We start from the raw sequence: 140722 nt of genomic DNA, 5'->3' as shown, positions 1-140722 counted from the left end.
CCTCCTACATATCTTCCAATTATTGTATCCTTTGTCTCAACAAGATTGTGGAGAGAAAAGAGAGGGCCCTAATCATTCAATATGTCTCCTTGCAAACACGTATGAGCTTCCTCAAGCTGACAATTTGATCCCCCCTATCAACACACTCCTTCTAGACTTTGCACCTAGAGAATATTCAAATAGCCTCCAACACAATTGACACTACTCTACCCAATCACAGACTAGCTCCATATCACACAATAGTCTTAAACATGCTCCTCCAAACGCAATGACAACACCACTCCTCAAGGCTTATCAGCCCCATGACCAACACAGAGGACATGGCATCCCTCCTTTAACAAATCCCTCCAAAATCTTGACTTGCCCACCTTTCATAAATTATGCTCTTGCCCCCCTCCAATATCATGATCATCATGACAATCCCCTAATTCATCACAATCTGCCACACCCCAAAAACCAATCTCACCCTCCATTCATATACGCCTTATCTTTGTAAAAGTTAAAAACATTTTTTATTATGTTCTTTTTATGTTTTCCCATGTTCTAAATCAAAAAAATCTTTTATATTAAGAGATTTTTTTTAATTCTTAAAAAATGTTCTATCTAGGGTATCTTTTGCCCCCTACTATCTACAACACCTTAAAGCTTGTACTTGATTTGAACTCCTAGCCAAAATGTGTTTGATGTTCACTACCCACACCATCCGTGTAGTGTCCATCATGTTTTGAATTAGTCTCATAAGGACCGTTAAAGCTTTTGGGCCACACCAATGCAAACTCACACCATTCACTAGGTTTCCATACTCAATGAATGTGAATAAAATTTGTCAAAATTTGCTTGGCAATGATTATAGAAGTTGATAACTAGCCCCATCATCTCCCTAGGATATGATTACACCCTTCCATATTGGTCATGCTCATGCAAGCCTTGGGAAATGATGGTGTTTAGTCCCCTCTTAGGCAATTCGACACATCAAAGTTTTCAAGGAACTTAGAAGGGTTTGGTGGAAGAGATTATAAGGGGTTTTTCAATCAAGACATTATCCAAGAGCTTGGTCTCTTGAAAATTTCTAAAATAGGAACACATTGTGTTGTGCTTCAAAAGGGTTTGACCCCATGGAATATGGATTGTGGTTTGAATATGAATGAATATCAAGCATCTAACTAAGCCTTATAAGGCTACTATGAAGAAAAGTAGTTTATCTACATCTCATCCACATGCTTGATGATGATGTGGGTTTTTTGCATGATTGGATAGCTTGAAAATAGTAGTTTTGGCCATTGATCCAATTTTGGTGAGTATTTTGGACATTGCCAAGTGTTTCATGAGTTGGATAGTGGCATGAAAACCTCATGGGCTATAAGTGCATCCAACAAATGTTGTATTGGAGAGCATGTCAATTGATAATGCAACTTGATAAGAGCATTATAAATATTGGATGAAGCTTCTTCTTGAGGAAAGGAGGAGCTATTATGGTGCATGCGACTATCATCCTTTCTTCTCAATACTTTTTCCTTCAATCATGTTCATATTGTGGGAAAATAAAGCTTTTTCCCTACTTCCCTTATAAACTATCTTTTGCTCTTATTCACAAAATCATATGAAGACTTTGAAGATTGATTGAGGAGCTAGATTTCCCTACATTATGGAGGACTAAATCTACTAACAAGACCAAAAAAGAGGTAGCCAACTACAATTGAGAAGAAGATTATCAACCCTTCAAGAGAGTTTCAAATACAAGCTATTGTTGTCTTGAATTTCTTTTGTGGTTAGAGCTTCATAAAGTTCAATCTATGGTTTGCCAAAGAACTCCCTACTTGTACTCATACTCTACTCATATTTGTCAACCATGAAAACCCTTGCTAACCTTGGGGAGGTCTGTCATAAATATATGTATGTATCACATGGGTTCTACATAAGGGATTTTTAAAATACCATTTTTACACATTTTTTACATATAAAAGGGTCCCATATAAAGGGGTTACTTATAGATTGAATGGAAAAGGGTTATGTTTTATCAAGGGAGAATTTATAGATAAGGATATTTATAAATAAGCTTTGAATACATGTGATATAGAGGGTATACATATAGTGAATTCCCCTAGGTTGCTAACTCTCTTTTGGAACCAAGAAGTTGATTTCATGGATCATAAATAGTATCCATGTATCTACATCCTATTATAAACTCTAACATGGAGAGCGCTTCCAAGGCTCTTCTCATGCTCCTAGAGTGTGACTTCTTATCCTGATATTTTCTCACATATCTAGTTCATTGTTATGGTATGGCTAAGTTGGAGCCTCCTTTTTTATCTTGTTATACCTCCAGTTGTCAACGCTCTCTCTACCTCATACTAGGTAATTATACTAGGTTTCATCATGAGAAGCACAAACTTTTTAGGAACCCTTGGAGTATGTAAATCAAAAGTAGTCTTGCTAATTCTTCCTTTTTTTTTCCAACCAAAGGTTATTTTTGTAGCCTTGCACTTCAATATCTATTCTTGTAGCATTAATCTCTTTGAAACTCATTATATACTTCTAGAGAGAAGACCCCACATTCTCGGAGATGTGCATTGGATCCAAAGGTGTGTGATCCTTAAATCTTTCTAGTATGGAAAACTATACAAAATGGACATTTATTTCTTCATACCTTTATTTTTATCGTGTTATCATTGCAAGCATCCTCATCATCTTCTTCTTCCTCCTTGTCCTCCTCACCACCAACACTAATAGCACCTCCTTCTCTTGGTTTTCCTCGTCCTCCTCCTCCTCCTCTTGTTCTTCCTTTCCTCCACCTCCTCTTCTTTGTCCTCATCCTCTTCTTCCCCCTCCTTGTCCTTTTGAGGCTTCCATGCATTTTAACAACAAAGTGGCATACACTAAGGTGGATCTTTTTGTTTTAGATTTCACAATCAATGTATTTTTCTTATGCTTTTCTTCTAAAAGGATACATTTAATGTAAGACTTTTCTATAACCCACATAAACAATTTCATGCAAGTGTTGCTAAATTTGCCTTACCAGCTTATTAGTGAAAATATCCCCTACACTACAAACCTATGATTTAAAGAATTTGAAAGTGTCACGATATACTAGATATACAAGTAGATGAGAATGCTCGCCACATCTTTACCTAATCAAAAACCACATGAGGGCTAGGCCAAGTGACCATAGCACAAAGTGTAAACTTCATTAGCCAAAGCTCCTTGAAGCATTCCTTTTATTATGAGTCATTGACCATGTATAACTATTTTTGCTCCATACACATCCTAGATGTAAGAGTACAAAACAAGATATGTAAGACACATGATGATGGTAATGGCTATAGCAAGAGATCATCAAGAAGATAGGTTTTCTTGAAAATAGCAAGAGAAAAGTAAGTGTGTAATAGATAGTTATAAAAAACCCATACATAATACGTAATACGTAAAGTTCAAAGCACAACCTAACGTATATTTTGCTCCACAAGGCATGTTAACAATAAAATAATTCCAAAGCATATAATAGCGTTTGAGAGGGAAGAAATGGTGGGACATAAGGTAGAAGCTATGGAGTGTAAGAGAGCTAAAAGATAGAAGAATACAAGAGAGTTATGTGGGTACAAAATAAATAGTCTCCTTATTCTTTATTATCTTCACTTATATATAACTATAAAGTGTGTATGTATACAAGATATGCCCACTTGGCCATAGGCCATTGGTCTTTATCCCAACAACCTCCCACTTAAAGGCCGATGCACCTGTATGGGATTATAAGAAGAAAATAAAGATACTATCCAATGCCCATTAGCACTTTGTCGTGTGCAAAGCTCAAAAGGTAAGCTATTCATAAGAAGATATACATGGTTATTATCCATATGGATCTTGATAGGCTCAATGTGAATTATCCTCAAGAACCTATTGAGATGTCAAGCTTTACATGAGCTATAATCCACTATGTACCTTCATGATGTGGCACGATATTATTCACTGGCATGTTAGGTGATCGACATGAGGATACACTGGTAATTCTATATTTAAACTACACCTACGTAGTCCATCCTTGGTTATGGTACATTCATTGTGCCACCTCTTCTTTTCTAGCGAGTTCACACTTAGTGACCATGTGTATATATGTTGTGGTACTTCCATATTAGCCTTTTATCATGTTTTAGACTTGGTTATTTTGTGTGGAAAAAGAACAAAGGAAAAGAATAAGTTTTTAGCCTTATCTCTCTGTGTTCTCAAGTCTCCATTGCTTTTGTATATGTGTACTCTTAGGTACTTTATCTCTCTCCTCTTGTCTATTTTCATGGTATCAGAGCCATCCCATGGTTGCATGGAGCTTAATTGAAGGCTAAGGTGAAGGCATTAGAGCACGAAAGTAAGAAAGCAAGCAATGGGTAAAAAGCTCTTCCACCTTGCTCGATTTGCCTTAGGTTATAACACAGGAGTTTCCTAAGACTGATAAGGCCATAATCTCTGATTGCAATGAAACTTGGTGAGTAGAAAGAATGTGTATATACTACACGTTTGGCATCTAAGGTCATTTCAATCTTCGTTCTAGGCTTACAAGTGGCTCCAATAGTAGTCTTTGGATATACTCCAATTTCAGCTATGTCTCAGTTATGTCCACTATTTACAGGTGCACTGGTTTAGATTTCAAATCTATAAGGCTTCAGATATTTACTGGGTTGCAAACACAAAAGATATCTACATACAGATTGCAAATTGTGTTTATTATTGTGCGATCAATGAAAAAGGCTGTGTGTTTAGTTATGGTACACCTAGTATCAACTTACTTGCAAATTGGAGTTCTTTGTAAGGTTTTGTGTTTTGTAAAAATGTTTAACAGCTTCAACCAGATTGTCGGTGAGAAGCTTGATAAGAACAATTATCCTAAATGGAAGTTTAGGATGACAAATTTCTTGAAGAGCAAAGGTTTTTGGAATTATATTGAAGGAGATATGGCAAAAGCACTCAAAGTTTGTGCATGAAATGCTACTGCAGAATAAGTAAAGGCTAAGAAAGATTGGGAGTAGATACAGAGTAAAGTCATGTATTGGTTATCTCTAATGTCGCAAATAGTATGATGGACTATTTGTAGAAATTTGACCCCCTGCTATTACATGGAAGAATTTGGCAAGGCTGTTTGCAGTACATAAAAACGATAGAAAGTTGTAGCTCAAGTCAGAGAGCTGAACAAAGTGAAAAGATGAAACCTATCTATTAACGATAATGCCTTGAAGATCAAGAGTATTTTGGAAGTTCTTGGATCTATTAATGTGGTAGTTGATGATGATGATATTGTGCATGCATGCTTAGATGGACTTTGAGATGAATACAAGAGCTTCAAGTCATCTATAAATGCAAGGGATGATATCCTTGATTTTGCAAACTTGATTTATATGCTAACACTTGAGGAGAAGAACCTTGGCTTGGATTCATCTTCTTATCAAAGTAAAAGCAATTCTAAGTAAGTGTTTTACTTTACTATTAGAGATAGAGGCCGTGATAGAGGCTAAGGTGGTGGTCGTGGAGTCAAGGTTATGATGCACATGAAAATAAAGGAGGACGATGTCGAGGAAGGGGGAGCCAAAGAGGGAAAGTTGCATATTCTAATAAGTGGTAGAATTCTCGTGATAGCATAGAGTGCTAGCATTGTGGTCAAAAAGGCCACATTTCTAAAAATTACTTCAAAAAGAAGGCTGAAATTAGAAATGGGAAAAAGCAACAAGGTAATTATGCATCTAGTAGAGCAGAAACAATGATGACAAAAGTGAACAGTTGTTTGTTATGTAACACTTTATGAATACTATGGCTATTGATATTCATCAAAGAATGATATATGGTATGTAGATTCAAGTGTCTCTAACCACATGACTTCTCATGCAGAGTGGTTCAAAGAGATGTATAGTCTAGAGTCTCCAAGCTATGTGGAGACAAGGAATGGTACAACTCACCCCATTACTCATATTGAAAATATTCCTTTGAGTATGCAAGATGGCAAAACTAAGTACTTGATTGATGTGCTGCATGTAGCAAATATTACAAAAAACTTGGTTCATGTTGGTCAAATGGTGGAACGGGAATTGTAGGTTTGGTTCACATATCTAATTATTATTATATAGAAGATCTCAAAAACAATTGCAAGCTGATTGCAAAAGGAAAACGTGTTGGTAGCAGACTGTTTACTCTTGATGTAAGTCTGTGTGAAATGGATGCTTCCATATTTGCACAAGGTTCAAGTGTTGTGGCTAACATTGAAATTTGGTATAAGAGAATTGGTCATGTGAATGTGTTGTGATTGAAAGATATGCAATCAAAACAGACTGTGGATGGCTTTCCCAAGTTCAAGGTTGATGGAATGCATAAAGTATGTGAAGCGTGTTAATTTGGAAAGCAAGCAAGACATGCATTCCCACATAAAAAGTATGTATGCAAGAAGCCACTTGAATTGATACATTCTAATGTGTGGGGTCCTACAAAGACTGCAACTTTGAGTGATTACACATATTATATTTCCTTCATTGATGGTCATACTCGTAAAGTGTGGGCCTACTTTATGCATGAGAAAAGTGAGATGTTCACTCACTTTAAAAGCTTTAACGCATTGGTTGAGAAGGAGACAGGGTTACATATTAAATGTCTAAGGTCGGATGGAGGGGGAGCATATCTCTCCAATGAGTTTTCAGATTTTTTACCAAAAAAATTGGTACACAATGGTAGTATACATGTAGATATAGTCCGCAAAAAAAATGGAGTTGTTGAGCAAAAAAATAGGTATATTGTAGAGGTTGCTTGTGCACTAATATAAAAAAGAAACTAACCTCATTATGGTTGGGCTAAAGCGGTTGCTACTGCTATATATATTATAAATAGAACACACGCATTGCTATTGTAAATGGTATAACACCCAAAGAGAATTTTATGGGTAGAAATTCAAATATGTCCCACCTGAAAGTATTTGGATGTATTGCTTATGTGCATACCTAATGAATTGCACAATAAACTGGATCCCAAAGGAGAAAAATATATCTTTGTTAGATATTCTCTTGAGAAGAAGGCATATAGATGTTATAACCCTATTACACATGAGCTAAGAGTTAGTAAGGATATTGTTTTTTATGAAATGATTACTCGGTATAGTAATGTACAGAATACAGTTAGGGTTGATAGCATGAGAGTATGGATGTGTAGAAAATAGGTCAGCTATCTCATAGACATTAAGTGGACCACAAGAGTCTCCTAATTCTGGTTCTATTGTGATAGACCTTGGAGCAGCAGATTGAGATCACAAGTTACTCCACTAAGTTCATCATGTATCTCAAGAAAAGATAAAGAGAAAGTTGGAGACTCATGTATTGTGATAGATGTATCATCAGGTTTCTCTCATGTTGATGTTGATTTAGATGGGCTCTACACGAAGCTTGGATTACGATTTTGGGATTCTGTCTATTAAAACACCTGGTGTGTGGAAGGTACGAGAGGATGTTAAAGCACTTGGTAGTGATCCAAATTCACACAGATCAAGTAGAGTGAAAAAGCCAATGCAGTGATTGATGTATAATAGCTATGTAGCTCATCACTATGCATACATGGCTAAGGTTGTTCAGGATGTGAAACCCACTTGTTTTGAGAATACAATGGATAATGAGTATTGGAATCATTTTATGGATAAAGAAATGGCTACACTTATGAATAATGACATATGGGAGTTAGTGCCCTTACCTAAAGGCAAGAAAGTTATTGGTTGTAAATGGGTTTATAAGGTCAAGTCAAATGGAAGTATTGCGTACTATAAGGCATGACTATTGCTAAAGGGTATGCACAGAGTCATTCTGTTGATTATGAGGAGACCTTTTCTCCTATGGCTAAAATGGCCACTAAAAGGACTATCATAGTAGTGGCTACATCAAAACATTGGATCATGCATCAAATGGATGTTAAGAATGCCTTCTTGCAGGGGGAGTTGCAAGAGAGTTTATGTGATGCAACCACCTAGTTATGTGAATGAGAATCGTCTAAATTATGTATGCCAACTTCATAAGGCCTTGTATGGACTGAAGCAAGCACCTAGGGCATGGCATGATAGGATTTCAAAATAGCTTGTCAACATTGGATTTCGCAAAACATAGGTTGGTCACTCACTCTACGTATGTGAGAGTGATGCAAGTATTATGGTGATTGTAGAAAATTTTATTATTATCGATGATAGTGAGATAGAGATTGGCAATGTGAAGGGTCTTCTCAAGACTAAATTTGAGATGAAGGATTTGGGAGAGCTGCACTATTTTCTCAACATAGAGATAATCAAGACTCTAGAGGATACATGGTTGTCACAAATACAATATGCATTGGATATATTGAAGAAGTATGGTAAGACTAATTGCAAACATATTTCTATACCTTTAGATGTTAATGCTAAGCTTAATACAAACGAGGGTGACTTGATTGAGGATGTTACTATGTATCGGAAGATTGTGGGTAGCCTTATCTATTTGATAATCACTAGGCCAAATCTAAACTACACAAGTGGTTTAGAGAGTCAGTTTATGCATCCTTCCATAGAAGCCACATTTGGATGTAGTGCAATGCATCCACATTGGACTATACCTTATTCTATTGTGTAGGTGTACCATTGGATTTGCATGGTTACATAGATGAAGATTGGATTAATAGTATTTTAGACAAGATATCTACTAATGATTTTATGTTTTCCTTTGGGAGTGTTGTTGTTACTCAAAGCAGTAAGAAACAGTCAATAGTTTCCTTGTCTAGTACAAAGGCAAAGTACAAAGGTGATATAATTTCAGCATGTGATATAGCTTGGCTACGCAAGCTACTTGGTGATTTGCAGATGTAGGTGGATAACAAGGTTATCATCTACTATGATAACCTTAGTAGCATTCAATGGCCTAGGAGCCCAGTATATCATGCCGGTCCATTACCATTTCATTTGGGAGTATGTTCTAGCAAGTGATATTGACTTGGTTTATGCCAGTAATTTATGTCCACACAAAGGATTAAGTTGCTGGCATTTTCACCAAGGCCTTGGGAGCATAGAAGCTTCAACGCTTCAAGACTATGCTTGGAGTTCACGATCTCATGCTGAGGTCAATGGGGAGTGTTGAGATATAGAGCTCTACATGGCTAGCATCCACTACATGCCTTGATGATGTAGCATGATATTATTCATTAGTGTATTAGGTGACCAACATAAGGATACACCCCCATGGAATTCACTATATGTATACCCTCTATATCATATGTGTTCAAGGCCTATTTATAAATATCCTTATTTGTGATTTTTTTTAAATAAAATATAGACCTTTTCTATTCAATTTGTAAGTAACCCCTTTATATGGGACCCTTTTGTATGCAAAAAATATGTAAAAATTGTATTTTAAAATTTCCTAATATTGAATCCACCTATTACATACGTGTATTTATGATTGATCTCCATGGGGATACACCAATTATTATATAGTTGGACTACACTCATGTAGTCCCCATCCTTAGTTATGTCACATTCATTGTGCCACCTCTTCTTTCCTACCACGCTCACACTTAGTGACCACTAGTACATACGTTGTAGTACTTTCATATTAGTCTTTTATCATATTGTAAACTTAGTTTTTTTATCTGGAATAAGAACAAAGAAGAAGAAGAAGATTTCAGCCCTATCTCTCTATATTCTCGGGTATCCATTGCTTTTGTGTGCTCTTGGGTGCTTCACCTCTCTCCCCTCTTGTATGCTTTTAGAACCTCCCTAATAAAGTGATATTTCACCTCAATCTAATTTATATTTTCATAAAAGATAGGGTCCCATGCTAGCTAAATGGCACTCTGACTATCACAATGCAATGTAGGCATCTCTCCTATAATGCTCAAGTCTCCTACTAGACAAGCCATATAGCTTCCTTGTAGGCCTCAGTGGCTACAATATACTCTACCTTAGTCATAGATAAAGCCATACATGACTACAATCAAGAAACCCAAGAGACTATGCCACTTGTGAAAGTGAAGACAAAACCTATAGTTGACCTCCTAGAGTCTACACTTCTTGCAAAATTAGCATCTACATATCCAAGAATAGATGCATTCTTCCTTCTATAAGTATAGAGCTAATGCCATTCATGTATCTCATGATACCTTTTACTAACTCCCAATACTTCTTGCCAAGTTTGCCATATTCTTTCTACCACTTCCACTACATAAGCAATGTTTGGATGTGTAGCAACCATGGCATACATCAAGGTACCAACTATGAATGCATACAAAATCTGACTTGAGGCTGTCACTTGGCCAATTTTCAAATATGGATGTAATTAAATAGTGATAGCCTTTTCCCTCTCCATATGAAAATGCTCCAATACCTTTCCAATGTACTCGTTTTGAGATAAACATATTTTCTTTTTGACTCTATCTCACATAATGTGCATGCCTAGAATGTGACCAGCATTCCCTAAGTCCTTCATTTCAAAGGTTTCATACAACATTTTCTTTAAATCATCCACATCCATAACTCATTTTCCAACCATCAACATGTCATCCACATAAAGAATCAAGATCATAAGGCTACCATCCCTAGTCTTTTTTGTGTATAGGTAGTAATCGATCTCGCTCCTAGTGTACACCTAAGATTACATCAAGGTATCAAACTTATGATACCATTCCTTGGGAGCATATTTCAAACCATATAAGCTCTTATGTTTCTTACACACCAACTATTCCTTACCTTCCACAACAAAGCCCTCAAGATGTAGCACAAGTATGTAAAGATGTAAGAGTCTGTTTTTTATTCATTCAACATGATACAATTGAGTCTCTTCATCTTCTTCAAGTTTTCTTTCTCAACTTTCATCACTTCTCTTGTTGTCCCTCTCTAGTTCTTATCTTCTCTATCTTCCTTTTCTCTCTACAATCTATTCCCATACGGATTTTTGACTTGAGGTACCTTATGACTCCACTAAGTCACCTAGCAACAATCTACCATTGAGCTAAGAGAGATCACTTGTGCGGTCAATCAAAGCTCAATTTGGACTTGCATTACACTTGATTCAATGAGAGTGAGAGATGAGATGGAGTAAAATGTCAACCTCTCTACCCCCATGAGCCAAAATCTCACCCTATCCCCCTAAAACAATCTTGAGCTAGTTCCAAGACAAAATCCTATGTAAGTTGATTCCTTGGCTCTATTTACTCAATTCACAGTTTTCTAATTAGTCTAATATAGTTAGTTTGAATACTTATATAAAGAATAGAAAAGACAAGTAGAAATGAGTATTTTTGCTTTGAAAAATTTAAGGAAAATACTACTACACTACCTTGGTATAAAGGTGTAGAAGACTTATTTTTTCACCATTCAATAATGATATGAGTCTCTTTCATATTTATTCTCTTCCATAGCTTCCACGGTTTCTTTCTCTCTCCTCTTCTTATCTCTCTTTAGTCTTTCTTTCTCCTATTCTCTTTCTTTTACCATCTTCTCTCTGCTTTTTCTTCTCTCTTGGTTTCGTTCTCGACAAGTGGTATCAAAGCTTCAGTCTTTAATCCATTTTTCATCTATTACCTTTTAGAAAATCTATTTTACCTCTAGTATAGTGGTGTAGACTTTGACAATTGCTAGAAATTCCTGCACAAATAGAAAAGTGTCATTATTGAAGGCTTGGACAAGAGCTACGGACAATTCTAAAGGTGAAAGAACCAAAATGGCAAGTTGACACCAACTCCCAAGTAAATTTTAGAGATATTTTATCATAAAGAATCTCAAGCAATTAGAAGGGGTTTTAACTACACTTTCTTTTTGGAGAGGGCTTCTTCTTTCCCTTTCAAGCTTCCACGAGGCCTTCAACAAGAAATCTTCATCTCCCTTCTTGATCTTCACATATGTTGTATTTTGGACTCTTAAGGAGCCTTCCAAGAGCAACACCAAACCTTATTGACAACCACTACACATCAGTATTGATCATCCTTTGCTCCAAGATAGCCCCTATAAATTCCAACATATTTTGTGTTAATCTATAGGTGACTCACTATGATTGTCAGCATAGGTGATCCCTCATATAGAGCATGCTCAGTTATCTACCATCAATTTCTTGCCATTTTTCTTTATCAAATCATGTTTCCATTCTTCTCGATATTCTTTACTTGGAAACCCTAATATACAGCAAGGCAGCCATTAAAGCTTACTCCAAGCTTTCAATTTCAAGAAGATTCATCTATGTCTTGGTCTTGAGGTTCATCTATAGAAATGGTACTTCAAGTTTGTGACAAGATTAAAAGCATTGAAGCCTACTTGTCAGAAGCTATTGTGGACTTGGATTTTGGGATTTTTCATATAAAGCTTCAATATTTTATTTTTGAACATTCAAGTGTGCTAAAAACCCTTCAAGACTGAATCAATGTTAGCTTTAAATAGCCATGGTTTGTTATTGTCTGACATTGAACTTCAAGAGCACTTGGGAGTCACCATTGAATCCTCATAATTGAGGGCTAATTAAACTTGGTTCCTTGAAGCTTCAACCGTTCATTGAAGATGTATCTAGGCTAAATTTCTATTTTAAATGTCTCTATTCCACTTACAAAATACATTGTCCATTGTGGCTAAAAGAGAGATTAGATCGTAGGTCTGATTTTCGTTCTTATATAATAGAAATGCCTCATTACTAAATTTTGAAATTCCATAGTGCAATGCATGTTAGCATCTCATTAGCATTCTTCCATATTCAAGATTTTCTTGAGTTATTTGTTTATGTATTGTTTAATCCTTGAATTATTGTGCTTGATTCATTAATAAATCTCAAGAAAATTGTAAAGGGTAAGTTAGCCAATCAATGAGTCACCGATTACTAAGGGAATCCCTCCCTTTGATCCTTTGATTCTATCCAAATTCCTACATATCATTAAATTTGAAAGCTTTCTTTTAGGTCAATGTGCTTCATCCCTATTTTCTAATTTAGAATGCTACTACATTGTTGATATTTCCACTTAGGAAAAGGGTGGATGTATTAGGGGAGATAGCAAGACAAAAGAGAGGTGACCCTCCCTTGCTATCAAAGATATTGGAGTGCAGAACTTGACCCGATTAGAAACTTTGCACACCTCCTTGTGGTTCAAAGCCCACATGGAGAGTAGTTGCCTATCATTTTATCCCTCACATAGGTATAATGTGTAAAGAATTAAAGACAAGAGCTTTATTGAAGAAACAAGGCATTTTCAAGCCTCTACAACAAATGAAAAGGTTATCACAAGCAATAAGCAAGAAGTTATAAGTGTTACAAGGAATTATAAGCTATTTACAAGACATACACATGTATTATTGATGCCACGAGGCATATTCCATGGTGGATTTCGTGAGACCATGGTGGAATCCGTGAGTTTTTTATTCCACAGTGGATTCTGTGAGGTTCTACGGTGGATTCCGTAAAACTATATTTATTTGCCGAGGCTCATACACAAGGTGGATTCCTTGTGTGAGAAGTTAATGGGGACGCTTGCCCTTTTTGGGCCTCATGTTAATTTAATGTGCACGTGGGTGACTCCACAGCGGGTGATTCTGCAAAATACATATTTAAATTAATGGACATTTATGAGTTTAGAGTGTACTTGTATTAAATTAAGGTTAGGACAGAGTTCCAACCTATTTATTTATTTTGTAGATGAAGACTGCTAGGTATTCACTTTTTTCGATTTAATTTTATTATTTTCTAACAATTGTGAATGCTTCAGTTGTTGTGTAGAGCAAGTGGTGGTGGCGTTGGGAAGCACTGGGCAATAGCGTGTATTCAAATTACCTAGAAGAAATTATCATTTTTGATGGGCGTGTGTCTTATCATTAAAGGTGTGGCGCTAGTATTTATTTAGGCGCGCTTATTTATTGAAGCGCTTAACAAATATTTATTATTTTGTATGTGCATGGATGCACGGTTTAAATATTTCATTATTGGACATTGTATTTGGACACAACCCGACTCTTGGGCTGCCCAACCGCTTTATTCTTTATTTGGACAAAAGCAAACACAAAAGCTAAAGCATGCTCATTGTAAAATTGGGCTATTTTTTAGCTTTGAGATGAATAAATTTATAAATACATCCCTTGTGAAGAGCTCACACAAGACATGGGGGGAGATTGTGCCCAATTTGTCTTTTTGCCTCACGTGCAAGTCTATCTTATCACTTTTTGAGCTTAAGTAGAGTTCTTTGTTCTTAGGGACCTTCCGACGCTTACTATGTATGCATCCAATATCCAATTTGTGCACCAATTATAGGATATTGTTGATCTCCTATAGATGGAACATAGGTCCATAAGATATTACTCACTCATTACTCGATTCTTAGAGGTCCTACAATGGTTTATATAAGAGTAACATGCTCACCCGAGCTTTCCTTGGCGGTACGTTCTTAGTAGCCCATCAAGAGATGTCCTAGAAAGTGTCGTCCGGGATTTTGACAAAAACCATTGGAGTTTGCTAACTATGTTCGCTTGAGTCTACCCCATGGTAGAAGTTCTGGCCATTTCCACGAGGATCTCGACCTGATTCTTTTTAGTCAAATTGACTACTAACATCTGACTAGTGTCAACGGTTTGAGATTCCATCCCTTATAGAAATTGCTGACTGAAACGGGCTTACATTGTGCTAGGTTCAAAATAAATGGGAAACAAAGGAAAGTATGGCACTTTGATCCCTTCCATCCATGGTTCTAAAGTGATGCAGGTCAAGCTTTCTGATCTCATCAAAAATGCGGTTTTTATTCATTCTTAGGAAAGGTCTCAACTTACTAAGACCACCCAACCATAGGTATGGATCCATCGGGGGTCCATCCTCCCGCTTCCCCCGAGAGAGTATTTTTAATTACCTAATTACCTACTACCACTTTAGGTTCAACATATAAAAATAGCTTCTTTAAATTATCTCCTAATAAAAATTCATTTCATGCCTTTAATTCACGACACAAAAATAGAGTAAAGTAATTCCTTCTTAGTAGGTTTCTTTAAGAAAAATAACTTTTTACAATGTTTTCTATTCTAACTAGAATGATGTCAAACCGAATGTATCATTATTTCCAAGTTCAGTTCCTCAACTAGTAATTGGAACTTCCAAGACACTGTCTGGAAATCAAAGGGTAGTTGGTAGTTTGTAAGAGCCTAAGGAGGTTATGACTAGAGCCCCCTGGTATCATCACCTCCTCCTATCGACAAGAGTTCCCTATGACATGACCTTTCACATCATGATTGGTCTATACTCACTAACGCAAAACAAAAAAGAGAAAACCCCTTCTTGGAGTACATTTTTTTCACATTGGCCTTGGGGAGATCTAGTGCCATCAAGAACACTACCTCAGTCATTAGTGTTTTGTACTCATCAGAATAATGTCTCAATCGGTGATCTGTACTACTTGATTATCCATCTTTTAGCCTGATGATTTTAGGAAAGGTTAGTACCTAACTTACAATCATGAATATCTTATTTCGAATGCATTATGCATAAATTTATTTTCAAATTAAATCTTCTCTTTCCAATAATAATAATATCAAGACAAAACTTAGCATAAGTAGCAATACCTTCCAATAGTCTTCTCGGATTTTCCCTTCCTCAAGATCTAGTTTGGATTGAATCTAAACAAAAATTCTATTTTTGAGAATAACTCCCTTGGAGTTCCATGGGTCCTTGCCCATGTGTTTTTATTACGAAAAGTATTCTTTTGACAATTCCATCACAAGGTCTTTTATATACCGAGAATTAGCGTCCATGATTATCCATCATAGGTTTCGTTATATCAATACAAATCAAAAATATTAAGTCTCTTAGGGACACAATACCTTCCCTATACTTGCTTAGGTTCATCTTGTACAAACCCAAGTTACCCCTTAAAATTTGCGCTTAAGAATTCCTTTAAATGATTATATGTAGGAAATGAATAAAATCCTATTTTACGAAGGTAGCTTTTATTGCCAATTCATGGGATGATGGCCTACTAGCTGCCTTTATCATAAAAATATAGTACCTTGGGATCTAGATGAGTGCTTGGTTGATAGTATTCGTAGCTTTGTTTGTGTAGAGGTGAGCTCGCGCTCAACTGGCAAGACCCACAAACCGCGCAAGTGTTTCAAACGAACACCTATGGCTATCTTCACCTAGTGGATGCACCAGTGAGCTTACCTTGATGCCCAAGTGAGTTGCCTCCTCCCTCAAGTACACTGGTAGCTCCATGATTCGTGATGTGAGCTCAAGCAACCTCAAGCCTCCACCTTCAAGCTTCATCCTCCATATTCGTGCACAAGACAAGAGAAGAGAAGAGAAGAGAAGAAGAGAGGAGATGATGGAGAGCTTCTTCTCCTTGATCTCTCACCCTCACAAACTCACTCCCTCACACTCTCACACTCCCTCTCTCAAGCACACACAAGCAAGCAAGAAGGAGAGAAGAAGAGAAGAAGATGAGTCCACCTTGCTACACACCAAAGAATGAGCTCCTCATTTGGTTTTCAACTTTATATATAAAACCCTAAATCCATTTTCGATGGTCATCCCCTTATCCCCCTTTTTTCATGGCCGGCTTGGCCCTTTTTCCCATTGTCCTCCTCTCTTCCTAGCTTTCTTTGTACCACCCATTTACCTTTACAATTTTCACACAAGGGAGTCTGGTACTTTTTTACAAAAATTTTTAGGGGTACCTTGCATTTAAAAATGTGCTTTTTCCTTTTGGCTTAGCTTTTGAGGCTGCCCTTACTCTTTTGGTTGTTTTCATTCTTGCTTCTTCCGTTATGTCTGATTTCCTTGTAGGCAATCTCTTTTAGCTCTCGACTTGCATTTTTCCCTTTTTTTCACTTTCTTCTTGTGCTAAGGTTAAAAGTTTGTAATCCCAGTACTCGTCATTCCGTTTGTAGTAATTGTGTTCGTAGTGTTATTGGCAACTCGTGCCTCTGCAACCTTCGCAACTTTCTTCTTCAAGGCCATGGTCTTTAACTGTGAGATCATAGAGGGGATATTTGGCAAGAGAGCTTGGGATTGTCACAAATGAATTGATGGGAATTTGATTGATGGGGGTTAGCGATCACTAGGAATTTAGGAAAATTGAGAAGAGTCTTGATTCCACAGGGAAGTAGGGTAGAAGGGATGGAGGATTCGATTCCAAGAGCTCATGGAGTATCCTTCTTGTCTTCAAGATGAGATTTTCTATTCTCGCACTTCTCTTGCCCCACTCCCTCTTGCTCTATACTTCTGAGAAGGGCCTCTCCTCTCTTACTTGAACTGCTCTCCAATGGCTCCTCATGTCTCATATTTATAGCTAAATTGAAGAAGAAGGGTTGTGGCCAAGAAGAAGATCTCTTTATGGAGGGTATCTTGGCAAATCAATAATCTAGAAGTGTTCGAAATGCAATCTGATGCTAGTGATTTTATCTTTGAGGTCCAAAGAGGCTATCAAAGATGTTATGATTGATTTGCTTGGCTCTTGGATGATCTTGGTTCAATCCAAGCCTCTCTTCGAACCATATCATTGAAGGCTAAAAGACTTGTTTCACTTATGCACATCATATTGTTTGCTTAAATGCAATGCTCCTACCATGTTCAGAATTCCTACTAAGAAAAAAGGTGGATGTTGAGGGATATTTTTGGACAACAGAGAGGTGACCCTCTCCCATTATTAAAGATTCCAAAAGGGTGCAACTAGTTGATCGGAGGGGCACTTTTCCCACCTCTCAGTTATTCAAAGCCCATGTAGGGAGCCTAGCGTATTGTTTTATCCCTCACCACAAGTGTTGCAAGTGAATACATTTAATATCCAAATATTTTAGTTAAAGAGCATTGGTCAAGGCCTCATTGATTTGTTATAGGGATAATACATGTCTATTACAAGATGATAAGAGGATATTTCATCCTAATTTAATATTCCTTAGCAATTACATGTGTACACAAGAGTAATAGGATACTTGAGTAGTGATTGGGGATGATATTTAGCCATTTTCAAGTACTCTAAGTTATCCCATGTTTATTATAGTTTGTGCACATGGTATTTCAATAAAACAATCAATTGGGACTCATTTTGGGTTTGCTACTTGGTTACAACTGTTGTATAGTAATTCAAATTTCTTCCAAGGCTCATATAGGGTATAATAGATCATATTTAATCTTTACAATCATATACAGGGCACCATAGGGTTTGGAGACCTTAGTTTGAACCTAAGGGAGATGAATAGACTAACACAGTGTTTTTATAAGTTGCAGAATTGTTCTATACAATAAGAAAAAAAATTATTATAATATTTTATTTTAGTTCTCAAGTGGAATGCTATATCTCATCCTAAAAAGCTATTTGTTAGCTTTAGCTTCCAAAATTTCTTAATTTCGATATCAAAGTGAAAAGATATAGCCATTTTAGCGATAGGTGGTCTACTAGGACTGCATTGTAACAGTGAGCAAAAATGCATAAAAACAAAGGAAAGAACAAGGCTAATGATGATATTCATCAATAAATCAAGGAAGCACATTCCATCAAACACATAGAGTTAGTATCTAAATTGGATCAAGTGGTTGAACAGATGGTTTAGTCTAACATTTAAACCAAGTAAGCTATGGATTAGTTGGCCCACTCTACAAAGGATTCCTTGGATATTTTTTTCTCTTCCACTAGAGATTCATTGGACAAACTAAGTGCTCAAATCTCTATGCTTATGGTAGCACAAATGGCAAACAAAGAGAGTAGAGATAAACAATCCTTTCAACTATCAAATAATAACCCTCCACCAGATATCATTGTAAAAAAGGGTAAACTACATATCATTTATGAGATTTGGGAGACTTCTTTCAATATTGATGAGCCTATTTTGAGTATTCATATGTCAAATTCTCCTCCAGCAGCTAGAAGTCAACCACCACATATTCCTCTAGATAGGTTTCAAACCAACTATCATCAGAGTGTCTCTAATCTTTCAAAGCCCATTAGTAGTTACATGGACATACACTCCCAAGCATCTAATGGGCAATAAGGCTTTGTTGAGAGAAAACTCCATGATAAGATTGTGTTGACCAAACGTAGTGGCCATTCATCATCACTAGGGTGGCTGATTTGGAAAAGTGGACTTCAAAGTTAGAATCCTATTTTGATATTTTTCCTAGGTTAAATGACCAAAAGATTGACTTTTCTACACTTCACCTTGAGGGCTTTGCTCATATGTGGTGGAGGTACATAAAGAGGAAAATTTAGTAGGTTGATAATTGGGTGGAATTCAAAGCTAAGATGGTTCAAGTATTCATCTCTATCATTAAGAAAGAGAATCAGGCTAGAAGATGGTATATGTTGGACCAAAGAAGTCTATCACTTAGAGAGTATATCAACCAATTCTTCAACCTTACCATGTATATAGCAAGTGTGAGTGATAATGTAAAATCACATAAGTACATCTATGGTCTAATTTGTCAACTGATGTTATGGCCTAGAAACCTGACACACTATTCCATGCTATTGAGCTAGCAGCATAGAGATATGCTCAAAAGTATAGGAAGGATTCTTCTTTTGGACAAAAAATGGCTGTTGGTAAACATGGCAACTTTGGTGGAAATTATGGTAGGTCTAGTACTTCATACCTTACTTTTAATGTAATACAACAGCAAAGTGCTTTAAAACCAATAATCAATCATAAAATTGAGCCAAGAAAGGTGATAATTGACCCCAAAATAATTCAGTAAACAATTGCAAGTTTATACCTATGGATCTTTTTAGAGAGCACAAAGATAAGGGTCTATGCTTCAAATGTGGTACAAAATATACAACTAATCATACATCTAAGTCTACTTGAAGAATCCTAAAGCCAAAAATTATAGCATGATAGCACTTGGGGATGTGGATGAAGAGGTTATTGAAAAACCAAATGTGAGTATACAAGTTGAATTTGAAGAGTATCATGAGGATCTTGAGCTAGATCAATATTATGAGATAGCTTATGTATTTCCATTTGACCCGTGGGCATCCCTTTTATCCTAGTGGAATAGATTCACCTACTATTACCACTATCCTTTGTTCTATTTCCATGGATGCTTGGACAAGTTCTAAGAGCCCTAATACACTTCGTATGAAGGATACCATTCATGGGAAGGATGTGTTTATCCTAACAGATAGTGACAATGTGCATAGATTTGTGAATAACTCAGTTGTAGATAGGTTGCATTGTTTTCCTACTAATTTATAGCAATCCATAAGAGTTTAGATAGATAATGGTGAAGAGGACATCAGCACTCAGATGTGCCCACAAGTTTTCATACAATTGGCTGAAAATTATGAAGCAAAGGTGAACCTGATTACTTTGGAAATGGGACCCATAGATATTATACATGGGTGTGATTGGTTGAGGACCTTAGGAGAGGTTGCTATGGATTTCTTGCTGTACATGGAGTGTGCCATTGATGGGTAGCCTATCCATCTACACTGAATCTTTAGTAAATCTGATTTTTAGCTTATTATCATAAAGCTACTCGAGAAGGAGTATAAGAAGCGCTCTTAGATTTTTGTCATATAGCTAAATAAAGAGGTTAAGAATCAATCCAAGAACTTAGTTGAGTGTCTAGCTTTAAAATCTCTACTTGAGGAGTACAAGGATTTTTTTGAAGTGCCCACTTCATTACCTTCCAAGAGAGAAGTGGATCACCCTATAGATGTGGAGCCACATTTAAAGCTAGTCAATAAGCCACCCTACAAATTTTCTAAATGTGAGTGTGAGATAGTAGCCAAGAAAATCAAGGAAGTTTTAGAGATGGGATTCATTGAGCCTAGTTCTTCATCATATGCTTATTCTCCAATCCTGTTAATAAAGAAGAAAGTAGATCCTTCAAGACGTGTATTGATTACAGGAGTCTAAACAAGATCATAATGAGTAACAAGTATCTTATTCCCAAGAGTAGATAATTTGTTTGATGAGCTCAAGGAGACTAGATTCTTTACTAACATTGAATTGAGATTAGAATATCATCAGATCCCTATGCAAGAGGATGATGAAGCTAAAACAACCTTTAAGATTGATTATGGGTTATATCATTCTTTAGCGATGCCATTTGGGATTACCAATGCTCTAGCTACCTTCTAGTGTGTAATGAGTAAGATTTCAGAGCCTTTCCTCTTTCAGTTTATCCTTATTTTCTTTGATGGCATATTGATTTACAGCAAGACACTACATGATTATTTGTTACATATGACAAAGGTTTTTGATGTATTGTGGTACCACAGACTCTTTGCAAAGGAGAAGAAGTGTTATTTCATGGAGACAAAGGTGGAGTACTTAGGCAATATTGCTAGTGAGAAAGGGACACATGTTGATCCTAAGAAGGTGTAGTGTGTTAGAGATTGGCCAAGACCTACCACCACTACTTCACTTAGAGGATTTCTTGGTCTATCATCATTCTGTTGTAGGTTCATTAAGCATTATGCAGTTGTAGTAGCTCCTTTGATTGATAAGTTGAAGAATGAAGCCTTCTTTTGATGCACTTGCAAATTGTATCTAAGAGTGCCGGGCTTTTAGTCCGGGATTTTGGCCGTGCAAATTGTAAAGGTAGATGGGCGGTGGGAAGGAAGCTAGGAAGATAGAAGGACAATGGGAAAAAGGGCCTAGCCGGTCATGTAAAAAAGGGGATAAAGGGATGACCGCCCAAAAAGGATTTAGGGTTTTGTATATAAAGTTGAAAAGTGAATGAGAAGCTCATTCTTGTGTGTGGCCAAAAGTAGCTCTCTTCTTCTTCTTCTTCTTCTTCTTCTTGCTTGCTTGTGCTTGAGAGAGGGAGTGTGAGAGTGTGAGGGAGTGAATGTGAGGGTGAGGGACCGTGGTGGAGAAGTTCTCCATCTTCTTCTCTTCTCTTCTCTTCTCTTCTCTTCTCTTCTCTTCTCTTCTCTTCTCTTCCCTTGCTCGTAGCGGCAATGGAGCTTGGAGCGTGGAGCTTGAGGATGGAGCTTGCTTGAAGGTTGCACTTGGATCGTGGAGCTACCGGAGTGCTCCAGAGAGGAGGCAACTCGATCGGGCATGGAGGTAAGCTCACTACACTATCAACTATGTGAGAGATAGCCATTAGTGCTCGGCTTGAAAATCTTGAATAATAAGTGGTCTGTGCATCTTGGCAGTTAAGCTTGTGATTACCTCTACATTTTGATTCCGTTACTAGGACCAACGGATTCAAGCTTGAGCGCTTGCGCACTTCGAATCGAGCATTGAAGTAGGGTTTTTCCCGAACTGGTGCTGCTTGAGGTAGATAGGTAGAAAGCGAGGGAGTTTGAAGAGGTATTTGATCTTCTTAGCAAGTATGTTTTTGGTTTTTTGGATTTGGAAAACATGTTGGAGTAGTGTAGGTATTTTTTTTGTGATTCGGGTCCATTAGGGTAGGAAAAAACGCACAAAAACAAAGGAAAATAAGCAATAGGGTTTCTCATGTCATAACAACACATGAGGGTTTGATTTGTTTGTCAATTTTGATTTTGGAGTTTATTTGCTACTCCATGTATATAAAACTCTTCTCCTTTATTCATAACTCTGATCTAGAGGTGTGTGCAATACCCCATGACCTGAATCCTGTGATTCGAGAGATTTATCGTTGCGTCGGCCAAATTTGTGCCACATTCGGCCCGTCCGAGTGACAATGATTTTGGGCCGAGTCCCAAAATTGGCCCTCGGCCCTCTTGTATTCGGTCCACTACCACTCAAACACCCACCACTTGGCCCATCCGAATCAACCATTCGGACCCCAACTTGATATTCGACCCTCGGCCCTGTCGACTCAGCCCAACTCCACTCGAACAAGCTGACATTCGGCCCCGATTATGAATTCGCTATTCAGACCAACTTGGCATTCAGTCCACCTGACTCGCCCTTGGCTCGGTCGATTTGGCCCACTATCGTTCGGCCATTCAGCCCTCGGACTACATTCGAACTAGCAAAATTTGACATTCAAACCAGTTGCATTCGACCATTTCTCATTCTACACTCAACCATTCGGACGGGCCGAATTGGACATTCGGCCCCTACAAATCGGATCTGTTGGGCCGAATTTGGATTTCTTCAAAATTTTAACTTGTAGACCCTGAAATCGACCTAGATACCATATAGAGCCAAAAGCACATCATAGATCCATCACTAGATTGAAATCTAGAGCAAGTAGTTTGAAACTTGGCTATGAACAATCCTTCAAATCGCACATGGTATTTAGCGTAACGGCCTTGTGGGCCAGGGGGACTACCCTCCCCCCCGAACCCTCACAGAGGGGGCTCCTCCTCACCTCCCCCAAGTAGGATGGAGATAAAATGCGCGTTGTGATAGGTCGTCAAAATTAGATCCTTGTGTAGTAATTGCTCTACACAAGCATAGATTCTCACTTGCAAAATAGCAACCAAAAGCCCCATAACCAAACAAAGACAAACAGAGACCCTAGAACCTCAATGGGCCAATCTAGCCAACAAGGGAAAAAAGGCCATACCACAAAAACATATATAGGTTGCATCCGGATTGCATCTAGTCAAAACAAAATGCAACAACATCAAGCTATTGTGAGGATAGCTAGATATGATAGTCCTAACAATAGATGCACCTTGAACCGCACTGCACAGATGACCCAAGACATCATTGGAGAATCCACATCTAGTTGTGTGTTTGGGAACTCAAAGGCATGTATCAAAAGGCTTAAATTTATAAGCCAAGACCCAAAAGATGAAGACATAGTACCGCCTGCTTATCTTAGGGCCAAACTCACTGCAAAAAGAGAGCATATTGTCAATGCTCTCATAGATGAAGAAGTTGATTTTAATATCTTGACCTATGAAGCATGGACCCTACTAGGCCAACCAGAGCTTGCACCAACTAATGCAACTCTTAATCCTTATGGGGGACACCCACAAGCACTTATAGAGAAGTGTAAAATCCTTGTAACTATTGAAACTGAAAGCTTGCCTATCCTATTCCATGTTTCTCCAAATAATGCTAATTGTGGAAAGGAAACCCTCCTAGGACGACCCTTCAAAAGGGCAATGAAGTGTGAGGCCGATTACGTAGCACAGAGGATACACTTGACACTACTAGGTGTGAGGATAATCACAAACTTTAGTAAGGGTGACCTCATCAAACCTTGAGGAAAAGACAAGGAACATTCTAACATACAACGCGAGTCTAGTGATGAGAGCAAGGACTTCTTGAAAGAGTTGATACAAGAACATGTTGAACAGAGAGAACCAGTGAGCAAGGCCATGCTTGAAACAAGAAGGTCAGGAGACAATGCCAAGGATAGGCTTTGGACTTACAAATATCATAGAAGACCACAAAAGAAGCCCAAGCCTTATAAACAAAGGTATCGATTGAGAGTTAGCATAACACTATGATGGACATCCAAAATGTTGCTACATGCTCAAGGGTATTACGCAGGTAACCAATGGATTTGGATACCAAAACCCCCTAGTAAACCACCTCTGTCCCAGCTGAAGGCCATGGCATATCCAGAGCGAAGAAGCACAATAGAAAATCTAAACGAAAAAACAATTCTTGAGTCAAAAACATTGGACTGATCGAGCCCCTCATGATTGAAATCAACAAACTATCAAGAATCGCGTGGTGGGGGGACTTGCTTGAGCTGCTGTGGCAAACACACACTGTATACATAAGAGGAAGCTCACTCAAGAACACAAGAAGAGAGATGGAGACCAAAACGTTTTCTTACTGATTTTTCTTCTTCTTCCACACACTATACAATGTACACAAAGTATAGATAAGATACAACATAAAGGAAAGTGGCCTTCCAAGTCAAACAGTGCATAATCGACTACACTAATCGACTGGTGTTATATCTTTGCCAGCTGTAGGTAGGTGTAACAAACTAAATATAATAAGTGATAAGTCAGTGGCCATGTGAATATCATAATGACCACCAATGTGCTAAGTGTAGATGTGCGGACTCATCTAGCCAGGTGGTCCATCATCAATGTCCGCAGGTGTTGAGCTTGCCATCTCAACACTCCCCCTCAAGATCAACTCTATCTCTGCAACTCCAAGTAAGCTTTGGAACTTTCGAAGCTTCTCTGCACCCAATGCCTTTGTGAAAATGTCAGCTATCTGGTCCTGTGTGCTAACATATACTAAGTCAATCTCTCTTGCAAGTACCTTCTCTCTCACAAAGTGGTAGTGCACCTCAATGTCTTCTGTCCTAGCATGGAATACTGGATTCCTAGCTAGCTGTATGCTGCTCATGTTGTCACAATGAATGACAACTGGACCATCTCCCTGCACGTCCAAATCACCTAATAACTTTTGCAGTCATACCACCTCACATGCTGCCATAGCGGCACCTCTATACTCAGCCTCTGTACTCGATAAAGCAACTGTAGGTTGCTTTTTGCTGCTCCATGTAACCGTTGCACTACCAAGGGAAAACATGAATCCACTTATAGATCTTCTGTCTGACATGCTACCATCCCAATCTGCATCCGTATATCAAAAGACCTGTATGTCCTTACCTGCCTCATAAAAAAGTACATAATGTAAAGTGGACTTCACATACCTCAATATACGTCTAATTGTATCCAAATGAGGCTTTCTAGGCATCTACATAAACTGACTGACAAGACCAATAGCATAGCTCAAGTCTGGCCTTGTGATAGTCATGTAAATCAAACTCCCTACTATCCTCCTAAACATAGTAGGGTCTTCTATCTCATCTCCAACATCAACACTTAGCTTCACATTTTGCTCCAATGGTATTGAAAGAGGCTTAAATGCTGTCATACCATACTTGGATAACATATCCAAGCCATACTGCCTTTGGGATAGCCATATACCATCATCACATCTGATCACCTCAATACCAAGAAAGTATCTCAGCTCACCCAAATCTTTCATCTTAAACTTCTTCTTCAAGAAGTCCTTAACTTCAGCAATCCCATTGTCACTGTCACCTATAATAATCAATTCATCCACATAGATTACTATGATGACCAACCCTGCATCTCCCTTTCTCACATAAAATGAGTGATCAGCATCAGAAATACAAAATCCAATATTGATAAGATACTCTCCAATCTTGACAGACCATGCTCTAGGTGCTTGCTTCAGCCCATAGAGCGCCTTCTTTAATCTGCACACGTATGTGGGATGCTCTAAATCCTCATAACCTACCGGCTGCTCCATATACACTTCTTCTTGCAATTCACTATGTAAGAAGGCATTCTTAATATCCATTTGCTACAAACTCCAACATTTGGCTGTTGCCAAGGCAATCACACATCTAACAATTGCCATCCTAGTAATTGGACTGAATGTCTCTTCATAATCTATGCCATATGTTTGAGCATAGCCTTTTGCAACCATCCTAGCTTTATACCTGCTAAATGAACCATCTACATTATGCTTGACTTTGTAAACCCACTTACAGCCAATATCTTTATTACCCTTAGGTAAGGGTACCAAATCCCAAGTCTTATTGGCTTCTAATGCAGACATCTCCTCATCCATTGCTGCATCCCAATGAGTATGACCAACAACATCCTCAAAACAAGTGGGCCCAACATCCTCAACTAGTTTCACCATATAAGCATAATGATGAGCTGCAAAACCTTCAAAACCAAATCTTTTAACAGGGTATTTAACCCTGCTAGATCTGCATACCACCGGATCACTCAATGGAGCCTTTACAATATTATGAGCTCTCTGTACACCTGGTGTCCTGACTGAAGGAATGCCAAGCTCATCATCCAAACTCTCCGAACCACTAGAATCTCCATCAAATCCCAAATGACTGGTAGATGCATCATTACCATCCAACACTTTATTCTTTCCTTTGTCCTTCCTTGCAACACTTATAGATCCACCTGAAGATATGGAGCTACTCCTTAGTCTCCCAGGGTAAAGGCTCACTCTAGGTATAGTGCCAGATGATGTTTCTAGTCCACTGACTATGTGATTCTTATTTATCTTTCTGCGCATAGATATCCTGATCATTATCATCATCCAAAACATCACCAACAGGTGTATACCAACTTCCCATCTCATCAAAGATAGCATCCATGCTCACTCTGAACTCACCTGGACAGGGTTATAATAGCGATACCCTTTCTTCTCTAAGGAGTATCCAATAAAAACACATTTTTCTGCCTTTAGATCAAGCTTTTTCCGTAGCTCATCTAGCACATGAACATATGTAACACAGCCAAATACCTTCAAGTGCGATACATCAAGCAGTAAAGCATTCTTCAGGAGTCATCCAATGAACTACAAATGTGGGAGTTCTGTTCATAATGTAGACAGCAGTATGGACAGCCTCAGACCAAAAATGTTTGGGCATATTCTTTTCAGCCATTAATGCTCGTGCAGCTTCTGCAATATGCCTATTTTTTCTTTCTACAACACCATTTTGCTGTGGGATATACCTGCAAGTAAATTGCCACTTTATCCCATGAGTCCTCAAGAAGCCACTGAACTCATTAGAGAGGTACTCTCCCCCTCCATCTGATCTCAAGCACTTTGCTTTTAAGCATGTTTCTGTTTCAATAGCTGCCTTAAAAGATTTGAAGTGCTCAAACACATCACTCTTTTCCTTCATGAACTATACCCATAGCTTCCTTGAATAGTCATCAATAAATGTGACAAAGTTTTGCTGCCACCACAAGATACATTCTGTGTAGGCCCCCAAACATCTGTATGTACTACATCAAGTATATTTATGCTCACTTCTCTATCATGTGAGAAGGGTTGTCTTGCCTGCTTACCAAACTGGCATGCTTCACAGACTTTATGCAATTCTGCAACTCTAAAAGAAGGCAACACTATAACCAATCCTTAGACTGCATTAATTTCAACCTTTGCACATTTGCATGTCCAATACGTTTATGCCATATTTCAATATCTGCAACTACTCCTTTTCCTTTAGCATACATAGCAGCATCCATTGCAGGAATTCCAACATCTAGAGTGAACATTTGGCCAACTCTACTTCCTTTTGCGACCAACCTGCACTTATCATTAAAGTCTTCTACAAAATAACCTTTTGTATTGAATCAGACCTGCAACCCCTGCTCTACCATTTGTCCAAGATACACTAGATTCTTTATCATTGATGGCACATGTAATACATCTGTCAAACTCTTTGTCTAGCCATCATACAAGGACAAGGAAACCTTTCCAATGTGTGAAATTGGGTGGCATCAATCATCACCCGTCTGTACATAACTTGGGTTTTGTAAGTCCTACATCTCTCCAAACCATTCAACATGACTGTTCATATGATTAGATGCACCTGAATTGACATACCATATATCATCATGTGTCCCCTTTCCTGCAACTGCATTCATCATAGGCTGCATAACAAACAAATGCTCATTTTTGTCTTCATTCTATCGTAAAGACGATGCATAGTTTCCTTGTTGCAATTTACTACTACGAATATCATCCTTCTTTGCATACAAATGGACTGCAATATGGCCTATTTTGCCACAATAATGGAAAACAATAGCAGAATTTCCAGAACCTCTCTTCTGCTATCCACCTCTTCCTCTAGAGCTCCCCTGTCTCTAAAGTTTCCTCTGCCTCCAGAAACCTGTATTTCACCAAACTGCTGATTGAACCTATTTTGCTGGTTATCGCCAACACGTCCCATACCACTGCCTCTCGAAGAGGATCTACCGTGTCCCCTTCCTGAACTCGAGTAAAATGCTTGGATATGTTCACCATTTCTTTCAAACGAATCACCCTGCATATTGACCTCTTCAGTAATCATGAGAGAGATCAACTCATCAAAATCTGGAAATGGCTTCCGTACATATACTGAAGTAACAAATGATTTCCATGCCTTCTCATTGTTAAGGCCACTTAGAGTGGATGAAACCAAATCATCATCATCCAGCATTACATCAATCACTGCTAAAGTATTTGCAATGCTCCTCATGATGCCAGGAGGTATATTACACCGTGGATTCCGTGCCACGGTGGATTCCGTGAGGTTTTACGGTGGATTCCGTAAACTTTTATTATCATGGCTCATACACAAAGTGGATTTTTTGTGCGAGAAGTCGATGGGCACACCTATCCTTTTCGGGCGTTTTGTTAATTTAGTGTGTACATGGGTGATTCCATAGCAGGTGATTCCGCAAAATACATATTAAATTAATAAATGTTTATGAGTTTAGAGTGCGCACTCGTGATAAATTAAGGTTAGGATTGATTTCTAACCAATTGATTTATTTAGCTGAAGACTGCTAGGTATTCACTTTTGTCGGTTTAATTGTATTATTTTACTAACAATTGTGAATGCTTTAGTTTATGTGTAGAGATAACAGCAGTGGCGGTGGAAAGCATTGGAGGATAGCGTGTATTCGAGTTATCATCTATATTTTGATGGGCGCATACCTTAGGCATGGCACCTATATTTTGTCGTGCCTATTTATCAAGGCGTTTGATATTTATTTATTATTTTTGTATACGCATGGGCGCACGATTTAGATATTTGTATTTGGACATTGTATTCGGTATGCCTGACTTCTTGGACGCTCGCTCATTAGCTTTATTTCTATTTGGCACAAAAGCAAACTCAAAAGCCAAAAGCATGCTATTTTGTAATTTGGGCTATTATTTGAGCTTGAAGATGATTAATACATAAAATACATGCTTTGTGGAGCGCTCACACAAGGCATGGGGGAAGATTGCACCCAATTAGTCTCTTGTTCATGTCATGCATGCTTTCTACATTGATTGGTGTGCAAAAAGTAGAGTTCTTTTGTTCTTGGAAACCTTCTGACACTCACTACACGCGCTTACAGCATCCGATCTGTGCACCAGTGGTATCAGAGCAAAGCTGAGATCAAGAGCTTCCAATCACTACCCATCTTGCGCGAAGGTGGAGCTCCTGGAACGATCGAGATCTACAGTCAGTTTCATCACAAACGGTTGATACGGGTGGATTCCTGGTGGTCAAGAACCTCTGTCTGCATCCTCTGAGGACCACTCCTACATCTCCCTCTCCAAGTCGTTTTTTCCACAAACAAACAGATAAGCTCCATATCTTCAACAAGTTCAAAAGCTTTACTCTAAAGTTTACTAAACCTTAATAAGAAGCTTCAACCATAAAATTCGGCAACAAGTGGTAAGAATATATGTTTGGCGGCGTCGAATCCGTCAACAGTATATTAACGTCCTAAAAATAAAAATTCGATTAGCTTTAGTTACTAAAGCTACTAAGCTCCCTAATCTTCTAAGTCTTCAAAGTCTACAAATTCTGCAAGTCAACTAAGTCACAGAAGTCACCACAGACTAACTCCAACTATCCCCATAAAGACTGTTCCTACGCAGAAGCACAGAATTACAAAATTGCTCCCTGGAAGACTCTGTTCACATGCGCAAACTTGCTGAACCAATTTTAGCACATGCAGAAGGTCATACATAGTTTCTACGAAGACTACAAACACCGCAACCGCAAAAGACAAAGACCGTAAAAGCCAAACAAAAATATATAAGCCTTGTATACCCGACTTTGAGCTACGCTCATCCCACTAATTGGATTTCAAGAGTGTGAGGTCTTTTGAATTTTTACAGGATGACAGAACAAAACATGGACGATTTAGTGGCTGAAGGTGATCTTCTTGAACCTACGATGGAACAAAAATTGGATTTAATTATGTGCAGCTTGATGAAGAACGAAGAGCCCGACAAGCTTTGCAAGTTCAATTGGCCAATTTGCAATGATCTACCACCGACAAAGATGGACCACAACCCAAAGATCTTATACGACGTACCATCGATGCGACGCTCGAAGCTCAATCCATCCGCAAAGAAACGAAGATAAGTAAAAGAAACTTCAAATTTCGTACTTTCAATGGATCTCGAGGTGGAAAGACTGTACTTGCATTTATGAGTCAGTTTGATGATTACTTTCATGAAGAGACATACGCTGAGAAAGACAAATTAAATGTGTCACTAATCATTTAGTCTATCGAGCATCTCTTTGGTGGGCTGTGGTTCGCAAGAGCATTGATTGTCCCACTACCTGGGAGAGTTTCAAAAAGAAGTTTTTGCAGAATTTCCTTCCTCCTCAATTCCATGAAAAATCCATAAAGCAATGGAATCTTCTATACCAAAGAGATCGTGAGCCTATTTCCCAATACACTGAACGTTTTTGGAATACCCTACTGCAACTCCGCATGCTAGAAGATGTACCTGAAGTGACTCACAAACGCAAGTTTATGTCTAGTTTACTTGGACATTACTATGCTGAAGTCAATATGTTCAAGCCTACAACCCTTGAAGATGCAATTTCTTTGGCTCATGACACTGAAGACAAGATTCGAGAAAGAGACAAGCATCCACAACAATTTCAAGCAAATAGTAACTATGGTTCCAAGCAATTCAATTCAAATTTTAGAAGATTCAATCAAAGTCGTTTTCTTCCATCAACATTCCATAAGTCTTGGACACGACCACCTGCTTTGCCATCAAATACCAATCCAAACCCTAAGCCATTTTCACAACCAAATCCCAATATTCATAGACTTCTTGCCATTGCCAACAATGTATCTAAAGCCAAACCTATAGTGTGTTACAAATGCCATCAACCTAGACATCTAGTAGCCAATTGCCAATCGAAGAAACCACCTATCCATATCAATTATCTTGGAGCAATGGAAGATGAAGAACGTGAGGAAATGCCTGACTTTACAGAAGATGAAGACGACATTGGTACTTCTTCAGATACTTTACCAGGTATGCCAACTCCACATTCTTTGTTGACAATGAAATGTTTTGTGCATGGTAAAGAAAAGATTATTTTGCATGATGATGGTAGCACACATGATTTTATTTCTGCAAAGTTAGTGAAAGAATTGAATTTACAAACTGTTTCTACACATTATCACATTAAAGCAGCATTCTTAGGCACAAGATATAATGGAACACAAGAGGTGCATAACTTAGAAATTAAAATTGGTGAATACAATGAACATAGGAATTTCCTAGTTGTACCTTTGCAGTCTAGTGATATTATCCTAAGTATGCCTTGGCGTCATCAGTATAATCCTGACATAGATTATTCCACGCATTCAATTAAAATTTATTTTTAAGGAAAACAAAGTACATTGCATGGTATGCACACATCTAATAATTTTTCACTGCTTACTCATACTCAAGCTAAACGTGCATTATGTAAAAGTAGTAAATCTTACTTAATTTGGGTGAATGAACTTCAAGCTAAAGAAAAACATATGTATCCTAGGCATAAACAATTTTCTTGCTCAATTTAAAGATTGTTTTGCTGATGATTTAGCACCTGGACTACCACCTTCACGTCCTGAAGATCACAAAATAGATTTAATTCCTGGTACACAACCACCATGTTAAGCACCATATAGGCATAACCAAATTGAACAAAAAGAAATTCAAAATCAAGTAGAGGAATTGCTAAACAGAGGATTAATTAGACCTAGTAGTTCTCCATTTGGTGCACCTCTCCTATTAGTAAAGAAGAAGAATAATACTTATCGCATGTGCATTGATTATCGTGCCTTGAATAAAATTACTGTTAAGAATAGATATCCAATTCCTAGGGTAGATGATCTTATGGATAAACTACAAGGTTCTGCCATATTCAGTAAGATAGATCTTAAATCTAGTTATCATCAAGTGAGATTGGATAAATCTGATATATTCAAAACTGCATTTAGAACACAATTTGGACACTATGAATTTCTAGTGATGCCTTTTGGTTTAACTAATGCACCTGCTACATTTAGTCGAATGATGAATCGCATATTTTTGAAATATCAGCATTGTGTTATCGTATTCTTTGATGATATATTGGTATTTAGTAAAAATGAGAATGAGCATTATGAACATCTGTCTTTAGTTTTCAAGTTGTTAAAAGATAATCAATTGTATGCTAATCTGGAAAAGAGTGAATTCTTTCAAACAGAAATTGAATATCTAGGTCATATAGTTTCATCAGAAGGTATTAAGGTTGACCCTAAAAAGATAGAAGCAATTTTAAATTGGCCCATACCCAAAAATGTGCATGAGTTACATTCTTGTCTAGGTCTTGCTAGTTTTAAATTGGCCCATACCCAAAAATGTGCATGAGTTACATTCTTTTCTAGGTCGTGCTAGTTTTACAGAAAGTTTGTGCGAAATTTTTCATTACTTGCCTTGCCTTTGACTAAACTTTTAAAGAAGGGTATTGTTTATAACTGGACTGATAATCAACAAAAATCTTTTGATTTATTGAAACATGCATTAACCCATGCTCCTGTATTGCAACTACCTGATTTCAATAAACCATTATTTTCAGTAGTTTTGATGCTAGTGGATCTGGAATAGGGGCTGTACTTATGCAAGATAAGCATTACATAGCCTATTCTAGCTGTAAACTGAAACCATTTGAACTTAAATATTCTACATATGATAAAGAATTGTTAGCTGTAGTACAAGCTTTACGTCAATGGAAACATTACTTAATGGGTTCTGAATTTATGATCAAGACTGACCAACAAAGTATTAGACATCTTCTTAGCAACCCCAAATATTTGACAAACATATAAAATGGGCAGCTTTCATTCAAAGTTTTCATCCCCTTATATAATATCAACCCGGAAAAGAGAATGTAGTAGCCGATGCTTTAAGTAGAAGACCAACAATTCATAATATTTCCGTCATATCATTTGATTCCCTTATCCCTATGAAAGATACTTATTATCAAGATTTTACTTTTCAAGCTGATTGGAATAAATTAGTTGCAAATAATTGGATTCCTATTGATTCACTGTCTTACAATAATGGATTCATGTTTTATGAAAAAAGATTATGTGTTACAGTTCCATTTAGATCTTTTGTTTTGAATGAGATTCATTGTCCTCCATATCAAGGTCATAGAGGTATTATATCTACTTTGCGTACATTGACTGAAGATTTTTATTGGCCACATATGGGCACTGATGTATCTAACTTTGTTTCTAAATGTTTAGTTTGTCAAAGAGTTAAAAGACATCATGGTAAACAGTATGGTTTACTAATGCCTTTATCTATTCCATCACGACCATGGGAACAGATTTCTATGGATTTTATTACTGGTTTACCTGACACTGAAGCTAACCATGATATGATTTGGACTGTTGTAGATAGGTTTAGCAAACAAGCATATTTCATTCCATGCAAGAAAACTTTAACTGCATCTCAAGCAGCTCAATTGTTTTTTAAAACTGTGTTTACTAATCATGGTTTACCAAAAGTTATTATTTTTTATCATGATTCTAGATTCTGTAATAATTTTTGGATTACTTTGCTAACTTAGGAACAAAGATTGATTTTTCATCTGCATTTCATCCTGAAAAAAATGGTCAAACAGAAGCTACTAACAGTACTATTTTAGATCTTTTACGTACTTACACTATTTCAAAACCACATACATGGGATACATATCTACATTTACTTCAGTTTGCATATAACAATACACCACACACAGCTACAAAGAAAGCATCATTTGAAGTTATTTATGGTTATAGATTGTCTACACCTATTGCATCATTATCAAATAAAATTCAAACTGCTGATGATATTGCTAACATGCATGCTATTATTTTTTATGAAGTTAAAGATATGATTGCCAAAGCCCAGCAATCATATACAAAACAAGCAAATAAGAAAAGACTGGCCATGAATTTTAAAGCTGATGACTATGTTTGGTTATGAATAGAGAAATGTAGATTACAAAGTGTAGATAAACACCCAGTAGTGAAATTAGCATCTAGATTCTATGGACCATTCAAGATCATACACAAAATCAATGGTAACGCATTTAAATTAGAACTACCATAGCATTGGAAAATTCATAACACCTTTCATATTAGTTTATTACGACCCTTTAGAGGCCAATTACCTGTACACCCTGTCTATGAAAACCCACCTTTGTTAGATGAAGAGATTGAAATCCTTGAGCCTAAAGCTATTATAAATCCTGACTTTATGACCACAAGAACTGGCCATAGATATTCTAGATATTTGGTCAAGTTTAAAAACCATCCTGTTGAAGAGGCCCAATGGATGCACGCTAGAGACTTAAATGCTTTCCCCACTTTGTTAGCTCCACATTGAGCTAATAGCAATTGAGAAAAATTGCTATCCCACCCCGGGGGTATGATGCCAGGAGGCATATTACACCGTGGATTCCGTGCCACGGTGGATTCCGTGAGGTTTTACGGTGGATTCCGTAAACTTTTATTATCGGGGTTCATACACAAAGTGGATTCTTTGTGCGAGAAGTCGATGGGGACGCCTATCCTTTTTGGACGTTTTGTTAATTTAGTGTGTACATGGGTGATTCCATAGCGGGTGATTCCGCAAAATACATATTAAATTAATAAATGTTTATGAGTTTAGAGTGCGCACTCGTGATAAATTAAGGTTAGGATTGATTTCTAACCAATTTATTTATTTAGCTAAAGACTGCTAGGTATTCACTTTTGTCGGTTTAATTGTATTATTTTACTAACGATTGTGAATGCTTCAGTTGATGTATAGAGATAACAGCAGTGGCGGTGGAAAGTATTGGAGGATAGCGTGTATTCGAGTTATCATCTATATTTTGATGGGCGCATACCTTAGGCATGGCGCCTATATTTCGTTGCGCCTATTTATCAAGGTGTTTGATATTTATTTATTATTTTTGTATGCGCATGGGCGCACGATTTAGATATTTGTATTTGGACATTATATTGGGTATATACCGCCTGACTCCTTGGGCGCCCGCTCATTAGCTTTATTTCTATTTGGCACAAAAGCAAACTCAAAATCCAAAAGCATGCTATTTTGTAATTTGGGCTATTATTTGAGCTTGAAGATGATTAATACATAAAATACATGCTTTGTGGAGCACTCACACAAGGCATGGGGGGAGATTGCACCCAATTGATCTCTTGTTCATATCGTGCATGCTTTCTACATTGATTGGTGTGCAAAAAGTAGAGTTCTTTTGTTCTTGGGGACCTTCTGACGCTCACTACGCGCGCTTATGGCATTCGATCTGTGCACCACCTCACCTTCAACACATACTCATTGACAGACATTTTCCCTTTCTTCAAGGCATTTAACTCTTGCTTAAGTTGAATCTTTCGTGCCTTTGTATTTACTGAAAACATGCTTTCAAAAATTTTCCAAGCTGCATGTGAAGTTTTTGCATTCCTGATATGTCCCAGCATAGTATTATCAATGACTGCAGATAGCCAGTACATCACCTTTTTGTCTTTCGCATTCCATGCTTTTAATTCATCTGCAGTCGCCGAAGGGATACCCAGCTTTGGCTCCTTTTCCAATGAGGAAGTTCGTCACATAAAACTTCCATGAAGGGTAGTTGTTCTTGTCGAGCTTCTCAATAATGGGATTTTCACTATTCTCTGCCATTATCACAAACAAGGATACAACACAGCAAGCTAGTCTTCTGCAATCTTTCACAACACGTGCATAACACTACACCAAGCAACCTTTTTCACTGATTGCTCAATAGTACATGTAATCTGCAACCTATTTGTAGATAAACCTTATCTTTGCTTCCTGCAAACACCTCAAAATTACAAATTCACAATCTGTAACCTGTGCACCCACTTTCAATCAATACAACCGAAATCACAGTTTACCCTAAAACTAATATCCGCAACCTTGCGGCTCTAAAATGGGGCTTGAAATGGCCTCAAACACCCAAAATAACTACAGGCAAGCCCTTAAGCGCTTATCTGCATAATATAGAGTGCTCTGCTCGCACACCGAATCTCACAGCAATCTGAGATTTTTGCTCGACCCTGCTTCTAGTGCTTCCACAAGCACTATCCAAGAGAGAGAGAGTGGAAGAATAGAAGAGCTTCTTATCCGTCGCTTGCTTACTCGAACCTTGCTTCTTCTCCTTCACTTCAACCTTCGAAATCAGCCTCTCTCAATGGCATGGCTCTGATACCATGTCAAGAATCGCGTGGTGGGGGGACTTGCTTGAGCTACTGTGGCAAACACACATTGTATACACAAGAGGAAGCTCACTCTAGAACACAATAAGAGAGATGGAGGCCAAAATGTTTTCTTGCTGATTTTTCTTCTTCTTCCACACACTATACAATGTACACAAAGTATAGATAAGATACAACATAAAGGAAAGTGGCCTTCTAAGTCAAACAGTGCATAACCGACTACACTAATCGACTGGCGTTATATCTTTGCCAGCTATAGGTAGGTGTAACAAACTAAATATAATAAGTGATAAGTCAGTGGCCATGTGAGTATCATAATGACCACCAACGTGAAGTGTAGACATGCGGACTCATCTAGCCAGGTGGTCCATCATCAATGTCCGCACATGTTGAACTTGCCATCTCAACACAAACCAAACGGGACTATTCAAAGGGTAGATCCTCAACCTAGTGTGCTTAACAAGCAGATATCAGATGTAATCATTGAGGGTACAAAAAAGCCACTAGTGCCCAAGGAGCCTTTGATTTCCCAAGAGGATAATGAGCACCACAAGCATAGCGTTGCTCATGATAAGGCTAATTGCTCAATAAAGCAAATGGTAGAGTCTTCTAATAGACATGAGAAAATCTTTCAGTCAGTGCTAAGTCTACCTAGGAGTCCCAAATCTCCTACACCCTCTTTCCCTAAATGGACATAGGAAGCACAACAGCAATCGTCAAGTACAACTGCTCAATCCCAATCTCTATCTCCATCTAAGCTTTCAAATGTCCAAGAGGTGGGACATGACGCCGCCCTTAGCTCTCAGCCTAAGGATATGCATGTGTAATCCATTGTGACTAGCTCAACTGATGCTTGATCTGCACAAGTGAATGCACAAAAGGCAACAAAATATATGGCCACTTATGATGTGCTTAAGGACTTGACATCAAATTCTACCAATAGTGGCCAGTCCACTGAACTAGCCACTACTACTTCCAATCAGGAATCACATCAGTCTCACAGCCTTGGGTCGTGACGATGCCTCTTGCGGAACATATCCTTAGCAATTCACCACTGGAAGAGGTGTCGCAACCAACATCCTTGACACCTCCAGTACTACTGAAGCACCTAAAGCCTAGGCTTGAGGAGAAATATCTCAAAGATTTGGCCAACGAGATGGCGCATCTGACCAATCAACCTAGCGAGGCTGTCCATCATGCCATAGCTATATCCCATAAGGGCACACCAAAAACAAAGAATGATGAGGCCCAACCAAGCATATCAAAAGTTGACCTAGTTCAGGTCCTGAATCATAAAGGGGTACACCTCAATTGCCCAAGAAAAAGAGGAGAAAACAACGAAAACAACGGCAGTTGCAAGTGGCTATAGACACCAAGACGAAATTTTATTCTCTATGATATATTTTAAATGTTATTCTACTCAATGGATTTCCAACCTTAATATGTGGAGATTGTAAAATATGTGGGACAATGTACTTTCATTTTAGCAACCTTGCAAGGAAACATATTCAAACCTGAAGTCAAGGGTTTTAGATCAAGGAGATTGATTCAATCAAATTATGATGAGCCGAAGAATCATTCGCAAGTTCAGCATGAAGTGGAAATTGATTTTCTAAGTGTCCACTCCAATCCTAAATTTATGTGATGTGCAAGAAGTTTGTTGGGAATGACCCCAAGGAGGTTAGTCATAAATATGTATATCACGTGGGTTCAACATTAGGAATTTTTAAAATAACCTTTTCACACATTTTTCTACATATAGAAGGGTCCCATATAAAGGGGTTACTTACAAATTGAATTAAAAAGGGTTATGTCTTATTAAGGGAAAATTCACATATAAGGATATATATAAATAAGTCTTGAACGCATGTGATATAAAGGGTATACATATAATGAACTACTTGAGGGAACAACTGTCAAGACTTTCAAATAATTAATTTAAGACAACTATAGAAATCTTCCAAGCTAAATATAAACATTCAAGTTATTTATAAAGTATATGTGAAACTTACTAGCGTAGAGTTTTTATATATCACACATACCACTAAATACTAAAGTTAACATATATGATTTATAAGTATATTTAATGTAAATAAAACTAATAACTAAGTTACTTTTAAATTTAAATATTTTAAACTTGATTGTGTGCAATTTTATTTTACTTTCTCTTCATCACAATTATATAAACACACACATACACTTTCTAGTTTTACACTTTCTAGAAATCTATATTTACACAATTAAAATTACACTTCAAGTTTTACACTTTCTAGTTTTACACTTTCTAGAAATTGTGTAGTTTTACACTTTCTAGAAATCTATATTTAATAAGGTATACCTCCAATCAAAAAAATTTTGGCTATGATGGACAAGTGGAAGAATGCTTAATCAATCGAGATCTAAAGCTCTTTCCACATTTTCTTGACCTCAATGCAATCCCAAAAAAGATATTTAGTAGTCTCTCAATGCATGCTACATAGTCTATACAGAGGTGAAATTCTCCCATATTTATTGAGCCTCTCTCTCATTGAAAATTTATTCATTAGTTCCCTCCATAAGATGAGATTAAGCCTTCTAGATGAGGTGAGTACCCATACTCTTCTAACCCTCCTCTTCCAAATGCACATTCTTGTGCAAGGATTAAACTTCTTTGAATAGGTAGCTATTTTAAGAATGTGTCTTTCATAAGCTTGGGGTAAAGTCTTTGGCCTTTTGGCATTCACTAAGCATTTTTCCACCTTCAATTCAGAGGCAATCTAGAATATTTTTTTCTCTGACCCTAAAAGAGGTGGGTCGGTCCCCCCTTAACATTGGTTAAAACTTGTCTATCCCATTGAGTTTCTTCTTCCCCAAGGTTTCAATTATGCTTCATCTCTTGCTCGAATAGCCATTCCAACTTATCTTTGTTCTAGATGTGTCTCTATCTATGAATTCCCAACATATAGAGTTTTCTTGCCATTTTGGGGTTCCCAAGCAAGGATGCTCATCATTAACAAAAGCACATGCAGAGAGCCAGACAACTTGGTTGGGAGGATTGCCTCTTCCATAGGGACTACCATTCTAGGTTGCCTTGTGAATCTCTCTTTTTCAGACATCCACCATCCTTTGTATTGGATTCGACTCTAGTATTCTGACTCTTACTCATTTTCTCAACACAATGCATCTCAATTAGACAAGTCATGCCATTGCCCCTTAGGTAATTCTACATTGGCTATCTGGACAAATTACTAATGCCCAAGATTGTCGCGTATCTAGTTTCTTAAGGAGCTAAAAGATTAGCTGGTCAGCCCTTTGTTTTAGCCCTTCCATGCACCGATCCAAGTAAGGAGCTGGTGGAGATGAAGGTGAAGCTAGCCAAACTACAAGAGATGATGAGATGACCAACACGCCCACACATCCAATGTGTGTATTGTGGCGGGAACCACTTGCCAGCTGAGTGTTCAGCCATGATGCCATGCATTGCAGACTACCAAAGGAGACTACCAAGGATTGTGTGTATTATGGTAGTAGGTTCCTAACCTTAGTTGCTTTGGCTAGCAGACCTTGATCCTCATTATTTAGCCCAGAAGAAAAAGGTAAGTAGCCATGCAACTATAAAGCACTAAAAATCATCAAGCTACCACGTTAGTGAGATATTATTGTTGGGTGCTCCATTTCATGCTAGACTCTATGTTGCCTATCTATGACTCTATAAGTTTTGGCCAAGTGGCTTGCAAGTTAGGAATCCCCTCCACTTAGATGCACAATGCTTTTCATGTTCCTAATCAACTTAAGAAGTATGTGGAGCCTCCAATTTCAACATCATTGGAGCTTCCTCATATCATAGATGACAAAGATAATATTACAGAGTAGATAATTGGCCATTACTACAAACAACTTGATTAAGACCTCTTAGAAAAAATCATGGACAAATTTTTTACTAAGTGGAGAGGCATTCCAAATGATGAGACAACTTTAGAGCTCGCCATGTTTGGCTACTCACATTGGCTTTCTATTCTCTCATGTAGATGAAGTTTAGTTACACTTTCACCATTTTGTACCTTACATTGGGGGACAAACGATTATGAATATGGAGGGATTGTAACAAACCTAGTTTTCTCCCTAGAGCTAACCTTCGAGACTCCTAGAGTATGTAAAGATGTATGGCTCTAGGAAAAGGCATCTTATGCTCATTTTTACATTTCCCCTTTTTGAGAGATCTTTCAATATACCCTTTGGGATTGGGGCTCTATTCGCAAGCCATCACACAAAGATTACATTGTATCTTGCAACTAAAGTTAAGTTAGTTAGTATTAGTTTGTTCCATTGTGGTATATCCGATCCCTTATTCACATCTTCCTCTTGATAAGAGAGGTGTTAAACTAAGTCTCAATATGTGGGCACTTCATAGATACACATCAATTTCTCCACATGCCTTCTTATCTCTCCTAAATAATTATGTTTCTCACTTGATTATGTGCACTAGTACCCTAGAATATACCAAAAATAAAAGAAAATGTCTATCCATGTCTTGAAGGAAGAAACAATGTAGACTATATAATCAAATTGTCACCACCCAATATGGTTAATGGTATTTGCCTAATTGATGACTCTCAAATCTAGCTATGGTGACTTGTCAATACCCATTTTCATATACAATTCATGGTGGTCAATAGATGTGACCCAATTGAGAATGTTACAAATATGAAGAGTCAACATTGTAATTAGTGAACTTTGTAATCACAAGTGCCTTTGTGTGAGTGCCTTGTGGTCTCTATAGACTATAAAATACTCCTACATTGGCATAAACAAACCAACAATAAAGGGAGAGGTGTATCCGTTGTCGCAGCACTTAGGGTTGAAGGTCACCACAGGGGTTTGGCAAGAGAAGAATGTATGGGGATTCAAGAGCTTTTACTCTAGTGATGGTAGAGATAAGAGAAGGGTTGAAGGTTTCAAGCCAAGTTCTTGAAGATAAGAGACAGTAGGGTGATGGTAAATTTAGAGAGAGGAGTAGACGGAAGAGAAGGGGTTCAAAGAGATTGAAGATGTAGAAGAATACTCCCAAAAAGAATTAGAAAACATAGAAGAATACTAACAGAGATGAAGCTTGCCAGTTTCTTTCAGCATTATGAGAATATAACTCTAATAGAAAAAAACGTGTACAAAATAATATCTTCCTCTATGCTGCTCAGATCGCCAATCCGATGCCTCCATTAGCTCCAAAAGGGGATTAAATACTAGGACACCTGGCCAAAATTCAGCCAGATCACTCCTTCTTCATCTTCCACTTCGGAGTGTTGTTCACTGCCTGAAAATAGCGATCACGCATCGCGCAATTTTGTCAATCTCTCGTTTTACATAAAATCCTCTCAAATTGGTTGAAAGCTACATGCTTTCTTTTACATGTCATCCTAATCTAGAAGTTGTCTATAGTTTTATGGATTTTTACGAGAGATAATATCTAGAATATCAAAAATTGGCTAAAAACTTGTCCAAAAAAATCTAATATTTTGAACCATGGACACTAACACTAATGCCTAAAGTGGCATTGGCTCTCTAAATCTAAAAGGAAGCCACACTCTAGATTTTTTTACACGGTGTGCGCGTAGCGGCATGGCATTCATCCCCTCCTAACCTGCACATCCTCTGGCATGTGCCAAAGTCTTATGGATTTGTAGTCTCAGAAGAAGTATCTTCTGCCATGTCAATGTCTTCATCTTCTGCCTCTTCTTCTTTCTCTTTGTCTTCATGCTCTTGAATTATATTCAAGTCTTCTAGCTCATATGTTGAACTTTCTCTTTGTTTTAAGAGCTTGATTCTTTTTCTAGCTATGGGTATCTTCATGCTTGTTCCATCCAATTCAGCCAATGAATATGTGGCATTGTCATGAACGACCTTTACCACATATGGGCCAAACCAACACATTACCATCTTCCTAGAAGCACTGCATTGATTGTCCAGGCTGCTGTCATAGACAAGCACCCAGTCATTTTCTTGAATTGCTCTTGGCCGAAGTCGATGTCGCTTATCAAAACTTCTTTTGTTATTTAGTCTTGTTGTCTTTAGCTTCTCAATAACTGCTTGAACATCTCCAGGCCTTCTTTCTAGCTGTCATATGCACAAAGTCAACAACTCTTCTCTACTGATGCCTTACTCCCAAGGTAGAAGACTCCATGTGAGAATAGATTCTTCAATTGGCATAGTTGGTTGTTGTCCATGCATAAGTTCAGTTGGCATATAGCTAGTCACTGTACTGTGAGTAGTCCGGTCAGTCCATAATGCAAAAGGTAGCATTTTAAGCCATTCTTTGATCTTTTCTCTACAAGACTTTGCTAGAGATTTGAGAATAGGCCAGTGCCCTCTCTCACTTTTTCAATTGCCTTTAGGGTTGTAGGCTAATATTAAAGCCAACTTAATACCCAATTGAGCAAAGAAATTGCATGCCTCATCAGCATCCAACTCTCCTCTATCTGTAGTTACTTTACCCACACAACCATAGCTATTAACTTTCAAGCAAAAAACAACAAACTGCTTGAGTGGATTTGGTTGTTAAGGCTTTGCCTTCAACTTGATTGCTTAGATCCTCTCTTGCAAGCACTAAATATCGCATATTCCATATTCATGTAAGCATGATTACAAGATCAATAACCCATATGTAATGTATAGACAAGGGATAAGTCGGTTGTAACCCATCTCGATGCTTGACCATAGAATACATCTAACACACATAACATGTTTCAACAAAATGTTCTATGTCCCGATACATGTTTTGCCACCAATATTCTTCTTTGACTTTAATAAAGGTTCCCCATATGCCTCTATGTCCTACCCACAAGCTTTCATGAAATTCCTTCATTATCTATTGTTGCAACCTTTTGTTATATACAACTCGGATAGGTGCTCCATTCTTCTTCTTTGCATGCTTCCATAGATATCCTTCTTTAAGAAAAAAACCCTAAGCTTTCCTCTTGATATGCTTGAACTCCTCATCAATCCAAGTCTCCTTCTTCTTCATTGTGCTCAAATATTGGCCGATCTTCATCCAATCTTCTTCATAATCTTCTTCAAGGAAATAAACTAGAACTTGAGCAATGCAATGAGCATACTGGCTTCTAGTTGACCACCATGTTGTGTCCAGCTTTGGACCAGTATATGCAGTAACTGAAAAGGTATTTTCAGCAGCCATAGAATGAAATTCTTCAAGTATGAATTCTCCAGCTTTATCTTATTCCATAAGGTCTTCTTCATTGTCATATCTTGCACCTGATAGCATGTCAGCAACTAGATTCGCCTTTTCTACAATATGCTTTAATTTGAGGTTGAGAGATTTAATATATGCAATTCATCTTAGCATAGCAATGTCGAGTGTAGAGCAGTTGGCAATCATGCCCAAGAGTGGAAGTCAATCAGTTTCTACCACTACGGAAGCACCTATAAAGTATTCACAATCACACTTTAATAATGTTACAACTCCCCACAGTTCCCTTTTTACTTGTGCATACCTTTTGTGATGTTCATTGAGAACTTTTGCTCCAAAACGAATTGCATACATGTTGCCTTCAAGATCCTCTTGGCCAACAGCCCATCCTATCCCAATGGGACTTGTATCCACAGTAAGGATGATGGGTTGACCATTTGAATAATTAGTCCTTTTGAGAGTGGGGACTGAAATTAATAGCTTCTTTAATTTATGCATAGTGAGAGTATGCTCATTACCCCAAGAGAATCTTTGGCCTTTTCTTAATAATTGATAAATATTTTCAACTACATTAGCAAAATGTGGTATCCATATGAGATAAGATATGCATGCACCAAGAAATCTTCTTACTTCTGAAACATTTGTGCATTTTTCTTACATTCTGCTCTACTAATGGCATCTATATTGATCGGTGAAGGTTTGCATCCATAGGGGCCACATAGATGACCGACCACTAAGACTTCTTCTACTCCAAAAATCGACTTAGCTCCAAAAAGGGTAAGATATACCTCTTTCTAGCCTTGTCAAAATCATGTCACAATCATGAATATGGTTAACTACAAATGTCCTACAGCCATCTTCATCAAGCTCCTCATTCTTTTCATTGACTTCACATCCCTTGATAGGTACATCATCAAGAAATGGAAGAGTAAGTTGTGGAATAAAGTCCCTTAAGACTTTGTGCATGGCATTCATCATATGGGCTACGGAGTTAATTGCACCTTGTGGTAGAGTGCACATGCGGACCAACCCAAGAGGTGCCTTCATTTTGGTAATGTCTCAGCTTTCTAATGAAAGCTGAAATTGGTCATATCCTGAATAAAGGTCACCCATAGAATAAATTTCTCTATCTGCAAAAGCTTCAGCAAACTCGTCAACAATTGGACCCGAACCAACATTTCGGATTGTGACACGATTAACAAGCTGTAGATCTTGAATGAATCGTAAAGATCCATTTTTCCTAGGCACAGTATACCATCGGTTTGAGTAAGGTGCTGAAGAAGGTTCCAAAATCTTCATTCTGATCTTTTCATTTAGAAGTTTCAGTAATTTGGGCAAATGTGCCCTTGGAACAGGAATAGATTTGAGGTTCCAAGGTACATGTGGAACTGTAAAAATGACGATAGGAGTCACAATATTTGGATCCACACATCCTATTTCACTTAGATGAAATGTAAAAGCTTTTCCATGTTTCATTAGCATTTGCATAAAAGAGTGTTTTTTAGCCAACAAAAGGAAAAAGTTATAACCTATTTTGAGCTCTTTTATACTTTTAGATGTGAACTTGTGACCAATGTTGGAAGGATCACGAAGACTTGGTTGATTTGTTGCCCTATCAGCCAGCCCTTCACTTTTAGGAGGCAGTGGGACTGCCACAAGCTTGACTTTATTATCCACCGTCTTGTATTTTGTCTCCACTTGCGCTTCATCCTTGTTGAGTAAACCAATGTCTTTCTGCTCAACAAATTCTTGAATTGTTAAAAATCCAATGTACATACTTCTATGGACTAATTTTTAGCTTGATTTTCTATATGAGCAGCTGCATCTATTTCAGCCAATGTGTCAATAGTAATCAGTCCAAAAAAAATACCTAAAATATCTTCATTTTCAGCCATCATGTCATAAGTTTTTAGCTCCCTTTTTACATGACATAAGTATTTTCTTTCAACTTTATTCATGGCTGGGAGAGACTTATAACAACCCATACTATTGGCTGTACATACATACAGATTTGCTAGAGACATAGTTTCTGTAGCATAAGGAGGTTCAATCTTTTTACATGATGCACTACCATAGCCTCCTTTTATAGCAGTGCAACCAGAAAACCCTTGAATTCTCGGGCATTAGGAGGCACAGGATAATCACACAGTCGATCTATGTTTCGATGATGGTTAACACACATAGTAAAAAATTGGACAGCTCGTTCATTATCCTTGCTGCGGATTCGAGCATAGGAAGAACCATCATCAAGAGCTTTTGTTTCCAAGTGGGCTTTAGAAATGTAAGGTTTCCCATGAATGATAGGGTAACTACGAGAGTCTTGAACAAAAAAGTGAAAATTGTCTTTTATGTCTCCAATAGTTACCTGCACATTAGGACATGCAACATATAACTCTCCAGAAGAGTTGTTTGCAGCTCTCATTCACCAACCTAGATTAACATCTATGGGCCATCCGTCACTTTCATAGAGACTCCTTGCCATGACGTTTATCTCCAAGCCATGGTCTAAGAGTGCAATACATGGTATTTCTTTTTCTCCAATTTTGACAACTATCTCCGTTGTTGCTCTTGCCCAATGCGTACGGGAGTAGTGACTGCTTGGAATGAACCAAGCCTCTTCCTCCTCATGCATATGCTGTAGACGGCCTTCTTTTTTAGAGGTGGGCTGCCCAATTGGTTTGGACCAGCCCACCATTACATTTTCAGCTTTCACTTCTTTAATTTTTGCATTCATGCATTCTTTATCTTCAGCTTCAATTGCTACAATTAATTCTTTAACTGCTTCAAGTTGAATTCCTTATGAAGTCAGCTTCTCTTCATCCTGCACAAAAACTCGAAGAACTTGCAAAAAAGCATGCACTGTTTCTTCAACTTCATCACCGTCTTTTCCTTTTGATTACATTAATAATTACATCATGGAATTCACGTTTGGCAATTCCAAGAATTTCGCCTAAGGTGAATTCAATTTTTCTTCCTAAAATTTGTTCTTCTAGGACTCATTTGAGATCGATTGCAAATTTTATATCAGACTGCAATTTGTAGCCTGGCTGCTTGCCTTTCTCCTTTCCTTTGATCTTCTTTGTTTGTAGCGCATCTTCCATCTCTTAATTTGGGTTTAGCAAGCTTTGGTTATTCAGGCATTCTTCTAGTTACCCGTTTTGGAGGGCCAGAAGAAGAAGGCCCTCATTCATCTTCTCTTCTTCTATTTTCTTCAATCAAGACTTCTTTATGATTTGACGTCAGCCAAATATGCAAAGGCAAAAAAAGAATCTACCGGTTCTTTCTAACCAGTTATTCCTCGAATGCACTGACTGGCATTAGTCAAATCTTCTTTGGTTGCTTTACCACATTCCATTTGATCTAGTGTCTGTATCCATACTTTAGATTACACATTAGCTTTACATGCTTCCAAACTTGCTTAGTTGGCTCAATTTGCAGCCTATAGGTAGCTGCATCAATTGCTGCATAGGCATTCTTTACAGCTAAATCTTCTAATATTTTCTTCATTCCACCATTGCCAAAATTTAACTCCAGTGGAAGACCAGTTTCAGCTGCATGAATTTTTTCGTCTTTTCAAAAGATGAGCTTCTGTGCTTCAGCCTCATGGAAGGCAGAACACTCCCTCTTGTCATGTTGTTGGTTGTGGCACCAAATACAACGCCTCTTAAAGCCTTCTCTCATGGGTCTTTGAGTTGATGATTGTCCTCGTTCTTCAACTTTGACATATAGCTTCTCCGCCTTTGAACTAATGTTTGTAAGATTCAGATAAAGGTCACGCATGCTTTTAAGGAGTTTATCCATGACATCATTTTTAAAAGGAACAAAAGAAGAAAGAGTTGGTTGATTAGTCAAAGGAATAGGGGATTTTGAAGGTGGAACAAGCTCCATCAATGGAGTTGTTGAAGTTGACCAATCTTAGTCGCATCCACTCTCTTCGAGCAATCATGTTAACTGCATCAGTAACATCTGTCCATGCAGTCTTGACTCCTGATTCGGAGGTAGCATCTTCTAGCCGATCAGCAAGCTTTTATTGCAGAATGGGATCTCCAACCTTAAGGAATAATTCAATCTTCTGACCTTCCATACTTTGTTGGTCTTCACCATCAAGTCGTCCAAATTTACTTTCAAACTCATGGTATAGAGCTGTTGCAGCTAAACCTTTGTTCGGTTTTTCAACCCATTTAGTGAAACTTTTCTTCATCATAAGGCCAAAGTCTTCTAAGAAGAATTCTTCGCATAGGGATTTTTTGAATACAGTCGAATCCGCATCTTAATGAAAAAGACCATGGATTCTCTCTTGAAGACCATGCTTGGCTAGTCTGGCAAAATAGCGACTCCATGCATATTGCAAACATATATTCATATTCCAGATGATGTTGCTCAGTTGCAATACTTTTTGAATGGGTTAGACTTTAACATTTAAGTGCAATTGAGCCGTGTTGCTCTTACTGACATAGATACAGCTATTACAGGAGCATATGAGGTAGAGTCGCGATTACAAGTGGCCTATACCTCTAGGGAAAATTGGAATCCAAGTCTAGGTGTTGGAAATACTTTAGCGTTGATGAATGGTACTCAAGGGATGCCCATGAGTACTCCCAATGGGAGAGGAAGCATGATAAAAGGGAGATTAAATATTAGGACACCTGTCCAAAATTCAGCTAGACCACTCTTTCTTCATCTCCCACTTCGGAGTACCGTTCACTACTTGAAAACAACGATTGCAGCGTGATTCCGTCAATCTCTCTTTTTACATAAAATCCTCTCAAATTGGCTAAAAGCTACATGCTGTCTTTTGGTTATCCTAATCTAGAAGTTATCTATAGTTTTATGGATTTTTATAAGATATAATATCTAGAATATCAAAAATTGGCTAAAAACTTGTCCAAAAAAATCTAATATTTTGAACCATGGACACTAACACTAATGTTTAAAGTGGCATTGGCTCTCTAAATCTAAAAGAAAACCACATTCTAGATTTTGTTACATGGTGTGCGCGTAACGGTACGACACCGTGTCTTCAAAAACCTAGTAATGTAGAATTCTGAATCAAATTATCACGAATTTTTATATGACATGGTGGCAATGTTAAGGGGTGTCTAACACCCTTCAAATTTGTGGACGTGGCTTTGTAGACATGGTGGTGACATGGAGGTGTTCCGATGCCCCTATGGTGTGCAAGTGTGGTGGTGGGAGACATGCATACTCATGGTGGTGACAAGTGGGGCCTTAGGATTGCATTGAGATCAGTTCCTACAAGGACTCTCAAAGGAACATTTGAAGACAAGTCGGGAGTGAGCTAGGACACTGCAAAGCATGGCATTCGCTGAGATTTGTTGTGAATAGCCATTGATTAAGCAAACGTCTTGCCATGTACCGATAAACTAGAAGTAGCTGAGGGCCAATCAAGCCATCGCCTGGTAAGCAGAAGTAGCCACGCTGTTATTGCAGATGGTCTACTAGCAACTGTCCGCCGCCATCTCCGATTAATGAAAATGCGATGGTGTAGCTAGTGCAGAGTGTGAGGAGGAAGGTCGGGGGAAGACCACAATGCATTACGTGAGGAGGGGCAGCAGGCGACTGTGAATGAGGAGGTGAGGAAGAGAAGAGAGCTTGTCAATGCCTGTGCGAGGGGATATTAACGGAAGAGGAAGGGGGGGAGGAGGAATGTTGTTGCGCATACGAGAGAGAGAGAGAGAGAGAGAGACAACGGCTAGTTGACCCTTGGTTAACTTATCCAGCCCCTCACATTCCTCCTCCCTCCATGTGGAACATGCCCCTTTTCACATGGATGAGTTCCTTTTTGGTGCATTTGTGTGGTGGCACTTTCATGGCTGACAATTTTGAGCCATCCTATCACTTTCTTTTACGTTTCACTTTGTGCTTCAAGGATTCAACTAAAGAAGTACAACTAGAGCACCGAGAATCAACTACAAAGTATTGCATCCATCAGGAAGCTATAAAAAGAAATCTTGGGTCAAATTTTTGCAATTAAGAGCTCCTCCTAGATATAGACATAGTGATGTCCACTACAGACCCAGCTAGCTGCACTAAGTCTCTAATAACTCGGGATTGGCTGACTCAAATTAGACATGCTATAGCTCTAGAAAAATCTCTCTTTGAGCACGTTCAAATCATGTAACTCATGCATCTTTGACATTAATTTAGTATTAAATCTAGCCCAAAACAAAGAGTTGTTTTACAGTGAAATAGAGCTTACTAGTTGGCATGATCTTGTCTCAAAATACTTGAAGTTAAGGACATCATTCCCAAAGTAATGTTGGACTAAGTAGAGAGTCAAGGCCAATCCTTAGCCACCCGAATCAAAAGGAAAAGTGTCATCCCATCCATGCATTGAATTCTTGTCCACCAAGCCATAGGTATCATCATCCATGGAATCATATGCATGTACTTTTAAATCCACAAAGCATAAGTAATCGAATCAAATAGAAATTCATGGTCATGGTCATGGTCTTCCTCATGTTGATCATGATCTACATAATCTTCCTCATGTTGGTCTTCAAGTAGCTTCCCAACATAATCTTCAAAAGCTTCATAGAATGTCCCTTTAAACCCTTTATCTTCCGCTTGACTTGCATCATGATTTTCTTCAACATGACCATCTTCATCCTCTTCGTTAGAATATCTGATTACAATAGTATTTTTGCATTCTTTGCCCTACATATATCTTTGTGATTGGAGCACATTAGTTTAGCACATCTATAACATAACTCTTGAGCATGCAATTCTTTGATCTAATCACTAGTTAAGTGTCTAGCCCTAATAGCTTTAGACAAGATTTTGCCCACATCATCACTATATAATTTAGTAATAGATATGTCATACTTCTGTCCATGGCACTCATGATGATCATGTGGCTGAGAATAAAATGGACGTTGCCCATAGTCATACTATCCAAGAGAAGATGTATTATCACCATGTCTTTGTTTCCCATAAGAAACTAAGTGTGGCCCATAAGCATTAGCATGCTATCCATATACATTTCCATACTACTCATATACATTTACATGCTGTTGTGTCCATGTGCATACTACCGCCCATGACCATGCTGCCCATGGGAATTTGCATATTCATTTCATGCATGCAACTACTCATAATATGTATCACCATCATACGCATTTTGATGATGACCATAAGTACATACATATTGTGCTAATAATACTCATCATGCTACTGATAATACTCATGGTTATAACAATCCATGCCTGATGGAAGTCTTGCTCTGTTCTCTAACTCAATCCTCTTATAGGCAACTAACTAATCAACTAAAGCTGCAAGGTTATCAATTTTAGCATGTTTTGAAGCCCTTTATCCTTCAATCAATGAATCGCAACTTTTTGGTTTGATTATTCCCTTTATGGGTCTGTAAAGTCTCAATCTTTGCAACACCTTCTATTTCATCAATATATTAAGCATACAAATTGATACCACATCTACCTAAAGAGCTTTCTTCAATTGTGGTTTCATGATCAGGTCAAGTGCCTACAATTCAGATCATACATATCCTGGGCAAGCAAATATACCCTTCGTCTCATTCAATACTATGGGACATGCTCCGTATGATTGTTCCATGATAAAGTCTCCTATTTTAATGCATGTTTTGGGAGAAAGACCAAGAGCTTCTACTTCAACAATGACCATACAACCACAAGCACATGCATTTACTACAACTATAAACAATTTACATCCTAATGGTATTTTTGACCTGTACTAATGAACAATACTTCCTCTATTGCTAATAAAAAAACTCCCTAAAAATGTGATAGTGATTAGAGCATTATGACATTTCAATACCATGGCACCAAAGTTTGCAAGGGTTGGTGACCAAAAGTTAAGTACCTTAATTACTTAGGTCAAACAAAGCAAGCATAAGGACTAACTTAGAGTCTACGAAAACCATCATTGAGAGTAATGGTTGATCTTATAGGAAGTTAGATCCAAAATTGTGCAATTTGGTCAATAAGGACTTAATCGAAATCTTTCTATCAACAATGCAAAGGAAAATGCATGCTTATAAAGCATGCAAGGCTTAATCAAGACATGAGGCAAGAACATTGTGAAGAAGGATTAAGAGAATGGCAAGGCAAAGGTAAATAAAACCTTACAAAAGTATGAATAGCAATATAAAGCCCAAAAACATTTCAACTATTCATTTATTCTCCTACTCTTCATCACAGCATCAATCACCATGCAAAAACATTGAAGAAGATGACTTGGATAAGGAGGAGATGCCGAGATGATTAGTCAATTGCATTGATAAAGAGGGGGAGGTTCCCATTGGCATCATCATCATCATCTTGCCCTTGAAAGAGAGAGAGAGAGAGGATAAGTCGTTTGATCTAATCACCATGCCAATTGAAAGAGAGGTAGATAGACAATAAACTCATCAAGCCACCCTCAACTAGGGATGAGAGAGAGATGATCACCATGAAAAGATATGAAGAATCTCTCTCTCTCTCTCTCTCTCTCTCTCTCTCTCTCTCTCTCTCTCTCTCTCTCTCTCTCTCTCTCTCTCTCTCTCTCTCTCTCTCTCTCTCTCTCTCTCTCTCTCTCTCTCTCTCGTGAGAATGCATGGATCTTGAGCATGGCTGCAGCTATGGAGGTTGAAAAGTGATAACTAGAATCATTGCAACATGGACAGATGACAGTAATTGTTACTTGAGTGAATTAGGTTCCAAGATTGAATGCTTGGACTCATAAACACAATCTCAAGTAGGATGTGACAATGACACAGAGTGTAGTACAAAGTACCATAACATTCTTCTCAAAAAGTGAACCAAGTACATGCCTTTATAGCTTTCCAACTTCTCCACTATTCTCACTATGCATATGGGATTCAGGACATCTCTTCCTGGAGCATACATAATTTGTTATTTCTCAACACCTCCCCTCAAATGATGAGTCTCTACCCTTGCTGGCTTTTGCCCCCCATGCATGTAAACATGAACCAAGAGACTAGCTCTTTGATAGCCTAGTCAAGTTAAGGCTTGAAACTTTACATTCTTGGTAGAGTTTTTACATCCACTATGGGAATAAAATTCCTTAGAACAATCTGTCAGAGTTGTTGATGGTAACGGAAGCATCTTCTTCTTCTTCTTCATTCATGAATTGACTTTGATGGTGGTCATTCTACATCTACTTTGCTCTTTTCTTATGAAAGCATTCACTAGCAATATGGCCAGTCTTACCACAGTAATGGCATATCATCCAACCTTTGTTGTCAATGTTGAATCCTTGACCTCTTCCTTTGGGTCCATCAGCTCCTTTGGTGTATAAGAGATTTTCCCTTGGACTGGTTTCTTTTACATCTTTGCTTTTAAGTTTACTTTCTCCATCAAGTAGTGAGTGCTCAATGTCTTTGAGTGAGAGACTAGGAACATTACTTAGTGTTGCAACAAGGTTCTCATATGGTTCATGATTAACACTTGCAAGTAGCACTATTATTGTGTCATCTTCATCAATGTTCTTTTTAAGAGTTGCTAGCTAAGTTTTAAGGCTCTTGAACTTATTGATGTGTACATTCATAGATGAATTGTCTTTTACATCTAACTTATAAAACTGCATAAGTAATTTTACCTTTGAGTTCTTTGCTTGTGTACCAAAGATCTTGACAAGTTCTTCCCATACCTTCTTTGCATCCTTGATCCAGAGATGTGATGTAGTACATCATTTGATAGACCCCATGCAATAATACCGAGAGTTTTGTTGTTCATCTTCTTCCATGCCTTTGTTTTAGGCTGGTCTTCTCCAACATCTTCCTCTTTAGCATTGTCATTTGCATCATCTTTCTCAAAGAGATCCCAGAGGTCTTTCCTCATGAGATGGTACATGATTTTTTTCTTCCATGCATGAAAGCCCTCACCATTGAACTTTACTATTTGCACAAGCTCTATCATGCTTATCAGCTTCAAACAACCAGCAAGGCAAAAAATTGTTGGTCAATGTGTCAAGAGACACAAGAAGATCAATGTCAAATTACACTAGTTGAGTATCAATGGATACTATTCTTGAGTTTAGTGATGGAGGTCAATGCTTGATCTGCCTCTTGCTTGCTGATTTGATGTGATGGTTTGCCAGGAAACTCAAATCAGAGTGGTAGTAGTTTGTCAAGAGTGAGAATTTCAAGTTTTTTATGAGCTTGAAGCTCAAGGCTATGGAGTCCTGCACTAGGGTTTCACTAGGTGGACTGGTTTTTCTTTCATTGCAGCTCGAGGAGATGATAATCTAACAAAATATTTGGTGAGAAGGAAGCTTAGAAGATAGGCTTCAAAAGCCCTAAGGTCTTAGGGTCATATGTGCCACGTGTAGATGGCGGGAGCTCTACGACCAGTAAACAACACATTCTGGGCAACAAGCTACAATTCTTACAATGCCACGTGCAGGTGCGAACAATGTTGTGATGTGAGGTGCTAGGGAGGAGTGCAAGGAGTTGAGGGAAGAAACTCCAAAATGATGCTAGTGAAGATATGGCTTAGTTTGTTCTCCTTGAGTCCTCCAACAGGGATCAATACAGACTGGCTATGGCAAACCAAAGGAATAGAGTGAAAAAGGAGTAAGAAATGAAGTCATGTGTTTGTACTAAGTTTTCCAGAGGTCGTGAGAGACTAAGAGAGCAGTGAGGAGAGTTAGCCTATGCTTCCCATGGCTCTCATACCATGTGAGAATGCATGGATCTTGAGCATGGCTGCAGCTATGGAGGTTGAAAAGTGATAACTAGAATCATTGCAACATGGACAGATGACACTAACTACTACTTTAGTGAATTAGGTTCCAAGATTGAATGTTTGGACTCATAAACACAATCTCAAGTAGGATGTGACAATGACACAAAGTGTAGTACAAAGTACCATAACATTCTTCTCAAAAAGTGAACCAAGTACATGCCTTTATAGCTTTCCAACTTCTCCAGTATTCTCACTGTGCATATGGGATTCAAGACATCTCTTCATGGAGCATACATCATTTGTGTTATATATATATATATATATATACTAACTACTACTTTAGTGAATTAGGTTCCAAGATTGAATGTTTGGACTCATAAACACAATCTCAAGTAGGATGTGACAATGACACAAAGTGTAGTACAAAGTACCATAACATTCTTCTCAAAAAGTGAACCAAGTACATGCCTTTATAGCTTTCCAACTTCTCCAGTATTCTCACTGTGCATATGGGATTCAAGACATCTCTTCATGGAGCATACATCATTTGTGTTATATATATATATATATATATATATATCTCTCTCTCTCTCTCTCTCTCTCTCTCTCTCTCTCTCTCTCTCTCTCTCTCTCTCTCTCTCTCTCTCATGCGCATCAATCTCAATTATCACAAATCCCATCACTAAATGCTATATAAGTAGCGTTTGAGCAAAGATTGAGGTTTGATCCTTCATTCACGTCTTCAAATCAAATAGAGAGAGAGAGAGAGAGAGAGAGAGAAGAGAACATGGAGATGAAGGATTGCAAAGGTACAATCTGATCAGAGCTCCACCTTATCTTTCCCATCAAGTGTGTCCTCTTTGTTAGAAGAAGAAAACACATAGCAGAATAATGAAAGGCACAAGATCAATGAAAGAAACAATGCACAAGATATAAACCAAGAATAGGAATCTACTATGACAAGAGCACAATGGTTGAGTACCTACTCACATACTCCACAAGCTCCCTCTCTCCACATCAAGAATTTGCAAGTATTGTAACCACACTCCCTCCTTTCATAGTTAATAAAAAATAAAGGAGTTGTCCTACCATAAAATAGACTGGTCAATTACCAAATAAAGAATAAAGAGAGTGCCAATAAATTAGGTAATGAGTGCTCGTGAACCTATGATATGACCACTTTTAAGACTCTCCATGGTTCTATTTAGCTTGTACAACCATCCTCTATTTTTTCCCTATCTATAGCAATCCATCATATCATGGATAGGGCTTTCTATTTTCCATACATAGACCCACGCTATCAAGCTCACTTATCTATAGTTGAGACCTATTAAATTATTCATCCCAAACCTTCTTATCAATCCTCCTTTCCATGTATTCCCGATCTCTTTAATATCATCCATAAATTTAAGAAGATTCTCTATTCCCAAAATACCTTGAAGATAGATTATACTCATCAAGTGTCAATTTTGATCATCCCAAGCATCATCCCAATTTCTACTCTTTTCATAACCATCTATCAAGTTTTATTTGTCAAGCCAAGTACCCTTCTTAGCCTTGTCAAAATCCACTTCAATTCTCATACAAACTAGGGAGCTCTACAAGTATTAAGGAGCTAAGCAAGAAGCACATGTGGAAGAGTTTGTGTGTTCATGATGGCTTGGCTTCTAAGAGAAGAAGCACTAGAATTCGACAAGAGATCACATAAGCAAACAAGGTTCCACCCAAATCGACACAAGGTCAAGTGCCCCTTATGGCATCTAAATTATACATGGTTCGTTACAAAATAATTAAGGTAGAGAAATAATAGAAGGGTCAAATTAGAGATTAACTACTAGCCTTGGGATATTCTTACAATTACATCCGATTAGAGTAACCGAACAACAAAAAGGTAGGTTGTCTAGTTTGCAAAGAGCATTCCCTCTCCCATGATGGAGCCTAGTCCATACTTAGAATACAATTTGAACTATTAGGTTCAAGCATACGAATGAAGGAATGGTTATGGATTGCATGGTAAGGAAACCCAATCCTTTATGACTATGAAAATTGAATAACCATTAGAATTAATGCTCTAATTCTTTGTCAGAAAAAAACTCGTATAACAAATATATATTATAAATTATCATGTAAGTATGTTGTACCTAAGAACAATGAAGAAGGATAGGCCTAACTAGGTTAAGTTGATCTTGAGGATTGTTCTTGAAAATTCATTTTGTTAGTGAATTGGGCTAGTAGGATATTATCTTCTTTATAGGATCCAAGATGAAATTGTATAAAGGAATATCAAGTCTACAAACTAGGAAGACTTTCTTCTGAATTCCATCACAAGGGAAAGACTTTTAGATGGATAATACTTAATTTAGATTGGGAATTAGGGCATGAGATTGAAATAAGACCCTAGACCTCAAAAAGGCGAGAGCTTTCAAACAAATACTTCAAGAGAATATCTAGAGCAATTAAGGTAGCCATGAGGATTCCAAGGATTGATTTCCTCCTATAAGTGGAATAGGCTAAAGGCCTACCCCAAATTCACGACTTCTAGGAAGTTGAACAAAACCCCATGCTATAGGGGCAAAGCACTTAGATAAATTCTATGCATGGAATTATATTACAAGAATAGCTTGATGTGTTGGAAAGGACTGTTTGATTGTTTGTATATCCCAAGTCATGTTGTGCCAACGCAAGTTGATTCTTGACTTCCCAAGGTCCATTGCCCCTAGGCTTGTTAACCAAAAAGAGAAAAGACCTGTAATTTTTTAGAAAGAAAGGTTGTTGTAAAATGCAATTGGATGTTTCATTAAATTTGACTTTAGCTTGAAGGAAACAATCCAAAATGTCCATAATCATAGAAAGTAAGAGGTGTTGCACTTTTGGCACTAAAAATACTTTAATTACCAAACCAATCATTGTGTTGATGATATCTCATGTTTGCATTGAAGCATCTAATGCAACAACTAATAGAAAATTTTAATTTGATGCATGTACTACTTACATCATGCATGCTTGTTGAAATACATGACAATCTTTGATGACCAATATGTAGCTCTCCTTTCGCAAGGGTCTTGTACGAGATACTTCAACAATAGTTGTGCTATATTATAGTGATAAGTATTATACAATAATAGTTACATGCATGGCTTATTTAACAACTTTGATAGATGTGAAGGGAGTGAGAACAATCCTCCACACAATGAGAAGCCTTTCTTATGTCCATATATCTACCAAAAGAAGTTTGGAAACATTCATGGCATTTGATCACAATGCACTTTATTCACATACAAGATATGTGGAGTCTAATTCAATACATTAAAAAGGCTTCCTTAAGTTTATAACATATTCAATCTTCACGTGCACTTTCAAAAAGATTTTGAGGGATGCTTGTAGTTTGTGATGACTAAGGTCTAGAAACTTTTGATGAGCACAATTTACTACCTTCTATGCTACTAGGGTCAGCAACACCTTCCATTCTATAATACTAAAATCATAATAAGATATATGGAACCTATACAATATCTTAATTCAAATGAAAATATGAGCATAATAATTACTCAAGAATTTTTCACTAAATCTAAAATTTAAGCACCAAATTATATTTTACTCTTCTTATGAGGCATCAAATTCAAATGGCTTCCATGAATAAGCAAACCTACTAAAAATTGACTATTTTTAGTCTCAATTTATAATACCAACACTAATCTCTAGAAGACTATATCTAGACACTACTAGTAATATAAAAGATAAAGTTATTTCAAACACTATCAAAGACGAACATTTACTCGCAGAGCACACGTGTGATCACCTATTTTCATTGAGCACATTTGTTTTCCATCATAGGACTTAATGCGAGAAAAATGTATATGATTTTATTCTATTGCGCTAAATTTTGAGCATTTGTGTATAGTTAGAGGAGCACCTGGAAGCACAGTGGGTCCACATCCTAACCCATAGATCCTAGAATCTTCCAATAACTTGCCATCAAACTCACTAACCCCTAAGTTATTCTCAAGATGAGAACATATTGCTTCCTCTAAGGGGGAGAGAATGTAATGTCCCAATCTAAACAAGGACCCTAATACTTGACCTTAAGGGCTTCAAGAGGTAAGAAAAGACCTTAATGATAATAGCAACCTTATTAAAAATATATAATTAATAAATGAGAAGATTAATGTGATGAATGTTTTGTGGTAGCAACACTATGGATGTGATGAATGTTTTGTGATGGGATGAGTAGATCAACTGGAATAATTAGAATAAGATAATAAGTGATGGGTTGTCATTGCTTCCCTTTAACCCTTAATGTGTTGCTTTGCATAATCTCCTCAATAAACATATTCTTTGGATGTATTTAAGCTTTAATTTTTTTAAAGTCTTATTAATTTCTTTTATTGACTATCTCAACCACACAAATTTTACATGGAAGTGCAACAATGTGCTTTCCTTATGTCCATTTAATTTTGTGCATGCACAAAATGATATTTGTGTATGCATGTGCAAGCACACACGTCTTTTTGTATGTCTATGCATACACACGCATGTATTGAGTGTGCATGTGTGTGTGTATGCGCACACGCACACGTGCATGTGCATGCGCGCGCGCGCGCGTGTGTGTGTGTGTGTGTGTGTGTGTGTGTGTGTGTGTGTGTGTGTGTGTGTGTGCGCGCGCGCGCGCGCGCATGTTACCAACTATGACTTTTGAAACATGACTTGTATTCATGCACTTAAAAGTTATATTATTCACATGTATGTATGCTTGCATGGAGTTGTTAATGGTATGGTTTCTTACTTCCAAAAGTAAAACCACACTTGATGCAATAGACAAGTAACTAAGAGAACTAGACTAATTAAACATCAATTCTTCCCAATCATATGACAACTAATTCAAGATGTAACCATTAGCCACAAATCTTCTTGAAGCCAAATGTGAGCACTATTTGCCCAACATTCTCAACATTAGGGCAAGTAGCCCAACGCTTCAAGGTTGTTACATAAGGATACTAAATAACCATGCATTAACAAGGTTATCTTGCCTAGAAAATTCTCAAAGTAAACAACCACTACATTTGGTGGGTCTATTATTTTGTAAAAATATAATCCACCAGTGTAGAATAGTACTCAGTTGGCCTACTATTCCATTGCAAAGGCTTGCGAGCAATCCTAGAAGCGTAGTGAGCATCGATAAATACAAGTCACCACATTAGATTCTAGCCTACTATGGTAACACTAACCCACCCAAATATACTAGCATGATTCTTAACAAGAACACACTCGATACTACTAGTATGTCACTACTAAGATACTAACACCATAGTTCAAGTATACATGTATAGAGATTTGTAAATACACGAGTAAGAAGTATGAGTGCTTCAATGGCATTTTTGACCCTCTCATCGATCCCACAAAGTACCAACTCTCCAATCACCTTTTTCATAGAAACCACAATAGCAACATAAGGCACTCTTCCAAGCACTATAACAATGCTTCTAACCTCATTTTCAAACTACAAAGCATTCAATAAGCAAGAAATCCTCTTATGCAAAACCTATAAACCAAGGAAGGAAATATACAAGGTTTCCTTTGTTGCCCACAAGATAGGATAATATCCTCTCTCTCTCTCTCTCTCTCTCTCTCATTTTGAGACTTCAACAAAACATGGCAGACACCTTTCCCCATAATGTTATGGGAAACTAGAGAATAACGTGCATGAAAGGTACTACAAAACAATCTATTGAATTCATCCTCTCTAGGCACTCTAACCATGAAATAAAGTAAAACTCCAACTATTTCCAAATCACAATATCTAGCACAAAAAGCTTTGATAAAAAGTGTAACATTAGCCTTAAAAGGACTTCTTGTCTTTCTCACATAAGATCTTGCTCTGTGAACCATCTATTGAGTTCATCCTCTCTAGGCACTCGCCCATGAAATAGAACAAAACTCCAAATGTTTCCAAATCATAGTACCTAGTACAAAAAGCTTTGAGAGAAAGTATGACATTAGACTCAAGGATCTTGTCTTTCACATATAAGACCTTGCTTTGTTAACCTTCAACAAGCCCAAGATCATGGCTATCAACGCAAATGAGAGATGAGAGCGGGTAGAGAACACATAATGGAGTAACATTAAACAACTGTGCTTCACAATGTATTTAGCAAAGTACATTGCACTCAACAAACTTCCATGAAATAACGAAGCCAACTTTACTTAATTTGGGGTGATTATAAAAAGAGCGAATCAGTATAGATTGGGCAAGGGTTGCCACTAAAGATCAAGACACCTTGTATGTTGGTGATCAAAGTATCATATCACATCTTGCATTGTATAATGCATGTTAAGTAGGTTCCTCATTCAAGGAAAATATTGCACGCGGTTTTTTTCTTTGTGCTCTCAAGGTTGCATTGAATATTCATGGGGAAAATTAGATTACTGCATTCAAGGTTGCATTGAATACTCCTGGGGAAAATTGGATTACTTATTGACACGCACGCACACGTGGTTGATAGTGAATAGCTCCAACTGAAATGAACTAAATACTAGCATGCAAATCATTATTGTACAATGGCTTTCTAAAATGAGAATGGTGCAAATAGTAGCATGGCTCACAGCAAAAATGATGAGCATTACTTTCTACCTGCAAACAATATAGTTTCTCTATACAAGCATTACTTTCTACCTGCAAACAATGTAGTAGAGGAAAGTCCACCTCTACAAGCGTTACTTTCTACCTACAAACAATATAGTTTCCCATTGATCATCAAAGTTTCAAAAAATTTTAAGCTATAAACATACTATTATTCTTGTCTGTGTAGACATTCATGTATTTACCAATCATAGTTGTAGTGGATAGTTTTGTTGATAGTATACCAGACATGTATGCGAAAACAAACACAACATAATTGCAACTCCATGTGGCAGATGCTTTAGCTGTGGACTGCATACCTTTGACAGCAAGAAATGGACAAACACAATGTCATCCTACATTTACTTTTGTCTTTGGATGTGAACGCATCTATTTAATGATCGCAAACAGGGTTGCACAATAGATTGTAGTATGGAACTTTGAATGGCACTGTAAATAAAATATATCAAAATGGTGTAAATCGTTTTCCAACCACCCAATGACAAGTCTCTCAAACAGGTTTGTTTAATAACCACATAGACAGGCCATGTTATCCCACAAGGGTATTGTACTTCTCACTGTAGTACATATGACAGACCTTCTTGTCTACACTTTGATGTGCATAAAAACATGGTCAGAGTGTGCATACACTGCTTTGACTTCATTAGTTATAGATCAACGTGCGGACACGCTTCTGACTCCGTTAGACATAGATTGACATGCCCTTTTTAAATTTGCCTCAACAGAATGCAAGATAGTATCAAGCATCCACATCAAGCACATGGACATGCTGAAGCCCAAATCACAGCACAAAAGAGCATTGTCCAATGGTAACAGATTCCCAAGCATGATCATATCTTTCAATAAGGTGTTATTCAAATATCTAAATTAAAAACATAGCTGACTTTGAGTAGATTCCTCAACCAAACATGAAAAATTTTGGTTGGGCTTTTTTGTTCTGTAAACACAGTGAAACTTGAAAAAGGTGATTCCAAAAGACTTCCCATCACTGTTGTTGTTGTGAAGGAGCTCGCCTCTTCAAAATCAAACTAAAACTGCGCACCAAGCCTTTGGAGCTTAGTCATCTATACCAAATGCCACAAAAACAAATGCTTATGCGTGCACCAATCCACACACACAACAAGCTTGACATCAGGTTAGTCAAGCTATAACAACAAAAGCTAAGGTTCCTAAAACCTTAGAATCTAAAAGCAGGGATACTCCAAACTGGTTTCATACTGATGTCAAAAATAGCATAGAAGTGAGAATGAACTTACACGTGCATAAGTCTTGCATGTCTTCAGATATCTTAAGGCATCTCCCTTGTGCAGAAAGCCAAGGAGCTGTTACCCTTTAGATGTTTCGCCTCTTCATCTTTTGTAAAGGGATTTTGTAGTTTGTATATTTCTCCCAGTGGTAATGATCAATGAGGTTCCTTTTAACCAAATTCCTCTTCTTGGAATAAAAAGCACACTGAAGTTCTCTATCTATTTGAGCTGTAAGTGCACAACAAATCTCATGTAAACAAGAAGGGTGGATGATTGCGCTGCCATGGGTTATGACATTAGCAGTGTAACATCCAAAGGCATACAAAGTGTTGACTTGATGTCCATTTGGTACAAAGATTACTAACACACACATTTATTTCCCAAACAGATTCAAGCTTCTCCCCAGGTCCATCCAGAATTTTGAATGCAGCTAAGGACAGCCTTGAGATCAGCCTTGAGATCACCAGAAATTCAGACTCCCTCTGCATACAGAGCTGTATTCATGTAGACCTTTCAACTCAATCCACCAAAAGGAACCACTAACAAAATCAAAAGCAGGGACTACAAAAGCCACCTGCAAATAGACAATTCATATTCTCTACTGTCTCCCATCAGTTAGTCTGAGTTCCCGTGTTGGTTATATACAAAATATCATACAGAGACTTTTCATAACCTACTCACTCACTTTACTCTCATCACTGCTGGAAGGGTTCATCTAGAGCCAACCAACAAAACTAGCAGGTACAAAAATGAAGTGTCAATAGCCTTTGTTTCCACGAATGCGCGACCGCATATCCACCTGCCCACAAAAGTTCACTGGTCAATCACAATTCAATTTGCAACCATGAAGCTGTTGTTCCAAACTTGAGACAACACGTTCTGCACCAAAGTTACATGACCACAGTATCTCACCTCTCAATACTCCATGCATTACGCAAGATCCACAGAAACAAATACTCATCAAGAAAAAGAGTTTATGACCATCCATAGGCACTAAATTAAAAAATGCAACCTTCCTAAGCTAGAAATGGTTCAGGATGCTGCCAACACACAATTTAGACCTGCTTATTACAGTAATAGAATCCACAACTGATCGTGTCACAACCATGATATGTTGGCACACCAATTATACTGAAATCAGCAACTGCATTGCTTATGATCATAGCTTCAGCTGATGACTTTCTAGGCACACTTGAGGCTGAGAATAACTAAACTGCAGGCTAAACTGCCTTTGATGCAAGCCAAACCTTCTGTGATGCACAGAAATGCCAGATGGCATTCAGAACTACAGCCAACTGTTAAAAGATCCACAAACTACAAACAGTCCCAGTGACTTATGAAAAAGTACAACAGTGACTGCATAGTGCATACTAATGATAAAAGAACTGAGATCATGATTGGGTGGTTTCACGTGCCAACATTCAAACATGGGGTAATCTCTTATTGATGAATAAGAAATACCTCAGAAAAACCATGGCACAGTCCTGACAAAAGCCACAGCTGCCAAGATTTGGCTAAATACATATGAACAAGCACACTCATTCAAGTGCACTTCATGGTGTCAGTGTGGGACCAGTGATGTGATCATGTGTGCAACAGCAGCATGACATGGGGTCATTAGAAGTTTGAGATTTTAAGATTATGCTGCAACACAATTAAAAGTCAGCTAGTGTGAAACACTGGCCTATTTAAGACAGCTGAAGAGATTGTGGGTGATCATTGTGATAGGCAAGAAGCATCATTGGCAAGTCATCAACAATATCATTTTCTTTACTAACAGAAATGATCTGATCTGGATTGATCGAGATCATTTCCTGGGTGAATCTAAGTAAGATCATGGATGCAGGGTGGCATGTGGCTTGACCCTTGGGAAGCGCAAGCTGTGTATCTATGACTCAGCAAGACCAAGAAAGGCTGATTGTGACTGATTGACGGTGGATTGGGCATGGACGTGCTCTGCAGACAGTGTGGAGTGCGCCATATAGCATGCAGGGCTGGAGCACAGCCTGGATACACCATCGGTAGCCATACCTTGTGCACATCCATATTACGGCTGTAATACAAGATTTAAGGATCATTTTCGCCTTTGGGTCCTTTTATCTTTACTAAGTTGCGCATTTAGGACACTGGTGTCTTACAATTGGTGTGAAAATTAACTCTTGACAACCGTGCAAAGAAGCGATTGGAGTCGCAAGATTCCAAAAACTTTCATTTATTTTCTACAGCACTAGTGCAAGGGTTTTTTGACCACGAAGGGTTAGCAAAAAGAGCTCATGATCCAAGTGGAGGTAGCATGCATGGAAGCAAATGCTGTTGAATCAGAGATAGTAGCTATCAGCTCGGCACAAAGTGTAGATAGTAGAGAGAGTGTGTGGTCACTACACAACTTTAGTAGTTCCAATGTGTGTAAGACGAAGTACAAAAGTACAACCCTTAGACTTTAGGGTTGTGTAAGTACCTTGAGGTGCATTCACACACAAAACTGTGTAATGTGTGATAAGTGACCGAGCTGTGTAATATAAATACACAAATAAATCATAATATGACTAGGGGGAAAAACCTCTCTTACAGAGAGTAAAAAGTGCCCCAGTGTCCTACTACGGATCACTGACACTCCTTTGTGAGTGTAGGCGTGAGTAAAACCCAACAAACCTCCCTAGAGTGAAAAGTGATCAGCATACAAGGATCATGCACCAAAGGAGATCAAATTTAAAGAAATTGAGAAACACTTCAAATTTGTGGCAAGGAAGAGCTTTGGTGAAGATGTCTACCACATTGTTGTTGGTAGGATAGTAAACAAGGCTGATATCCCATGCATGTAGCTTCTCTCTGACAAAGTGATAATGTATCTCTGTGTTTCATGTGTGCATGAAACACTGGGTTCCATGCCACTACAACAACACTCTAACTGTCAGTAAACAAAGGAGTAGGCTCCGTGACAGATACATCAAGATCAGCCAACAAACGTCTCAACCATACACATTCAACTATAGTAGTGAAAGCTACCTTGTATTCAGCTTCACAAGACGATGTGGCAACAGTGGATTATTTCTTGCTAAGCCAAGAAATGCAAGAAGAGCCAAGAAAGAAACAATTTCCGCTTGTAGAGTGACGAGAATCAAAATCCCCAGCCCAATTGGAATCACTGTGAGCATGTAACTACAACGGCCCCCCCTTGGCATAAAGCAATCCAAGAGTCCTAGTGCCTTGCAAGTAACAAAAAACATGCTTCACAACTTGCCAATGTGACATGCATAGGCTGTGCATATATCTACTCAGGATTGAAATTGCAAACTGAATATTTGGCCTTGTGTTACATAAATAAATGAGACATCCAACTGCTAGAGCATGTATATGAATGTCAAACATGTCACTGTCATCATGCAAAGACATCTTAAGTCTACTCTCTATTGGTGTACTTACTAGCTTGCAATCCTGAAAGCCAAATCTCTCAAGGAGTTTATTAATATATCTAGACTATGACAATCCAATGCCTCTAATATCATGAATAAACCAAATGCCCAAATAGTAATGCAAAAACCCCAAATCTAACATTTCAAAAGTTTGCCGCAATTTTTTCTTAAATGTTGAAATCTGATCAGCATGTGTCCCTATGAGCAAAAGGTCATCCACATAAAGACAACTGACCAATAAGGATCCCCTCTCTTTACATACGTAAAGAGTAGTCTCTGATGGGTTGTTAATGAACCCTTGGTTGAGTAAGAAGGCATCAATTTTGGCATACCAAACTCCTGGAGCTTGCGGCATACCAAGTGTTCGGATCCTTCAACTGCAAATCCCATGGGCTGTTGTATATATACTTCTTACTAAAGTTCCCTATGTAAAAATGCATTTTTAATGTCAAGCTGATGCACAATCCAACCATAATGGGCAGCCAATGCAACCATACACCTAATAGTAGTCTTACAAGATGTAGAAGCGAATGTCTCCTCATAATCAATGCCGTTCTTTTGCACATAGCCTTTTGCCACTAGCCTAGCCTTGTACCTATCAATGGATCCATCCACTTTTCATTTCAACTTATAGACCCATTTAGTACCAATGGCTTTCTTTCCAACGGGCAATGTAACTAAATCCAATGTTTGATTCTTCATGATAGAATCAAATTCAGCTTGCATTGCTACCATCCAATGTACACTTTGTTGTGCATCCTCAAAAGAATCAAGCTCGTCATCATCAAGTGTGTTTGTTGCCGTAACAGACTCCATAGTATTAGAATGATCATGCAAATGTGTTTGTCTTCGAGTACAACCAACAAGAGGAGCATCCAAATGACTGTCTTGTAGAGTCTACAAGTACCATCTAGGTATTTGTCTAGCCTCCTAATTATGTACATGCTCTTGATGAAACTGAAGTTCAACATCTTGCTGAATATTCATATCAGCCATAGGCTGAATTTCTGCATTATTTAATGGAGCAGTTGACTGAACATTTTGTTCATTTAATAAAGCTCCAAACGTATCACTGAAAGAAATAGGCAGCAGCCCTTCAAACACACCATTTGCAGCCTGATATGTGTCATAACTAACAAGAGATAATTCTGATTTTTCATCAAAAATCGCATCTCTACTGACAAATGAAGCTCCAAATGTACCACCAAAAGAAATAGGTAGCAGCCCTTCAAACACATCGTTTGCAGCCTGATATGTGTCATAACTAGCAAGAGATAATTCTGATTTTTCATCAAAAATCACATCTCTACTAAAAAAAACTTTCTTAGAAACAGGATCATACAAACTGTACCCTTTGCTTTCACTACTGTACCCCATAAATATGCACTTGACAATCTTATTGTCCAACTTTTTTCTCAATACTGTGGGAATACAAGCATGTGCAAGACACCCAAAAGTACGAAAGTGACCAACTGAAGGTTTACAGCTGTTCCAAGCCTCAAAAGGCGTTAAATTTTTCAATGCCTTAATAGGGCACCTATTCAAAATGTGACAAGCACACATAACTACTTCCATCCAAAATCCATGTGGCAATTTCGTAGCTTTCAATATACGTCTGGCCATCTCCATGAGTAACCGGTTCTTTCTTTCTACAACCCCATTTTGCTATGGAGTATATGCAGTAGTATACTAATGTGCAATACCTTATTGCTACAAAAAATTATTTAGCGAGGAAGACATATATTTCCCCGCTCGATCCAAACGAAGAGTCTTAATCTAATATCCAAATTGATTTTTCACAAGTGCAATAAAAGCTAAAAATGCATCATACACTTCTAACTTTTTCACCAATGAATAAACCCAACAAAAACGAGTAAAGTCATCAATGAAGGTGACGAAACAATAACATCCACCCAATGACTTTGCACAATCTGCAACCTAGCTATAGCTTTAAAAGCAACATCATTAGGAAAAGAAAAACGATGCATTTTTCCTAAAATGCATCCCTCACAAATGTGCTCAAAAATAGGCCTCTACAAGAGAGGTAAGCCTTTCAATATCTGAGTACGTTGCATAAGCATCAAACTGCCATACCTATGACATAGCAAGAGTAATAGTAGATACCAAATAAATTGACTAAAGCACCGAATGAGCATCAACTCATAAAGTCCATGACATAATGTGCCAGCCAATACCAAGTCAAGAATTCATTATCCCTAACCATGCATTTATCATCATCAAATGTGACTTGCAATACACATTTTGCTAAAGAAGAAATGGACAGCAAATTCTTCTTTATCCCTAGCACATATAATGCATCTTGCAAATGGAGAGTAGACTCATCAATGGCTTTCAAGAAAATCTCTCCAACACCTCTAACAAGATAAGATGCATTGTTAGCACATTGCACTAATTTGCCAACAAGAGCTGCAACAATAGAGATAAACCAATCACTATGAGATGTAATATGCTTAGAAGCACCACTGTCAAAGAATCAAGTGCTAGCATCCTCTATAGAGCTGAATGCTCTATCTGCCTAAGAAAAATCATAACTGCAAGTGTAAAAACAGTAGTCACAGTCAATTACGATTGACACAGACCTTGTAGCAGTAGCAGTAGCAAGTACACCTGAAATAGACATCCCAAACTCCTTTTTTTCCTTCGCAATGAGTTTCTTACATTCTGTGATGTAATGACCTAGTTTTTTACAAAAATGGCACTTGCCCTTCTCGGTTTGTGTACCCCTGCTTGTTGTTCTATGAAGTTCCAAAACTTCCAAAACTCTGCAGAGCATTCATGGACTGACTCCCCTTGTCCTTTTGTCTTGCCATAAAAGCTTATTCAAAGGCTACAACATCCACCCCACTATTCTTCCTTGTTTGCTCTTCTTCCAGCAACAAACTAACCAACTGAAGAAAGAAAAGTGGTTGTGAAGAGATTCATATTGTAAGATTCAATGCCCTGTGAAAGGCCAAATAAGAAGGTGGCAAAGAATTCAAATTAGTAGAGATCATCTGAGTATTAGAATAATACTCATCTACATTCATCAACTGCTCGCCCAAGTCTTGAATTTTATTCAGATGATCCTACATAGCATCACCTTCTCAAGGTTGATGTGTACGTACTGTACATAATGTACGGCACGTATTTGTACGTTGTTCCATACAAATAAAATTTTTGTGTACGTAAAAATACGTACCATTGTAAAAAATATCAATCGATATGGCATTTCATATCAAAATAAAGATAAAAAGATCCAAATGCATTTTAAACTGTGAGAGAGACCTACAAGACAATCTAATAAGATCTTTGCTAATACGCATTTGATTAGTAATCACAAAACCCTTGCCGCACGTTGTAAAACTTGTTACTTCAGAAATCAAACATCAAATACCAAAACCAGTTTTCAATCAAAGATCAATCTTCAATCACCAATCACCACTCTTAGCTCTATATAAACTGATGAATCAATGTTTACACAACAAAAGTCTCGACTCTCATCCATGTTAAAAGGCTGCAAATGCATCAAAACAAACTGAATACAATGCACATACTACATAGCAAGTTGCAACACTACATCATAGAAATGTCCTCAAAAGGCTCATAAGGGCTAGTCCACAGTCTAGACTCCACAATGAAACGTGATCTAAAAGTCAAAACTCCTCATCAAATGATGATGATGACGATGCACCAGAAGAGAGCAAGCCCCCATCTGTCAGGACATTGCCCTCGTCGTCATACTCAGGCTCTACCATCACGGGTACATATGATGATGTGAAAGATGTATCATGAGATCCATGTGCTACATCATCATCTCCTGGCTCTCTCTGAGTATGAATGAGAGTGACACCCTCATTCACCCGAGTCCGCTGCGTACGAACAAGCAGCTTCCCCCGACGAATGCTCCTCCGTCTAGCGCTCTCTAAATCTGCAGCCTCCTCACACAAAGGTATCGCCAAAGCCCGTGCGTGTGACCTCGTGACACGGCGATCGATGCTCTCCAACTCTCTATGAAGGAGTCGTATAATATCTGCCTGCTCGTCTCTGACACGCAGCTCCACGTCGTCCTCAATAGAGACTGGCACCATCTTCACACGGGTCGGATTTGCCTGTGGAAAAGCAAAATCCGACAAGTCAAAACCACAAGAAATGACTTAATTATGTTGAAATGTGTCAAAAGACGTACGACATCGGACAGTTAAATATACCTGCTTGGGTGTCCCCAAAGCATGATAATCTCGCACGAGCTTCATGCTAGCTCGGCAATACACTAATAGCTCCAGCTGAGCGGTACTAAGTCGATTGCAGATCTTCGTGTGAACCAAGGAGTAGGTGCTCCAATTGTGCTCACAAGCACCAGCAGAACAATCCTACGATCACGAATCACAATACGATTTTGGAGTCAAAACCCTTAATGAATTAAACTTTTAATATGGATGCAATTGTGAAAGAGTCAAGAGTACCTGTGAGAGGATTCGAAGAGCAAGATGAGTCAGCTTTGGAAGACCTTGTCTTCCATAGCTCTACCACCACGTGAGAGGAAATTTCACCTCCTCTCTCCAAAACCACCACTCTAGCAAAGGCTGGTCCTAGATTGTTCATAAAACTCACCATCTCTGCATCAACCTCAAGTTGCTCATCCTCGTCATACATCATGTTGATGTACTGGTCTGTAGTACTAGGCCCACCATGTGAGAGGAAATTTCGCCTCCTCTCTCCAAAACCACTGCTCTAGCAAAGGATGGTCCTAGATTGCTCATAAAACTCACCATCTCTGCATCAACCTCAAGTTGCTCATCCTCGTCGTACATCATGTTGATGTACTGGTCTGTAGTATTGGGTCCCGCAATCTAAAAAGCCTTTGCAAGACCACGAACATATAAGAAAACCTGGTCTTCGAGGATCGCACCATATCAAGTGAACTATGGCTCCTGAAGATGGCCAAAGCCTCATGTTTTTTTCGAAAAAATGTAGTAATCTTCATGGCATCTACAACATGAGGTTGCACTCATGGCAACTTTTCAATATCCTCCATCAGCAGGTCCAAGCAATGTGCAACACAAGGAGTCCAAGCAATGCGAGGAAACTCTGCCGCAACCAATTCACCCATACGCTTGCAATTTGAAGCATTGTTTGCACCACTTGGACCACATTCTCTGGCCCAACATCCAAATTTGCCTTTCTAATGTGGTGATAAATAAACTCAGCACTAATGGATTCTCCTGCCTTTCCTACATCCACAGCCCGCAAGAAGTATGTGCCAAGACATGAGGACACCAAAATATTGATAATGTGTCATCTACACATATCACTCCAGCCATCAGATATGATGGTGCACCCAAAAGACTGCCATCCTACCTTGACAGGTACCAATGCCTTGTCTCAAGGCTTTCTGCTCTTCAAGCATCGTGGTACGCATTTTGTTATACTCCACCCCGAACCACGAGTCTGTGTGGCCAACCTTTGCTATGGCCCTCACCATTCTCTTCCATTGATCAATCCTCAATACATTGAAGAAGATGTTGCACTCCACAAGAGTGCGAGCAATCTCCATCTCAGCCACTATTTGTCTCTCTTTTACCCACGAAAGAGATGACACATGTGAAGGCAAAGTACTCTATCTCAGCACATGTGCATCATCATCCTCATCAACCTCCTACATGACACGGGCCCTCTTTCTACCCCCTCTAGGTTGGCTATCCTGTGTGGAAGAATCACCCATCTCCCCCACAAGCGCATCATGAAGTGCATCTTGCGTGTGCTGGCTGCCCCTTACCTTAGCACATATGCATCATCATCCTATCAACCTCCTGTGTGACACGGACCCTCTTTCTGCCCCCTGTAGGTTGACGATCTTGTGTGGAAGAATCACCCATCTCCCCCACAAGCGCATCATGAAGTGCATCTTGCGTGTGCTAGCTGCCCCTTACCTTCTTTGAACCCTTTGCTGTTGATGAATTCTCAACAATGAGCTTGTCTCTGATATCTTGCGGCACCTGCTTGCACCCACCACAATTGTTGGTGGTGCCAATACCTGTCAAGTGTATCACAACACAAAAAATTGTACTCGTGAGCTCAAAGTTGCAATACTTGCACTGCCATCTACGCGTGCCAGAACTAGCTTGGGTTGGCGTATTAATAACACGGATGACATTGGTATGCTCCTGCCAGTAGGGGTGGCATGGCTTCGGCATATTGGATCCTGGAAGCTGTGTGACACAAAGAAAGAGAGAGACAGAGCTTAGAGCATACTCCAAAGGGGGGAGAGAGAGAGAGAGAGAGAGAGAGAGAGAGAGAGAGAGGGACTCAGGAGGGAGCGAGAGAGAGAGAGAGAGAGAGAGAGAGAGAGAGATTAATCATGTAGTACATTGGCCGCTCACGGTTGAGAGAGAGAGAGAGAGTACAGTACGAGACAGAGATGCATCATGAGGGACCAAGGCCATGAGCAAGAGAGAGCGTGAGAATTACCTAGTTGCAATGTGCACAATGTGCAGACACAGAGCGAAACAAAGCGTTGCAGGCGAAATTCCGAAATAAGCCCAAATTCGTATATTGAAGGTCAAAAAGGGATTTTCAAAAAAAATAAGCGTACGGATCCTTACAGTACAATCCGTATGGTATGGATCGGTCCGTACATACGTAAGGCTGCAACCTTGCACCTTCTTTCATCTTCACATTTTCAAGCTCCTTTTTTAAGAAAGAAATGTGACTATTACTTTTTCCAGTAAACAAATACTCACGTGTAAGCCATGCTATCCGTAAAGTAGCTACAGACCGAATATGCGGGATTATAGACCACTGAATTGCCAGTGCAATAAGTGGCAATGCTTGGGCATCCCTAGTGTACCAAGCCTTCTATGCAACTATTCTTTGGGGTGGTGGCTGATTGCCTTTGACCACGACCTCCTTGTAGAGTAGTAGGAGCCATATCTCTAGGATGAACTTCTTCCCCACTGACAAAATCCCAAAGATTTTTTGCAATGAGTACATTCTCCATCATGAAGGACCACAGAGAATAGTTATTGCCATCCAATCTATCCTCTTTAGATACATAAGTGAAGACATCACTCTGTCCTTGATTGGCCATGATAAATGTCACTCTTCCAAAAGGCGCAAGAGCAAACTTCAGTACATAAGCCAATGTCTGCAAAACATGCAAAAGCCCCAAATTTTCTTACCCAAATTCCAACAAATTTCTGCAATTTTTGCACGAAAGCACTTGCTGTAGCAGAAATAGACCTTTCCCTGTAAAAGCCCCTTGCTGTGGCTCTAATATTTTGAATAAAATGATAAGATAATCCTGTGACAGCCAAGAGCAAGCCGAGGACGAGCCGAGCACAAGCTATGGATGCTGGAAGTGCAGATGGGACTGCCCAGGCTGGCGGGCGGCGCTGTCAGTATACAAGCAGGCCTAGCGGAGCTGAAAACGACAGCATAACAGGGAGGGCTGGAGGAGCTGGTGGCAGCTGCTGGGACAGTCAGGCGGCGCTAGCTGCGCAGCGTGAGCAGGCGACAGGTTGGGGGCGGCAGCAGCATTGCAGGACAGGTCAAGGTGGCAGTGGCAGCTGCCTGAACAGGCAGCTGGTGGTGCAGCTGATAGAGCAACTGCCCAGCTGGGCTGGCAAGCTTGGCGTGGAGCTGCTTGATAGGCGGTGGCTGCTGCTGCAGCTGGCATGGGACCTGTCCGATAACCTGGTTTTGATACCAAATGTTGAATTGGAGGTGGCAGCTATCAACTCAGCACAGTGTAGACAGTAGAGAGAGTGAGAGTGGTCCCTACATGACTTGATTAGTTCCAAAGTTTGTAAGACAAAGTACAAAAGTACAACCGTTAGACTTTAGGGTTATGTAAGTGCCTTAAGGTGCATTCACACACGAAAGTGTGTAATGTGTGATAAGTGACCGAACCGTGTAACATAAATACACAAATAAAGAACAATACGACTAGGGAAAAAACCTCTCTTACGGAGAGTAAAAAGTGCCCTAATGTCCTACTGCGGATCATTGACACTCCTATGTGAGCGTAGACATGAGTAAAACCCAACAAATGCTTGGGAAGAGCTTATACTTCTTCAAAGCCAACTAAATTCTTCTCAATTGAAGATTTCTTAATTTCAAAGGGAGATCACCAACTTGAGGGGGCAAATGGAGCACAAATTGGATTGCTACAAGAATTCAGTGATTCCAAATTCAATGGACAAATTCTTTTGTGTCATGGCGACTATCATAAGCTTAGGTTCAAGGGCATCACCTAGTGCAACTGAAACCAGTCTTCATTCACTGGATGGGTGGTAATTCCCTGATTACAACTTAATTACAACACCAAGCATTTATTGCAAAACTGAAAATACAAATTTACCTACTAATCTTTGGACAACGGACACCGGTTCGCCCCAAAACTAGCACCCCTTTCAATATTTCTTTAGCTTTATTGAAGTAGAAGTTGATTTACAATGGGATTCTCCAAACCCCTTTACAATCCAAACTCCCCTTGCTGTCCAAAGTGACCAACAAGTCTACAATCTGATTTGCCCCTTGATTCAAGCAATCAATTGGCCTTCACCCACTTCAAGAAGAGTGGAAATGCCCCACATTTGATGGCTAGTTGGTCCTCCACCTCATTTCAGCTCAAAATCATATTCAGCCTTGTATAATTCAGGTCTTGGAGTCTTCAATGTCTGGCACTCTTCTCGAGGCAGCTGCTATACCCTATATTCTGTACATTAGGGTTTACAGTAGAGATTCACCCAAAATCTCCACCTCCAAGGGGTGAATTGCTGTAAAACTTGGAGCAAAGCTAGGAAATGGCTCGAGAAAGAGAAAGAATGTTGTAAAGAGAGAAAATTCAGAGATTTCTCACATGAGAATTTAGTGAAATTAAGCTACTGACCCAGTTTTCCAGCCCTAAATGGATTCACCAATCAGCAAAGGGAGTATCAAAAGCTGTAATCTTCAGGAGAAACTGCATCAACCACGATCATCAGCTTCCCCTGGTTAGGAATATGCAACCGCCTTCACCAAAATGATCTCCAATGGTTGAGAAATGGCCCCAAAAGCAAGCAACAGCAGCTCAACCTCTCTTCCCAACAGCTCCAAAATGCAAAAACAAAATTTCCTTCTCCCTTCAGCCCCAATTCAGCTTTCACAAACTTGCTTGGGCAAGTTTTGCCAAGTGGCATCCTTCTAAACTGAATTTCCAGCATTATCCACATAATTATATTAGTTTTCAGTCTACAATTATTGAAAATTAACATAATATTATTTCTGAGCCCAAAAGAATAGTCTAACTAGCCAATAATTAAATTGGCTAGGCTACTTCATCTTCCGAGTGTCCTCGTGCCATTTTTGACCATCAACTCAGTGTTAAGTACCATTAAACGCCACATCCCTAGTGTCACCAATTGACAATTATGGCCAAATAAATGACTTAGGCCAATAACTGGCACCAGATACCACCTAGAATCTCTACAAACATAACTAATTGCAACTTTTGCATTTGAAATCCATTGATTTCCTCAGGTCCCGTGCTCATTTATTTGCACATACATTGGTTGCACCTCACATGTGCAGCATTTACTTAAACATGTGATTAAAAACTAATCTTTGAGTTAAGTGAGGCTTGCAAAAATACATGTCCTCATGATAGCAAGGGCATCTAGTATACATGAAAGATCAAAGTAGTCACATTCACCTACTCTTCACATATTTCCCCCTCTTTACATTGTGCACGCACATAACATATTGAGATTCATTACCTTTTCACCAAAGAGCGGATCTTGACAGAGAGCACTAATCTCATATATGTGAGCACAGAGGAGTAGGTTGTAGATATTTTTACAAAGGCCCTAGGAGCAGAAAAAGCTTTGACGATTTAGTGGGGGAGACAAAAAAGGCAAGATCTTTTTTACAATTAATATCACAAGGACGTGTATTTTTAATGCTTAGCATTGGCATTATTAAGTTGTGCACATGAGAGGTGCACATATAAAATGCAAGTCAACTAAGTCATGGTGACAGCCTAAGTACCCTAAGTTTGTAGTGGGTGACACCTCATTTGTCCAATAATGTAAATTGTGAATTGAAAATTTACAACTAATCTAAGGGGTGAGCCCATCCCCATTTGTTTTGCTTGCATGCAAAGAGTCCAAGGATCAAATTGTGTCCAAATCCATGGCCAAAAGAAGGGAGCAAATTGTCCCTTGTTGTTGCTAGTCATTTGTACCCTTTGTACTGCAGATTAAAGGAGATCAACCCAAGTCTCAGCATACTTCATCTTTGATCGATGCAAGATCAAGAAATACCACAAGAAGCACTAGTTCTTGGGGCCAATTGGGTGCAACTGTCCAAGATTAGTTGGTAAAGTTCAAATTTAAGATTTGTGAATTTTATTGCTTGCTGTAATTTATGTAAAACTAGGTCATCTATCACCCTATCCGAGAAGGAAGGCTAGTTTCCTTAGACACAATAGTTGCGGGAGGAGAATAGGTGTTTCAAGTGTAAGTAAAAAGGTCACAAGCATCACAAATGTCCTCAAGCATAGGGCTCCATAAACAAGTTCAATGGATGGGTCAGCACTAAAAAGTAACGATGACTAGGTATGGAGTTCTAATAGTGAACAAGACCATGCAATAGCCACAATTGGAGAGTAGCAACATACACCTTTGGTCAAGGATATGTCTTCTTTGTGCAAGCACCCACAACACATGAGGTAATAGAAGCAACGAACAAATGATATGGGTTTGGAGATATTGTATCATGGCTATTGTTCTACCAAGGTTTTCCTTGAGATGAATCTCTTAAGGGAACATAATCGCATTGTTGACACAAATATGATGTTTAACAAGTCATAAATGTTGAGTTTGCATCTCTAGGAGGTACACAAGTGGTTGATCATTGCTCTTCGAAGGGTGTGACAATACACTAGGGTTGAGAGAAAGCATAGTTAGGTGAGAGGAGTTGGTTCCGATGGTCTTGGACCAAGAGGAACAACTCAAAGGTCAAAACATTCCTAAGTCAAAGGCTTTGATCAGTCAGTCTTCCCAACAAAAGGGGAAAACAAGAAGAAGAAGGACAAAAAGTCCAAACAGGACAAAGCCAAGAAGTGTACTTTCCACATCTATGGCAAGACATAACATTGGAAGAAAGATTGCCCCGAAAAGAACAAGAAGAACATCAAAAAGGAGAAGACTACAAAGGACTCAAGAGTGGTGGTGGTTGCTCCATCAGCACCTTCCTCCATTTGGAGGTGATAGAGGATCTTCCTTTGACAGCCACTGATGCAGTGATGATGACCCCACAGTCTCATAAGTGGATTGTGGATAGTGGCACTTCTCGCCACATGACTCCTTCAGATGGTATTGTCCATATGCATCCGATGCAGGGGCAAATTCTCATAGGTGACAATTATTTGATCTCGATCAAAGGAAAAGGTGACATGCATCTTATTCCAAATGAGCAAGGTGGTACCCACACAACTAAGGTGCTCTATGTGCTGGGTTTAGGGTATCATTTTCTTTTAGTGAGCAAGATTTGTGCTCTTGGTTTGACAGGAGTTCTTGATGGAGTGTCTCGACAAGTTCTTCCTGCAAGACATGGGAAGAATGGAGTCTACAAGATGCGGTCTTCTACTACTTTTTGTTCACTTCTTCTTTCTTCACAAACTCAAACTAAGCTTTAGCATGCTTGGTTTAGCCATCTCAACTACGAGTACCTTCAGAAGGCAGCTTGTGGTCAGCTAGTGCGAGGATTACTCAAGATTGGGGTGAGCCACCCGCCATGTGTATCTTGCACTCGTGGCAAGCAACATAGAGATGCTATTCCCAGCAAGGCTTCATGAAGGCTAAGGAGCCCTTGGAGCTTGTTTCGATGGACTTCTATGGATCGATGAGGACAGAGTCCCTTAAGGTGAGTTTGTATTTTATCTAATTGTTGATAATTTTAGCAAGATGACGTGGGCGTACTTCTTGGAGCTGAAGTCCGAAGGATTCCCACATTTCAAGGATTGGTTGATCTTTGAGGAAAACAGATCTAGCAAGAAACTCAAGACCTTGCATTCCGACAAGGGAGGGGAGTCTGTCTCCCATGAGCTAACTTGTTTTTGTGCAAATCATGGCATTCACCAAGAGTTTGCCAAGATGAATACCGCCCAAGAGAATGGCATATTGGGGTAGAAGAATCGTAATGTGATCGACATTGCACAGACTATGATGGAGCATTGGCAAACACCTCGATGTCTATGGCCGAAGCAATGGCCACTCCTATCCACATCTTTAATTGATCCTCTACATCGTTTGTGGTTGATATGACTCCTTTTGAGCCAAATATCTCTCATTTCAAGGTGTTTGGGTGTGATACTTATGTTCATATCTTGAAGAAAAAAAGGGACGAGTTTAAGCCAACTTCCAAGAAACAATTGTTTGTGGGTTATAAGTCACAGTCCCAAGGATACAAGCTTTATGATCTCATTTTGTAGGAGGTATACACAAGTCAAGATAGTCGGTTCGTGGAGTTTCCAATTGCTGAGGGAAGTGTTGAGCATTCCGTTCTTGGAGATCCAAGTGACGATTGGACAAATACTCCAATGCCTTTGGAGCCTCTATCTATTGAGGCTCCAACCTCAATGGAGAAGGAGATTGCTTCACCACCGGCTTTACTCGTTGAGTCAGTCCCAATAGATATTCGAAAGACTTCGATAAAGGCAAAGTGGTGAGGGGAGTATCAACCTCCTCCTCATTGGGCTCCTGATACACTCCATGATTCAAGGAATGAGAGAGTCCCTAAGGAGTGGTAGCCACAAGAGGCTTTACAGTCATAGTATTGAAAGAAGGCTATAGAGCAAGAGTTGGATGAAATTGAGTAAAATGGCACTTGGGATCTTGTGCCTTGGCCCATTCATAGAACGGTGATTGGAATCAAATGGGTCTTTGAGACCAAATATCATAGTGATGGTTCTCTAGATAAGCACAAGGCATGCTCGTTGCAAAGGGCTTCGCACAACAACTAGGGGTGAATTTCTATGACACCTTTGTACCTACAACTCAGATGGTTACCATTAGGGCAGTTCTTGCCTTAGCCAACCGTAGAGCCCCCTCTATTGAAGTTTACATACAAAAAATCATCCAGATTCTGCATACCAAAAGGAGAAATAGGAGAGGGTTTTGATTTACATGACTCAAAGGGTTTTGGCTCATACGACTCAAAAGGGTTTATACGAACTTGATACAAGGCTTGGTTGTGATGAAGGAGATGGATTGCCAGATGCATAGAATGTCATGGTCCCTCCAAGATTGAGGAGTTGGTCAGTCTCACCAATCGGTCCAAATGGACTTGCACTCGTTGTTGGAGGAGCGTAAACCAAATTGTACGTGATGCGTAACTACTCCTCAAACTCTTCATCTGTAAGATGACCAAAATGAGAAGAAGAAGATGGTAAAGGTGAAGATGTATCTACCTCCTCAAGACCTTAATGCCTTCTCAGAGCCTTCAATGATGGAGAATCATGATAGGGCATCATAGGATCCTTAGAAAAAGGTACCTGAGACATTATGAGTCAAAATCAAGTCATGTGTGTCTCGCACAAAGACTAGCCTCCACAATCACTACAAGATACTCTTTAGAAAAGCACCAACTCTAATACCATGTGAAGATATGCTAGTGTTTGCAATGAGGAAACACAACATGTATGACCAAGATTGAAACACAAAGACCTTAGACAGTGACAAGCAAAACTCAAACCCTAAACGGAAAACACAAAACACAAGCACAAAACTCAAAACCTCAAACACAGAGACAAAAACAGAGAAAAGAAACTTTGAAGTGAATGAATGTTGTAAATGAATGTAAAAGTGTACAAAATACCCACAGGCAGAGCAATGTTGTTGGAAATAAAGGCCCTCGTGCCTTTTAAATATGCTCGAGTGTGAACACACCCTTAGCACTTGTACTTTCATATATATATATATATATATATATATATATATATATATATATATATATATATATATATACCTAAAGTGGTACACTCATCATTGTACCCAAAAAATCGTGCTCACTCTCTTCGGTACTCTACTCTCTCACTCTCACTCTCTGTTGCTAACAATCCCTGTGTATCTAGATCCTCGCTCGACCCGTCACTACAAACCGGTATCAGAGTGGCAAGGAGTGCACGCCTCTCGAGACAAAGCAGACAGCAGATGTTGCAAGAGTCCCAGGTTGACTCGACAAGTAGTAGTCGACAGGTGCAGGGGAGTCGCAAGTAAGCTCGTGAGCAGGAGAGGCAGTCGGCAAGTACAGAAGAGGCAGTCGGCAAGTACAGAAGAGGCAGTCGACTGGTACAAAAGTGTGATGCAAACTTGACTGGAGTTGTGGACAGTCAATGACTAGTCGAGCCGAGGAGCAGGTGACAACAACTGACGAACAACCAACAAGCTACTAGCGGGCGAGCAGGCTACGCTGACAAACGACCAAGTAGCGACCATGCGACTGTCAGCACGCAACAGGACAGGCAGGTGACCAAGCAGCGACTTGCACGGCAGGTCAACAGACCCGTCATCCTTTTTTTTTTTCTCTTCAAAATCTTTTTTTGAAATTTCCCTACCAAGGGTTCACGCGTGGAGGCACAACTACAAATTTTCGTGCAATCTAAGTCCAAAAATTTGGGGCTTCTCCAAACTTAGCATTGTTCATGTAAAATTGAGGCATTCGTGTCAAAATTTGCAGACATTGTGCGCATCTGAATTGGGGATTTCGGCAAAATTATTGAAATTATGCTCATCTGAGTGAAATTCTCAACATTGAACCCATAAAATTTGGGGCTTTTGCTATATTGGTGAAATTCTATTCAGCTGAGTCAAATTGACTGACATTGGTGCACATTTGGACCCGAGAAATTTGGGGCTTTAGCAAAATCTTGTGAAATTTTGCTAATTTTGCCCGTTTTATGCTTTCAGGAACATGTATTAATGCAATTGGGACAAATTGGCAATGAAATTTGGGGGTTTTGCTGAAATTACTCTATTTTGGCAAAATTGGCCTATTCTATGCATGTCAGAGATAGTACAGATGTATGGTTAATGCTTTGAGCACAAAATTTTTGGGGCTTTTGACTATGCGTATCAAATTTTATGCCCGTGGGTACATGTACAACAGAAATTGCAACTAAAATTTGGGATTTCTCATGTAATGTGATATATTTGCCCTTGGAACAGCTGTAATCAATTGTGGAATGCTATAGCACATGGTTTGGTGCTTCTGAAAATTTACTTACAAATTTGGAATTTTTGCTTCTACGTGGTTATTTATTGCTGGTTGGTACTTGTTTGTACCTTGGTCACTTGTGTGACAATTTGGGCCTGCATTTGCTGAATTTTTTGTCACATTTGGGCTGAAAATCATGTGGCAGCAGTGACAACAGTAATCTCATGCACATAAAGAAGCTTGAAGGAGCACATAACTTTGCAGTCTGGCAAAAACAGTGCTACAATATCCTACTATAGAAGAAGCAAGCAAAGCTGATTAAGACCAAAGGGGCGAAGCCCATAGATATGGAATAGGGAGATTGGGATGAGTTAAATGATCTTGCACGCTCAACCATCGAGCTATCAATTTCTGATGCCTTGCTGTTTAACATTGAAGGTTTGGATTCTGATATGCTATTTGGACTCGACTGGAAGAACTGTATGCACAAAAGAGTGCCACAAGCAAAGTATATTGGCTGAAAAAGCTTATGGATTTGCGTATGAAAGAGAGTACAAGAATGTTTACTCACTTGAGTGAGTTTAACTCCATTTTCAGCCAGCTGGTTGCCTTGAAGTTCTTGGTTGATGAAGAGTTTAAGGCTACGTTCTTGCTTTGCACTCTTCTAGAGAGTTGGGATACATTCAAGACTGCTATGAGCAATTCTAATGCAATTCTTTTGTATGCTGATGTAGAGAGTGCTCTACTCATGGAAGAAATGAATTAGTAGAACAATGCATCCAGTAAGTCTTCCATTACTTTGCATACTAGAGGCAAATCACAACAAAAAGGAAAATCTGATAGCAAGGGACGCAGTAAATCACATGGCAAAGATGTTGAATGCCATCATTGTGGCAAGAAGGGTCGCTTTAAACGTGACTGCTACAAATGAAAGAAAGAGAAAGGAAAGGGCAAGAAGACAGATGATAGCAAGGAAGAGAAGAAAGAGAGTCAGTCTAAGAAGAGTAGTGTCAAAATTAAAGAAATGAATGTAGTCACTCATGACAGTGACAGTGGGAATGATGTACTCTTGGTCTCTTTACACTTTGGTGCACATGCTTTACTTGCAAATACAGATGATGACATGCATACCTGGATTCTCAATTCAAGTGCTTCCTTTCATGTCACCCCTCATCATGAGTGGTTCTCTGCTTATACACGGGGTCAACATGGTGTTATCCATCTTGGGGACAACTATGCATGTGACATTGCACGTATTGGCAGTGTACAGTTGCAGTTTCAGCATGGTTCTGTCTTCACACTTCAACATGTACGGCATGTACATCAACTCAAGAAGAGCTTGATTAGCACAAGGTAGCTAGATGACGATGGATTTCATACCACCTTTGGTGATGGGAAGTGGAAGATCTGTAAGGGATCTAGAGTGATTGCCAGAGGTTGTAAAAGTGATACATTGTATTCTCTCCATGTATCTAGTGTGAGTGATCATGTTGTTGTCGTGACTAAGCAGCCAAGTGTTTCTTTGTGGCATGGCCGGTTGGGACACATGAGTCAAACTAGAATGAAAGTGCTCTCTCGTTTGGGTTACTTGCCTTGTCTTTGTTATGCTGATTTTGAGCATTGTGATCATTGTGTTTATGATAAACATGCACAAAAATCTCATAAAAAGTCTCTTTCGCTGAAATCTTCTCCTCTAGAGTTAGTACATTCAGATGTATGTCAGATACCAAGATTATCTTTGGGGGGAAAGAAATATTTTGTCACCTTTGTCGATGATGCTACACAAAAGGTATGGGTTTATCCTATTCGTAGCAAGGATGAAGTGCTTGCCGAATTTAAAAAATTATTGGCATTGGTTAAAATCAAACTGATAAGACACTCAAGTGTCTTCACTCTAACAATGATGGGGAATATCTGTCCAAAGCCTTTCATGCATTCTGTGACAGCAAAGGGATAAAGAGGGACCCCTCATAATCCACCCCAAAATGGAGTTGCAAAGCGTATGAATTGGACCATATAGGATAAGGTCCGTACGTTGCTGCATTATCCCATGGTTTTTGGGCAGAGGCTGTTATGAGAGCCATACACTTGATTAATCGGTCACCAAACAGGTCTTTTTTTTTGGGGGGGAGGGGGTAGTTCCCCAAGAAGCGTGGTCGAGCAAGCCACCTTCATATGCTCACCCGAAAGTGTTTGGCTGAGAGGCTTTTGTGCACATTCATAAAGAAAAACGCAGCAAACTTGAGCCAAAGTCCTATAAATGCATTTTCCTAGGATATGGTGACGAGGGTGAAATGGGGTATAGATTATAGGATCCCGAAAAAAGGAAAGTAGTACGCAGCAATGATGTTATCTTTCGAGAAGATCGCATGCATGAACAACTCGAAAAGATTGAGGAGGTCCGTAGGGTTGTATTCCAAGAAGAAATACCTTTTGGACAGCAAAATGTGCTCGCTGTACAGCAGTAAATACATACTGTAAATGAACCTCTAAATGCAGAAAATAATGCTGAAAATGATCAGCCAGCTATTGTCCATGATAATGAGCCACTACACGTGTAGGAACAGCCAGGACAGCAAGCTCTTAATGCTGATTTGCGAGCTGAAATGCCAAGACAGCAAGCTGAAAATGCTCAACAGCCAGCAAACAATAATCATTGGGTTAGGAGATCTTCTAGGGTTACTAGACAACCTGATAGATTCATTCCTCGTGCAAACAATGTGGCTGATTATGTCATGTTGACAGACTGTGGTGAACCGTCTTGCTTCAAGGAAGCAATGGACAGACAGGACAGCAAGAAATAGTATAAAACCATGTTGTCAGAAATGGAATCTCTTGAGAAAAATAGCACTTGGGACTTGGTGCAATTGCCTAAAGGGCAAAAAACACTTCCATGCAAATAAGTTTACAAGATGAAGGTCACTTTTGGTTCCTCACCAAAGTATAAAGCAAGATTAGTTACGAAGGGATACAAGCAGGAACATGGAATTGACTTTGATGAAATCTTCTCTCCCGTAGTCAAAATGACTACATTGAGAATCATTTTAGGCTTGGTTGCAGCTGAAGATATGGAGATCATACAGACGGATGTAAAGATTGCATTCTTACATGGTGATATGCATGAAGACATATATGCAACAGCCTAAAGGGTTTGTGGAAAAAGGGAAAGAGAATGATATGTAAACTCAAAAGGAGTCTATATGGGCTGAAACAACACCAAGACAATGGTATCATAAGTTTAATATATTTATGCAATCTCAAGGTTTCCATAGAAGTCAAGTGGATAACTCCTTGTACACCAAGAAGGCAGCAGATGGCAGCCTGATTATCTTGGTTCTATATGTTGATGACATGCTGATTGCTGGCAGGGATACTCATGCCTTGGACAGCCCTACATCTGATGATGAGACGGTTGAAATAGCCAAGATACCATATGCTTCAGCTGTTGGCAGTTTGATGTATGCTATGGTTGCTACACGTCCTGACATTGCCTTTGCAGTGGGAGTGGTTAGCAGATACATGGCAAACCCTAGCAAAAAGCATTGGGAAGCAGTGAAAGGTATTATGAGATACCTCAAAGGCACAAAGGAGTTGTTCATCTGCTTTGGAAAGCAAAAGGCATATGTCGTTGGCTTTACGGATACAGACTATACTAGTCATGCGGATTGCAGAAAGTCCACTTCTGGGTATGTGTTTAGCTTCACAGGAGGAGCAATCTCTTAGATCTCCAAGCTACAAAAGTGTGTTGCATTGTCTACTACAGAGGCAAAGTATGTGGCTGCCACTGAGGCATGCAAGGAGGCTTTATGGCTTTCACGTTTGGTGGAAGAGCTTGGCATTACAGAGTTACATGTTCTCCATTGTGATAGTCAGAGTGCTATCATGCTAGCACGGAATCCCGTCTTTCATGCAAAGACGAAGCACATACAGGTAAAGTACCACTTCATTAGAGATGTACTTGACAGCAAGAGCATTGAGCTTGTCAAAGTGCATACAGATGATAATCCTGCAAACCTTCTCACGAAGGGTCTTCCAATAGAGCGGTTTGCTCATTGCCGAGACAAATGATGGGAGTTGGATAGATATATGTATTTTAACTTTGTACATAGCTAGACTTAGCTTATTATTTTCTTCTCTTAAGGCACATTGCCTTTAGGTGGGAGTTGTTGGAAATAAAGGCTCTCGTGCCTTTTAAATGTACTCGGGTGTGAACACACCCTTAGCACTTGTACTTTCATATATATATATATATAAAAACCTAAAGTGGTACACTCGTCACTGTACCCAAAAAATCGTACTCACTCTCTTCACTACTTTGCTCTCTCTCGCTCTCGCTCTCTGCTGCTCTAACAATCCCTATGTATCTCGATCCTCGCTCGACCCGTCACTACAAATGCAATGTTAGAGAGTGACATCAACCAAAAACAAATCCCAAGTGCAATAACCACCAATCGGAGATGAGTGAGTGCTGAATAATGGAAGGTACCAAGCTAGTCACCAAAACACAGCAGTCGGAGGCTGAAATCTAGTAACGCGTGTAAACGCAACAATGTACCACCAGAGGAAAGCTGAAAACTGATCGCCCAAGGCAGAGAATTGTCAAACGATAACAGGAGAGGTGTTCCCTGATGTAGATGGCCTGCTGGACAGCAAAAATACAGGTACTGCAACAATCACCCCCAGTGGGAGGGATGGCAGTAGCCTATCACCTAGCACCAGATGCTGAAAACGCAAGCTGAATAGGTGCTATGATGATGCAGCATATGGAGACCTCCGAATAGCAAGGCAATAGCTGAAAACAAGCCACTTAGGGCTGGATAATGATGGGCTGCAATTGGTGATGGCTAGACAATAGATGGTAGGTGACTGATGGCTGAAATCTGCACGGCAGAGTGAGAAACCTGCACAAAGGATAAGGCCGAATGGTGGGCAGCCTATCTATTTAGAGATGTCGAAGGGTGCTCCAAAAATTTAGGGTTTTGGAGCACCACTGAAACTCTCTCAAATTGCGCACCAAATTTGTGTTTATCATTAATTGAGCTTTTTTTGGGCTGTTTCAAAATGCTAATCAATTGTAAAGCATATTTTAGCTCAACAAATTTATCACTTCCATTCCCTTCTTTCATTGCAATCTTTCTCTTTCATTCTCTCTTCCTATTTGTGTTTCTCTTCCATTGCACTCTTTTACAGAATCCATGGTTACATATGCTCACAGGCATTGCTGATAGTATGGTCACAATTGCTACTACAAAGACATTGTTGACAAATGTAAAGAGCTGCTATGATACCTTTCTGTTTTCACGAGCTAGTATGATCAACACCATCAAGTTCTTTCCGAGGCACCTTGGTGGTGGCTTGATCACCCACTGCTTGGATATCCATGGTCCTTTCTAATAGTCATTGTTGTATGTACTATGATAATTAATTTTCATTATATGTTGTATTGTATCAAATCACCCATTATCTAAGAGGGAGTGTTAGCAAATTAGTCAATTCATATGTGAGTTTGCGCTTGATTTGTGGGTTGGGCACACTCGCCTAATCTATTCATGCCTATTTTATGGCCGATTGGGCATTTATTGTTGCCTGCCTAATTTTGTGGAGACTTTAGATGCTAGCCAACTTTTTCACGATCATGGCCTATGTATTGCTCGGGTTTCCTCCTCCTCAGTCACTTCAACATACACCAACATTTGCATGTCCTGTTGGAGAGAGAGAGCTAGTGCTATTGACCACACAGCCAATTGTTGAGAAACCCTTCACCCGCAATTTGCGTTTTTGCGTTTCTGTATTTTGCGTATAGGGTTTGCAGCCCCAAAAAGGGGCGCCATCCTAGACTGACTGTGGCTATTTATAGGCCACTCTTTCATTCATTCCTCACGGCTGATTCATTCAGTCCGTCACCTCTTCTCTCCATCCTCTCCACTACCCTCACACCCCTTCACGAGGACATTGCGGTTCGTGGTTTGTGGCTGTCTTCATCATCTTCCTTGTGCTACGGCACCCTTATTCCCTTGTATCACATTCACTCCATGATTCGGAACTTCATCATTCCATTCATCAGAGTTTCTTCTCTCTTCCCTTCCCTTCTCCATGTTTGCCGAGTTTACTCCGTGTTCCTCCCCGCCAATCCTACTGTCTCGGCAGGTTCGGTATCCACTTCTCTTCTTCTGCTATATCAAAATCTCGTTTTTGCAAGTTTCAGACGTTTTCAGCTTACTGCCCACACCCCTTTCGTGGAGGACATCGCAGTCTCAGCTGTTCCTTGCTGTTATCTACAGTTTGGTACTTGTTTCCAGCCTTCCACCCGCAATTTGCAGCCGTTTACAGTAGAACAACTATTGCTGATCACTCTCCATTCAGGAAACAATCTCGTTTTTGCAGGTTTCAGGTGTTACCAGCTTGCTGCCCACACCCCAATCACGAAGGACATCTCAGCCCTTGCTGTCCATCACTATTCCCTGCAGTCTAGTGCCTGTTTCCAACCCTCCACATGCTGATTGCTACTGTTTCTGCCTGGCGACTGACTACTGAGCCTACACTGCTGTCGTACAGCCTGCCACATCAACAAATTGCTGCGTTTGCAGGCTCCTGCTACCGCCCTAACAGTTTTCTCTCTCCTGCTGCAGTCACTGTAGTCTTTCTCTCACCTATCAACTGTTGTCTGCAGTTTTCTCTCTCCTCCTGCAGTCTTTATCTCTCCTACAGGCTGTGCTGCCTGTGTTTTTAGTCTTTCTCTCTCCTGCAGGCTGCCCTGCTTGCGTTTTTAGTATTTCTCTCTCCTCACCTGCGTTTTTCTCGTGGTTGCAACCTCTTACTACTGGCCACATCCTCCTCCCACTGACAGCTCGCTTCCAACCCTTCCACTGCCCTTCCATCCCTTGAGGCAAACATTGCAGTTCGTGCTTCACACTGCCCTCACACTCCTTGAGACGGACATTGCAGTTCCTGGTTCATGGTGGCTGACCTCTTCCTTCTTCAGCAAGGCACGCTAGTATCCACGGCTTCTTTACCAACAGATGACCAGACTACTAGGTGCTCCTACTGTGGCATCACCATCACACCACCAATGCTTGCCGACTTCGACGTTTGCTCCCCACCCCCCCGGAGTATATGCGTCTTCCACCAGGCACTCCTTGTGCCACCTCTCCTTTCTAGGCCACAAAGATTGTTCTACATCGGCTATCAGAGTACTATGCTCAAGGCAATAAGACGCATCCAATGCACACTAAGTCCTTTCGAGCACATAGAGGATCGATTGGCGCTACAACCTCCTAGAGATCGTCGCAATGCCACGGCAATCTTCTCCCGCTTATTTTCAGATACAATGGCTTCCACGACCTACGGATCTGCAGTCTGCTCCATCAAGAGACAGTGATTGTTTGATAACGTCTCCTCGTCAGTCTGCTCCTTCGAGAGACAGTGGCTGCTCGACTCCTTCCTCTTCTTCGGCTACCCAGTCCGCTCCACTGAGAGACAGTGATTGTTGCCCACCTCTTGCTCATTCTGAGCCCTACCCTTCCCCACCCTGGACCACTCAAGTTCGAGAGGCTACCTCTGGGAGCTCTTCGACACCCCAGATACCTTCTTTGGCACGACCGGCGGTACTTCCTTCGTCATCGGACATTTCGGAGTCCGTGATCCATGAGTTTTTGGATTTCCTATCTATTTCAGAGGGGGATTCAAAGGGGGATGTTATTTCTTTGCCCTTAAAGAAGGCATCTACTTCTTCTTCGACTTCAGCGGGCCCCTCCACCTCCCACCTCAAAGGGGGAACCTACTCCACATGAAGTTCTTCACCCATCCTCTACTTTCATGGGGTGGTTGTCTTCAACCAATCATCTCTCCTACTGATATCCAAGATCTTCAAGTACCCCCTAGATTAGAACCTCGGAGGTTCAGCCGTGACTTAGTGACGAGGCCTTCGTATTTCTTCCAACATGGATGCACGGAGCTAGTGGCTTCCCTCCCGAGGTGGTGTTTCGGGTTCTCCAGTTCACTCTGTCTACTAGTCTTTACTGCAGGTTCCCTTTCCGGTGGAAATCTTGGATCTTAGGGATCCTCTACATCTTCTTCCTCCTCTTCTCTTCTTGCCTTGGTCACTTGGTTAGCATGGAGCCACCTCCCCAGATCAAGTACGGGCATATCCTTATGGTTCTCGGCACCACACAAAGTCTGACATTCCTCCTATGCATTGCATGTTTTCTTTATCTTTGTACTAGGGCGCTTGGGCAAGTGAACAATTTTGCCACGAGGGACACTGTCCAAGTGGCACCTGCTGCATGAGCATTCTTCAGCATGTAGCATTGCATCTCCACCTCACTCTTCTCTTGTTCTCCTTTTTGGGCCTGAGAGGGGGTGTTGAGAAACCCTTCACCCGCAATTTGCATTTTTGTGTTTTTGCATTTTACGTTTAGGGTTTGCAGCCCCAAAAAGGGATGTCATCCTAGACTGACTATGGCTATTTATAGGCCACTCTTTCATTCATTCCTCACGGCTGATTCATTCAGCCCGTCACCTCTTCTCTCCAACCTCTCCACTACCCTCACACCCCTTCACGAGAACATTGCGGTTCGTGGTTTCGTGGATGTCTTCATCATCTTCCTTGTGTTACGGCATCCTTGTTCCCTTGTATCACATTCACTCCATGATTCGGAACTTCATCATTCCATTCATCAGAGTTTCTTCTCTCTTCCCTTCTCTTCTCCATGTTTGTCGAGTTCACTCCGTATTCCTCCCTATCAACCCTACTGTCTCACTGGTACGTCATCTTTTGACACCAGTGACTCACTTTTGAGTTAAACTATCTCTTGTCTTGTTTATTGATTCCATTTCCCGATCATTCTTCTTCTAAGATCTTTTGCACAGTGTTCATTCGTCTTTGCAGTCTCTCTTTCTTCTTTTGTCTTGTGCAACCTATTACAATAGATTCAAACACTTCCATCACTGCACCCACTTTTGACAAGACAAGCATGCACATCATTAAATATACATGAACCCTACACCAATTCAAGTTATGATGGCACTAGATATCTAATGATCTCCATATTGGTGAAGTCTCTCTTGGATGTAAACTCTAGATTCTAAATAGCTGCTTGCTCAAACTATGATGTGCCTTTAAAGGGCATTGGGATGATCATTTGAAAGACTAGAGTTGAGGAGGAAACACATGGTAAAGAGAAGGTCTTGGTATAGAAGATGAAGCATTGGAAAGCCATAATGGAAGAAGAGAGTGAGAATCAATGGCTTTGTAGGTGAATGCTTTGGTGATTCAGGCTGAGATATCATGAGCTAGTCTATAGTTGCTTTGGCAAACCACTCATAGTGAGTCGGGTGTATTCAGGCATCTAGCTCTAATACCATGTGAGCAAACATTAAGATTTGCACAGAAAACAAAGAGTTTACAACAACATACAACTAACAAAGGAACTCAAATAATAGGGTAGAGAGTGAAGAAAAGAAGAACAAGAGAACTCAATAAACAAATAGATGCTATAGATGTATGCAACTACAGCGACCTGCCAACGACTGTCCAACGGCCACTATCTCTAGGAGAGGGTTGAAGATGTGGAGGAGAATGTCATCCTCTGAAAGGATCCCAAATGCAGCAGAACATCCCTTGATGCTGAGGGTGAGGATTAAAGCTCCAAGGTTGAAAAGGGGCCAAATATTGCAAAATGCAGCCGTCCTTCAGAGGTAGGAAATATCAAACTGCAAATGCAGCCATTCAAGAGCTGTTAGAGATGCAAGCCTGCAAAATGCAGTAGCCCAGGGGCTGTAGGAGAGGATCAGGCTGCAGCAGCACAGTACCTTGCCCAAAATTCCTTTTCTTGTCAGCTCCATCAGTTCATCAGCATCTTTAATGTATATCCACAAAATTCTATTTTGCTGTGCAGTCCATAATACTCTTCCCTGAGCAAATCATCATACCTTCAAGGTGACCTTAATATGGTCAAAACCCCTCAATATAGAACAGGTCAGTACCCAGATTTTCAATGATGATGAAAGGCTTAATGTGTGGGAACAGCTCCTATTTCATCTTCATGTATGAACTGCCAGCACCTTTCAGAGTTTCTAGGAAAGAATACTAACTGATCAATTCTAGGGTATTATGAGGAACAGAGTAAAAGAAGCATAGGCATTCATACTGAATAACATGGCTTTCAAATTCAATATGCTCCAACCAGCAATAGTAACCAAACCTGACTGCGTTTGCATTGAAAATATGTGTCACGTAAACCAACACATTTATTTGGTATCGATGGGCTCTTTTCCCCTGCACAATCTCTGTAAGATCTTTTTTGAACCTGAAATCACCATGCTTTAAAAATTAAAATTTTGATTGGCAACCTCTAGTACCTAAACACAGTTGTCCCAATGGACAACGTACATACTACAAACTAAAATGCTATCACTCATTGACTGACTACAAGTCACTAAGCATTAGTAACTATCCAAAATTCAGACTTTCACCCCTCAACTCAAAGTGAAATAAGGAAAATCAAGTTCTCATAAAGTGCCATAGTGCAACACAGTGGGCAGAAGACGCCCGTGATTTAGTCAACATAGACTAACATATAGTGGTTCAAGCTGCAGAACATAGACTAAGATTTAGTAGTTCTAGTTCCAGGCAATCATGGCAATTACTAGCTCTAGAATACATGCTACATAAACACACAAGTACTGCCAACATTCAGGCAGAAAGAGGGGGTTGCAGGCTAAGATGTACATAGGCTGAGACTAGACAATTCATGTGAAGCACTGGATAAATGTAGATTTTCTTTCATGTGAAAGACCTCAAATTGTCTGATCTGCCACAGATAAGACTATGAGCACCCCGAGATTAACTGACAACCATCCCCAAAGGTGACAAGAGACACATGCAAACTACAAAGTAGAACATCCAGGCACTTAACTTACTAATCAAGCTGTCACAAATCTGTTCATCGCTTTACACTAACTTTAATTCCAAATAACAAGGGATTTATTATCAATAAGAGTAATATAAGCTGGAAAATCAACAGTTTAAATGCTCAAGAGAACAAGAAACCAGGGTTGGAATATGGGAACTCCTGGTTCACGAGCATACTCATAACTGATGCATACAAACTCACTCTCTTTCATAATATGTCAGGGCCCCTTGCCAAAGCCTCATTGTGCAACAGCCAGCTCTGACTTTATGGCATTCTCTGCCCAAAAATCTCAACAATGGTGACTATCCTGGAGATCTACCCACTCTTATTCGAGAGTCTTTCACTGTCCCTCTTTCTATAATCTCAAAATTTGTTGCTGTCTTGATGAGTCTTCACCACAGTCAGTAGCACAGCCGCAATGCATTTTTAATTTTTAATGATTTCCCCCCAGCTGTAATCTCATTAGAGTTTCATATCCTTTTATGTGGCTTGCAATCAGCATATAGAAAAAGCCAGCAGCACTTTCAGGACCCCAGGCATTTCCAAGATCTTGAAACACCTGCAAACCAGTAAAACATGGGAAAACCACAAGGAAACTAAACGCGTTGACCTTAACGCCATCAAGTCACAGAAAGTATCCCCAGCACAAGTACCAGGCAATATTCTACCATACACACCACCTGCTTGCACACTCCCCATGCCCACCTCTCTTGCTAGTAGCATCCAAGGCTACCTTATTTGAGAGAAGGTGAACCCGTCAAGCATGGACTAATGTGAGCTTCCGATGGAAACGAGTTTCCGATGGATTTGTGCAAGTAATTGTATCAAATGTGAAAGAATAGGTTGTTGGCACTTTCTCTAATACCAATGGAATGTCCAGCTGGGAACCAACTTGAACATGATACACAACATAGCCCATACTCACAAAAGACTAAAGCATAAGGAAATGGGCATCAAACTCACCTCGCAGCCATAGATCCAAACAGGCTCACCGCTAACCTTTGGAACATCATCATAATGAGCAATGCTCACATCACAAGGCCTTGCGTACCAAACCACCAGCCCCCCACCATCCAAGTGTGTAGATATGATGGCCTATGGATCTACTATCTAGAGTCCAAGTGTGGTGATCATGCAAGATGTGACATAATGAGCCACACAATCCTTTTTACAGATTTCCTTACAATCCTTTTTACAGATTTCCTATGGGTCTACTATCTAGAGTCCAAGTGTGGTGATCATGCAAGATGTGACATAATCAGCCACACAATCCTTTTTACAGATTTCCTTACTAAAAACTAAACTCCAAGCTCCTGCTTGATGATGGTTTAGAGTTTGAAATTGGTACTTGTTACCAAAGATTGGTTGGGTCCATTCTATAACTAGCCAACATCCCATCGAATACTTCTCTTAGCATGTTTTGTATGTTTTCTACAGCTCATTGGCAAGCTAGTATACACGTGCCACAATATCTAAGGTACCACTACTCTTGGCATTTGCTACAACCACAATACGACTCTTCAAAGATATCAAATTCAAATTAGGCCAACAACATCAACACACAAAAGTCAAGTGGAGGTGTTTGCTTCTCTTGGTTGTGGTCTTATTTGCTGGTCCAACCAGAAAGCAACCCACCATTGCAAGTTCTTCAACAAAGGTGGAGTGCCAAGGTTGCTATGATGCTACCCTTGAGCTCTTGTAGCTTCACCAACTTCTTGTATCTTCAACAAAGGTGGAGTACCAAGCTTGCTATGATACTACCCTTGAGCCCTTATAGCTTCATCGGCTTCTTCAAGAGTTAGGGCACACAAGGTTAGTGGCCTTGTCTACTCTGACAACCAAAGTGCCATCGCCTTGCTCAAAGTCCAAACTTCCATTCAAGAATCTACTACATTGAGTTGAGCTACATTATCATTAGTTTTCATTAAACAGCCCCAAAACTCTCAAGTTAATTAATGAATTTTAACCACTTCTTTCAAACAAACATGGTTCGAGAGAGTTTGTGTCCCACATGTAAACCCTACTTTGGGAGGCCCAAAATTTTCTATAAATAGATAACCTGCCCTACAATCAACCCAATCTCTTTTTTGCAAGTTCCAGGTACCAAAGTTTCATTGTTCACACCCCGTTCACGGAGGACATCTCAGCCAAAGCTGCCCATCACTATCTACCACCTTCTAGTGTCTATTTCCAGCCTACTCTGTTCAATCTCCAACCCCTGCTACTGCCACCAGCTAATGCCCACACTCCACGAGGCTGCATTTGAGCTTGGCAGCCTGCCCAAGCTGCTTTTTCTGCTCTATCCCCTGCCCCAACTGCTAGCAACATCCTACACAAGCTACATTGACACTCAGGGAGATGCATTTGATCTCCATTGCTGTTGCCATCATTTCTACCTGCGTTTTCATCTTCCTTGTGTCTTCCTACATGGCATCTACACTCTGGTGGCTGCGTTTGTAGATTTTCTCTCTCCTCTACTTGTCTAAACACAAATCCAGCATCTACACTTTTGCATTTGCTGTTGCCAAACATCTTCAAAGGCTGCCTTGCTGCATTGCCGGATCGGTCGGAGTACAACATACTCCACATTACCTCTGCTCCGTCCTCCGAAAAGAGAGCTCGAGATTCAATATTCATTCACTACATAGTATGTTTGCTGCATGAGCATTGTACTATTCAGATTCATTCAATCCAGCTTATTCATTATATGCATTATCACTGAGTTACCCTAACCCTAACTATGTTCTATTATCAATTTGTGCTTTGTTGTACGATTGTATTTGTGTTTTTTGCATTAGGGCATTTCTTTATATGGTATCAAAGCTAGGTACTCTCTGAAGAACCCTAGTCTTTTGATCTAAAAGCTCTCTATAAAAGTAAGAATATAGGAGAGAAAGATGACTCCAAACACTACATTACCGCTTCATTCTCATGACCCAAATCCATCAAGCAATGAGCAAGAGTGGGTCTCACAACTTGCTCTACAAAGTTCTCACATGGCCGGAGAGACATCGGACTACCATTGAGTCCAAAGACCTACAAGATCTCAAGAGCCGAGTACAACCTCATACTTATGTATCCAGCTCAAAAACTTCTTGAAGGTAAATCTGAGTTTTTCCCTTTAGATTCAGTATACTAGTCTAATGATTTTGCAAGAAGAACAGAAGCTCCACAAGGGACAAGCCGTCCTATCATGGAAATGGACATTGAGTACAAACCAATCATCTCTACATCCACACCATTTATTTCTCTCTCTCTCTCATATATGCCATTCACATCTCTACCCTCATTTACTCATGTGCCAAGTATGCAATTGAAGGGAGAAAGGGATGGTTGCAACTAGTGAATTGGCTAACATTCATGTACTTTAGCAATTCAAAGAAGTACGCTAGTAGCAATGTAGCATGAAGGAGTAACCTTACCGTGGCATAAATATTGTTGCCAGGAGGTACCTACCCGAGGAGATGTGTCTTGAATGGTTCTCCCATGTGTGCGTGTTGAAGGGATGAGTGCCTTAAATGGTTCTCCTTCAGCATGGGACACATTCTTAAGAATGGATGAATTTTCTCTTAAGCGGAAGATCGATGGAGACACCTATCCTTTCTAGGCATGAGACTTGAAGGTGTGAATGTGGGTGAATCTAATCTATGGGTGGTGCCACGCGGGTGAATTTGTCCATGAGTGATGCCATAACATCCACATCACAAGTGTTTTAATATCTTTGTTTTTTTTATATTTAATGAAATTTCAATTATTTATGATTTATTATGCTAAGGTTTTTTAATTTAATTAGTTATTTTACTAATAATAATTTTCTAAATTTGTGACAGCTGATGTGTAGAGCAGATATGATAAATTGGATATGTGTGGCACACGCAATTTAATCCAGGGAATACTTTCTTATTTAGTATTTATTTAATAAGATGCACCGTCAATTAGTCTATGATGTGCACATAAACATTTGTAATTATTTATTGATATGACAGACTTATTAGAGATTTTATGCAGATATTTTATAAATAATGGAGGGCTCTCAATGCCAAAGAGATATGCAACTATTAGTAGCCTCTAATTTAATGAACTCAAACTTCCAATATCTCCACCTCTAATGACTCAAATTACTGAAAATGCTATTAGAATATCAAGCTCCTGTTACTCTTCAGTCGGTCTATCTTTATGTGCGTGACCGACATTAGCTGGATACAGCTATACACGTGTGTGACATTCAATAAGTCGGTGTAGTCAGTGACTTAACCACAGTTAGTCTTGGTTAGTCATACCTATGTGTGTAAGTCTCTTTCAATTAGCATGATGGAAGAATAATGGAAGAACAACAACAATGAGCTGAGGCTCATCTTCCGCTCCACTCTGTCTCTCTTCCTCTCTTCCAACATGGTATCAGAGCTTGAACGCCTGAAGCTTGAAGGCTTGACAGTGGCCATTTGACATCAAGACACCAGATATGAAGAAAACGTCATCAAAGGAGACTGTGCCTGCAGCCCGCTTTTTTGCATAAGCTATATCTTGCTACAAGGTTTTTGGAGAAACAGCCCACGATTCCTGACTATTTCGACGTGGACTACAACTTTGCAGCATAAATTTTTTTCAAATTTCTCACAAATTTTGAGATATTTAGCACAAACCTATGCAGACTAACTATTTACTATAGTAAACAGCAGATGATTTCAAGGCACTGGTGGCTTTTATCCTAACAATATATATGTCCTTATTATCATGCATTTGAGCATGACATCGAGGTGTTAAATGCTCAGTTTTGGAGCTTATTTGCAGGTTGGAAACAGTAAACTGGTTGCTGTCCTGAATTTGAAAACAATATATCTACAGGGTTGAAGTATCTGTGATGCTTATTTGCTAGTGACAAAAGCTTAGATCATACCACTTGAGTGGTAGATGCTTTTTGGGATATTGTGAGTGCTGAAAGTCCAAAGTTTGGATTGATTTGTTGCTGGTTATACCAAGGTATTGACTGGTTATTGCCTGCAAGAAGGATACCTATCATCTTCACTTGACATACATGCAATATATTCGGACCAGTTGGACATGTATCAACTCCTGCATAGAATGGCAATTGAATGAGATGTTTTGGAGCTGTTTTGAGGTCTGAATACTCTTGTTTTAACAGAGAAAATACTGCTGGTTATAACAGTGGGCTGGCTGTATTTGGTACTGCTACTTGCATAAAGTACAAACATTGATACTTGTATGGATATAGTTTGTTGATGGGATGTTTTGCCACTACCATAGATTGTTTTGAACTGATTTGAGCTTGGTTTATGCTCAATTGACTGTGTTTTTTCATTGTTGAAATACAGTTTATAGCAAGCAGGTTGTCACGAAAACTGTTTTGAATTACAGGAAACTGTCCTAAATAGCAAGAAACTAATCCTAAACTGTAGGAAAAGGAGTCAAATACTTGCAGGCTGTATACATCACTAAATACCTAAGCTACAACTATGGCAAATGCTCAAGGCACTGACAATATCACTCAAATTATGATAAAAAAGCTGGACAACAAAAATTGTGCTTTATGGAAGTTTCGTATGAAGAATTTTTTGGTTGGCAGAGGTTATTGGGGCTTATGTACAGGTGATGAGGCTGAACCTGAAATGCATGAAATGAACCTGACAAATTATCAGAAAAGTGCTCATAAGCTATGGACTGAGAGAGCATGCAAGGTATTACATTGGTTTTCCTTATGTATATCAAATGCTATGGTTATACAGATTACTGGATGCAATTCTCCAAAGGATGCATGGGACATACTCATGAAGAATTATGGAAATGTAACACATACAAGAAAGATTCAGTTGAAGCAACAATTCAATAACATATCTAGGAATGGCATAAACATTCATGCCTATACTACAAAGATCAAGAACATAGCGGATCAGCTTGTCACCATTAGATCTTTAGTGTCTAAGGATGATATGATTGCAGTGACATTGAATGGACTTAGCAAAGAGTATAAAGCATTTCATACGTCTATTTCTGTGAGAGCTGAATCCCCTGATTGGGATGAGCCGATTGCTTTGCTACTGCATGAGGAAGTTAAGCTTGGGCTAAATACAGGTTCTAATACGTCTCAAAGCAGAGACATTGTTCTTTACTCCAACCACCGTGGTAGAGGCGGCAGAGGCCGCACCTCTTTTCGAGGTCGAGGAGACACTCGAAATGCTTATGTACAGTATCATCAAAATGCCTGGCATGGCACAAATACACAAGGCCAGCGTGAATCTGGTGGCTTTAGAGGCAAGGAGAGATCACTCCATGGTAGAGGTAGTGGATCTAGTTCATGGCAGTCAAATAATCAGTCAAACAAAGATAAAGACTGTCATTACTGTGGCAGATATGGACACATTGCAAAGGATTGTTACAAGAAACAGGGAGATATGAAGGCAAAGGGCAAACAGCATGGGCACTATGTATCTTCTAGCGGTGCTCATGATGAGCAGGTTGACAGATTGTTTGCCATGCAGCATGTGTATAAGAATGCATCTAGGTAGAACAGAGATGAGAGATGGTACATTGATTCAAGGGCTTCAAATCATATAACACCCCATGAAAAATGGTTTGATGAGATGGTTGCAGGTTCACATGGTTATGTGTGTACTAGGGATGACACCCAACATGACATTCAGCACACAAGAATTGTTCCGTTGATGCCTGATGGCAAGAAAAAGAGCCTGCATGATGTACTACATGTACCTACAATAACCAAGAATCTTTTGCCACTTGGACAGATGGAAAAACAGAATCTGCAGATAAGATTTAATCGAGATGGATGCTTTGTTGAAGAATATGGTAATGGCTGCAAATTGATTGCTAGAGGCCGAAGAGATGGCAGAATATTTACTCTTGATGCGTCAATTCCAGAATTGAAAGCAGCCATGTTTGCACATGATGATGGTGTTATACGGGATGTTGAGATATGGCATAAGCGGATTGGCCAGGTGAATGTACAAAAGCTAAAATCTATGCAACAGAAGGAGATTGTGCTTGAAGTATCATGACTTTGGGCATATATGTGATGCATGTCAATTTGGAAAGCAAGCACGGTTTCCATTTAGGAGACATGTATGGAATAGCTCACGACCCTTGCAGTTAGTACATTCAGATATATGGGGTTCGTCTCATAATGCTTCGTTTGGTGGTGCTCATTACTATGTATCCTTCATTGACGATTTCAGCAGGTATACTTGGCTAAAACATAAGGATGATGTGTTTGATGCATTCAAGGATTTCAAAAAACATGCTGAAAATGAGTTGAGCTGTAAAATTTCATGTCTTAGATCAGATGGAGATGGAGAATATGTCTCTGATTACTTTGACAGGTACCTTGCTAAATATGGGATCAGAAGACAGTTAACTTGCAGCTATACACCATAGCAAAATGGTGTAGCAGAAAGGAAAAATAGGGTATTGATGGAATCAACAAGAGCTATGCTGAATGAGAAGAGTTTGCCAAATGGTTATTGGGCTGAAGCAGTAGTGACTGTTATCTATGTGCTGAATAGAACCCCTACAGCAAGGATTCATGACGTAACTCCATATGAGAGGTTGTATGGTCATAAGCCTGATATTTCACACTTGAAGGTATTTGGCAGCATTGCATTGTTAAGAAACCCTTTACCCCCAGTTTGCGTTTTTTGCGTTTCTACGTTTTGCGTTTAGGGTTTGCAACCCCAAAAAGGGGCGCCATCCTAGACTGACTGTGCCTATTTATAGGCCACTCTCTCATTCATTCCTTACGGTGGATTCATTCAATCCGTCAACTCCTCTCCAGCCTCTCCACTACCCTCACACCCCTTCAGGAGGACATTGCGGTTCGTGGTTCGTGGCTGTCATCATCATCTTCCTTGTGCTATGGCATCCTTGTTCCCTTGTATCATATTCACTCCATGATTCAATTCTTCATCATTCCATTCATCAGAGTTTCTTCTCTCTTCTCTTCTCTTCTCCATGTTTACCGAGTCCACTCCGTGTTCCTCTCCGCAAACCCTACTGTCTCTATCCCTATCCCTCTCTCTCTCCCTCTCCTTATCCCTTTTCCTCACATCCCCTCCCTTTTCCAAATCCCTCTTCCTTTCCCTCTCCTCCTTTCTCCTCATTTCTTTCCACAATGCGTAGGCCTATCCATGAAGCTTTTCATCTCTACACCACAAATCTTGAGAAGACTATGGGCAAGTCAAATTACTACCTTTGGACTTGCAAGTTTTGTGGAAAAACGATGACAAGTAGTGTGACAAGGCTCATCATCCATTTGGCCAAGGTGGGTGGTCAATGTGGCCCATGTTCTCAAATCCCTCAACTTGTGGCCAACAAGTCACAAAATAATGAAGAAGCACTTTCCCCTCGCCAATCAAAGCAGTCGTGTCATCGAGTCTGGCGGCAAAGGCTTAAGAGGAGGTGGTCACCCCCCTGATATGGAAGTGGATACTGCCATCAGAAGCAAAAGGCCATATCGACAAGCTTCACTACAAGAAGCTATGGGTGGTATTTTCGATCCTTTGTCTTTCCTCACAAAAAGGCAAAGGAATGCACAAATAGAGATTACACGCATTATCATTGAGTGCAATTCCCCATTCACTTCGAACCGATAGGTAAAAAAGAATAGTCAAGGCCATTGCCACAATTGGTCCATGAGAGGGGTGGTATGACACCACCATAAATGACATGCAGACCAAGATGCTCTTGACGTGATTATGGATGCTAGTCCTCGTGCAAAACTCACATGCGACTCAATTCTAACTCACAATGTCTCAACCACCTTCTTCTAGGGATCCTATGACATCCCTCCATCATTGGAGGCTGTGAGAAGGCATTATGGTCTCAAGGAGAAAATAGACACACCTTCACCTTTACCATCTTCTTCTTTACGTCTTGGTTATCTTACAGATAAAGAGTTTAAGAAGTACTTGTGCATCACATACAATCAAGTTTACACCCCTCCAATGAGTACTACTCCGTCTAGACCCATTGGTGAGACTAGTCATCTCTTTAATCTTAGAGGGACCACGACATTTGGCACGTTTAGCAATCCATCTCCTTCATCACAACCATGTCTTATGTTAGATTCGTATGAACCTTTTGAGTCGTATGAGCCAAAACCCTTTTCTATTTTTCCTTTTGGCATGCAAGATCCGAATGGTTCTCAATAATGTTAACTTTAATAGAGAAGGCTCTTGAAGCAAATATCCTTCATTAGGTATATCCCTACCATCTGTTTCATTTGGGCAAGTAAACCACAATTTTCAACTCCCTCCCATTCCACCACTATCTTCTCCACATTCTGATCTACTCATATCTTCATTCCAAAACCTCGAATTACACACCACTTCCACTCAAAGTTATTAATCTTGCCAATAATGTTTGATTAAGTTATTAATCAAATGTGCAAGATTGTTAGTACATGTGATACACAAGGTAGTTATTTCATTATAACAAGCCAAGGACCCTGAGGATGCAGTGTGTATCAAAGGCAAAAGTTGTGATAAGTTATGCTTGACAGATACTAGGTGGTACCTAGTGTCAGATCTTGGACTAGACCAATTTATTGGCCACTATTATCGGTGGTGACATTAGAGACTCGGCATTAATTAATTAATTAATGCCAATCTAAAGGCTAATAACTACTCAAGGATACTTGAAGACAAATTGGCCTAGCCAATTTAATTATTGACTTGTGAAAGTAATTTTTTTAGCACTAGAATAATTATTAAATTAATTTTCAAAATTATTCTGAAAATTAATTTTATAAGCTAGATAATGCTAGAAAATGGGATTAGAAGGCTGACACTTAGCAAAACTTGCCTATACAAGTGGCAAAAACGTTTTTAGGGGTTGGTGGAAGTCTGCTCCAGCCATTGTGAGAGAAGAAGGCTGTTAAAGAGTAAGGAGATGTTGCTAATGTGGTTTACAGCCACCATGGACCAATCCTACAATAAGTGATAGCAATTTGGAGCCCTTGAGGAGCAAATGACAATAGCCCAACATCCTTCTAGTGCAAGTGACAGCATATAGGAGGGGGCAAAAGTCTTTCTCGTAGTCCTAAGATGAGATGACAGCTTCCATGGTTTGAGTAGGATAGCAATAGTTTTTCAATGTTTCTCGCAATGAAACTCTAAAAGTTCTCTCTCTACAACATTCTCTCTCATCCCCTAGCCATCTCTCAAGTTATCTCAATATTTTTTAGCAATTTGAGCCATCAAAGGGAGAGATTTCAATCAATCTCTGCTTTATCCCTAATTTACAGCATAAATTAGGGTTTCGACAAATGCCTCGGGATACGTGCCAACCAGTATCAAATTTGGGGCTAAATTTGTCTTTCAAGGAGAAGGGTGAAAGTCAATCCCCAAGCAAACCAAGGGGCAAATTGGTTTGGAAGCTTGCTCGTCAGTTTTGACAGCAATAGGCACTTGGATTAGCAAGGGAGATTAGAGGTAAATCTACCAATTACGTGACAATGCATCAACCACCACGTTTTTTTTCCCATCTATGTGCACAATCTAAAAATGAAACATAGATAAGAAATTGGCCCATCTCATGTTCTTCTCAGGCAACTTAGTCTGAGTCAAAAAATAGCAAAATGTTTATCTGATGGTCTGTCTGCACTGTGAAATCTATCCCTAAAAGATGGTGTTTCCATGTCAAAGATGCATGAATTACAAGAAGCAATTCTTTCTCGTGAACCTACAAATTCCTCTCTGCACCATGGTGAACACAAGTCCCATATACCATAGCTCGGTCATCTTGCATTAAAACGGCCCTTATATTAATCTCACATGCATCACACTGAACAACAAATAACTTCCTTAGATCTGACAACACAAGTATAGGATCTGAAGTCATCTTTTCCTTTGACTTTTCAAACACTCAAATTTTCATTGTTGTCCACTTAAAAGGGCACAGCCTTCTTCTACAAAGCATGCAGTGGAGATGCAATTTCAGTAACATTACATACACACTTCCTATAATAGGAGCATAGATCCAAAAAGCTGTGGATCTCATGTACATTCCTAAAAGGTGACAATAAATGTATTGTCTCAATCTTTGCAAGGTCCATATGAATACCATCATCCAATACTATGTGCCCCAAAATGTAGATCTTATGCAAGAAATATTCACTCTTCTTGTCATTAATAATTAGTCTATGCTTACACAACTCATTGATCACAATGTCCCAATGCTTTCTATGCTCTACCTCATTCTTTGAAAGTACACAATCATGTCATCAAAGAAGCTACCCACTAATCCTCTATGTAACCTAAAGATGCAATCCATCATCCAATTAAAAGTGGCATGAGTATTTATAAGTCCAAAAGGCATGACAATAACTCATACAATCCAAAAGATATCCTAAAAGCTATCCTAGACACATCCTCCAATCTAATGCATATCTGATGAAACCCACTTTTCAACTCTATATGACTAAATAAGAGTGTTCCCTACAAACTATCCATAACATGGTACTCGATCACAAATGAGAAGCAATATATTAATGAGTGAGAGAGAGTACAACACGTAAAGGGATCACACTCAATAATGCCACACTTATATGAGACCAAGGCACAAAGTGTCGATTTATAATAAAATGAAATCCTAACAACGTAACCGTAATGCTGGCCTCTTGAATCTCCCTAAAATTCTTTAATGTCAATTGTTGCTGGAATTCAAGCCCTAGGCTCTCAATTTTGAGCACCATAGTTTTTTTCATACTCATGTTTTAGCAAACAAACATAGTCAAATATCTAAAAATAAATAAAGTACGTTAATGTTTTGGATAACATACTTTGTAATCGTATGAAAAGTGTGAAAGTATACTATTCATAACATACTTGTTTTATCTTTTTCTTTTTTGAATAGTCTCAAGTGCCCAAAATTTTACAATTATATCTTGGCATCCCCAAAACTCCTGTGATTTAACTGCCTACAGCCCAAGCTCCCGATAGCAGTGGTGGTGGTAGTGGTAATGATGATAATGGAGATGATGTTGATAATGATAATAATAAGCTTTCAGAGTCTTCACAAGAAGAAAGGCAAGAGAAAGATGTAAAGCACTGATCCCCAACTTTTGACTCTTGAGGCTTGAAACTTCTTCTAAGTTCTATCATCTATGTATTTACTATTTTCTATGATCTCTGATATGATCATGACGCATTGGTACTGTACTACTATGCACTATGTAGTTTGCATTTTCTAGCGACTCTTTTTGTGTACTTAAGACTCTATTGAGTACTTCAGTTCACTTCTCTAGATCAGCATACTATTTTTTCTCTATTAAAATGTATGTGTCATGAGAAAATATGGTTAATTAAATGTATACTAGTAGAAAAGTATGTTAGACTTTCAGGTCACGTATGGTTCACATTTTGTCAAGTTTTCACATTATAATGTGTGTTTTAAAATCTGTATGTGTATGTGTCATGGGAAAATGTGGTTAATGAAATGTATACTAGTAAAAAGTACGTTAAATTTTCAAGTCACCTATGATTCAACACTACTAGTGAAACATATTTTTTTATACTTTCATAACTGTATGCATATGCGTATGAAAAAACTATGCTCAGCACACATCCCAAGGTGGCTATCAAACCCTAAAATCTGCTATAAATTAGGATTTACAACAGACGTCTTCCAATACCTCCACCTTTGATGACTTAAACTACTGGAAAATGCTGAGGGGAGTTAAGAAGTGGCTATAGGATCAAAGAGAATACCCCAAAAAAATAATTCACCTGCCAATAATTAAATTGGCTAGGTCAATTTGTCTCCCACGTGTCTCTAAGCAGTTACTGACCCCTATACTGGCATTAATTAATTAATTAATGCCTAGTCTCTAATGTCACAACTCACCATTGATATTAATGGCCAATAGATTGGTCTTGGCCCAAATTTGACATCGAGTACCACCTAGTACCTATCAAGCATAACTTATTACAACTTTTGCCTTTGGCACCAATTGATATCTCGAGTCTTAGGTCCCATACTCTAAAATAATTAACTTGCGCCTCGTATGTGCAAGTCACATTAGCACATTCGATTAACTTTTAATCAAATGCTAAGCAAAGCAAGAAAATTTCACGTCCTCGAGACACATGTCCTAGTGTCCCCACATCAATTGGTACCCTTCAGCCTATTTCTACCTACCCACCTCCTCCTTATCCCCTTCCTCCACCTCCTCCTTGTCCTTGACTCACAGAACCTATGGGATATTATGTAGAGGGTTGAACCTCAACCTGATCCTGCACTTTTTCCGTAAGAGGTTGTCCACTCATGGAAGGCTAGGAATGCCTCCACTCTTATTGAGCTAATACAAGGCTTATTACTTGAGTTTTTTTCTCAACTTTAGTATTTTGGCTTGGCATTAGAGTGTTGGGCACACTTGACCAACCGCTATGCAGCTCAAGATAGTACCCATCGCATATATCTTAATCATGAGCTCCAAAACTTTAAAATCACTGACGGGATGACTTGAAAGTCAAGTTGGTTGAGTATCGGCAACTTCTCGCCGAGCTCTCTACCACAGGGGCTCCTAAGTCCTTTGATGATTAAAACACATTGTTCCTTAACAAGCTACCACAGAAATACTTCCATTTTGTGCAGCAAGTGATCTCATAACCTACTATGCGTACATTCTATGAATTTGAGTGTTAGCTATTGCCTTACACTCCGCTATTCGATCAATTTCATAGTATGACCTTCATAGAGGAAGCTCTTGTTGGCAATTGCTTCTTCTCAAAAGTGTAAGCAAAACCAAACTCAAACCAAAATCAAAAACAAAATCAAACCCAAAAGTGAGATTCAAGGGAGCTTCTAATCCTCTCTAAAATCAAGGTGACACAATATACCTAAGTATCAACATTGTCAAAAGGCTGGCCACTTTGATGATGAGTGCCATTCAAAGGCGAGGGGCACAACACCAAAAGCTAAAACTCAGACCCCCACCCCTCAATCGGGTAAACCCCAGCAAGGGAGGCATGACAGTGGCAACCCCCAATCAGGGCAATGGCAAGTCCAGACCCACATTGCCACTAGTCACCATCATTCTTAACACTAGAGGGCATGTCTGATAGATCTGCAAAGGCCAACATCGTCTCCTGAGAGATATTTGAGGATATGAGTCTCATCAATATCTGTGAGTTACCTCCTGACAAGGTTACTGCAGAGGCCCACTCATCACAACCGAATACTTCAGCTACTCTTCGAATTGTGGACAGTGGAGCCATTCATCATATGACCCCCATCTCGAAAATTTTATATCTTGAGCCCTTGCAAGCTAAGATTGTTTGCACTGGGACCAACTCCTAAATTAAGATTCATGCTCACAATTGTGTCAGTTTTGCATTGACCAGGGCTCGGATCTCGCACTAGATGATGTATATTATATCCCTTGGCTTGGTGTGAACTTGTTATCTGTTCAACAGCTTTGCTGGTGGGGACGAGTAGTTTCTTTCACCTCGTAGATTGATTCATGTTCATCTTTATGGATTAAAATACACTACCGCCTTAAACATCACATTGTAGTTCTTTTTTATAGTGGAGGATCACTCTAAATACATGTGGATGTACTTTCTCAAGTATAACTCCAACACATTTGCATATTTCCCTACTTAGGTGCTTCTGGTTCATAACCAAACTAGTCATCGTGTAGGATGCATGAGTGATAGAGGTGACAAGTTTACCTTTCCCAAGTTTTCCAAGTTTCTACATGAGCATGGCATCTCTCACCGGCTTATCCCTACCAGCTCCCCTTCTCAGAATGAAGTCATAGAGCATAGAACCGGACCATCATGAACATGGCACACTCTATGATATTCACAACAAGACACCTTTGAACCAAGGCTATTAACACTTTAGTATACATTCTCAACCAATGTCCCGACTGCGGCTGTCCCTCAAAGAACTTTGTATGAGGCATTTTTTGGCTCTCAGTCTTTCCCACTTTAGAGTCTTTGGGAGTCGTGCACAAGGTTGTCCACGTCCAACGAACGGGTCAACTTGTCCCACCCGTCCAGTCCCGTCCGGTTCGTTCCTCGCCGAAGTCGTTTGATTGTGCCCTGTCTGCCGACCTCGCACTCCCGACAGTCGACCGTTACGCGGGCAACAAGTCCCATACGCCTGGGCCTTGCGGAGAACAAGCAGTCACTTTTTTGACCATTTTCAAGTCCCATAACCTGTTTTTTCCTTTTCTTTCTTTTCTTCTTTTCTTCTTTTCTTTCTTGAACCTTCTTCATTCTTCATTTCTTTCTTTCTTATCTTTCTTTTCATTCTCTCTATCTTTTCTCTCTCACACAAAGACTCAAGAGAAAAGATTAAAGATTAAAGTTTTAAACTAACAAATTCACTCTCCCTTTCTATAAAAATCTCCCCTCCCCCACCATCTCATTCATCCTTTCAAGTTCTCCCTTTAAAATTATATGTTTTTTTTTCTTTCATCGAACGTAACATCGGACGTAGGTCCAAGATTTATTAGTCCGATTAGTACCGTACTAGCATCGGACTGTACTAATCGGACGCCATCAGACATGACAACCCTCGTCGTGCATACAAGCACATGCCTAATGATAAGATAGGAAAGTTCACTCCTTGAGTTGATCTCCTTATTTTCATAGAATACTCCTCCAAAGCAAAGATTTGGCATTTTTTTTATCGTCAGACAAACAAGGTGATTATTAAAAGAGATGTCATTTTTTATTAGACGCATATTGTGCAGTCTTCTACACCGGACTCCAAGCCGAGTCCTTAGCATATTCCATCGGAGATGGTGCCTTCTGAGCCAAGTCCACTTCTCGCTTCCTACACTTTCGGAGAGTATTCACTCCCCAAGCCCCCTTCCCAAGACCTATTACCTCCCTGATACTAGCAAATCATCCCAAATTCGAGAATTCTTCCATCAAATTTCACTCTGGAGGGCCCTAGAAGATCTGCTAGGCTTGCGTCTCAAGCTTCATTTGTTTCGTCATTTACAGCTGATTACATATCACATCTTGAGCCGGATAGTTGATAGGAGTCTCTTCAACAACCTCAATGGCGAGAGACCACGGAGAAGGAGTTCAAGAGTATTGACCAAAATGAAACTTTAATCTTGGTGAATCGTCCACGTCACAAAAAAGCCATTGAGATGAAGTCATAGTTGTCAGGTACGATACAGTATGATACAATAAAATACGCTACTAAATGGTCCCTTATGATTTTATAAGCTACGGCACGATATTAGTACCCAAAAAAAATTTTAAGATGATTTTTTAAATAACAAAAACCATAAATCATTAAATGATAGATCATAGAATACATGTTTAAAGTGGAAGTAGCCATTTCATTACAGAATAAGATGAATACATGAGGGTGACCATCTTGGTCACATGGGTTGTGCAAAACATGCGATACAACTACAGTCTAGTATATCTGTTACAAAAAAGAGAGAGACCCATGAATCTATGATGAGGCATCATTATCATCATTATCATCATCATCATCAGAACCATCCAAATGCTCATCAAGAGAGTCTAAAGATGACTCCTCGGCATCGGATGATGAGACACACTCATACTTATCCTCACTGATGAGGTTACCATCATCGTCAACTGATGGCTCCCTAGGTGGCGACTGTGTAGGCAAGGAGGGAATGTCATCATGAGGCACAAGATGTGAGCTACTAGAGCCCCACCTTATATATGTCTACAAGCCACTCGAACCACCCCTCCTTGATAATGAAGGGCATTGAATGACCATGCCCCTACTACCATCTACTCGAACTCCTCGCCCACGAGCACGCTGACTGCGAGTGTTAGAAGTATATGCTGCTATAAGCTCTCTATAGAGCTCTACAAAAATCATCTCCTCCTCCTCGTCCAACTCTTGATGTATACTCGAAAGAGTGTCGCCCGCCAACTTGAATGTATCAGCATTCACCTACACAATGCAATGATGCACGCAAGACTGTAAATGCTAAAGTCTAAATTATAAAGTATAAACTTCAAAGTTCAAAGTTTAAAACAACAAATTTTAAATGTTATGGTTAAGTGTTTAAACTTTACCTGCTTTGGACTACCCATGCTCATCATAGCCCTTATCATGCATAAGTTAGTGAGGCAATAGACTAGTCGCTCTGTCGTTTGCTAAGCCGATTGTGAATCTTTGTGTGAATGAGAGAATAGGCACTTCAGTTTCTCTCACATGCACCTGAAGAGCAATCCTAGGCAAGGACCCTCATGGCTAAGGGCTAAAGGGTCTCCAATGCGTATCCAAAGTTTTGCCACCAAAATAAAGGCTTTACAAGTAACTCTCTCCTCCAACAAGTGGGAGAAGCAAAAGCCACATGCCCTCTCTATTCTGCATAGCATCCTAGCTCCTCCAACACTGCATTGTGGTCATATAAAGACCACACGAGTTAAATAAGCAAGTTGATCCGAACAAAACTCTCTATCACCCATGACCACCGACGACTTGTAGGCCGGATGTACCAACGCGGCAAAACCATAGATGGGCTTATGCATCCATGCCCATCTCCTCTGCCATCTCTAAAACATGTGTACGTTGTGTAAGGGGATGGGATGAGGTATCCAAGGCTTCCCACCCCCCCAAAAAGTGCCACGCAGACAGGCAAAACGCGCGGGAGTAAAGAAAAGGCTGCAAGGAACGCGAGACGCGTAGGCAAGGTGACCAAAAAGGGCTAATTTTAACGTACCAATCCACACGGATACATACGGTACAATAACGCACGGATTGTACGGTACGAACAGTACCATACGTCGTATGAAAACAACTGTGTATGAAGTGGATATTTAGAACCAAGCTAAAGGCTGACAGAACTTTAAACAAGTACAAGGCTCGCCTTGTCATACAAGGGTTTTGACAAAAGCAAGGAATTGATTATGAAGAGACCTTTGCTCCTACTATGTGGTTGATATCTTTCCGTTTGTTGGTTGCACTAGCCACTCACCACAGATGGCCAATCTATCAAATGAATGTCAAAAGTAGCTTCCTAAATGGTTATCTAGAGAAGAAAACCTATGTTGAGCAACCACTTGGATTTTCTTCTACTAACCGGAAAGATAAGGTCTTCGCTTGCAAAAAGCTCTTTATGGACTAAAGCAAGTACCACAAGCTGGGCTCCAAAGGATGGATAAGTTTCTTCAAACTCACAGATATCATTCTATCTCTTGTGAGTCTATGACCCAAACTCATGGGTTTGTAACACTTCTGAGGGAAACAACTATACCCTACTATACATTAACAATTTACTTATCACTGGTTCAAATTCTGATGCCATAGCAAAAATTAAGGCCACGCTCTATGCTACATTTGAGATGATAGACCTCAGTTTATTGTCTTATTTTTTCAAGATGAAAGTAGTCCAATCTGAAGGATGTATTTTTGTGTCACAACAAAAGTACACTATTCAGTTGGTGGATCAGTATTGCTAGGATCAGACAGAGCCTGTGGCCACGCCCCTAGATCCAATTGTCCACTTATCTAAGGATACCTTGGGTAAGCCTTTTGATGAGCACACCTATAGATCTAAAGTAGGAAAACTTTTTTAGTTGATACATACTAGGTCAGGTTTAGAATACTCAAATAGTTTGCTCAGTCAATATTTCATGCCACCTAGAATGTCGTATTGAATTGGATATCTTCATGTTTTGAGATATTTGAGGTGTACCTATTCTTATGAACTGACTCATGATCCTGGTTTATGTTTTATAAGGATACACTGATTTTGATTGGACAAGAGATCCTAACACCTGACATTCCCACGGTGGCTACCTCTTTACCTTGTGCACGGCTCCCATTTCTTGGGCCGCCAATAAGTAGGAGATGGTGGCGGCTTCCACAACCAAGACTTAGTATAGGGCTCTCTTTGATAATACCACCAAGGCCATTTACCCGAGGAGCTTACTAGCAATGTCTCAATTTCCATGTGCTACACCGATTGTTATCTACTATGACAACTAGAGTGCCATTGCACCAGCTGGTAACCTGATCATCACACCTTGGATATAGCATGTTGACATGCATTTTCACTTCACCAGAGAGCATGTTGAGCTAGGCATTATTTACCTAGAGTTTGTGCCTTCCTCATTATATAATTTTGCATATATATTAACCAAGACAATCAATCGGCTAGTGCTACAGTACTTACTACCCAGGATTGGCTTGGGTACATCCTCCCCTACTTCTTCAATTTGACGAGGAGAGGCTACTTCCCTCCAACTTTTCCTTCTAGCTTAAGCTGTGGTTTTCTTCTCTTGATGGTGGCAGGGTGTTATTTACACTTTTTGTTTCAAACATTTTATATATATAGTACTTTGTATCTTCATCCGCATCATCAAGATGACCATGATTGTAAAAGAGCACTTGAACAAGTAAACAATTCCCCTACGAGAACATTTTCTAAGTGGCATCATCGCATAGAATTTTACATGAGCATGATCACACTTGCATTGCCTTTTGCATAACTCCAATGCATCGATATTCTGTTCTTGTAAGCATGTATCTATGTATAGTTATCTCTTTTCGGTCTTTAAAGTGGTCAACTCTAAATCCACCATATTCATGGCATTACACATGACAATCTTTGAGGCAAGTCTCCCTTGCTTACTTAGCTTGTCTAGCTTGCTTTCCACCTTTTTGCCTCTCCACATACTCACAATAGATGCTTCCTACAAATAGCCTTTTTCCTTCATCATTGACACTACGATAGACTTGTTTGTTTTGTGAAGGCCTTGGAGCTGCCCATCCCCATCCCCCTTGAGGGTATTATTAATCAATCAACCGAAAACTTTTTGAAAACCCTCACTAAATGATAAATCTTTTGAAAAACACAACAAAAGCCCTCACAAAAAAAACCATTGTGTTTTCATCCATCTTTGAGTAGGCCACTAGGCAGTCAACAAGCACCCTTTCTCTGATGCTTTGTCCTCTCTAGGGTGAACACATGGATCCCCTTGGTAAGATAACCATCACCTTTGTAGTTCTGGAAGGTCACTAGGCAGCCAACATACACCCTTTGCTCAAAGCCCTAGGGGAAAAAAAAGAACAAGGACTTGGACTTGTTTACAGTCCCTTTCTGGTTCTAGTTTTGGGCCTAAGAGGGAATGTTGAGCTAAATTACCATTAGCTTTCATTAAACTGCCCCAAAACTTAAGTTAATTAATTAATGAATTTAAACCATTTCTTTTAAACAAACATGGTTCGAGAGAATTTCGATGTCCCACGTGCAAACCCTAATTTGGGAGGCCCCAAACTTTCTATAAATAGACAACCTTCCCTCCCACTCACCTCAACCTTGTTTTTGCAAGTTTCAAGTGCCAGAGCTTCGTTGCCCATACCCCGTTTGCAAAGGACATCTCATTCGAACTTGTCCATCACTGTCTACCACCTTCCAGTATCTATTGCTACTCTTCTCCGTGCAATCTCCACCCCCTACTACTACTGACAGCTGGAGCCTACACTCCAAGAGGTTGTGTTTCAGCCTAGTGGCTTGCCCAAGCTACATTTTTTGCTCCATCACCTGCCCTAGCTACATGCAACATCCTATACAAGCCTCACGGAGCTACATTTGATCTCCACTGTTGTCCTCATCATTTCTGCCTATACTTTGGTCCTCCTTGTGTCTTCCTACCTATCATCTACACTATAGTTGTTGCACTTGCGGATTCTCTCTCCTTTGACTATCTAACAAACATCTACCATCTACATTGCTACTTTTGTTGTTGCCAAACATCTTCAAAGACTGCCTTGCCACCTTTCCAGATCTATCAAAGTACGACATACTCCCCAACTTATTATCTCTACAACGGTCCTCGAGACATGAGAGTTTGAGGTTCAATATTCATTCAATACATGAGTGTTGCGACATAACCATTGTATTATTCAAATTCATTCATTCCAGATTATTCACTATGCTCAGTGTCTCTAAGTTACCCTAACCCTAGCTATGTTTTGTTATCAATTTGTGGTTTCTCGTATGATTGTATTTGTATTTTCTGCATCGGGGCATTTCTTTACACATTGGAGTTTATTATCATCTTGTAGAGAGGAGATCAAGCTAAGCACACTTTGACTAGAGTATGATCTTGCTCAAGATAATGTTGCAAACTTTTTCACCAAGGCATCATACCTTAACAATCTTGGGAATCTTTTATATTAAGTCAGACTTGAACCTCCATAAGCATTTTCGGCAAAGCTTTCACATTTAATGTCTACTCGCTCATTTGACTATTAAATGGCAAGTTTCGATCCCAACCTTTGGCAATTAATAATCCCAAGGTCTTGTCAATGTCCCACATTACTAATGCAACAACCATCACATCCTGATCTCGAGAAATTAACATGCTTGTGATAGCTCGTAGCTCGAAGATGACACAAACACATGCTACTAACAAGCTCCAAGTAATTGTGATGTCAAGTATATTGATTCTCTCCTTTCTTCTCTTTTCATATTAAGCTTGAAAGCTTGAAGGAGAGTACATATCTAAGAGGCAATATATAGCTAGTTATGCAATTAGTACTATCATGCAATTAGTACTATCCTAAAAGATCAAGATTGTTCTCCTCCAAAATAACAACACCATGATTCTAATCTCCTTTAAATGGGATAAGACCATGCTCCTTTAAAGAAGACAGTCCCGAGTCCTAACATGCATATGCATATAGTATAACCTTCAAACAAGATGGGGCTTCAATAAACCTATGAAAAAAACGCTTTGGATCAATTGAAGTAGAGAACTCTACACTCTTGGAATCTAAACTTAGGATAACTCAATAAGTACACTTGAGAGCCCAACAAGTATAGTTGAGGTGTGTGTCTTGGTGATATAGGCAGCAATTCTCGACATTTGGAAGCTATAATGCTTTATTATTATTGCTAGCATCAAGCTAGGGTTATGCTTTGAGCTTTGTGTTTGTTTGCTATCGAGTTATCATTTTGCAAGCTCATCGAACCAATGGTGCTATCAAAGCCACATGACATTGGGATGGACTCAACATGACAGAAACTTGAAAGGTCAAGGAGAGAAAATCCATTGGCTCACTAAGGCTCTCTCGCAACTTCATTATCTTCCTCAAGTTGGGTGGTATGGCATGCTTCAAGAAGAAATGATTAACTTGTGTGTTGAGGGATAAAGGAGATGGTAGGTAGCAGCTTGCCAGTACACATGTGAAGGGAGAGCTAAATTGAAGTGTAAAGTCCTAGCTGTATTGAGGGCCCAAAAGAGCCCAAACCATGGATGTCATGGAATCTTCTAGCCTATTATGGATTGCCTATTATCACAAACTTGTGAGTACCATTTATTGCACTGAAGCAAGGGCTTGCAAAGTGCAGAAACTTACAGACTGCATTTGGTGGAGGATAAGGGGGAAGGAAGAAGGGTTTTCAAATTCTTCACAAGAAGAGTAAAAATAGACTTGCCCTTCAAAGTAAGGAAATAATGTGGGGAAAAACAGAGCTACACCGTTCCATTCTCTTTGGAAGTTTTTTGTAACCTTTCAAATTAAATTAAAGGTTGACCTGCAAATTTGAGCACTAAAATGGAAGGTTGCCCTCCAAATTTGAGCACTCTCGAGTAGCAAGCCAAGTCCTTGCTTTTTAACCCAAGAGATAAGACAGACATAAACCCCCATGAGTCCCCTCCAAATGTTAGCGCAGAAGCAAGAGCCGGGTGGGCATTTTTCCTGTGCACAATTGGATAGCTCCCAAGCCCAATGAACAGTAGCCTTGATGGCACTAGGACTCTCCTCCTCGTTCAGTGACTCTACCCAGTCCCTACTGATGTTCAGGCAATGTGATTTCTGCCCACTGCTCTGGATGCCAAAGAAAAGAAATTCAACCAAGCGGGGGAGTAACAGCTAGGCAGTCATCTTTGGCACGAGAAAAGGCCCTCCATTTAAAAGCGGAATGCAGAAACCATTATCACTCACAAGTCATATTGGGACTGCTTTCTTTTTTAAATTCTGTTCTGCCGTGCTTCAAATCAGACATTTAGTGCCAGGCTCTGCGTAACCAAGAACCAGAAAAAAAAAGAGAAAGGGTGGGGAAAGTCGCCTACCTTCATGCAGTCCGACTCGCTTAAGCATTTGACAAGCTCCATGGCCACCCCTTTGCATGACTTTGACATCGCCCTTGATCTTGATCCGACACACCTTCTTCGCTCTCGCCCTCTCTCTCTCTCTCTCTCTCTCTCCGAATGAAAAAGTTCACGCCGCGACACCTTAACCAGAACCTTCTGCGCACTCAGCTTCTTGCGGAATAATCTGAAGATCCCGTGTCACTCCTAAGAGCATTGAACACAATTAAACATTCAGTCCTAAGGGAGCCTAAGAGGCTACTTCTTGTGGAATAATTTGAAGATCCCATGTATACTCCTAAGAGCATTGAACACAATTAAACATTCAATCCTAAGGGAGCCTAAGAGACTATCCGATTTAGAGGCATCCTTGTTATCAAAAATTAGCATATTTCCCCTGTCCCAAACGAGCTTGATTGTCAGCGCCGAGAGTAGGGAGACAAGCTTCCAAGTACTTTCATCCAAAATTGAACAATTAACAAAAAAAGTAACAACCATAGAAAGGTTGTCCATCAGATTGGCATCCTTCATCCATCTCTTCACTTTGCGCCATGGTGGGGAAACATAGAGACAATCCCAAAACAAATGCTTCTCAATCTCCTCAACTCTACCAAAGAAGGGACATAGAGGGGATACTGACACCATCCTTGCACGGTTGACTTGAAGAGGGAGCTTCTTCATTATTAGCCGCCATCTTAGGACATTTAGTCTATAAGCGAGGGTGGAACCCCATGCTCTTTTAATCCTCCTCTTCCAAGTGCAAGCACTTGCCATTGGACACTCCTTCTTCCATTTCCTGAGGAGATTCTCTTTGATGGTTGGGGAATGGGGCCATAAGTCCTAGCTAGACTTGCAACAGATAAGCTATTTGTTCAATGTACTTTTAAGGTCCTTGAGGATAGAATCATCATTTCTCACTATTGAAGTTGGCCAATGTTCCTTCTTGCATTGTAGAACAAAATTGAGCCAATCCTTCTCCTTGGCACTTAGTCAAAAGTAAACTTCAATCCATTCAGTTGAGTGATAGTGGGATCCCTACACCTCCCATATGTCATCCCATATTCTTAAGCCTTTTTCATGTAGGTTTCCACCCATCTTCGTGTCCATATATACCTTGGCTTGGGGCAAGTCATAAGCAAAGGGAAAGATAGCACATCCTATGGGGAGGTTACTCTAAGGAGGGCCATTGATTCAAATCAAGGAGATCCAGTATTTCACAATAATATTCCAAGGTTAGGGATTAACCATTAACATCATTTTCAATAGGGAAAGGCTCAAAGCCTTAGACTTATCAAAGAGGCTTTCAAGTCCAACCCCACCATTCTTCCTATCCTCAATGAAGATGTCCCGCGATGAGTGGTCGGGTTGTTCTACCTTGACGGAACTAGATGAAGGTTCTCATGAGCTTTTCTATCTTGTTCCAAGCAGCCTAACTAAATGGTAAGAGGGCGGCCAAGTAGACAAACATGTAGAATATAGTCCATAGAGTCTATCAAATTGAGGACTACATCACAGATCCTCCTACCAAATACAAACTTGTACTACCTCTAATGAATGACAAAGAGAATAAATGCTTCACATGAGCTACTAAAGCCTTAGATAGGACTTATATGAAAAATTGAGCATTGTAAGCAATCACCAACTAGAGACCTTAATGTGATTATGTGACTTGGGCACAAGTTTGATGACTCCCTGGTTCATAGTAGGGAGCAAATAGCCTACTCTCCTAATATAGCTCAACATGTCAATGAGGTCTTGCCCACATGTTGGCCAGATCTTTTGAAAGACCTCTACCGAGATGCCACTCGAGCCAAGGGACTTGCCAGATTTCATAAAGAAGACAACGTCTTTGATTTCTTCCTTGGTAAAAGGCCTATCCAATTGTAATGCTTGATCAGTTCTGATGGGAGCCATAGCATCCTCGAGAAAGCTTGCCACTCTATTTTAATAGTCAAGGGGAGCTAGGGGTCGAGAGCCTACAATGGTAGCTAAGGTGATCCTGAAAAACCTGTATGATGGAGAGTTCATTAGAGACCACAACACCTTGTTGGTTTTTGAAGGCAAGTGATTGCTTCCTTCTTCAGCTTACACTTAAGGCTAGAGAAATAGAACTCGTTAGGGCCATCTCCCATAACTTCCCATTGCCCCTTGAGTTGGATCTTAACAGCTCTCACTCTATTCTCCTCCTAGGTCTTGATGTACTCTACATCTTGGAGGGAGGTATGTAGGGTCTTGTCCTTAGAAGAAGTGGCTAGAGAGCAAAGAATAATTGCCCTAAACTTGTAGGCCCCTGCCATGTCCTTCCTACATTGTTGGGCTCTATTATGGCCATAGTTTTTAGCCACAAAGGTAATGGATTCTTAGCACTTAAGCCATCTAGCATCAAGGGTGATGAAACTATCCCATGTCTACTCCCAGGCTTCACCAGGCCTTTCAGTGAATTGCAGGTCATTGAGAAAGGAAACGTTGAATCTCAATGGAGGGGCCTACTATTATTCCTCCCAAGTGAGACAAGCATGATTGCTATGAACATGGTTTGATGTTGTAATACCCTCCATGACACGATACTTAAGGATACTTAAGTGCTCCTCCCAACCACTTGGCATATCACATAGTATAGATCCTATCCAGCCTACTACCCCTCCAAGTAGGGCCATATATGCTAATTATCCCAAATGTATTGAAGACTCTTGCCTTGAGAGGCAAGAACAACTAGGTCTTTAAGCTCATAGGCGAGTTCAAAGCCCCGTCATGAGTCCCTTTCTTAAGATGTCATGGAGCCAAACCATGGGAGCAATTACCCTCTCCGATTGTTGTATTCCAATCTTTGCAAACTATGGTGGTCTTCCATTGCAAATGCTGGGAGAGAAACTCCAATTGCCTTGCTCTACTAGTGTTAGGACTTGAACTTCACCGTATAATTAGTACTATTTTACACCTTAGTATTAGTATGCATGTAGTCTTTTGGATCAGCATATGTAAAGCAATCCTTATACTTCATATGATGTTTCACCTGAAAGTCAAGGCGCAAGTAAGAAATGTCAGGCAGTTATATTTGAGTATTTGCTTTTTGATCATGAATGGAATACAACTAAGTACAAGGCCCAAAAATGGTGGCTGATGTTTGATCCCATTATCTTTTTGTAAGAAGCTGGGAAGAACAAGGATTCCATGTGTAAATAATATTGATGTTATGCCATGTCACACTGACATTGGTATAAAAGGAGAGGACATGTAATTTTTCCTATCTTTTGACACATTACTACATTATTGTCCTTCTTCTCTCACCTTGCTCACAGCTTCAATGGCTTCTTTCTCTTTTCTATCTTTCTCTCTCCTATTCTAGTCTTTCTCTCTCCTCGTCACTCTATTTCTCTCTCTTCTGCACTCTTTTTTCTCTCTTCTGCAGTATTCTCTCTCCTCCTCTCTCTCTCCAATCCCCTCTCTGACAATTGGTATCAAAGCATGTGTCTTTGATCCTTGTGCAACATCATTTTCATGATTTAGATCTTGCTGGGGAGGTCACAGTCATGAAAAATTTGGTTACAACATGTTTAGTTTGGGTTTGGAACCATGTTTGTTTGTGCCTAGTCGGCTGGGGTAACTAGCACAAGAAAAACCATGGTTAGAATGATGGTGACTGCATTAAACCATGCTAAAGATGGTGGATCATGACACTATCCAGGGGACAATGGTGGGCTCCCACTCTCGTGACCCATTTTGGTCCAAAAATGAAGGGAGATGGGATAAATGTAGGTAATTGTGGTTTGGGAATGAGTTTGGTTGGGGTTACTTCTGGGGTTTGCTTTTGTAAAACAATATTTCTCTCTCCTGCCCAAGCTTCCTTTAACCTCCATAGCCAAAACCTCCATCCTCTCTCTCTCCCATGAGTTCTACTATCAAAATGGACTTGAGAGCTTAAGTCTACATGCTCTAAGCTTTCTATAGAGTACTCTTATGGCTCATCGGCTACCATTTGATCATGTAGGACTTTGGCAAGAAATGTCGTGATTTGTGCTTCTAGTTCATGTTGAAGCATGACGAGGGTTTGAAGATCTCATTGAGCTCTTAGGCAACCATCAAAGGCCACAAAGCAAGGTCATAAAACCCCTACTTCATCTTCTTCAAGAAATTTCATGGATGGAGCCTTCTTCTATCTCCGACAAACCTTAACAGGGACTGTTATGGACAACAAGCAAATTTTGGCAAATTTCTCATCAAGATCATGGGGCTTTTGATCATTATCACTCCCTGAAGCCTCTACACAAAGGATAGAATTGACATTGCATGGAATATTCATCACGTTGGAGGAATAGAGTGGATTCTTGAAGGCATTATGGAAGGGACATCCATTACCATTTGAAGAAGAGCAATTCTTGGACTCTTTTACAAATTTTTAAGACTTCTTGGAGACTATTTTACACATTTAAGACTAATCAACATCCTCAACTCAAGTGGCATCCCTATTGAAGCCTTCTTTATCAATTTTTGAATCCAATGGTTTATGGGAGCACTCTTCATGAAGAATCTTGATCAAGTAGTTGGACATTATCATTGGAGTGCTAAATTTGAAGAAAGACACATTCCACAAGTCTATGTGAAAGGTTTGAAGCATCCACCAATGCTCTTCTCCTCTTCATCAAGCATTCAAGGTACTTCTTGATCGTTTTTGGTCTCCTATTGATTACCTTTTGCTGAGCCATTACTATCATGATGAAATGGAGAAGGAAGAGTGTGTTTCAATCCTAATTCACTAATCTTGAAGCCTATCTTTAATACCTAGAACTTCCACTAATTCAATTGAGTATTACCTTTCAATTCTAATCACCTAAGTCCATTGTAATGCTTCATTCTCACTTGCCTAACCTAATGAGTAGTGAGTTATTGCTGTGAGTATTGCCCTATCCCATTCCTCTTTCATATTATTCACCCTTTTCAGCACAACACACCATGTAAAGCTTTCCAATTCCTATCCATTGCATCTCATGTTAGATTGGCAAGAATCTTGTGTGAAACTTGTCATTGAAGCAAGTGCAGGTTATGGGAATCATATATGACTTGGAATATGACTAGGGATCATGAAAATATGATGTATTGGCTTGGTTTATGACTCGGATGAATTGGATCAGTAATGCACATGTTTCTTGAAGCAAATGTTACATGGGTACGCGACATTGCAGTTGGAAAGCAATGTATCATCTTGGTTAGAGAATTCTTCCATTAATGGGATCAGAGCTTACATTTACAATCCTCTTCAAGCTTAATCAAGGTATTTATCTTGCTTAATCTCTGAAATATCTCAATAATCCACTTGCTATTGCTTTTCCACTTGTTGATGAGAGATTATTGATCAATTAATTCTCTGAATCGATCAATAGATCAGAGATTAGTATTATTCCTATTAATCACAGCCCATTTCATTGAATTTCAACATTGATTCAATCATATCTCATCATAGATATCATTTACCAGGTTTGATGCATAACATTGATTTTTTTGGTTGAATTTCTTTTGTCCAAGTTGAAATATTGTAAAAGGGTAAGTACTAGCAATCAGTGAGTCATTGAATTGCATTGGTAAGACCCTCTCCTTTTCCAAAATTTTTCCAGATTTCATCCAATTGCATCTCATAAAAAGGACTGAATGAATATTTCAAAAATGCATTTCATGATGGTTGATTAGAATAGAATGCCATTGCCATGTTGATATACCCACTGAGGAAAAAGGTGGATATCGGGGGAGATAGTGGGACAAAAGAGAGGTGACTCTCCCTCACTATTGAAGATCTCGAAGGGGTGCAACCAACTGACCTGGGGGGAACTTTGCCCACCTCTCGATGATTCGGAGCCCGTGTAGGGATCCTTTCCTCCCATTTTATCCCTCATTTAGGTACAATGAGTGGAGAATTGAAGATTCAAGAGTTTCCAAAGGCTCAAGTACCTTCAAGACCAAAACAGGGTAAAACAGGGACTTTACAAGATACTGTAGAGCATTTACAAGTCCTTACATGTACAAACTTCATTATTGAAGTACAGGTGCAGGTACTACAGGGTGTCCACAGGTCCTATTCAGCCTTCTATAGGGTTTGGTAGCCATTTAGGGTTACTATTTTACCTTATAGGGTGGAAACATGTCATTCTCTGGTTAAAACAGGGTACATGCCTAGACAATTTAGACTCAAAGATTGAGTTGCAAATTTTTTTGTCCTAAACCTATTATAGTGTGCTATAGCTCATCTTGAAGAGGGCATTCTTAGCTTCAATTTTAACTAAAAAGTTTAAAAGTCTTCTATTGAGAAATTAGTGGATTAAACGACTCAAACAAAGGCTTCTATTGACAAATTGGTGGAATCCAATGCTCAAATAATGGCTCAATTTTCCCAATGGATGTAAATGCAAATACAAATGGGATCTAAAGAAGCAAAGGAGAAAGCTTATTCAAATAGTGAGCCTTTGGTCCCACTTCAGCCACCTAACCAAAATGGTCAAGGTCATGGAATTATTGGATGAAGAGGTATCCCACATAGCCAATATGAAGTAGGTGAGACTTCACAAAGGCATGATGACTATTTGGGCAATTTGCATGGAGCCAACTCCCAAGCTTTTGGGCTGAATACTCAACTTCCTAGAGGTCCTCTACCAACAAGAAGATTTCATAGTGGTTCTTAGCCACCTATTGGGAGATTTCCATCTCATTTTGGGGTTTCAATGCCTAGCACTCATGTTCAGTCTATTTTGGGACAGCAACCATTCCATGAAAGGGAACTAAAAGACAAGATCATTTTGGCCAAGTTCAATGCCCATTCATATTTACCATCTGATTTAGAGGAGTGGATCTCCAAAATGGAATCTTACTTTGACATATTTCCTAGAACCGATGACATGAAGATTCATTTTGCTTCATTGCACTTGGAGAGATTTGCACATACTTGGTGGAGGTATATTAAAAATGAGAACATACTTGTAGAGAATTGGGAAGCTTTTAAGACACTTATGGCTAACGTATTTGTCTCCCCTCTTGAAAAAGAGAAATTGGCACAGAGATGGTATGGTTTGGAGCAAAGAGGCCTAATTGTAAGAGAGCACACTAACCAATTTCTCAACCTAACCATGTATTAGAGAGCATCAGTGATGAGGCTAAGCTCCATAAATATATGTATGGCTTAGAGCCCTCTTTATCAGTAGAGCTGATGTCATGGCACAAAACCCTACTTCTCTTTTTGAAGCTATTGAGCTTGTGGAGCGCTATGAAAGGAAATATAGAAGAGAGTCTTCATTTTAGCCTAGTTTTGGACAACCAAAGTTTGTTTTAAGACAGGAACAAGTTGGTAACATTTATGGCAACAATCATGTGCCAAGTGGAGGCTTAAGGGTGCCAACTTATCCACCGTTCAATGCTTCAAGTCCTCAAAGTAATTTCAGGATAGCAAGCAGTCCTAGAGTTGACTTCAAACAAGGGGACAACAAGCCTAAATCCATTTCAGCCAACATGAATCCTAAGTCTGTTCCTATGGACCTTTACAAGAAAAGAAAGGAAAAAGGATTATGTTTCAAGCGTGGGGAAAAGTATACACATGATCATGCCACAAATTGTGTATATAAAAATGCCAAAGCCAAACTTTAGAGCATGTTAGTCATTGAGGATCTTGAAGATGAGATTGATGAAGCTAATGCAATTGCACCCAATGCTAAAAATGATGATCTTGAGAAAAAAGTTGGGCAAGAGTATTTTAATGATCCAGTCGACTCTTTTCCTTTTGATCCAAGTGGGAGTGTTCGATCCAAGTGGAACTTATCATGGGCCACTTGTTGCCACTAGTTGCTCTATTTCCACGGATGCTTGGACATGTTCTAAGAGCCCTAATATACTCCGTATGAAGGGTAACATTCATGGAAAGGTTGTGTTCATTCTGATAAATAGTGACAATGCCCATATTTTTGTGAATAAGTCCATTATGGACAAGTTGAATTGTCTTCCCATTGATTTACAGCATTCCATACGAGTTCAAGTGGCAAATGGTAAAGAAGAAATCAACACACAAATATGCCCATAGGTTTCTTTACAATTGGCTGAAAATTTTGAAGCAAATGTAAACCTGATCACCTTGGAAATGGGGCCTATAGATATTATACTCGGTTGTGATTGGTTGATGACATTAGGTAAAATCACTATGGATTTCTCATAGTTGTATATGGAGTTTATATTCAATGGACAACTCATCCATTTACAGGGAATTCCTAGTAGATCAGATTTTCAGCTTATCACCATTCAACAACTCAAAAGGGAGTACAAGAGGTGTTCACATATATTTATTTTGCATTTGAATAAAGAAATGGAAGATCAGTCCAATAATTCAGCAAGTCATCCAGCCTTGATAGCTCTTCTTGAGGAGTATAGGGATTTGTTTGAGGTGCCTACTTCATTACCTCCCAAGAGAGGAGTCATCCAGCCTTGATAGCTCTTCTTGAGGAGTATAGGGATTTGTTTGAGGTGCCTACTTCATTACCTCCCAAGAGAGGAGTAGATCACCCTATTGATTTGGAGTTCTCAAAGCCAATCAATAAGCCACCTTACAGATTGTCTAAGTGTGAGCGAGAGGAAGTAGCCAAGCAAATCAAGGAACTTTTTGAGATGGGATTCATTGAACCAAGTTCTTCACCTTATACATCTCCAGTTTTGTTAGTCAAAAAGAAATATGGCTCTTTTAGAATGTGCATTGACTATAGGGATCTTAATAAGATCACAATGAGGAACATGTATCCAATACCCAGGATTGATGATTTGCTTGATGAGCTCAAGGGGCCTCGATTCTTTATGAAGATTGATTTGAGGTCAAGGTATCATCAGATCCACATGTGAGAGGGTGATGAAATGAAGACTCCTTTTAGGACTGATCGAGTGCTTTATCATTTCTTAATGATGCCATTTGGGCTTATAAATGCTCCACCTTCCTTCCAAAGCCTCATGAATAAGAGTTTGTAGTCTTTCCTCTTTCAATTTATCTTAGTCTTCTTTGATGAAATTCTGATTTACAATAAGACTCTACAGGATCACTTATCACACATGAGGAAGGTTTTTGATGCATTGAGACATCATAGGCTTTTTGCTAAGGAGAAGAAATATTCTTTTATGTAGACTAAAGTGGAATACCTAAGACATATTATCAGTGAGAAAGGGATACAGACTGACCCTGAGAAGGTGCAATGTATAAAAGATTGGCCAACACCTACTGCTACTACTATTGCTACTGCTATTGCTATTGCTACTGCTACTGCTACTGCTACTACTTCTTCTTCTCTTAGAGAATTTCTTGGTCTATCTTCATTCTATCGCCGATTCATCAAGCATTATGTAGCTATTGCAGATCCTTTGACTGATAGGTTAAAGAATGAAGCTTTCTTTTAGGATGCCCTTGTAGATAGTAGCTTCAACCAGTTAAAGGAACTCCTTACTTCTACTCCTATTCTAGTATGCCTGGATTTCTTAAAAGAATTTACTATATAGTGTGATGCCAGTGGCCGAGGCATTGGGGCTATTTTGTTACATGAGCATGGAGTGATTGCTTTTGAAAGCCGCAAGCTTACAAATAAAGAAATAGCCATGAATGTTTATGACCAAGAGATGTTGGCTATCTTGCATGCAATAAAGAAATGGCACCATTATTTGTACGGCAGCCGATTTAGGGTCCAGAGTGATCACATGGTTCTTAAGTATTTCCTTACCCAGTCCAATCTTACTCTTAAGCAACGTAGGTGGACAACTATACTGTAGAATTATGACTTTGTCATCACTCATATGAGGGGTAAAGACAATATAGTGGGTGATTCTCTTTCTTGTATGTGGGCTTACAAAGTTTCAGCAATGACTAAGCTACATAACAATTGGATTGAAGAACTACAAGAGGCTTATCTTTTGGATGAAGAGCTCAGTCATATTTTTCAGAAATTACAATAAGGTCTCATGGAAGATAACTCACAATATCACCTTAAAAATGGCTTTATTTGGTTAAATGGCAAGATTGTCATTCCTTCTACCTCTTCTTTTACACAGAAAATTATGGAGGAACTACATTCTTTGCCTTTAGCTGCACACCTTGGAGTTTTTAAGACCTATGATAGGATTAGCAAAAGTTTCTATTGGAAAGGGTTGTGGAAAGATGTCAAGGACTTTGTCATGATGTGTATGCCTTGTCAGCAGAATAAGGTCAACATGGTGCGCAAATCGGATGCTATATGCATATGTAGCGAGCATTGGAAGGTCCCCAAGAACAAAGAACTCTACTTTAAGCTCAAAAATCAAGAGAATAGACTTGCACGACATGAGGCAAAAAGACCAATTGGGTTCAATCTCCCCCATGCCTTGTGTGAGCACTTCGCAAGGCATGTATTTATAAATTTATTCATCTCAAAGCTAAAAAATAGCCAAATTTTACAAATAAGCATGCTTTAGCTTTTGTGTTTGCTTTTGTCCAAATAAAGAATAGCGGTTGGGCGGCCCAAGAGTCGGGTTGTGCCCAAATACAATGTCCAATAATGAAATATTTAAACCGTGTGCCCATGAACATAAAAAATAATAAATATTTATCAAGTGCTTCAATAAATAAGAGTGTCTAAATAAATATTGGCACCATGCCTTTAATGATAAGACGTATGCCCATAAAAAATGATAATTTCTTCTAGGTAATTTGAATACATGCTATCACCTAGTACTTCCCAACGCCACTATCGAGGTTGCTCTACACAATTGTTAGAAAATAATAAAATTAAACCGACAAAAGTGAATACCTAATAGTCTTCAGCTACAAAATAAATAAATAGGTTGGAACTCTATCCTAACCTTAATTTAATACGAGTGCACTCTAAACTCATAAACATCAATTGATTTAAATATGTATTTTGCGAAATCACCCATTATGGAGTCACCCACGTGCACATTAAATTAACATGACGCCCGAAAAGGATAGGCGTCCCCGTCAACTTCTCGCACAAGAAATCCATCTTCTGTACGAGCCTCGAAAAATAAATATAGTTTTATGGAATCCACCGCAAAACCTCACAGAATCCACCGTGGAATATGCCTCCTGGCATCATACCCTCGAGGTGGGATAGCAATTGTCCTCAATTGCTATTAGCTCAATGTGGAGCAAGCAGTGAGGGGTAAGCACTTAGGTCACGAGCGTGCATCCATTGGGCCTCTTCAACAGGATGATTTTTAAACTTAACCAAATATCTAGAGTATCCACTACCAGTTCGAGTAGTCACGAAGTCAATATCTAGAATAGTTTCAGGTTCAAGGATTTCAGTTTCTTCTTCTAACAAAGGAGGGTTTCCATAGACAGGGCGAACAGGTAATTGGCTTTTAAAAGGTCGCAACAAACTGATATAAAAAGTATTGTGGATTTTCCTGTGTTGGGGAAGTTCTAATTTAAACGCATTGTCATTGATTTTGTGAATGATTTTAAAAGGTCCATAAAATCTATGGACTAACTTAACAACAGGGTGTTTCTGAACACTTTGTAATCTTTTCTTTTCAATGCGTAACCAAACATAATCATCAATTTTGAAACTCATAGCTGTTCTTTTCTTATTAGCTTGTTTTATGTATGATTGTTGGGCTTTCACAATCATGTCTTTGACTTCAACAAAAATAGAAGCATGCATATTGTCAATATCATTAGCAGCTTTAACTTTGTTTGACAATGAGGTAAGAGGTGTAGGCAATCTATATCCACCATAAATGATTTCAAAAGTGCTTTTTGTGTAGATGTATGTGGTGTGTTATTATATGCAAATTGAAGTAAATGCAAGTCTGTATCCCATGTTTGTGGTTTTGAAATTGTGTATGCATGAAAAAGATCTAAAATTGTACTGTTAGTAGCTTCTATTTGCCCATTTGTTTCAGGAAGAAATGCAGATGAGAAATCAATATTTGTACCTAAATTAGCAAACAAAGTAGTCTAAAAATTATTGCAGAATCTAGAATCATGGTCAGAAATAATAACTTTTGGCAAACCATAGTTAGTGAAAACAGTTTGCAAAAACAATTGTGCAGCTTGAGATGCAATTAATGTTTTCTTGCATGGAATGAAATATGCTTGTTTGCTAAATCGATCTACAATAGTCCAGATCATATCGTGATTAGCTTGGGTGTTAGGCAAACCAGTAATAAAATCCATTGAGATATGTTCCCATGGTCATTTTGGAATTGGTAAAGGCATTAATAAACCATATTGCTTACCATGGTGTCGCTTAACTCTTTGACAAATTAAACATTCAGATACAAAGTTAAAAACATCGAATTCCATCTGTGGCCAGTAAAAATCTTCAACCAATGTATGTAAAGTAAAAATAATGCCTCTATGGCCTTGATATGGGGGACAATGAATTTCGTGCAACACAAATGATCGAAATGGAACAGTTACACACAACCTTTTCTCATAAAACATAAATCCATCATAGTAAGACAATGAATCAATTGGAATCCAATTATTTGTATCTAATTTATTCCAATCAGCTTAAAAACTAAGCTCTTGATCATATGTACCTTTCATAAGGATAAGAGAATCAAAAGATATCACAGAGATATTATGGATAGTCGATCTTCTACTCAAGGCATTGGCAACAACATTCTCTTTTTCGGGTTGATATTGGATAAATGGATGAAAACTTTGAATAAAAGCAGCCCATTTAATATGACAGTCAGAAATTTGTGCCTGACTAAAGAGACGTTTGATACTTTGTTCGACAGTTTTGATCATGAATTCAGATCCCATTAAATAGTGTTTCCATTGACGTAAAGCTTGTACTACTGCTAGCAATTCCTTATCATAGGTAGAATACTTGAGTTTAGATTGCTTAAGTTTGCAGCTAGAGTAGCCTATGGGATGTGAATCTTGCATAAGGACAGCTCCTATTCTAGATCCACTAGCATCAATGACTACTGGGAAGAATGGTCTATTAAAGTCAGGTAGTTGCAATACAGAGGCATGTGTTAAGGCATATTTTAGTAAATCAAAAGACTTTTGCTAATTATCAAACCAATGATATACAATACCTTTCTTTAATAAGTTTGTCAAAGGCAATGCAAGAATTGAAAAATTTCTCACAAATTTTCTGTAAAAGTTAGCAAGACCTAAGAAAGAACGTAATTCATGCACATTTTTAGGTATCGGCCAATTCAAAATTGCTTCTATCTTTTTAGGATCAACTTTAATACCGTCAAATGAAACAATATGTCATAAGTATTCAATGTGGGTTTGGAAAAATTCACTCTTTTCAGGATTAGCATATAATTGATTCTCTTTCAATAATTTGAAAACCAAAGATAGATGTTCATAATACTCGTTCTCATTCTTGCTGAAAACCAATATGTCATCAAAGAAAACAATCACACAATGTTGATGCTTCAAGAATATGCAATTCATCATACGATTGAATGTGGCTGATGCATTAGTTAAACCAAATGGCATAACAAGGAATTCATAATGTCCAAATTGAGTCCTAAATGCAGTTTTGAAAATATCAGATGTGTCCAGTCGTACTTGATGGTATCTAGATTTAATATCTATCTTGCTAAATATTGTGGCCCCTTGTAACTTATCCATGAGATCGTCTACCCTAGGGATCGAATATCTATTCTTGATAGTGATCTTATTTAGGGCATGATAATCAATGCACATCCTATACGTGTTATTTTTCTTCTTGACTAATAGGACAGGTGCATCAAAAGGAGAACTACTGGGCCTAATGAGTCCCCAGGTTAACAATTTTTCAACTTGGTTTGAATTTCTTTATGTTCAATTTGGTTATGTCGATAAGGTTCTTTACATGGTGGTTGAGAACGTGGAAGTAAGTCTATTTTATGATCTTGAGGACGTGTACATGGTAAGCCATGTGATAAGGCAGCAACAAAACAATCTTTAAATTGTGAAAGAAATTGTCCATGCCTAGGATGCATATAATTTTCCTTAGATTCAATTTCACTCACCCATACTAAGTATGATTTGCTACATTTTCTTAACGCACATTTAGCTTGTGTATAACTAAGCAATGGAAAATTATCAAGGGTGTGCGTACCATGCAATGTGATTTGTTTCCCATTAGAATGAATCTTTATTGAATGCGTGGAATAATCTATATCGGGATTATATTTATGACGCCAAGGCATTCCTAAGATAATGTCACTAGATTGCAAAAGCACAACTAAGAAATTTTTGTGCTCAAAATAATCGCTAATTTTAATTTCTAAGTCATGAACTTCTTGTGTTCCATTGTATCTAGTGTCTAAAAATGCAGCCTTGATGCGATAATGGGGTAGGAACAATATGTAAATTCAATCATTTGACCAATTTTGCAGAAATAAAATCGTGTGTGCTCACATCATCATGTAAAACAATCTTTTCTCTACCATGCACAAGACATTTCATCGTTAATAAATCATGAGGATTTGGCATAGTTGGTAAAGTATCTGAAGTAGTACCGATATCGTCATTGTCTTCTGTGAAATCGTGTATTTCTTCATGGTCTTCATCTTCAGTCGCTCCTAAGTAGTTGATGTGAACAGTTGGCTTTTTGGATTGACAATTCACCGCTAGATGTCCAGGTTGATGGCACTTGTAGCAGACTATGGCTTTGGCTTTGGAAACATTATTGGTAATGGCTTGGAGTTTCGGAATGTTGGGATTTGGCTGGAAAGATGACTTAGGATTTGGATTTGTGTTTGTTGGTAAAGCGGGGGATTGTGTCCAAGATTTACGGAAAGAAGCTGGAACAAAACGATTTTGATTGAATCTTCGAAAGTTAGAATTGAATTGCTTTGTACCAAAGTTACCGTTTGTTGGGAATTGTTGTGGTTGCTTCTCTCGTCCTTGAATTTTGTCTTCAGCATCATGGGCTAAAGAAATCGCATCCTCAGGAGTCGTTGGCTTGAACACGTTCACCTCCGCATAGAAGTGAGCAAGCAAACTAGACATAAACTTGTGCTTATGGATCGCCTCAGGTACATCTTCAAGCATTCGAAGTTGCAATAAGTCATTCTAGAAACGCTCGATATATTGTGAAATAGGCTCACAATCTCTTTGTTGCAGGTGATCCCACTATTTTATTGCTTTTTCGTGGAATTGAGGTGGAATAAAATTTTGCAAAAATTTATATTGGAAAGTCTCCCAAGTAGTAGGACAATCAATACTTTTGCAGACAACAGTCCACCATAGTGATGCTTTGTCCACTAAATGGTTAATGACACACTTGAGTTTTCCGTTTTCGACGTACTGTTCTTCATGGAAATAATCATCAAAACTGACTGATAAAAGCGAGGACAGTCTTTCCATCACGTAGCCCATTAAAAGTATGGAATTTGAAATTTCTTTTACTTATCTTGGCTTCTTTTCGGATAGATTGTGCTTCAAGTGTTGCATCGATCGTATATACGTTGTATAATATCTTCAGGTTGCAGTCCATCTTATTCGATAGTAGATTGTTGAAGAGTGGCCAGTTGAGCTTGTAAAGTTTGGCGTGCTCTTCATTCCTCTTGAAGCTGCATCATAATTAGGTCCAGTTTTTGCTCCATTGCTAGTTCCGATAAATCACCTTCGACCATAAAATCTTTCATATTTTGATTGGTCATCTTGCAAAATTTCAAACAACCTCACATACTCAAAATCTTGTTAGCAGGATGAGTGTACCTCAAAGTTGGGTTTACAAGGCTTGTTTCTTTTTTTAAAATGGCTTTTCTGCGATCTTTCTCCTTTTTGCGAGTACAAAAATTGATGAAATCCTTCTTCAACAAATACTTTGCCTGTGTATAGCAATTTGCTTACTAGAAATTATCTCTGTCACAACACAAGTGTGAACATAGACTTGTAGGGAGATATAGAACCAGTTCGGATTTGATTTGTAGAAGTACTCCATGTGAATACCCACTAGAGGGAAGTTTAAAGATTAAAACTTGAAACTTTAGTGTAAGCTCATAGCCTTAAGCTTAAGCTTTGAAAGAAAGAAACTTTGACTAATTGACTAATCTGCAATGGGACAAGAGGATGTTGACGTTGATGTCACTGCTAGGGAGTACATGCTGCTACTGTCAACATCAAGTTTTGGAAATGCTTAAGCTTTTCTTAAGCTTTTTAAGCTTAATAAACTTAAACTTACTAAAGTTTCTTCTCTGTTCTCTATTATACACAAGAGACTTACAAAGGATCTTCTTGGGTGGTCCTCCGTCAGAGAGTGGTCCTTTGCGTTCTGATAGCATAGCAGGGGGTTCTTCATTACCAAGAACATGCTGGTATTGATGGATTGTTGTGAGTCTGACTGTAGAGCCCGTTCGTTCTAGGTGCTTCACCTTTATGTGAGATGGTAAGCGATTGGAAACCCTTGATCTCAGCTTTGCTTTAATACCACTGGTGCACAAATCGGATGTTGTATGCGTATGTAGCGAGCGCCTGAAGGTTCCCAAGAACAAAGAACTCTACATTAAGCTCAAAAATCAAGAGAATAGACTTGCACGACATGAGGCAATAAGACCAATTGGGTTCGATCTCCCCCCATGCCTTGTGTGAGCGCTTCACAAGGCATGCATTTATGAATTTATCTTAAAGCCAAAAAATAGCCCAATTTTACAAATAAGCATGCTTTAGCTTTTTTCCAAATAAAGAATAAAGCGGTTGGGTGACCCAAGAGTCGGGTTGTGCCCAAATACAATGTCCAATAATGAAATATTTAAACCGTGTGCCCATGCGCATAAAAAATAATAAATATTGGTCAATCGCTTCAATAAATAAGCGCGCCTAAATAAATATTAATGTCACGTCTTTAATGGTAAGATGCACGCCCATAAAAAATGTTCTAGGTAATTTGAATAGACGCTATCGCTAGTGCTTCCCAATGCCACCACCGCCTACTCTACACATCAATTGAAGCATTCACAATTGTTAGAAAATAATAAAATTAAACTGACAAATGTGAATACCTAGCAATCTTCAACTACAAAATAAATAAATAGGTTGGAACTCCATCCTAATCTTAATTTAATACGAGTGTACTCTAAACTCATAAACGTTCATTAATTTAAATATGTATTTTGCGGAATCATCCACTGTGGAGTCACCCACATGCACATTAAATTAACATGACACCCGAAAAGGACACGCCTCCATGTCAACTTCTCACACAAGGAATGCACCTTGTGTACGAGCCCCAAAAAATAAATATACTTTTATGGATCCACCGTGGTCTCACGGAATCCGCCGTGGAATATGCCTCCTGGCATCATAGCATCCATAAGCCAGGTGGTTTGTTGCAACCATTACCCATTCCTACAGGTAAATGGACTCACATTACCATAGATTTCATTACTAGCTTGCCTACTACCAAAAAGGAATGGAATAGTATATATGTGGTGGTGGATAGACTCACCAAGGCAGCCCATTTCATTCCAACCAAGACCCAGTTTATTGCTTCTCAAGTGGCCAGTCAGTCCGTGGAGTAGATTTTTAGACTACATGGATTACCGCAGGTGATTGTTCATGATAGAGACTCAAAGTTCATGAGTAAATTTTGGCAAGCGATATTCACATCCATGGGCACTAAATGCTCCTTCTACGGCCTATCATCCATAAATTGATGGACAAATAGAAAGGGTAAATAAATGGTTGGAGACTTATATTCGCCATTTCTATTATGATGTCTAAAATTCATGGGATTCTTGGTTACACTTGGTTGAGTTTGCCTACAATAACTCTACTCATGCTAGCATTGGAGTTTCGCCCTTTGAGGCTATGTATGGCTATAAGGTGCCCTTATCCACAGTCATTTTTATGAAAGAATCAACCCTAATGGGAAAGAAGAGTTGGAAAGAATGCAAACCTTTCTTCAGCAATGTAAGATGAATTTGAGGAAATCTCAAGATCAAACGAAGATGTATGCTAATGAGAAGAGGCGACCTTTAGAGTTCCAAGAAGGAGAGTTAGTCTTATTGAAGGTGCCCAAGTTTAGGTACTCTACTTTGAAAGATGGATCTAGTAATAAGCTTGCTCACAGATTTTATGGCCCCTATCGGATCATGAAGCACATTGGAGACTTGGCATACAGATTGGAGCTGGACTCTTCCACAAAGATTCATAATGTCTTCCATGTTAGTCAGCTCAAGCCTTTCTATGGTGATCCTGTAGATACAATTGATGAGCTGCCACCTATTGATGAAGAAGGTCTTATTTAGTACATCCCAGAGGCTTCTTGGAGGCCCGATTCAATATTAGATGAGTTTCCTTTTCTAAGGGACACATTGGCGGTGGTGGCTGAAGCCTATTGACTATGGAGCTAGTTTTGGTGCCGACAAGGTTAGAATAACATGCTATTTTAGAGCAGTTTTTAATGTGCCTAATTTTTAGAATTAAGCCACTTACATAGGGTCAAAGTACTCTTCAAGAGCTCCATTTTGACATGTGGCATGTTTTGGTTGGACAATTCTACTAGAAGTTATGGCAGATTTGGTCTAGCAGGGTTTGTTTACACAACAAGCTGTCTACTTCATTTTGAGTTCATCAGTTGAAGATTTAATGGCTCCATATACTTTTGAAGCATTCCTGATCATGTATATAGCTGAAACTTTCTTTTGTTCTTCCATTTTAGTCCATATGTTGGTCATTCTTCACTTATTTTTGTTGAGAAATCAAATTATGTATGTCCATAGAGACTGAATGTGTGCCTAAAAGAGGCTTTGTACTAGACAATGATGTATGCTCTAGGAAAAGATGTCTAAAATCCCATAAGCACATAGAGGAAAAGTGGTACTATGCAAAAAGCTATAAAGGTATGTACTTGACACTCATTTCAATGCAATGGAACTATCAGGTTGAGTTACTCAAGACCGTCTTTATGAGTCCAAGCTAATCTATCTTGGAACCTAATTTACTTGAGTTACAATCTCTCATTTTGATAATGTATCGTGTGTTTGATTTGCATCCACCATAGCTAACTAGCTCTAGATCCATGTTTCTTAACATAATATCAGAGCCATGGTTGAGCTAGATAGCTAGTGAGCATAACTTCCTATTATTCCCTTCTTCCTTCCATACTCTAAACCCTTAACATGGTATCAGAGCCATGATTGAGCTAGATAGCTAGTGAGCACAACTTCCTAATATTCCCTTCTTCCTTGCATTCTCTAAACCCTTTCCATCTCATTCTTCTCCTTGTACACGCCAATTTCTATTCCAATTTTTCAAGCCAACATTCAATGTTGTATATGAAGTAAAGAAGTTTGGTTTGGAGTTCACATTAGAGGTATTAAGGTTCATTTCTTATTTCAGAAGCTTTCATTTGGAAGAAGAAGAAGAGGGTGTAATAGATAGAGAAGCGTTGAGCAAGCCGTAGTTTGAGATATCCAGGAGGCATGCATCTACGAAGGCTACACCCTCCCAAAGTTGTATGCCAAGATGCAATACTGTGTCTCGTGTGCCATCCACTCTCATGTCATGCAAGTGCGGTCTCATACCGCTCAGAGAGTCAGGGAGCCTCCGCTACGGTTTAGGCGAAAGGTCTCTTTACTGAACTGTATCATGAGCCTCCTCTCGGACCTAACTAATCATAACGTTTTCTACCTTCAAGATCATTCAAACAAGCTAATTCCTTGGAGATAGTCTTGAAAGCTTAATCCTCTCCTTGCGCCTTGTTCTTGTCTGGATAAACCTTTAGAGATACTTTCCTATAAGCATTCTGAACCTCCTTAGCTGAGCAGTACTTTGCCAAGCCTAAAATTTGTACTCCCTTGTTCATCAACCTCTTTTGACAAGGAAGACAATATACCTTCCAAAGACAGAACCGCTGAGCTTTGGCCAAAAACCTGTAAGCTCAAGTCTTATCCCCATCCTTTAGAGCTTTGTTCCGAATGTCCAAACACTTCTGTGTGGCATCTTTATTGCCCTCCATGCTAAGAGGGATTAATAGTGTTAATAATATTTGACTTGGCACCAATATTTGCAAGTCAAGGCAGTGCAGAAAGAAGCCCTTTGATTGTCACCTTCGGCTGGGATGGAAGGCAAGCGGAGAAACCCTTGCGCGAGGCTTGCAGGTCTGGCTCGCAATGGAAGGAGACCCTACTGTCTCTTTACCTCCTTTGTGTAGTGCTATCTCTCTGCCTCCTTTCTACATAGCATTTCGTGATGGTATTATCAAGCTTGATTCACATTATTTGAATTTTGGGCATTCATCACCCTTTGGAAAGTTATATCTTATTGTTTTTGCACCACCAATCCTTTTGAGTGATTGATTGCCCAAATACACCTCTTGCCCAAGCAAGGATATATAGGAGAGGTCATAGTCATGTATGTCTAAAAGAATCTACCATGTCAAAGTAATGTACCAGATTATATCTATGGCATGAAGTAAAACAACCGTGTCAAGAAGACCGAAGCAAAATAGAAATACCATGCACTAACAAAAGGGATAAGAAGCACAATGAAGGGGGGAAAAAAAACATGCAGATAAAGAAGAAGTTTGAAAAGTGCCAAAGAAGCACAAAGAAGATGAAGAAGATACTTTTTGTTGCTACAAACAAAATGTTTTGCAAAACGCTTCCATCATGGATCATGTTTTTCCTTAGTGGATCTTGTTTCCCATAGTGGATGTAAAAACCCTACCAAGATGTAAAGTTTCAAGCCTCAAGTTGACTAGGCTACCAAAGAGCTAGTATCCTGGTCCATGCTTACATGCAGGGGGGGCAAAAGCCAGCAAGGGTAGAGACTCATCATTTGAGGGGGGGTGTTGAGAAATCAAATGATGTATGCCCATAGAAGCTGAATGTGTGCCTAAAAGAGGCTTGCCCATAAGTGGCTTTGTACTAGACAATGATGTATGCTCTAGGAAAAGATGTCTAAAATCCCATAAGCATAGAGAGGAAAAGTGGTACTATCCAAAAAGCTATAAAGGAATGTACTTGACACTCATTTCAATGCAATGGAACTATTAGGTTGGGTTACTCAATACTATCTTTATAAGTCCAAGCTAATCTATCTTAGAACCTAATTCACTTGAGTTACAATCTCTCATTTTGATAATGTATCGTGTGTTTGATTTGCATCCACCATAGCTAACTAGCTCTAGATTTGTGTTTCTTAACAAATTTTCCATTTGTAAAGCTATTAAACAGAGTAGTACTTTGTTCTATCCATCCTTTTCCAGTCTTTATAAGTTTGTTTTTTAGGACAAAAACATTTGGGATGGGATGGATTGTAAGAAGCTAGGAAGAATAAGGATTCAGTGTGTAAATAATATTAATGTTATGCCATGTCACACTAACATTGGTATAAAAGGAGAGGACATGCAATTTTTTCTATCTTTTGACACATTAATATACTACTGTCCTTCTTCTCTCACCTTGCTCACAGCTTCAATGGCTTCTTTCTCTCTCCTATTCTAGTCTTTCCCTCTCCTCATCACTCTATTTCTCTCTTTTGCACTCTTTTTTCTCTCTTCTACAGTCTTCTCTCTGCCCCTTCTCTCTCTCCAGTCCACTCTTTGACGCTTTTGATTGTCTCTTGAATGTTAGTGTTATTCTCTTTCAAGTTGTTCAATCAATGATGGCTATGGTGATAGGAAACAACGTAGTATTTGATGATCAAAAATTCTATGTTGTTGAGTATGATGTGTGCTTTGTGTTTGAATGTATTTCTTGAATGTTATGTAGTGCTGATGGTTGTAAATCTATTCATGAAGTTCTCTGCAGTATTGTGGTGTTTTTCTCAGGTAGAACACTGTGTTTGAATTGTTATGGTATTCTAAGAGGCCAAAACACTTTGGCGATCCTTGCCAATTTGAGGAAAATAATTTCTTGATTTAAGAGCAGATTTGGAACCAATTCATGAGAGATTTACGCGACAGGAATGTTGATGGCATTGATCATGTACCAGGCACCTTTTTGGGCAGCATTTATGTCAGGCAATTACCCTTATCATTCAAACCGTATTCTTACCAGGAACAGATCACGGGAATTAAGGGAGGCACTGGTAAGGCAGACACAACATGAAACTTTTCTTGATGATGTAGAGGTTGTTGTAGCATTAGGCAGGCTGGATGAAGAACCTGTTGTACCTCATAGTCAAGGTGATCAAGATGTGGGTCCTCTGGGGGTACAACAACCATTTATAATTTTTCTGCTGGTTATGAAGAATATTTTCCAACCCCTCCGACTCCTGAAGTTTCATCTAATGTTTCGGAAGATGAGGAACTATCATTACCACTTAAAGATTAAGAAACTCCTTCTGAGCAAGTACTTGAAAGATTGCAAAATATAGTGCTTGGGAGATCATTTTTACTGAGAGGTACAACTCTTCAATCTAAGAAGTCTTTAAAATTTAATCCTCTACCGCCATTGCGGAGGCCTCATAAGCCGAATATAATGAATCCAAATCAGATTGTTAACCCAAAATTTGGAGCCTCTAAGTTTTTTAGGAAATAAAAAAGAAGACCTTGATTGTCATGTGGCCCAGTTTTTTGAGATAAGATGGATAGCCAGTGGCTTCAACCAAATGCATGGGGACCAGGTCAAAAAGCGACGGTTTGATGCCACCTTTCACAGGAAAGCTATGGACTGCACTGGTTTGCCAGTTATGGTATTGTAGCCTTCAATTCATATGATGCTTTAAAAATAACATTTTTAGGAAGGTTCCGTAAGGACAAAACTTTGGGAGATATTCTAAGGAAGATCAAGAAGATCAAACAAAAGACTATGTTGGTGGATGACTATGCCCAGAAATTTAGGAACTTGTTGAATAGGATGGATGCTGATGATACACTTCAGTGGAAATGTAGATTACTTATTTTATGAAGGGCCTAAGAGGTAAGATTTGGAATCCTATTGCCAATGTAGAGATGGGTTAGAATGATATATTGGACACATTGATAAGGGCACCTATGAGAGTGGAAAAAAGACTTGGTACCTCTAGATCTAAGAATAGTAAAGATGAGGACTCTTCAAACTTAGATTCTGATGCAGATTCATGGTCAAATTCAGACACAGACAGTGATGATGAGGATAGTGATTACAACTCAGATTCAAATGATGATTCAAGTGACTCTAATGAGGATAACTCTAGCAGGAGGAGGCATAAGAAGAAAAAGAAGAAATCAGGATCAACCAAGACTAAAAAGAAGAAAGCAAAGGACAAAGATAAGAGGAAGTTAGAGGATAACAAGTTAGATAAAATGATAAAATAGAAGCTAAAATATTTGGGTATTTCTGAAAGTAAGAAGAAGGAAAAGCATTGTGAGATATGCTAGAGAAAGGGCCATGAGACTAGGACTTGCTGGAATAATCCTACTGTCAGGATGGCACAGCAGATGCTAGTAATGCAGGCTAGGCCAAGACTTATTCAAATAGCTGCAGTAAATTAGATTATTCCTGATACCATGTCACAAAGACCCTTTAGAGGACCTAAAAGAATGCAAGCTAGACAACCTTGGGTAAATTTTCAGGCACATTAATAATTACCCAAACGGGAGCATTCCATTATTGTAGAGGTCAAGGACACCTTGTTGGACCAAACTGTGAACTTTGGGCAAGGCATATAACTGAGAGAGAAATGCTAGTAGCAAGGTCCCACAATGACGGAAGACTTGTAGGAGCATCTCATCGACAACATCCACCTGCTAGATGAGAAAATTCAGCAAGAGAAGGTTCAAGAAGAGGCAAAGGAGGTGTTAGGTAACACTAATGCTATAAGTATGCATATTCATTGTGATTGTTCTAATTGCATTGAAATAGAGGAAAATCAAGAGGAACCAATGGTCTTAGCAGTAACTAGAAGTCAAGATGGTATGAAGCTTGATTGGCAAGAACAAGAGAAGATAAGGAAAAAGGCAACAAAGCAGGTGGGAAAGGTGCAAAAACTTGTTGAAAAATGTGAAGCTAATCTACTTGATGATGTAGGGAATTCAGGTTTGCAGAGATTGGAATTGTAGGAGTAGTTTCTTGAATATTAGGAGTATACTCCTGAACATCAAAACCAGTCTCTTGAAGATTAGAAGCAGTTTCATGATAGTATTGTTGCTAAAAAATTACAGCAAGAAGACTCGAAAGAGCTATTTCAAGCTTTAACAAAGTGTTCTTTGCATTTAACTTTGAAGCAAATCTTGGATCTAATATCGGGATTTAAGGAGAAGTTACTTCTAAAGATCAGGCAAAAGCAACAAGAAGTCCTTGAAAGTATAACAGTTCAGGATCAAATAGTTCATGACTGTCAAGTAGTGATACCAACCAAACAGGAAGTGGTGGATTATCAAGTACATACCATTCAGGTTGAGTATGCAGGTAGTAAGTATGATGATGTTCTATTGGATGGAGGTTCAGGAGTTAATATACTTCCTGAACATACATATTTGGCAAATAAGCAAGAAGAGTTATTGCCAGTCCCATTTTAGGTTTGGATGGTAGACCAAAGGAGGTTATAGCCTTTGGGTATTCTTAGAAATCAACAAATTCGAGTAGCTGGCCTGAAGTTTAGGCTCAATTTTGTGGCCTTGAGAATGTTAAAAATTGGGGATTCTTATACAATGCTTTTGGGGAGGCCATGGTTTAGATTGGCTAAACTCAAGTAGGATTGGGGAAATGATTATGTGTGTATTCCAAGAGGACTCAAGGAAATCAAGTTATCTACAGTTAATAAGGTTATTTTGAAGAGTTCATCTAGACCTGTCATGACCCAAACTATTAACCTTGCAGATGAAGTAGAAGATGATGAGGAGGAATTATATCTTCAAGCAAATCCTTTTGTAGTTCCAATTTTTGAGATAGATGTTGATGGTATTATACAAGGGTATCAAGAGCAACCCAATATATATGGAGATGTATTTTTGGAGCAGCAACCTGTTGAAACTACATGTCAAAATCAACCTACACATCAATCATAAGGTTTTCTTGAAGGTCAGGAGCATCCTAAATTTCAGAACAGGTTAGGGCATGAAATGAATAAATTAATTCAGGACTGAGGCATTACTCATCTTGAAGTTTTGTAGCAGCAATAAATACCTGATAAACAACAAATTGGCATAGACAGTTTTGGTACATTGGATGAGGAAGGGCAGAAAGCTATTGTTCAGGCCGAATTAAGATATGAGCATACAATGAGAAGACTGGCAAGAGTGGTTGAAGATGAGGTTCAAGAGGTTAATCTAAATGTAGAAGACAAGCTTAAACCCATCAAGGTTAGTATTTTTGTGGAAGATAATTTAAAGTAGGATCTAATTCAGTTTTGCAAAGAGTTTCAATATATTTTTGCTTGGGATATTATATAGACATGAAGGGATTTGATCCAGCTATGTGTCAACACAGGATAAACTTGAAAAAGGATGCTAAGCCTATTGTTCAAAGAGGTATAGAATGAATCCTAATTATGCTAGACAGGTCAAGGAAGAAATTGACAAGCTGCCCTGAGAGTTGGGTTTATCAAACCAATTAATGA

General features: G+C 39.2%; 2 protein-coding genes across 2 annotated transcripts; both read right to left on the bottom strand.

Moving 5' to 3' along the window:
- Positions 1-63121: 63121 nt before the first annotated feature.
- Positions 63122-115494, bottom strand: LOC148010847 (cytochrome C oxidase assembly factor). The gene is made up of 3 exons (XM_087672096.1): positions 115252-115494; positions 91472-91576; positions 63122-63460 (listed from the first exon to the last, which is right to left on the bottom strand). The coding sequence occupies exons 1-3, from the start codon at positions 115318-115320 to the stop codon at positions 63419-63421; spliced, it is 216 nt and encodes a 71-aa protein (XP_087528222.1). The 5' UTR covers positions 115321-115494; the 3' UTR covers positions 63122-63418.
- Positions 69398-72418, bottom strand: LOC148010848 (uncharacterized). Its single transcript, XM_087671368.1, has 2 exons — positions 72005-72418; positions 69398-70183 (listed from the first exon to the last, which is right to left on the bottom strand). Exons 1-2 carry the CDS (start codon positions 72266-72268, stop codon positions 69728-69730), a joined length of 720 nt encoding a protein of 239 aa, XP_087527494.1. The 5' UTR covers positions 72269-72418; the 3' UTR covers positions 69398-69727.
- Positions 115495-140722: the final 25228 nt, after the last annotated feature.

The sequence above is a fragment of the Lygodium microphyllum genome, chromosome 29 (assembly GCF_053477565.2).
Source record: "Lygodium microphyllum isolate KBCC chromosome 29, Lygodium_microphyllum_v1.1.10, whole genome shotgun sequence".
In the NCBI taxonomy this organism is placed as follows: Eukaryota; Viridiplantae; Streptophyta; class Polypodiopsida; order Schizaeales; family Lygodiaceae; genus Lygodium; species Lygodium microphyllum.
Note: the sequence above shows the minus strand (reverse complement) of the source record. Positions and strands in the feature narration are given on the sequence as shown.

Excerpts from the sequence above, each read along its gene's own strand:
- LOC148010848 (XM_087671368.1), bottom strand. The coding sequence starts at position 72,268 with ATGCCGAAGCCATGCCACCCCTACTGGCAGGAGCATACCAATGTCATC. Across the intron at positions 70,184-72,004 it reads CAGCAAAGGGTTCAAAGAAG|GCAAATCCGACCCGTGTGAA; the intron begins GTAAGGGGCAGC and ends GCTTTTCCACAG.
- LOC148010847 (XM_087672096.1), bottom strand. The coding sequence starts at position 115,320 with ATGTCAAAGTCATGCAAAGGGGTGGCCATGGAGCTTGTCAAATGCTTA. Across the intron at positions 91,577-115,251 it reads GCGAGTCGGACTGCATGAAG|GTTCAAAAAAGATCTTACAG; the intron begins GTAGGCGACTTT and ends TGGTGATTTCAG. Across the intron at positions 63,461-91,471 it reads TTCAATGCAAACGCAGTCAG|GTGGATATGCGGTCGCGCAT; the intron begins GTTTGGTTACTA and ends TTTTGTGGGCAG.